The sequence below is a fragment of the Xenopus tropicalis genome, chromosome 6 (genome assembly GCF_000004195.4).
Source record: "Xenopus tropicalis strain Nigerian chromosome 6, UCB_Xtro_10.0, whole genome shotgun sequence".
Taxonomy (NCBI): domain Eukaryota; kingdom Metazoa; phylum Chordata; class Amphibia; order Anura; family Pipidae; genus Xenopus; species Xenopus tropicalis.
This window is the reverse complement of record NC_030682.2, coordinates 18511842-18656020: the sequence shown is the minus strand read 5'-3', so window position 1 is coordinate 18656020 and position 144179 is coordinate 18511842. Positions and strand designations below refer to the sequence as shown.

Genomic DNA, 144179 nt, shown 5'->3' with positions numbered 1-144179 from the left:
TATAAATGTCACAGTATAACCTGAGCTTAGGGGCCCACTCACTATATACTGTATATATACACTATAAATGTCACAGTATAACCTGAGCTTAGGTACCCACTCACTATATACTGTATATATACACTATAAATGTCACAGTATAACCTGAGCTTAGGTACCCACTCACTATATACTGTATATATAGAATATAAATGTCACAGTATACTGTATATATAGAATATAAATGTCACAGTATACTGTATATATAGAATATAAATGTCACAGTATACTGTATATATAGAATATAAATGTCACACTATACTGTATATATAGAATATAAATGTCACACTATACTGTATATACAATATAAGTCTGATTAGTAAATAATACAGCTTGTTAGTACACAGCAGCTCAGAAACTGGTACAATTAGCCACAGAATGTAATATTCAGCTCTGCAGCATCAGTTCTATGACAGGCTAGACTTGTTTTCTACTGGATGATTTGCAACAACCCCTAAAGCTTAGCTTCTCAACAGCTGCCCAGAGCACACTGAGCATGTGCAGTGCCCCTGACACACCTAGCAGAATCCTGTGTAGGCTGCTGCAGTAAGTTCAGTATGTAAAATATGGCATTTCTAGTCATATTTAATTTTAGGGTTTAGTTCTCCTTTTAGTTGTTGTTTTTGTGGTTTTTAGTGAGGACATATGTACATATCACACCAAGGTAGGACACCGTGTAAAAAAACCAGATGGACCCCAATGACCCAGACCTGTTGACCCCATGGTGGTCCCTCACTGTCTGATCTCTCTCCCATGATGCGCCGAGGATAAGTAAGATGGTATAGGGCTGTGGCAGGTGCCCCTTTGGGGGGTTTAGGGCCCCCGGGGGCCCTGCAGAGGCCAGTCCTACCCAGTATCACTGTACTATTTCATAAATAAATTAGTTCTGTAGTCCCCATTTCTCACATAAAAAGAATATTTGCTGCATTGCTGGTTTTAGGGCATTTACCCAGTGCCCCAGCCTCAGTAGAACTTGAATGTGCCTTTAGTAAAAGAAAGCATTACTGAATATTCACTGATTGCACCTATCTTTATGTCAGGCTGTCCAGCCTACTGCCGTGCAGCTCATACAGAACTACAATTAATCAGATGTCAGTGATTAGAGGAGCACAAAGAACTTCAAAGAATGTCTATTGACATTGCTATTAACATCCAACCAGAACTGCAACTTGGGAAATCACCCAGTCGCACTGCTAAAATGTGACCATTTGAGTGGCAGTAGATGAAACATTCCCTGGATAGGTCTTGATCAGGGTGACTTCACCCACCTGTCTGGCTGCTGTGAGTGTTTACCTTTGTGTAAGCTTTAAATGGTATCAGTACTGAGATTAACTGGCCCCTGCATTGCTCACCCCTCAGATTCAGACTGTAAACCCCTGCATTTTTTAAACCCTGTACTGTTCACATCTTTTTATCCCTGCATTGTAAGCCTCCCATTGTTCCCCTGTTCACACTTCAGACAGACTGTAGGAGCAGTGCCAGCATTGTGTCACTGTATATACTGCCAGTGTGTGCCATACTCTGCCTGCCCTATGCTGCCAGTGTGTGCCATACTCTGCCTGCCCTATGCTGCATTTGGAAAAAGTCATTATATGGTCCCTAAAGTGTATAATTATATGCTGGGGGTTGCTGAGTTATCCACAGGGGAGGAGGAGGAATATGGATTTAAGGGTGTGTCTTAATATGACATAATATAATTTTTTCACGAAGGGTGAAGGGTGATATCCCTACAGTGAGCACCAACCATTTGGGTTTTTACTGTGCCACCACCAATAATGTGGGTATGGTTTTAAAAGCTCTTGTAGTAACATGGGTGTGGTTTGAAGTGGGTGCGGTTTAAAAAGGAGTGGTCAAAACTGGCTTCCGTTATCGGCCCTTTGTCATGTAGGCCAGAAAAACTCCGTCCCTCGGTACCACAGAAGTTGGACAGCACAGTGTTAGAAGAAGACTTCCAAGGGAAGAAGTAAAGAATTGCCAAGAGAACGAGCCATAGACTTTGGACCTTGAAGTACTCTTGCCACCTGATTTAGGGAAGACAAAATCGTACCAGTGCCGTTTTTTGGGAGGGCTGTGATTGGCTATTTGGTAGCACCATATGGGCTGCTGGCCTGCAAGAGTCTCTGCTTGGGGTAAAATGATGTCTTTGTGCTACCAAAACTTGCCTCCAAGCCAGATATTCAAAACTGGGCACCTACTTTGAGGCCACTGGGGGCAACATCTAATGGGGTGGTGAGAAACATGGTGCTTATGAGCTGCTGGTTGGGGATCGCTGATGTAGAACATCCACCAATATTTCCCTTCTGCATTGTGCTCCATACAGAGGATGTAACACTACAGAGTATGTAAGTGAGTATGACATGGAAGGTTGTGACCAACCAGCCTGAGAATATGGGTGTGGGGAACAAAATAAAAGCTACAAGATGTATCTGACTATGTATAACTATTTTGTATCTGAGCAAAATAGTTATACATTCAGCTCTTAATATTTCCATTAGACATAGGCAAGGGGAAACAACATTGTCTAGAGAATAGACAAACGTTTATACAAATATCCCCTAGGGTACCAGCATCCAGAGGCTTCAGACTGATACAAAATCACATATACTGAGTGAGGCTGTGATTATCCTCCTATGGGGAGCCCAGGCAGGGGCATCAGTCCCTTGATGGACCATTTGTTTGAAGAGTTGAAGAGAACTAATGGGCTCTATCTCTGCTATAGGATGGGGAAGAAGCACAAACCGTAAAATATATAAAGTATTATTGATCTTAAGAAGGCAATATGTCTCCAACATAGCCATCATTTCCATATATATATAAAGGTGAATAATTACAGGGTAGGGAATATGACAAGCATTTACTTATTGATCCATAGCCTTGATTGCTACCGTTCAAGGAGCAGCTTCAAAGCAATAACAGAGCCATTATAATAGGTTTTTCATCTGTATAGCAAATCACTTTCACAAAGCTATACTCACTGCCTTTTCCTTTTGCATTATTAGCCCACCCATTGAACTATATGCTGCCAGTCTTTGGCCCTATGTGTTATTAGTTCTTTAGTAAACAAACGCACACTCTTTGGTGGAGCACTGAGGTGCGTCCTGTGCACCTTAAAGGGGAACCCCATCCAAACACAACTTGAGCTTTTTGAAAAGAAAATATAATTTTAAGCAACTTTGCAATATACCTGAACATTACAAAACATGCAGCCTTTTTATGATAGTTAATGTAATAATATGGTTTGGAACAGTTCCCTAATCCTGGCCCCCTGTTTTTCCTGCTGATCTGGGACCAAAGCCTCCTCAACAGCGAATAGAGCACTGTACTAAAGAAGGCCCTGTGCAAAAGAGCTTACATACTAAATACAAAGAGATGGGGAACAGACAGCTCCCACCCATATGAACAGTGCAGAGAGAGCACTTTCTGAGCAGGTACAATAAGATGCTACTGCAAAAGGAACAATATGGCAAGGCATTTCAGGTGTTTTGTTGCCCACAGAAAAATGCCCCTTTGTGTCATTGTCCTTAATTTGTCTCCCCAAATCAGAAACACTGCTGGCAGGTCTGAGTGTTATGCCTGATACCAAAATAAGCAATGCTCCAGATGCAGAACCTTTCATTCTATATAACTCACTTACTGTGAGTAAAAACATTCAGGCCTTAAGTGCCCCCTTGTGGTTGTATAGAGAGTTGCAGTCTGTTAAACCTAAATGTAAAACGGTGTCATTCCAAGTGGTTCCTGCCCCCCTTTCAATCCATCTTCCTCTCTGTATCCGCGGTTGTTTCCCTATGTCTCCTGCATGTCCCAACTCTGGCAGTTAAACGGTTGCTTCACCTTCAGTTTAAATTTTAGTATGTACAGAATGACTTATTCTTAGCAACGTTTCAATTGGTCTTAACTTTTTTACTTTGTTTGGTTTTTAAATGATTTGCCTTCTTTTTTCTGACCCTTTCCAGCTTTCAAATAGGGGTCACTGACCCTGGAAGCCAACTATTGCTCTCTGAGGCAGAAGTTTTATTGTTATTGTTTCTTTTTATTCCTTATATTTTTATTTAGGCCCTCTTCTATTCATAATTCTCTATCTTTCAAATCACTGCCTGCTTGCAAGGTTAAATTGAACCCTAGCAACCAGATAGCTGCTGAACAAAAAGCTAAATAACTCAAAAGCCGCAAATAATAAAAAATTAAGACCAATGGCAAATTGTCTCAGAATAGCATTATGTACATCTAAAGTTAATGTAATCCCAAACTATTAGTGGGGGGTGCTCGGCCCACATATCCCACCATTTATAAACACTGCAGAGCAAACACTGCAGTCACTCATGGTTGTTTTAATCCCACAATGCACTTGTAGTGATTTCTATAGGGATCACAGCCACTGCAAGCAGGTGTAAATAGCATCTAGGAAATACTATTTGCCTTCCATTGTTGCCTTTTTCTAGTTTTTAGATGAGGTTCCTTGACCCCTGGCAGCTAAAAAAAAAAACCTATTGCTCTACAATTTTATTGTTATTGTTACTTTCTATTACTATTTTATCTTTCAATTCAGGCCCTCTCCTATAAATATATCAGTCTCTTGTTCAAACTATTCACTGGTTGCTAAGGTGATTTGAACTGTAGCAACCAGAACACTGCCACAATGAAAGTGAAATCATTAAAAAAATAAACAAATAGAAAATAAAGACCAATTGCAAATGTTCTTTGAATCTACATCGTACTACAAGTTAACTATAAGGTGAATAGCCCCTTTAAATGAAGCTACTTCCTGATGGTCTCCTACAGTCTATTGGGTTATTTGATAGATATAAGGGGGGTCAATTACTTAATGTGCTGCACTGCGAAGTTGGCACAGGGGTGGAGGTAGCCCATGGGTGCCCACAGCAGCCTGCACCAATAGGCACAAATGTGCCAACTGCAGCACGGGAAGTAAATGAGCCCATATAAACTTTAAATTGTGGAGGGAGCAGCAATGTTGTTAAATACATTTGGCTTATAGGCCATTTAAAAAAAAAAAACCTATAGGGCTGATTCACTAAGGTGCGTTATTTATAGCATGCGCTAAAATTTTTATTTTTCATGTCTTAACGCACGATTCACTAAAAGCATACTTGCGGTAATTTACGCGCGATGCTGCTTGCGTTATTTTAGTCGCAAAGACTATTCGTGCCGTATTTGATGGAACGAGCGCTATTCAACACACCGCGTAAAAAAACGCACGCCATGTTACCATGTTACAAACTGGCGGCTGCATCACTCTGGGGCCAACACAGACTGAATAAATCCCACTGCAAAGTCCATATTGTGTTGCCAAAAGCTCACCAACCGCAATTTTCTTTAAGTACCGCCTGCCCCAAGTAGGGGTTAATTTTCGCACAGACTAATGCGATATTTAGCGCGTCTAAGTGTTTGTGAATCATGCGTTAGTATTATTTCTGCGCGCTAATTAACGCATGCGACTTAACACATGCGGTAATACTGTAGCGAATTGCACGTTAATTTTCGCGTCAATTTTAACGCAAAAAAGGGTGCGATAATAATTAACGCACTTTAGTGAATTAACCCTTATGTCTTTTATATGGGGGCAGTTACTAATGGCTAAGTGTTATATCTTTCATGAGTCGAGTTGTTTGCGCAAAAATATGTTTGTTTGTTTTTAATGAAAAAAAACGATTTTATTATGAGACAAAACTGACAAATTCAAAAGTAAAAATACCCCATATAAAAGCTGTCGAGGCCATGTAGAAATCAATGGCAGCTGTTTGTTTTTTTTAATTGGCTAATTTTATGCTTTGTGGTCTCAGAGGTTTTCAGGGTTTTTTGACGGTTTCATTTGTGCGTCAGAATAAGAAAAAATTGCTAAATGGGTCTCTATGAGTTGTGTTTACAATGTTTTGGAACTTCTGAAACATACAAATACCACTTGATTATTATAGTCTCCTGCAACAAAGATTTGCGCACTCACTTTACACTGGTTAGCTTTATTCCCACGGCCAGCCAGTCACTGTGATGTCACAATGAAAAGACTGATGACATCACAAGAGGCTTCCCCACTGTGAGCCGAGCAGTCAGTTAATCTCTGCGTGGCTTGAGAGAGCAACAACTTGTGGTTCTCTCAAACTCACCTATTTTTTTTAAAATTATTATTTATTTTTTAACATTTCAAATAAAATGAAGAAAACTCAAAATATCACTGAAAACATGAACGAAAAAGAGATGAAACAAAAGATCAGGGAAATGATTAGAAAGAAGAAATCAAAGGGTCTAAAATGTCTTCTTTATAAGGAAAAAAGACCAAATTCAAGTAAGTTACTAATACAAGATCCATTATATGGAAACCTGTTATCTAGAAAGCTCTTATGGGGAGGCCATCTCCCATAGACTCTATTTGTATCAAACTGTAATTGTGTTGGGTTGGAAACCCCCACAGACTGTTCTTCCACTTTGGCTGATTCTTCCCCTTCTTCTTCTTATTCTTAGCGCCCCCCATTTTCTAAAAAGTGGGCGGAGCTGTGAACAGCCAATCAGATTTTACCTATTGATTTGGCGGAAATTCAACCTGCTGCCAGTCTCACAGAATTAACACCGGGGGCCCCAAACTTTTTACACTTGGTCACTAGGGGACTGCAGTTTAAGTTTTTAAAAGTGGGCGGAGCCACCAGCAGCCAATCAAATTTCACCTTTTGATTTTTATTGGTTTGATGCCAGAGTTCCCAAACTTTGCATAGTCAGTCATTGGGTGACTACGCATTCAAGTTTTTTTTTGTTTTTTGTTTTTTTAAACTGCAAAGTGGGAGGAGCCAACAACAGCCAATCAAATTTTACCCATTGACTTTAATGGGGAAATTGAAACTGCTGCCAATCTTACAGCTTTGAGGCTACACTCCCCAAACTTGAATCACACAGTCATGGGCTCAGCCTGAATGAAAATATGATGATTGTTGGATGCCCAAAAGTGGGCGGAGCTGTGAACAGCCAATCAGATTTTACCTATTGATTTGGCGGAAATTCAACCTGCTGCCATTCTCACAGTAATAACGTCGGGGTCCCCAAACTTTTTACACTTGGTCACTAGGGGACTGCAGTTTAAGTTTTTAAAAGTGGGAGGAGCCACCAGCAGCCAATCAAATTTCACCTTTTGATTTTTATTGGTTTGATGCCAGAGTTCCCAAACTTTGCACAGTCAGTCATTGGGTGACTACGCATTCAAGTTTTTTTTAAAAACAGCAAAGTGGGAGGGGCCAACAACAGCCAATCAAATTTTACCCATTGACTTTTATGGGAAATTTGAAACTGCTGCCAATCTTACAGATTTGAGGCTACACTCCCCAAACTTGAATCACATAGTCATGGGGTCAGCCTGAATAAAAATATGATGATTGTTGGATGCCCAAAAGTGGGTGGAGCTGTGAACAGCCAATCAGATTTTACCTATTGATTTGGTGGAAATCCAACCTGCTGCCAGTCTCACAGTAATAACACCGGGGTTCCCAAAATTTGCAGAGTTAGGCACCAGATAAGAAAAAGTGGGCGGAGCCACCAACAGCCAATCAGAGTTTACCTATTGACTTTCAATGGGGAAATCCAACCTGCTGCCATTCTCACAGTATTAACACCAGGGTCCCCAAACTTTTCACAGTTGGTCACTAGGGGGCTGCAGTTTTACTTTTGAAAAGTGGGCGGAGCCACCAACAACCAGATTTCACCTTTTGATTTTTATTGGTTTGTTGCCAGGGTTCCCAAACTTTGCATAGTCAGTCACTGGGTGACTATGCATTTAAGGTTTTTTGTATTTTTTTAAGTGGGTGGAGCCACCAACAGCCAATCAGATTTTACCTATTGACTTTTAATGTGAAATTCAACCTGCTGCCATTCTCACAGTATTAACCCCAGGGTCCCCAAACTTTTTACAGTTGGTCACTAGGGGACTGCAGTTTTGGTTCTGAAAAAGTGGGCGGAGCCACCAACAGCCAATCAGATTTCACCTATTGAATTTTATTGGTTTGATGCCAGGGTTCCCAAACTTTGCACATTCAGTCACTGGGTGACTACGTACTCACAGTTAGGAAAAGTGGGCGGGGCCGCCAAAGACCAATCACATTTCTTTCATCGTTTTCAATGGGGAAATTTTAACTGTTGCCATTTTCACATGTTTAAAGTCAGGGTCCCCAAACTTTGTACAGTTTGTCACTGGGTGACTATGTTCCAAGTTTAGCAAAGTGGGCGGGGCCAACAACAGCCAATAAGATTTCACCTATAGACTTCATATGTTTAAATTTAAACTGCTGCCATTCTTTAAATATTAATACTAAGGTCCCCAAACTTTGCAGAGCTAGTCACCAGGTAACTGCGGTTCATAGTTGGGAGAAGTGGGTGGAGCCACCAGCAGCCAATCAGATTTTAACTATTGGTTTTAAATGGGGAAATTCAACCTGCTGCCATTCTCACAGTATTAACACCAGGGTCACTAGGGGACTGCATTTTAAGGTTTTAATAAGTGGGTGGGGCCACCAACAGCCAATCAGACTTCACCTATTGAATTTTTTTGGTTTAAATTTAAAATGCTGCCTTTCTAACATAACTATTTATGTCAGGGTTTCCAAACTTTGCACAGTCAGTCACTGGCTGACTACATATTCAGTGTTAGAACAAGTGGGTGGAGCCACCAACAGCCAATCCATTTCCACCCATTAAATTTCATTAGTTTATATTTAACTGATGCCATTATTTAAGTATTAATAATTCCAGAGTTGTTAAACTTTCCAGAGTTAGTCACTGGGTATTTGCTGTTCAAAGTTAGAAAAAAGTGGGTGGAGACACCAACAGCCAATCACATTTCACCTATTTACTTTCAATGGTGACAAGTAAAATGCTGTCAGTCTCACAATTTTTATGCCTAAATTCCCAAACTTTGCACAGTTAATCACTGGGGGACTGCAGTTCAAACATAGGAAAAGTGGGTTGCGCCACTAACAGCCAATCAGATTTCATCCATTGAATTTTATTGATTTAAATTTAAAATGCTGCCATTCTCACACTATTTATGCCAGGGTGCCCACTGTTTATCACTGGGTGACTTCCACTCAATGTTAGAAAAGGGGGGCGGGGTCACCAACCACCAATCACAATTCACCTATTGACTTTTATTGGTTTAAATTTGCCGTTCTGCCGTTGCCGTTCTGTAACTATTAATCCTAGGGTCCCCAAACTTTGCAGAGTTAGTCACTGGGTAACTGCAGTTCCAGGTTAGAAAAAGTGGGCGGAGCCACCAATCAGATGTCACGCGTTGACTTTTAGTGGGGAAATTTAAATTGCTGCCATTCAGACACTATTAAAACTTTGCACAGTGGTTTTACTATATAACTGTGGTCCAAGGTTAAAAAAAGTAGGCGGAGCCAACAACAGATTAGATTTCATTCAGTGACTTCACGTTTTTAAACCCAACATGAAGTTTGTTCTCAAACTTCCCTTTCTAGTTTTTAAAATGACTTCCTTTTCTCTGTAATAATAAAACAGTACCTGTACTTGATCCCAACTAAGATATAATTACCCCTTATTGGGGGCAGAACAGCCCTATTGGGTTTATTTCATGGTTAAATGATTCCCTTTTCTCTGTAATAATAAAACAGTACCTGTACTTGATCCCAACTAAGATATAATTACCCCTTATTGGGGGCAGAACAGTCCTATTGGGTTTATTTAATGGTTAAATGATTCCCTTTTCTCTGTAATAATAAAACAGTACCTGTACTTGATCCCAACTAAGATATAATTACCCCTTATTGGGGCAGAACAGCCCTATTGGGTTTATTTAATGGTTAAATGATTCCCTTTTCTCTGTAATAATAAAACAGTACCTTGTACTTGATCCCAACTAAGATATAATTACCCCTTATTGGGGGCAGAACAGCCCTATTGGGTTTATTTAATGGTTAAATGATTCCCTTTTCTCTGTAATAATAAAACAGTACCTGTACTTGATCCCAACTAAGATATTATTACCCCTTATTGGGGGCAGAACAGTCCTATTGGGTTTATTTCATGGTTAAATGATTCCCTTTTCTCTGTAATAATAAAACAGTACCTGTACTTGATCCCAACTAAGATATAATTACCCCTTATTGGGGCAGAACAGCCCTATTGGGTTTATTTCATGGTTAAATGATTCCCTTTTCTCTGTAATAATAAAACAGTACCTGTACTTGATCCCAACTAAGATATTATTACCCCTTATTGGGGGCAGAACAGCCCTATTGGGTTTATTTCATGGTTAAATGATTCCCTTTTCTCTGTAATAATAAAACAGTACCTGTACTTGATCCCAACTAAGATATAATTACCCCTTATTGGGGGCAGAACAGTCCTATTGGGTTTATTTAATGGTTAAATGATTCCCTTTTCTCTGTAATAATAAAACAGTACCTGTACTTGATCCCAACTAAGATATAATTACCCCTTATTGGGGGCAGAACAGCCCTATTGGGTTTATTTAATGGTTAAATGATTCCCTAATGAGTCCTAACATTTGGATTTTCGTGGTTTTATATATTTTTTTTAAAACCACAACTAAACTTATTTCCACAACTGTCAGTAATTAGTGATGGGCGGATCTGCTAAAAAATTTGAGAAATGCGGTTATCGTGAATTTTTGACGGTGAAATTTTGCAGCAGTTTCGCAAAAATATCTCCAATGGCAAAATTCAGAATTTTGCAGCGAATCCATGGCTGCTGAAAAATTCGCTCATCACTATCAGTTGTGAAAACTGCAACTTTTTCGGGGTGGTCGCACAGATACCTCCGTTTCAATCTCTGCACCTCTGTTAGGGTCTTGTTCACCTTAGCAACCAGGCAATAATTTGGATTAAATATTAACAATAACAATAAAATTGTAAGCTCACAGAGCAATAGTTTTGTTGGTTGCCGGGGTCAGCGACCCCCATTTGAAAGCTAGAAAACTGTAGAAGGGGAAGACAAATAATTCAGAATCTATATTAAAAAAAATGATGAAAACCAATGGCAAAGTTGCTAGCATTAAAGCATTCCATTACATATTAAAACTAACATAGAGTGATCCCCCCCTTCAAAAGTTGGTACATTCCTTTGACGCAGAAATTTCTGTTTCCTTTCAGCTATTACACGGATTCTCGTTAGGGCGCTGCCGAATTTCGTCTTGGACGTCTTCTTCAGCGAAGAGAATAAATACAGAATCCTCAAGATCTTATTTAGGACAATACTTGGCTTTCTCGTAGGCCTTCGTAAGTAACACACTTACCTTATTATTATTATTAGCAGGTATTTATGTTGATCCCACTACCCCCCAGTCTGAGTATAGAATACCCTCAGAGTGCTATTCTGAGGCAATTAGTGAAATAATAACCCCAGTAAGGAGAGTTACACTTTATACACACATAAGTGCCATAGTGTAGCTGGGATCCCTTCCGTTGCCGCTATGAATGTGCCATTCTGTTTGGTTTGAATGGATTCTGGGAAAGGGAGGACACACGCTAATTCTATTCTTGTCTGTCACACAGTGCTCCATTTTACATTGGTGCAGCCCTTCTACAATGAGCCGGGAAACAAAAATATGATTCGCTATGGAATTGCAGGTAAGTGTTTCTGAGTTTCTCTTTGTAGCTTCAAATTCTCTTTCTGTACTTAGTTGGACCTGTGATTGGTTCTGCCTTTATTTCTCCCCCTATTTCCTTCCTGCAATGGAACTGTCCCTATAAACCCTTGGCTTTTATATTATACTATTACAGGTATGGGATCCATTATCAGGAAACTCATTATTCAGAAAGCTCTGCATTGTGGGAAAGCCTGTCTCCCACAGACTTCATTTTAATCAAATAATTCAGATTTTTAAAAATGATTCCCTTTTCTCTGTAATAATAAAACAGTACCTGTACTTGATCCCAACTAAGATATAATTACCCCTTATTGGGGCAGAACAGCCCTATTGGGTTTATTTAATGGTTAAATGATTCCCTTTTCTCTGTAATAATAAAACAGTACCTGTACTTGATCCCAAATAAGATATAATTACCCCTTATTGGGGCAGAACAGTCCTATTGGGTTTATTTAATGGTTAAATGATTTCCTTTTCTCTGTAATAATAAAACAGTACCTGTACTTGATCCCAACTAAGATATAATTACCCCTTATTGGGGGCAGAACAGTCCTATTGGGTTTATTTAATGGTTAAATGATTCCCTTTTCTCTGTAATAATTAACAGTACCTGTACTTGATCCCAACTAAGATATAATTACCCCTTATTGGGGGCAGAACAGCCCTATTGGGTTTATTTAATGGTTAAATGATTCCCTTTTCTCTGTAATAATAAAACAGTACCTGTACTTGATCCCAACTAAGATATAATTACTCCTTATTGGGGGCAGAACAGCCCTATTGGGTTTATTTAATGGTTAAATGATTCCCTTTTCTCTGTAATAATAAAACAGTACCTGTACTTGATCCCAACTAAGATATAATTACCCCTTATTGGGGGCAGAACAGCCCTATTGGGTTTATTTAATGGTTAAATGATTCCCTTTTCTCTGTAATAATAAAACAGTACCTGTAATTGAAATTACAAAAAGACCCCTTATCTAAAAAACCTCCATTATCCAAACTTGTTTCGGGCCATTTCAATTGTGTGCAGTGAAAAATGTTTCTAATGGGAGAAATTTCATCAAACGCATTTGGATCAATGGGGAGGTTTTTCAGCGACACAATCCATGTAGAAATTCAAATAATGCCTTTGCCATTGATAATGCCATTTTTGTGTTTTGTGTTTGTTTAACAATTTATTTTTCTTTCCTAGTCATAATTTCCCTTGGCTGGGCAGTGTCGGCCTATTTCAGATGCATGACAATTCTCGTGTTCCCCAGCATTCTGGAAAAAAGGGCAAACATTTTTATCTGCATATTTGCCCTGAACTTACTTCTGAAAGGTAAGGGTTTATTTTGATGAGCTCCTCATGTTGCTAAGCATTGCTATGCCCATACTATCAGCCGCACTTAACAAATGTCTCTCTCCCTACTGTAGAGCCCTTCTTCAATATGTATGATAATATGTACGAAGTCCTGATCAGCATTGGATGCACAGCTGAGATGAAGATAAATCATACCAAGCTGATGCTCCAAGTCACCATCAATCCTCTGAGGAAGATCATCAAGGATTTGGTGGTAAGAAGCCCCCGGCGTAGCCAGCCACTCCCCTCTCTAAGGAATTCTCTTTATACATCCACAGTAGGGTTGCCACCTTGGCTAAACCCAAACAAAAGGGGTGGAGCTAATAACATTGGGGGAGGGGGTGGGGCAGTAACACTGGGGTAGGCATGATGAGGCCAGGGGTGGGCAGAATGTTGTCAGGCAGGGTTACACCGTCAGGTTGGGGTTATTGAGTCCCTTAGAAGCAATTGGCTGGGGGGCATTTGTTAACGTTGCCTTCTTTTCAGGTGAATGCGAAAGAGCTCAAGAACTACACACTCGGCATCTTGAACTCCTTCCAGGAAGTCAGGGCCGAAGTGGAAAGCACAGAAGGATATAATAAGGACAGAGAGCTCAAGCTGATCGAGCAGCAGAAGAAAGAGGGGCATCCCCTGAACACGCAGCAGAAGTTTACTCTGAAGAACATGCTGCGCTGTGAGGGTAAGCATTACGGCTTCTCTAGTCTCTTTTCTTATATGTTTGGTTAGGTGCCTACCCCTAGTTCCAGTCTTGACTGGGGGTCATTTGTGGAGAATGTATGAGCCCTGTAGGGTGCAAAAGTGCAGGGAGCAGGCGTTATTGACTTTCTTATGACCCCTCAGATGGGCCGCAATGAGGCCAGTGTGGATGAGATATGGGGGAAATTGTCCAATCTGGTAAATAAATCAATTCCTGCGTTTCTGTTCTAGAAAAAAAATGTTGCTTGTTTGTTTCTGGCAGGTATGATGGAGTCCGGCGTAAACAACTGCCGCAATTGGTTTAAGGGCAGGTATCTAAAATGCAAGGAGAAGATTGCTGTGCCGATCCTTTACAAAGTCATATGCCTGCCGCTGAACATGACTTTCCTATGCAACATCCAAAAGGGTACGTACCTAAGCGTGTCATAATGATAAGGGGGGAGCATTAAATATTGTAATTGATCCCAATATTAGCGATATTCCCCCACCATAGTGTTGTCCTTTCCTTCCCATTAGCCCCATCCAACAATATTCAGTAGTCACTGGTACCAATGATATTCAGTAGTGCCAATAATATTTAGTAGTTAGTGGTACCGATATTATTCAGTAGTCACTGGTACCGATAATATTCACTAGTCAGTAGTACCGATAATATTCACTAGTCACTGGTACCAATAATATTCAGTAGTGCCAATAATATTCACTAGTACCAATAATATTCACAAGTCACTGGTACCAATAATATTCACTAGCCAGTAGTACCAATAATATTCACTAGCCAGTAGTACCAATAATATTCACTAGCCAGTAGTACCAATAATATTCACTAGCCAGTAGTACCAATAATATTCACAAGTCACTGGTACCAATAATATTCACTAGCCAGTAGTACCGATAATATTCACAAGTCACTGGTACCATAGGAACTGTTAAAACCAACATATGAGGTTGATGAGTGATGAAGTGAATCAGCCCCAAAGGCTAACATCTCTCTCCTATCTGTCCCTTCTAGCTGTTCTGCCATTCTGTAAGAAGCACAGCCCAATGGATGAAGACTTTGGGCAGCTGTTTGATAATCTCAGCGCCTCTATAGACAACCTGACCTCCGACTTTGATGTCGACATTGATGTTGAAGTAAGTTTCACCCTTTTTTTTTTTTTTTTAAAATACCATAAACCCCCATCTGTTAATCTGTACCCTTCCATTCACAATACAAGCTATCAGATCTCCTTATATTCCCTGTTTTATTGTATTTGTGCAGAAGGCTGATGATTCCCGGTCGTTGAAGACTTCTTTTGCAACAGCAATTAAAGCAATAAAAAGCGGCCCGGAGAAGGTCAGGAGAATGGCTTCACTTGTGTCAGCTATATTCTGGATGAGCTTGGTGTCCGTGATGTTCATCTGTTTACTATCCACGTGAGTACCGGAACTTTCTTTTTATCATTCTGCCACAGCTATTTACCTAGGGATTCAATGCAGGGCCGCCATCAGAGGGGGTACAATTGTACTGGGCACCATGTAATCTTCTTCCATAAAGAAGCCCAGTTGCGATGCAAAAGTTGCACAAATTACAAGTTATAATGTAAATACTTTACGTAATTTCTGCAAAAACTGCCTAGAAAACAACGAAACTTGCCTAGAAACTTAAGTAACTTGCGTATCAAGCAAAAGACAATGCAATGAAACTTTGCAGGAACAAAACCCACTGACCCCCAATGAATTAAAAAACTTTAATTCCACTGCCCCCAATGTGCTGATGGACTTATTAGCACGTTAATTATTAATTTCAACTATTTTATATGAGCTTATTATGGAGTAATATCAGCTGTTTGTACTGGGTTCCATTAACTCAATTATATCAGCATTTTCTACATGAACTTTCCAGCAGGGGAATGACTGGTTATTGGGCCCCACAGCAACACCATTGGCCCCCTGATGGTTACACAATTTATATAACTTATGCAAAAACTTAGTTACCGTATATACTCGAGTATAAGCCGATCCGAATATAAGCCGAGGTACCTAATTTTACCTAAGAAAACGGGAAAAATGTATTGACTCGAGTATAAGCCTAGGGTGGGAAATGCACCCGCTACTGCTAAGTTTCAATAATCAAATTATTTAATAAAAGGACACTCACAAGTGCTTACATGACTACCATATTAATAAACACAAGGTATGGGCTGGAAAATGAGGCACATCCAACATAAGATAACCACATGCAAGGTTGTACAGGTTAATATCTCATTTAATTTTTGTAGTGTCTAGGTAATGATAGTCCTACACAGTTTTGCCCTGTTGGGATATGTTGCCATAACTGTATGTTATGCCATACCCTCTGGAGTAATAATGCTGCAGAATGCATATGCTACTGTAGCTGCAGATTGTTGCTCTGTTATGTGCACATATTGTTCTGATTCTCTGCGTCTGCAGCAAGTTGTTGTAGAGCTATAGCGTGCTACAGTTCACCTCAGAAGGTTAAAGTAGCAAGAGTACCTCTTACTTGCAGGGTTAACCTTAGTGTGTTCAGTCTACACACAAAACTGACTTGCACCAAACGGAATAAACTCACTAGGAAGGTATAAATCTGGAATAATCTGTCATCCTTATTTTTCTAATACATCTTTCTATACAGACTGCACTTTGACTTGCCTTCCCTGCCATTTTACTGCCTTGCTTGCTTCCCTGCCATTTCACTTCTACAGTTATTTGGCTCTCTGAGCTACAGGCCCAACATGCAATCAGATTGCAATGGCCCAGTATGCCCCTCCATTTGACAGTCTATTCACAGTTCTTGTACAGATCCTATTTTTTCACTGACAGTAAACAAGTCTGTCTTAAATAAGTGTCTCATAGGGGGTTCCTGCACATACATCGGCAAGCACGGGGGGTCGCGCGCTGAGAAAATAAGTCTGTCTTAGTGGGTACCTGCACATCCGTCGGCATGCACTAACAAACGTCACGTTGCTGCGCGGCTTCCCCCTTGCGGCACCCGAGCGCACAGTGGAAGTCACGCTAAGGGTTTACCTGCACATCTGTCGCCAAGAACGAATGGCTGGTCTAGCTGCGCGCCGAGCAGGAACGAAGGTTGGGCCCCGCCCCCTCCCTGTGCGCACACAGCGTGACTCTTTTTCTCGCTTGCCGACGGATGTGTAGCCAGGTACCCCCTAAGACAGACTTACCTAAGACTCATTTTCTCGGCACGCAGCGCGACCTTTGTTTAAACTTGCCGAGGGATGTGCAGGTAGGACAAGTAATCCAGCTTGCCTCGAGTATAAGCCGAGGATTCCTTTTTTAGCACATTTTGAGTGCTGGAAAACTCGGCTTATACTCGAGTATATACGGTAGTTTCAAAGAAACATACATAACTTACGTATAAACTGCACTGACCCCCAAATAAAATACCGACTTATTAGCACATTAATTATTTTACTCTTACTATGAACTACTACTGGGGCCCACAGCAACATCATTGGGCCCCTACGCGTATGCAATTTAAGTACAGTAACTTGTACAAAAACTTATGTTACCTTTAAAGAAACTTACGTACCTTACGTAGAAACGCCACTGACCCCCCCGAATTAAAATACTGACTTATTAGCACATTAATTACTTTTGCTACTGACTAATTATTGGGCCCCGCAGCAATATCATTGGGCCACTCAAATTATGCACGTTTATTTAACTTGTGCAAACATGTACGTAACTTCCATATCAAGCAATGACAGCGCAGAGCAGGGGCAGGTTGGTGGGAAGGGGTTAAACTTAGGGCAAACTACACTGACCCCCTATAAACTGAATGACTTATTAGCACATTAACCAATGAAACTCTATATATGAACTGATTATTACAGAGTAATATTGGCTGTTTATATTGCACACACAAGGAGCGTGGGTAAAATGTTGGCACTAAGCAGTTGTGTTCATGGGGGGGCCCATATAAATAACTTGTGTGGAGCCCCAAAGATTCTGATGGCGGCCCTGAGTTAAGGAAATATTAATGTATTGAGGACTAGAAAGCTATAAGTGGAACATCAGTTCAAATGAACTATTTTTCTCTATACAGAGCCTATGGATACGTATACCAGTACAACAAAAACATCCACCACGACAATAATTATATTACCACGTACTTCCGGCAAATTGATGCACGAAGGAGGAAGAGGGTGAGTGCACGGAAACCAATATTTTTTTTTTTTAAATAAACGTTCAAATGTTTTAAACCCCTTTTTCAGCCCCAAGAAACCCATTTCTCTCCTAATGTTCCCCCAAAGTACCCAGAGTTTGTGAATTGATCCGTATCTTTGTTTTTGTCATGCAGCGCCAGAGGCATCTGCTCCCACTGCGGAGAGGGGAGTACGTGAACTTTGTCTTCCCCTTTAAAATGAAACTGCAGGGAGAAGAAAGAGAAACAGCTGTGAGTGCTAGCTTCTTGTTAGAGCGTTCTTCCATTTTCCTGCTTTTCAACAAACCCAAATTCATCTTTTCCTCTTTCTGTTTACAGGCAAGGACGCTGTACACCTGCCTGCCATTCATTGCCATCTTTATTATTGTTTTTGGCCTTTCGCAAACACTTGGAAGAATATTGGCCATTATAAACAAGGCGGCGTATGTGACGTACACCTTTTCAAGTGAGTAAGCCTATGTTTTTCCTTTGTAAGAGAGTGCATATTTTCATTTCCACTGTTTGCTTTAGATTCTGATAATGTCCAGTTAAAGATTCACACAATAATGTTTTCTTTTTTCCACCGATGTAAATACCTTGCCACCGTTTTTTTTTTATAAAGCCCCCTTTTTTCTTGCCCTTTGTATCTAATTAGAGCCCCCTTTTTCTCTCTATAGGCCAGCACAAGATTGATTTTGTGATCGAAGGGACAGGATTCTTTCCTAAAGTCCTTCGCAACACAATAGGCAGGCTAAATTCAAGCTCGGTTTTGGAGCACAACGTTGACAATTCAAGTATGTATATAATTTTACTAGTCTCTTGCATTTTGGGCTGGTTTTATTGGTTGAGAATATAGTTGATAGGCTGGGTAACAGAACTGCAATAAGAATGTTTTATTATGTCATTACTTGCTCCAGCTTGTATTTATGGTTTAGTATCATTAGAAAGCTCCTGATTAGCCAGTTGTAATGCAATATTGTTTGTGAGATTAATGGCCACCGGTTATGTTACATTATTTATCATGGAGCAATGGCACGTGTATATCTTGGTAGAATAGGTCACTGTATGGAGCTTATAGTCGCCCAAACACACAGGGCCAAACTGCACTCCTGTGTCTTCAGATAAGAATCATCTGCTGAGCTCTCTATGAGGAGCCAATGGGAGGTGATTCGGGACCTTTTGGCCCTGTATGTTTGGGTAAAACACTCAAACATTCCCTGTGTGCATCAAGAATATGAAAACCTGTAGCTAGGAATGATTATTGTCTGCCCATATAACCATTATGCTTTTCTCTTTATCCCACAGTGTGTGTTCCAAAGCCGCATTTATTGACGGCAGCTCAGTACTGGGTGCTGGGCTTTAAAATTGCCTTAATCCTGCTGACACCAGTCCTGCAAGCGTACATGAATAGGCTTCCCAGGGCCATTGCCGCCTTCTTTTTTCCAAAGGTAAGACAAGTTCCTTATCTGCAGGGGACGATGATAGAGATCAGGGTCAGACTGGGCCAGCAGGGCACTGGGAAAAAACCCCAGTGGGCCCCTCTGACCCAGACCCCATCTCCATCATAAGACTGTTTTTACAAAGAAAGAATGTGCTCTACCAGCCACACAAGTTCCATTGGACCCATTCCTTGTGCCTTTGTTTCTTTCAGAGAGAGAAGGTGAGGGTCCTATACATGTACAACATGTACCTTAGAAAGAGAGCGGCCTACGCGAAGCTGAAGAGACGACAGGTCATGCTGAATGCAAAGCGCATGGAATTCATGGTAAGTTTTCACCTGTGGTTATGGAGCTGATGTGTGACCACAAGGGCAGTTGCCAGTAGCAACCAATCAGCAGTTAGTTTTCCACAGTCTATTAGAAAATGAAAGCAAAGGCTTGATTGGTTGCTAAGGTCAATGGCACCTGTGCAAGTTAGATTTAAAGTCATACATCAGCCCTTATACCAACGTATTAAACTGGGGATAATGGGGATACAGTCTCAATACCTGCTAATGGGGGTGGGAAAAGATGGTGACAAATATTTTTGTTTTCTTCTCAGATGTCGTCCTTTATTGGAATATTTTATCGGCATTGCAAATTTCTGAGACGGTTCTTGGTCCGGCGTTGCTTGGTCTGCAACTCCAGGGAGACCACAGACTCCTATGTGTGTCGGACGCCGGACTGCGATGCAGTGTATTGCCGCCAGTGCTGGAAGGACATGGACAGGTACTGTTTTGCTTGCATGCCTAAGGACGAATTTATATCGGACGCCAGCGAAAGTGACTATGAATTTAAGGAGTATTAAGGATGCCGCTACAAACCGCCAGGAGCCCGAGGATTAGAAGACAGCAGGGACAGAAGAACACACATCTGTATCCTGGAGGATACGCTTCAGATGTGTGCAACTTGGGCAGCCATCGGGGGGTGGGAATGAGGGGGTACAATGGGCCCAGCCTTTGCTATGGTCCTAAAAAAACTGTAAACAGCGGGCCCTAAAAGTCGAAGGGTCCCGTTGGAAGAAGTCGGTTCCCGATGGCAGCCCTGAAGACTCTAATGATATTCAAGATCAAGTCCACTTTAATATTGCGTGGTGAATGACCAGAGCCTTGAACACGTCTCTAAGCTTATGGATGAGCCTGTCAGGGTGCAAGCAAGCAGGTAGCACTAGGCCAGCAAGAAAGGGAAATCCTGTCTGAAAATAACTAGAAGAATAAGCAAGAGCCGGTTCTTATGAAAAGAACAGACGTATCTTCAGTGTAATTCTGTTATTCTTGTGGATGGGATCTGTTGAACTAACCCAGTATCCCATTCCGGATAATGGATTGCACACCTGTAATACTAATAAATATACAAATACCAATTAAAACGTTTCTAAGAATAGGCCATTCTGTAACATACTGTAAGGTAACCTGAAGGGGAAGCACCCAATGAAACACACAGCTACTTGTTGCAGCTACAAAATAGACAATGCTGATCATTTACTGATAACTGTCTCTATGTGTGGTTTAGCAGAGGCAATTCTCATTGTCTATTGCAGTGTATTTTCTGGTGTTTAGTAGCCACACAAAGTATCTGCTACAAATAGCATTGTGTTTCATAGCCCTAAGTATCTAGCTGCCATTTACATAGAAATAGAATAGAAAAAATACCAGTCTTTTTTTCCCTTAAATAATGCAGTTTTATATACAGACATTTCGTACAGATTCCAATGGAATGATATAAAAATAGTACTTAAAACTGTTATAAATTGTGTAATTCCTTTAAAAAAAATCAACATTACAAAAATAGGAAATAGATTAAGGGATTTTGTGGTTGATCGGTGACCGGCGTGTGTAACCCATACAGTCCCATAACATCAAGGCGCTGGGGGCAGAAAAATGAAGTACCCTATATACTGACAGCAATGTATCACATGACTGGGTTCTACCCCGCGCCTGCAGAACTCTCTGGGGCTCATTTATAAACACTGGGCAGTAACCCATAGCAACCAACCAGCTGCAGGACAAACAACGAAAGCAAACATTTGATTGGTTGCCACAGGTTACTGCCCAGGGCAAATTTGCTCAGACCCCACTTTAGGGAAAGTCTAAAGAGACCATAGATCTGATGGAAGCATATGCTATCAGTATATAGGAATTTAACCCAATACTCCCTGATACATAACACTATATAGAAGGATTTGATATTCAGCCAAAGCCTGACATATAGATTCTCTGGCCTAATTCAACTACTGACCCTATAATAAGGGGTTATTACCACTGGACCCCGTATACAGAAACTGAACACCCTGCAGCCCTTTGCAAGGGAATTATATACACCAGCCGGACCACTTCTGGGCAATTAGGGTGACATTGGGGTGATTGCTTATTTGCTGCCCTATATTAGTGGCAGGATTTTATGTACCTATAAGCTTGTTATGAACCAGAGGCGGCTCTGTCTGTGTGTCCCAATATCACATTGTTTTTATGTTATGTACAAGGACAGTCTGGTCAGCCCCTGGCAATGAGGCGGCACATACGCACACCCACAACTGTTCTACACTGACACAATAAACACAGGATATATTCCCTTACACACAATAGGTCTCCTTTTGAATGGTGGGCACAAACCACCATGTTTGAAGCCCAAAGACCTGCACTTTGAACATAGCACAGGCTGGGCTCAGCAGGACTGGATCCCTAAGGTTTGGGCTTGGGGCGCTATGTGGGCATCTCCTTATGAGCAAGTCGCAGGACCGCTATTAAGCGCAGGACTTGGTTGTGCCCTCAGGACTATAGTTTGGACCTTGCTCCAATGTACAATGTGCAAGCTGCTCAAATCCAATGGGAAAGACAATGAAAGTGGTCTATTGATGTGTCTTAAATGATGCCATTTTGTGCCCCATGGGGCTTCTCCACTTGCACCCATACAGGAGGCCTACTGTGTGTCTGGGCAACTAAGTTGAACCCTTCGTCTTGAACTGTGCTAATTACTAAGCCTGATGTTGGGAATCCTTTGCCCATCAAAATTTATCCAGACTGAGGCAAGTTTGCACCTGGGCAGTAACCAATAGCAACCAATCAGTGATTAGCTTTTTTTTCAGTGAGCTGTAGGTAGAACAATGAAAGCAACAATATAACTGGTTGCCATGGGTTACTGCACATGTGCAAATTTGCCTACTATTGATAAATGAGACCCAATAAATTGGCTACATAACAGATTTGGCCAATTAATGCCCCTTACGCAGGAGGAAGCACAAGCTGTTCAACAAGTGTCACAGTAAGGAGATGGCTTTAAATAAACCCTTAGCATCACCATGGGGTTTTTGGGCAATGATTTCCCTAAGGTCCCTAATTATAAACTGAAACACAAGTGCACGTGAGAAGGTCATGAATCTGCCCCACTGCTTAAATGTACCTATAAGATCAGAGTTCTGATTGGATAGAACCCCCCACCCCATTATAACAAGCTAACTGCCACATCAAAGCCTTCTATATTTGTTATACTCTATTTCTTCTAGTATCTTACCTATACTCTGTCACTGTCAGCTGCTTTGTACTAACATCGACCGGTATCCCCTACAGCTGCGGGGAGTTCATCAGCTCAGTGCTCCTGCCATTTAGTAAGTGCCAGTGCAACATAAGGAATCACCAAACATATATAAATATATATATATATATAACTATTTACAATACCCCAATCACATTGGTTGGAATCACACACAGAGAGAATTGCACAGGGAGTAATGATGCTTGGCTGAACATAACATTTTGCTATAAGATCTCCTGCAGAAGGAGCTGTAGCTTCTCCATCTCCCCTGTCTGGCACTTGGTCCATATCTTCTTAACATACTGGATATCCACTTTCCCAGAGGCCTTTGCCAATGCCAGTCCTGTTAGGCTACTGTTCTTCTCTGGCTCACCCAGGGTGGCCATACACAGTACTCTGGGGGAACAGAAAGGGGAGCAGTGGGTAAAGCACTCAGGGAGGCAGGAGGTGTCAGGCTTCCCGCATTTCAAAAATAAACCTTGATTGCTAACAAACATTATAACCTTAGTATTTGCTGAGATGTAAATCGCTGTTGGGATGGCATATGCGTCGCTTTGGTTTTCTGAAGCTGTCCGAAGTTTCCTTGAGTATACCATCCCACAGCCGAGTCAAGATTCATCATGGGCAACTAATCTCCCTGTGTGCCACTGCCCTTATGTGGTGAAAAGTCACATGATTTTAAGGATTCGGATTAGCCAGGACCATGGATTCGGCCAAATCTGAATCTTGCAGAGAAAGGCCCAATCTTGGTTGAATCCAGAAAGAATCCTGGATTCCTTAAAAAAAAAACCCTGCTTTAAACATTAAAAGGGAAGCCTTGCGCTGTACTTACTGATCGGACTGCACAGAATCTTTGGCTACAGGTTGCAAATCATTTTGCATCAGGTCCCAAATGTATATGCAGCAAGCAGCATCCAGAACGAAGAACACGGTAGGCCTCGTTAATGACCATTGTAGCGCAGTGACTGAATGTCCGCTGGTGCTGTCGCTCCATTGCATGATGGGAAACTCCGCGTGCAGGCTATGCAGCCTTATACACCCATCAGAACACCCTGCCTTCAGGAAACATAACAAAGGGGGAGTATTAGATAAAGGCGCTACATATGCAGCTGTTACAGATACAATTAGGAGCGGCCAGCAAGTATGGCCAGCCATCACACGTATTCTAAAGGAGGCCTTACATGGGTAGATTTCACCTGACAGTTTGAGTATTTTAGACCAATTGGGCAGCTTATCTGCCCGTGCATGGGCATCACCGATGGGCCTACCCGACTGATATCTGGCCTATAATTGGGAAGATCTTGATCGGGCAGGGTTTTTTCATCGGACTGGGGACTGCATCAGCTCATTTATGCAGTGCTCTAACTGCGCATATGCCCGCCATTTTAATTAGATCGTTTAACCCTAGGGCCAAACGACTGAACTAGCCCCATATTGCCCACCTTAGATGGGCATATCAGGAGAAGATCTGCAACCTCGCCAAACGAGGGGACCTCAATGTGTATGGCCAGCTTAACAAAGGAAAGCTGTTTTCCCCTAGAAAAGGATTTAATCCTGAGTGACAAAATGCCCTTTTCTTCTTCTTCTTCTTCTTTCCAATGGGGGACACAGGCACCTTGGGGACATCCAAAATCTGCCCTGGTAACCTACAACCACAACAGAGGGATTTGTTATTTAAGTGCCCTGCCTTCTGAACAGAGAAAGGTGAGGGTTTAACCCTATGGTGCCTGCTTCCCTTTAGGAAAAAGAGAGAAAAGTAGTTTTCAGAAGGTGACCCCCCCCCCCCCGAAGGGCAATGACACATGGGGGGCAATTGCTGCCTGCATTAAATAAGTCTTTAATGCCTTACAATTGGCCGCAATGCTAAGTTGTTATATTCCCACATATGCATGTTTATGCGATTGTGCCATCTCAATGGCTTACCCACAATACACTGGAGCCGATGGCAAGGCATTACAAGATCCAGTTTACTGTGGGTGGCAAAATACCATGTGTCACTGGCTTAATGGTCATTATTACTGAGTGCTTGTGTCCCATACACAGCAGCTATATTACAGTAATACTGGCTCAATATAAGGGATGCAATGAACCCATCAGTTTTGGATTCGGCTGAATGCCTTGCTGAATCACAAACCTCAAATTAATATTCAAATTTCAGAAAAATGTGGAAATCCCTTTCAACAAAAAATTGTCACATTCAGTTTTTCAGAGTCACATGATTTCCATTATTTGGATTCATTCTGGAAAAAGTGGATAGATAGATAGATAGATAGATAGATAGACAGATAAGTGATACAAGATAGATAGATATAGAGAAGTGATAGATAAATAGATAAGTGATATATGATAGATAGGTGATAGAGGAGTGATAGATAGATAGATAGATAGGTGATAGCTAGATAGATAGAGAAGTGATAGATAATAGATAGGTAGATAGATAAGTGATAGATAGATAGAGTTACCAGAAATGCAGGCACACTGAAAGGTGAGAAGTCAATGGCGGTTATTTTAGACGGCCTCAGCTTGCCGTGCCGAGGCTTATACTGCTTTGGCGGTTCTGCTAACCCATATCTCGTGCCCCGTGCTACAATGCCCTAGTGGGGGAAAAAAAGCATCATTGTCAATCTAACAATAAATGTTATCTTTATGGTAAAAATATTCTACTGAAACAGCAGCTTTCAAGCATTAGCATTAATGATAAAGACAAGTGTCATGGAAGACTATATACTGAATATATCCTGAATTCAGTTTAATGATACATTGAGAGCAGAGCTGTCCTGCATAGATATCAGTCTCATTGCATGTAATTATGAACAACTGGGGTACGGTTGCACTTGTTTATAAAGACTGTATCTAGTGATACAAGAAATAAGGCCTATGTATAAACAGAAATAGCCCGGGATGCGCACAATAAATATAATATATAAGAAAATGGCAGCTCCCATCAATTATACTGAGAATATATGTCCTGTGTGCAAAATTTCTATACAAGTTTTTCCTTCTCATATCCATATAAGGGAAAATAAGATGATGATATTTAAACACACTACGTATCATGGGATATATTTTGTTTTAAGAAACTATATGGTGCATGTACTAAAGATACAAATAGTGGCACCTATGTGCCTCCCCCTGCTTGCCCATCTTCAATCTAAAAGTTGCAATCTCTGTGCTTTGAATAGGACTTTTAGTATGTCCTATTATTGGCAACTTTTTGATTGGTCTTAATTTTTTCTTACAGTTCCTGAATTATTTACCTTTTCCTTCTGCATCCTATAAGGGTCACTGACCCCAGCAGCCAAAAACTAATGCTCCAGGAGGTTATTGTTATTCTTACTTATCTTTCTATTCAGTCCCCCTACTATTTATATTCCAGACGCTTATTCAAACCACTGCCTGGTTGCTACAGTAAACTGGACCCTAGCAACCAGATAGCTGCTGAAATTTCAAACCGAAGAGCTGCTGAACAATAAGCTTAATAATTTTAAAACAATGACAGATTTCGGCCTTTTACTTTGCACACCGCATAGTGCGTGACAAATGGCCCCATATATATATATATATATATATATATTTATATATATATATATATATATATGTGTGTGTATGTGTGTAAAGGCTAATAATGAGCATTATTACTTACAATATCTGTTCCAGTAAAAAAATGATTGGAGTCCTGAGGTAGAAACTTAATATTAAGGGTCTCCGGCACTCCCAGGGATAAGACATCTTTGGAAAAAAAACTAAAAAATAAACAAAGGTTATATGCATACCCAAAGTGCACCCCCACCCCCCCAATATGTGTATATATATTATGTTTGCCACTTTTTTAAAACTATTTTAGGGCAGGGGGTGTGGCATTAATGCTATGGCTGGGGAGAGGCCGGATTATGTAGCAACTGGGTCTGGGGGTAGATTGGGGGCTTAACTGGGCGGGCCAGGGGTTCTAAAGGGGTTTTTTAATTTGTAAGTTTACTTTCCTTCATTCTGTTCTAAAACAGTCTCTGCCTATGGCTACTAAGGTCACAATTATGGAAAAGTCACTAAAGGAGATTGTGGTCTCTACAGCACCCCCCCCCCCCAGCTTCCCTTCACATAACACTAAGTAGGAATAAACACTTTCCTGACAGCTGGCAAATCAACGCTCACTTACTTGCTACCGAGACGTATGGAGGCGCTGTGAGACAATTTTATTTTCCCTCCGGGGATTAAACCTGGTGAATAAAAAGTAGTGTTTAAATCTGTTCATATTACATACAGTAAGGGGCGAATTTATGCCAAAAACATAATCACAACTAAACACAATCACAAATCTTTCCATGGTTGTGATTAATTACAACACTGTCTTATATAGGAAAGTTGTTTAGAAAGACTTATTTGTTATTAATTATTTTATTTTAAAAAACTGTTTTTGGGTGGAGTTCCACTTTAAGTTAACCTTCTTAATTAACTTTATCATGATGCAGATAGAGGGTGCGATTGGTTTTCATGGTTTATTTATTTTTCGGTTATTTCGTTTTTTATTCAGCAGCTATTTCGTTTCTACGGTCCAAATTACTCTAGAAACCAGGTATCGCTTTGAATGAGAGACTGGAATGTGTAGGGGAGGACTTGAATAGAAATATGAGTAATAAAAAGCAGCAAAAGCAATAAAATTGTAGCCTTACAGAGCAATAGTTTTTTTTTTTTTTTGAAGTTGGGGCCAGTGGCCCCCATTAAGGCAGAAGGCAAATAATTAAAAAACTATGAAAAAAAATAAAATAAAGGCCAATGGAAAATAGAATTAAATTCTAATTTCTTAAATCAAACATTCTATAACATACTAAAAGTAAGTTAAAGGCAAATCACCCCTTTAACTAGTACTACTGACGCGCATTGTGAATTATGAGCTCTGTTAAAGTTGAAGGTTCTGCTGTTTACACGGAATGTACTTACCTAAATCATTCTGGGAGCCTGCCCAATCCACTTTCCTAAGCTCCACCACCACCTGCAATGATAGGAGATAGGAGTATGGCAGCTAAAATGAGAACTAGTTACATAGAACGACTTGTGCTAAAAGGAAACAAACATTATCCCATACCGTTAATTTATGCATTCTATAAAACCAATGTATCATGATATCCTTGCTTAGGGTTCTAGCTGATCAGATAATGTTCCTAGGAAACAGAGTGATACTCACCCACAGAATAAGGTGCGCGCTCTCATCCAGGGAGGCTATCTGGAAGGAAAACCCGGAGACTTCTGCGGAATGAGACAGAAGACCATATAAGGCATTTGTACAATTAAATCACAGGCATTATTAATAATAATAATAATTAAAGCTACATAAAGCCTGAGCCATAAACCAGTCAGGCACACAATAGCAAACCTAAGGCTACATTTCAGCAGTGATTTATTAGCCACAGAAAGGCATCATATATGTCGCAATTAGGTTAAAACACATGACCAATATAAAGGCGAAGACACATGGGGCAATTAGTTGCTGCAACCAATCTGTGCTGCAAACAACGTGCGATTTGTTGCAATGACTTGTGTATTAATCTATGGCTGTCATATTGGTGTGATTAGTCACTATGACCAAGTTTTTAAAGATTACACAGAGTTGGGATGGGGAACTGATGGAAGAAGGGGGGAGCAACCTGAGTAGCCTCGCGGGCGTGCCCTGAAGGATTTTTCTGAGAGCAGGAAGTCTGACACTGAAGAACACATGTACAAAGAAATAAATCCTGTGTTTCTTTTGATAGAGGACTTAAGTGTTTATGGCAGGGGGCTCAAACTCAATTTACTTGGGGGCCGCAGGAGGCAAAGTCAGGATGAGGCTGGGCCGCATAAGGGATTTCACAAAAAATTGGCTTTCAAGGGATAATGCAAGGCACGGCGGGTGGGAGCTGCTGATTGCGGAAATGACGTTATGCCATCATAACAGTTATTATGGGAAGACGTTCTGTGTGCACAATTAGCTCCTTAGCAGCTAATTGTGCACACAGAACGTCTTCCCATAAAAACTGTTATGATGGCATAACGTCATTTCCACAATCAGCAGCTCCCACCCGCCGTGCCTTGCATTATCCCTTGAATCGCAATAAAAATCGTGATCCATTCATTGCTTTTGAGAAGGCGTTGGTGCGGGCCACAAAATACTGTACCGAGGGCCGCAAAGGGCCCGCGGGCCGTGAGATTGAGACCCCTGGTTTATGGTTATATTTACATAGACACTTCTGATAAAGCTTACTTTCCTTCTCCTTTAAACACTAATTAAAAAACATTGATATTTGTCTTGTATTTTCCTGGATAGTTTGAGAGGGTCCAGTGATGGACGTTACTGAATTACAATGGGGCCCGCACAGGGAGGGCTTCCTGACTTTTTAGAAAGTATAAAATCTGACTCGCTGTGTCCCTCAGTGGCTCCAGCAATGCAACTGAAACAAAAGCAATAATCATCTCAGACACAGATATAATATGTGACTTACTGTACCTTCCTGAGAAGACAGCAGTGACATCCCATGATCCTTAGCTGCTGCACTGGATAGAGGTTCGATCGCCCTTACTGAGCACGTGTGGGTTTGCTGATCAAAAACACCATCTGCAATTCAACATGTGCATCTATATATTATTAGGGCCAATTCACAGAGAGAAAACTAAAATAACAGCACCAGTAGAACACTCCTATATGAGGGGCCTTTAGTGGGAAGAGACAGTGAAACTGTCCTCTACCTTAAAAAAAACAGTGAAAGAGTGACCCATGTTTAGAAAGCAGAGCACAAAGAGGAGCAAAGCCCTGAAATTTCACAGCCCCACTCCATGCTTTCAATAGCGGAGGGTTTATCACAAGAATGTGGAGTTTAAAGGGGAGCAATCACCCCCAGTCCACCAGCCTGCACTGTAGTAATGCATGGGTTTATGAAATGAGGGGATAAAGCTGGGTTGAGCAGTGAATAATGGTAGTTTTGTTGCAGACCGCAGGCCCCCCCAAACAAAAAAAATCTTTGGAGATACCCGGCACACACAGCAGCCCCTCCCTGGCCCTCTCTTCACCCGCCTGACTGATTGAGCCCCCTACTCCCTGCCTGATTGCGCCAGGGTAAGTAAAAAAGCAGCTGGGGTAGGGCTGGAAAGATTTAACAGCAGCTGTATGGGGCACATCACATTGCTGCCATTGCAGTCTCAGGATATGTGAATTGTGAGTGTAGAACAGTGATTTTGTTACATTGAGGGGACATTGTCCCCTTTAGGCTTCAGAGTAAGTTGGTACCAACCAGTGGAAAAGGTGGCAGCTCTAAATGTCCAGCTTGTATCTGCAATCTTCATGGTATGATGCAGGGCGGGGTCTTCCCGCAGATCCCACACTGCCACCGTCCCATCTATGGTTCCGGCAAACACCAGGGCTGCTCTGCCAGGGCTAAAACAGCAGCACTTTACCTGCAGGGTTACACACAACAGCATTTTACACAGTACCTGAAAATTAATATTTGCAAATGGGCAGTTAATAATAGAGAAGATATTCTCCAGCTAAAAGTGATTCGTACCTCTGCATCACAGACAAGGACTTTCTGAGGGGTAGAGGGTTCCCATACGTTCCACACGCAGATAATGTAGCTGTTGTCCAGATGAACAATTCCGGGGTCCTTGCATAATCCATGTACTGTAAGCAGCATATGCCTTTGGGTTGGGGAGAAGTGTAAATGGTACACTGGCCGGGCTACAAGCAAAATGATTATGTGTGTTAGTTATGAAAAAAAGCTTCAAGTAGCAATATAGATCAATTTAAGTCCAGTAAGTAACCCTTGTTTTTAGAAATTTGCTTCCTTTTAGAAATCCTAAATAAATATATCTTCCAGCAAGAAAAGGAAGTTATTTTGCCTTACTTGCGCTCCCAGTACTGGGAAGAATAAGATAATAATGAACCACTGGCACCTCCTCTCAGCTGCATGTAACGCATAATATGCAAGTTAATAACCTTTGCCTTACTGCTTCTAGTTGATAACCTTCTACCACACACATATATTGCTTTTTTTAAAATATATATAAGCGGTCAGCTGATCAATTAAAGAACCAAGGATAATGACGCCCTGAAGGAGGATTAGTCACTAGTGAGCAATTGACTAGAGATAACCCAGAAACCCCAACTTCTCACTTTGCTATTTACAACTGTAGCCCAGTTTGTAACAAATAAGCCAGATAGAACACTGACAGCCCTGACACTGACAGCCCTGACACTGACAGCCCACACCCAAAAAGCTGGTTACAAAGTCATACAGTAACCTGATTTCTAAGACACCCTCACCCTTTTCTCATTCTTTGCCTGGCAGAGAGATATATCCGAACTCAGAGGAATGGGAAAAATGTACCTCATCATTAATGTGGTCCTCGCTTCGACTTTTCCTATCCCCTTCATTGCACTGTGATCATTTTGCCCTAGGGCCAAACTATCGCATTAGCACAATATTGCCCGTGGGGGACAGAGTTTGCTTGTTTGGCGACCTTGCCAAATGAGCAAATCTTGCCATGTATTCGCCACCTTTACTCCGCTGCACCTCAGCCTCATAAAAGTCTGCCATAATAGATGGCCTGGCGCCTACATTACCTTGAAGCCAGTGCAGCTTGAATTCTTGCAATGCTGGCTGCAGTAGTATTTACACACACATATATATATATGCTATTACCAGCATTATTATGGCTAAGGCTGCACTATGTGTTGTCAACGGGGAAGGAGCTGAGAGGAACAAGGAGCTCACTAGCAAAAGACAAAGTATAAATGTTACCTTGGAGAAATGGGAGGCTGGTGTTCAACTGGAAGCAGCCATTGCTGATGGACATGCAGGGCTCTTTGGATTGGACATTCCAGTCAGACTGTTTCTCGGCTCGATCCTCTTCAAGCAGAACCGCAATAACCTTAGCAGCAAATGAAAGAATGGGTTTCAGATGTTGCATTATGTCACTAATGGCTAGATAGATAGATGATAGATAGATAGATAGATAGATAGATAGATAGATAGATACAGTAGATAGATAGATAGATAGATAGATATAGACTCACTCAATCACTTATACACAGGGTATATTTTCTTTAAACTGGGTTACCTGGCAGGCAGACTGGAGAAAGTTTGTTAATCTTTGGGAGTCAATCTTTGTTACTGTCATCATTTTCTGTGATGCATCATTTTTCTGCCCTGGGTAACCGGAAGTAGACAACATAAGAGTAAATTGAGTAAAGTGGCTGGTCACCATGAGATTTAATTAGGATGATGCAGACAATATTACTCTAAGACAATTGCAGTTGGTCTCTTGCATAGAATTTCAACTGTAATCTGGTTGCTAGGGTCCCCCATACCCTTACAACCACACTTTGTTTTGAATAACAGACTGTAGGATGAATTGGATATGGCCTGAATAAACAGAACATGATGGTAGCAATACAAATCTTACAAATGCTGATTGTTTTAGCTTTACATTAGCAGTTATAATCTGTGTAACAGTAATCACCTCCGGAGGCGACAGCGCCCTCTCCTGGATGCTGTGTCCACTTTTCCTCGAAGTCTATATCTTCTGTTTGTACATCCCGATCAACATTATCTTCATTGCACTGCACATAGGCCTAAGATTAAGACAGAAATGGAGCAGCAGTGAGGCCAAGTAGAAGACATGGAATTTATTCAGAAATCTTTGAATTCTTAACATGTTTGTGTAACTGTTCCTGGTCATAAGATTAATTTTCTAACTTGCCCTCCCCACTCTCCCCCTCCAGTGTAGCCATGCACAGTACGATCTGCTCATTTGGTGAGGTCGTTAAATGAGCAGATCTTTTCCCAATCTTCTCCCGATATGCCCACCCAAGGTAACTAATTCAACTGTTTGGTTCCATAGCCAAAAGATGGCCAAGGACTGCATTCCCCGATCCGATGGAAAAACCAAACATGCCCAATTGAGATCTGGCCAATTTTAGGGCAGATATTGATCGGACAGGCCTGTTGAGGGTGCCTATACACAGGCAGATAAAGTGCCGAATCAGTCTGAAGGATCCAAATTGTCAGCTGAAATCAGACCGTGTATGGCCACCTTTACATTACAATATGGAAGAAGGCTTTTTGTGCAAGAACTTACAATCCAAATAGAAAGAGTAATGAGATATAAGATAGAAATTGACTGGTGTGGTTGTAGAGATAATGTCTGGACACTGGCAGTTAGTGTCAAGTTGCAACCAGCAACTTTGTGTGTGGGACAATAGCTAAAGACTAAAGCTGGCCATACACGCACCGATAGGTTTCGTACGATATTCGGTGCGTGTATGGCATGTCGGTGAGTCGACCGATATCGCAGGAAGCTGCTGATATCGGACGACTCGCCGATCGGCCAGGTTAGAAAAGTTTGATCGGGTGCCATAGAAGGCACCTGACCAAAATCTGCCGTCAGGGCTGAATCGGCAGAAGGAGTTAGAAATCCTATTGTTTCTACCTCCTTATCTGCTGTTTCAGCCCTGACTGTGTGTGGCAGATCTGACGATGTTTCATGCAACCGATGGTCGCACGAAACATCGTTAGATCGCCACGTGTATGGCCAGCTTTAGGAAATGTGGTCAAGATATTTAGGGTTTTATGCAGGAGAGGAGAGAATGAAAGGTTACGGGCGGGGGGGCGGGGCATGGTAAATAACAATATGGGAAGATTTTTAGGCAAGGGGCATCACTTGAGCAGGAGGAGAGCTGTATGAGACTGGCTTTCACAAATATTAGGTGTACTAAGTGCTAATGTTATTGTCTTGTATTGGAAATGTTCCTACTCTTTGGCCCACTTGGATATTCTCCAGTGGTCTGGTACGCCAATCCCACAGTGAAGCTATGAATATAGGAGAAGCCATGTAAATACAGTCTGTTTCAGGAAGGCTTTAGTTAACTCATTTTCTAGAAAAACACCAATAAAAGACCACTAGGTGGCAGGCTGAGAATGCAATTCTTTCTGTGTATAGCAGTTTTCATGGATAAGTACAAAACTAAATATGCAGGAAAGTAATGTTCTGGGCACACAATATATCATTGCCTGTATAAGAGCTATTTAAGGAAAAGCTAAAATGCAAGCCCTACTTGTAACTATAGTATATTTCCTATTAAAAGCAATGAAAACCAATACAGGTATAAGATCTATTATTTGGAATGCTTGGGACCTAGGGATTCCCGGATAAAGGATCTTACAGTAATTAGGATCTACATACAATTACTTGCTAACAATATCAATATGGATCCATGCAGTTTTGATACCATCAAGTACAAGCTACTGTTTTATAAAAACAGAGAAAAAGGAAATCATTTAAAAAGGATTATTTGCTTAAAATGAATTCTATGGGAGGTGGCCTTCCTGTAATTGGGAGCTTTCTGGATAATGGGTTTCCAGATTAGGGATCCCATACCTGTAGAGGAATAAAAGTATATTGTTTTTTTTGTACTCTGCAAACAATTTAATTCACTCCCTACCTGTTTAGTGTTTGTTCTTCCGAAGTTTCGAATGTACATTTCATATTCTTTTACAGGGTGAAGGTCCAACAAGGACAGTGTAGTCGAAAAGTCCAAGTCGACCAGTCGAAGGATTTCTGTGCTGCGTTTTCTACAGAGTAAAGAACAAAGATGTTTTTTCTTTAAGGAGACTCAGCAAAAGCTAACATGTATGGGTGCAAAGAGTCATATAGGGTTATGGAATAAGTGGGGTATATTTATCATGCTGTGTAAAAAGCGGAGTAAAACATCACCGGTGATGTTGCTCATAGCAGCCAATCAGATGCTTTGCTTTAGTTTTCTAACTGTCAAAATCTAATTACTGATTGGTTGCCCTGGGCAACATCACCAGTAATGCTTCACTCCACTTTTTACACAGCATGATAAATATACCCCTTGTTTGCCCATGAGCAAGCAATCAGCAGATAGCATTTACTGGTCACCTGTTAAAAAGCCAACATCTTATTGGTTGCTATAGGTTACTGCTTCTGGGCAAACGTAGCGCCTTTTATTACATATGGGGGTGCATACACAAGAGCCTCATGCAAGGTGTAAATTACAAAGAGAGCCCTTATCTGGAAAACCCCAGGTCCCAAGCATTCTGGATAACAGATCCCATACCTATAGTAATTACATCTCTCATGGGGATATCTATCTATCTATCACAGGTGTGACGGAGGTTTACAATGAATAACTATGCTGATCTCAGTTCTCCCCGATTTCTCTCCCCCCCCACACGGATTGCACCCTCTCTATAATTTCATAACATTGCAAACAACTTGAGCGGCCAGTGGTGCTGCCAGGAACCCAGGTACTTCCCAGGTAGGCTGATAAGGACAAATGGCCTCTACAAGTGCACTTGAGAGCAGCACACTAATAGGGCTAAACTCTCAGTGACCCACTCCATAAGTTTAACAAGAACTGGCTTGGAAACACAGGGGGGCTTCTTTTCCAAAGAACTCTCACTATTTGCCTTTGATTTACCACTCAGAGAAGGGAAGGAAACAAAGAACAGAGATAATGTTCCTACGTTAGAGCACTTTATCAGATGAATGTTGGAGGAGTTCCCAAACTTCCAATTAAAATGTACTTAAAGCAATTTATGGGCATGGCCAGATGCATTCACGGATTGCAACAGAAAGGTCTGTCTGTACTGGAGCTCACGTGAGCAAAGCAATGTGTGCAAATGTATAGACTGAGCCGGATCCCATAGAATTACAATATTCCTTGCTTTAAATGCATGACTGTTGTTAGGAAGAAATTCTGGGGGTGATACTGCAATCAGTTCTGGGCCACAATGGCTGAATTAAAATGCTCATATGCATAGAGAACACAGGTGTGGATCAGGGTTATTTGCCATGTTTCCTATCAATGTCAACAGGTATCAGCCCTCGGTGACCCTCAGAGTTTAGCTTTTTGCTACTCATATCTGAATGGCTGCTTCGCCTCAAGGCACACCTTACTGGTACATGGCTGTGTGTGCCAGATGCTTCCATTAAGCCTGTATCTTAAATAATCTCAACTGGTTCCAGTAGTAGTTATTGCATTATATACATAGTAAGTTAGGTAGAAAAAAGACACATGTCCATCAAGTTCAACCTTTTATGCCTATATATAACCTGCCTAACTGCTAGTTAGTTCAAAGGGAAAAACCCCATCTGAAGCCTCTCTAATTTGCCTCAGAGGGGAAAAAAATCCTTCCTGACTCCAAGATGGCAATGGGACCAATCCCTGGATAAACTTGTACTAAGAGCTATCTCCCATAACCCTGTAGTATGATGTAGAGCAGGGGTGGGCAAACTATGGCCACACCCGGCCTTTTCAATCCGGCCCGCCGACTCCGGCCCTCTTAAAAGAATTTCGGGCCCCGATTGGTTGCACAACCATAGAAAAAGATGCAGCGGGGAGCTGGGGTCAGAAGCAGCCAGAGGATTCATGGAGCCGCAGGTTGGGGAGATGGAGGAGGGGGGAGTTGAGAGGCCCCGTGATTTCTGATGGCAGGCCTGGTTGCTAGGTTTCAAATTACCTTAGCAACCAGAAAGTGGTTTGAATGAGAGACTGGTATATGAATAGGAGAGAACCTGAATTGAAAAATTAGCTGTGAAAAATAGCAAAGTATAAAAGAGTTTTGTATCATCTGCAAACATTGATACATTACTTATACTAGACAATTAGTTAAAGAACTTAAAAAGGTGCAATAAGTGACTGCTGGTAATGCTTATTTAGAATAAAACATACAGCAGAGGTTTCATTTTTTTCTTTCAGATACACACAGGGAAAATGAGAACTGAAAAAATGGTACTCGTTTTATTCACTTTGCATAACACAAACGTTTTATATAAAGGAGGCCACATTAGTGCCACCTAGAACAATATATTTATTGTGCAGAAAGCAATGCCATACCTGAGGAAAGAGCCCTAGAAGCTTTCTCTGTATGCCTAAGAGAGCAGCTGCCATTTTAAATAGCTTCCTGTTAGCAGTGTAGTGTTATAACTACTCAGATAACACATTCCTAAGGGAAGGGGGAGAGAGTTCTTAGCATTCTTGTGGGGGGGGGGGGCAGGATAGGGAAGAGAGGAGAGAACTGTGAAGACTCTGGCCACTGGAATTAAGAATTTTTCTGAGAGAGAAAGTCAGACACCCAAACAACATGTTTACAAAAAAGGAGACAAGGAATCCTGTGTTTCTTTAAACAGAGGACTCTGTTGTATTTACATAGACCTTTATGATAAAGCTTACTTGGTTTTTATCTTTCCTTTTACTTTAAATGACTTTGATGTGGGGCCCGCTATATCCTAGTTACACCACTGGAGAGTGAAATAGAATCTGCCCTTTTAGCAGTGGGAGAGACTCATTTTCCATTCACAAACAATTGTTGCTTTGTGCCACATCTACAGGATAAATATCAAGTAAATCACAGCTACAATAGTTTTATGTTAAAAGCAATATGTACCTACTTTTGTTTTGAAGCAATCTGACAATTTACTTGTCGCTGTTTAGCGGACACGAAATCTATGAACACTCCACGGTGTGGTTCTCTAACAGGAGCAGCCCCTGGCTCTACAAATACAGGAAAAGCAAATTATTGTAAAGGCTTCAATTAGCAAACAAAACTGAAATATAACATACATTAACATAAATTAAATACAAATGTTTATTGTTGTTAAAGCTATTTGTTAATGTAATTGTGATTGAAAGCAGTACCTTATGCCTCCTGAAACAACAGATCAAAGGCTTGAAACAATGGAGCAAAGGCCAGCTAATTAACAGACTTGTTGCAGAAACTGGAGTTTCGACTAGAGGAGAGCTGGCTTCTGCTGCATTGTTTCCAGAGTCAGACCCAGCAGTGCAGAAAGTGCCTTCCTATTTCCTGTAGTGCAATTAATGGACAAGGAAATGTAAGACTACCTGGGAGTGCAATTTTTTAGGCACATCATTTTGTTTTAGATTTCTGAAATGCACATGTGGTATGAACTTGAGCAAGGGATACCTGGGAGTGTGGGGGAAGATAGTGGCTTCTTTTGGAGGTAAATGCACCTGGCCGGTGTGCTTTTTAAATAAGAAGAGCGTTGGCCCAGGGTAGGCATTTTAGCATGTGCCAAAGATTTTCTGCTTCCCTGTCCTTTACATGCTGGTAGGCAGAAATCTTTTATCACTGTACATTGTATAAGCTGTGCTAGACTGGTCAAAGCCAACTACTAATTGGATATGGGTTACAGTTAGCAACCGTGTTAATAAATGGACTCTGGAATCTCTTTCGCAAGTGACCTGGGCCTCTAATGATGAGGCAGAAGCTAACAACAACAGGTTCAGGCACAGTTTCATCACACTGGGCTGGCAGAACACACCCTGTTTGGACTTCTCATCACCATCTTTCCTCTTAGGAGCAGGAGGAAATGAAGCAATCTTCTCATTCTCCAAAATCATAGCCCTCTGGATGGCTTCAATTTCAGGATTCCTCTCTGGCTCCTCCATCTCTTCAGTCTCATTTTCACTATCATTTTCAAAATCATCATCATAATCCTGTTACAGAAAATGAAAGGCACAGAACTAAAAAGGGGAGCTTTTACTCAGTTTTAGAAACCTCTTTTAGCATTATTTTAGGGAAAGTTTTTTAGTTATTCAAGATGTATTTTTTATCATTAGCAAAGCTTGTAAAAATCTATAAGAGCAGGATTGCCTGCTGGTAGATTTTGTGTTTTCCTACTGGATATTATTTTCTGCAGTTTTGTTATATATTCTAACTTATAAGTTTGACAGCCATCTAAAGGCTTAATAATCATCCCTCTTAGTATGTGACAATGTAATACAGATCTAGGGCCCAGGGGGTCCTGATCAAAACTTTAAGAAAAATTAGGTGTCTAACAAAATCAAACTGGAAATGACATTATTGGCCCATTTATTTTCCCCTCTGAAAATTACCTCAAAATCCTCTTCGTAATTTGTGGAATCTTCATTTGCCTGATCAGTACTGAATGCTTGGTCAGCAGAGCCTTCATTTTCACTCTCCTGTAGCAATAAAATGATAACGTTAGCGGAGGAGATTAAGGCATTCAAATTTAAAAACAGAATTCAAGTAAATGGAATAATTAAATGCATGGCACACAAATGGCCAAATGACCGTATATGATGTGCTGCCATATTGCTGGTGCTTGCCATGCATTCCCCATAGTGCTCAAACAATCTGAGGTTGATGAGGAATGCCTCTGCACAGCCACCATTCCTATAAGTATTGAAAATATGCAGTGAAAAATGTTCTATACACACACAATAAACAATGCATATTTTCTGTCTATTCTATACCCTATGTCTAAAATTTACCTTATTATTATATTCCATTATTAAAGAGCTGAACAGTGTGTAGGAGTCTGTCTCACCCAGGATTCTATTTGCTACAATTACTCTGTACAAGGCCCTATTTATTGTGATTAGATCTTCTCACATCTCTTTATTACTTCTGAATACATAAAACCAACTCCTCATCCTACACTCTCTGCCCCCCTGTAAGAAGTCCCGCCACTACAAGTGCAGTAGAGGTTACATATAAACATTACATTGTAATAAAAAAAAAATATTTTTCCCCATTTTTTTTTTTTTTAAATCTTCTTTTCCACTAATACTTTTTTTAAAATCTTCCTGAGCTTAAACACCATTTCCTATCTAAATATACTTTATGTTTTGAGTGTGAGTGTCCACTGATTTCTGTCAGGCACGACAATAATCTTGCCCTTCAGAAGAGTGAAAACGCATCTCTGTTTCATCGGGCTGCAGCCATCAGGGTGGTACAGGTATCGGGGTCGGATAGCACGAAAATTGCATAACTTTAACCGTCGTAAAAACTTTCGAAGTTTGCAAAGAATCTTTGGTGACTCACATAGAAACTTACATGACTAAAAAAAAAGCAATGATAGGGGCAGGCAGGGTGTAGGGTTTACTCTTATGGCAAACTCCACTGGTCCACAAAAAACTGACTTATTAGCTCATTAATTAATTAAACTATGTTCATGAACTATTTATAATTATCAATTGTTTATACTGGGATCTATTTACTGAATTATGTGAGTACCACCTACAACAGTGATCCCCAACCAGTGGCTCAGAGGCAACATGTTGCTCCCAGTGGCCTCAAAGCTGGTGCTTATTTTTTGTTGCTCCCCAACTGTTTTTACATTTGAGAGTGGCTCATGGGTAAAAAAGTTTGGGGACCCCTGATCTACAAGGAATTTTATTTATATAGTCGGGAAGAATGATTACTAATGATAATATACAGAATCAAAAAGAGGGATTATTTGAAAGCATATGCTATCACTATCAGTATGAAGACAGGGATTATTTTGTGTATTTTTAATCCCTTGCAGCAAGAATAGAGTGCCAAACTGCTTCTAAGGTATGCTCCCAAGAGGCTGTTATCAATTTTATAAATACCTAAAGGGCTAATGTCAGCTGAAAAAAAAATATTACATTCCTGACAATAAAAAGAGATAACGTTTCACCCACCAAAATTTTTTCTGTTTATAAAATGTATTGCATTCTTCTAACCAGAATTTTTTTTTACAATGTTATTCAGGAGCTGAAAGCTCCTGAATAACAAACCCAGTCAAACCCATGGGCAAATTTGTTATACTGAAATTTTCCTATCCCTCCACTTCAGATGTTGCTTTACTATTAAAATCTATGGGTACCTTGCACAACACGAAAAAAATGTTCTCAGGGACTTTTTCTATTGCAGCTCTTAATGACTTATATGTGAATATGCGCAGACAGAATGTTCTGCACAAACAAATAGCTATGCCTCCATACTTTGTATTCCAGAACGTGAAAACAAATAAAAACTATCATACAAATCATGGATTTGTGCACACACAGAAGAATCCTTTTTTTGGGGTACATTTAAATAATATGTTAATGCTAACCCATTCATTCCCAATAAAACTTTCTTTTATATACTGAAAGCACCACCCAGTTAACTGAACAGAGTAATAATTAATGACAAATGTTGTTGCACTTACCTCTGGGTGTCCCTGCCTGTTTTTAATTTCTCTGTGCTTTCTTTCCCTTTCATCCATTATTTTTTCTTTTGGCAATGGTGGCTTTTTGGTCTCAGAGGATTGCTTCTCACTTCTCCTTTGATGCCTCTCTTCCCTGGGAGACCTTTCCCAATGTTTCTGTTCAGTCCAATCTACATTCTCTGCTGGTATTTCCCCATGTTTCCCTTCTCTTCTTCTTCTCTCCCCATCAACACTTGCATCTTCCAAATATTTTTCCCTATGTTTCCTCTCCCTCCTTCTTTCCCAATCTACATCTTCTGAAGATAACTCCTTAGTTTTCCTTTCACTTTTTCTTCTCTCTTCATCTACATTTTCTGATGACCTTTCCTTATGCTTTTGTTCACTCCTCTCTCGACCTTCATCTTCTGTAGACCTTTCCCTGTGTTTACGTTCGCTCCTCCTTCTCTCCCGGTCTGCATCTTCCTTTGATCTTTCCCTATGTTTCCTTTCACTCCTTCTTCTCTCCCGATCAACATCTTCTGAAGACACTTCCTTATGTTTCCTTTCACTTTTTCTTCTCTCTACATCAACATCTTCAGATGACCTTTCCTTATGTTTTTGTTCACTCCTCCTTCTCTCTCGGTCTGCATCTTCTGTAGCTCTTTCCCCATGCTTACGTTCACTCCTTCTTCTCTCCCGATCTAAGTCTTCTGTATCTAATTCTTTTCTGTGTTTTCTGTGTCTCTGCTCTCTGTCCTCATCATATCCCCTCTTTAAATAGAATCAATAGGCAATACATGAATTAGTAAGTAATCAAGATAGCATTCACTCATTTAAAGTTTTTGTTTAAAGAATACACACCCTGTTTAAAGGACATGTGAAGTCTATTTCACAGGTGCCAAAATGTTATGTACCCCCCAGTGAAATATATCACTAAGTATTTTCCCCTAAAAACTGTCCAAGCACTGCACCGCCATTTTAATTACCTTTCCTACCAGTTTCCAGGCATCCCCTGAGTGAATACCTGTTCATGCATGTGCAGTGGAGTATACTCGTCAGACTTACTCTAATGCACATGTGCAGAATGCCAAGTAATAAGAAAGCAATGTAAGGAAATCAATTTCACTTGTGGGGTTTCTTACATTTTGGCACCCCCCAGATAAATAGACTGTATGTGTCCTTTAAGACTGAAGTTCTTTTTTTTTTTTAACACTGTAAATTATAAAATATGGGTGTGCACAGAACATTTCTCCTTTGCATATATGAAATTATAGATATATAAGGGACCTACCATATTTCTTATGCTGGCAAAAGCTTGGTCAAGTAAGAAAAAAAGAACAATGAACAACACAATCTAATTCTGTTTTACTCATTATACAAAGAATGAGCATTGTATATGCATAAGAGAGATGTCCTGTGCAAGCAAAAAAAAAAAATGTACAAATTGTTTTTTGGGTAGAAAACACTAAACTTTGGTCTTCTGGCCAAAATCTGCACGTTACTAATGTCAGACAGAATTTGTTCAAGTAAATAACAGGCAGCTCTGCAAAAAATTCTAACAGAGGATACATACTGTGTGCTATAGGCCTAAAGGTGTATGATAAAGGGGGGGTACCTGTGATATTTACTGGGATTTAAGCAGGTCCGATCATCCTGTGGTGTTTGGATTGCTAGCTTGCAGGTGTCTAGGTTGTCTGATTGCCCCACATAGGGGTATACCGTGCCAACAATATTAGCCATTAGCTATTAACACTTCTTTTATTCAGCAAAAAGCAAAACAAATTGCTAAGCTACTTTATACTCTCTACCTTATGCAGTAACATTGTGGATGCAAATAGTTCTTACCTCACTCCTTTTCTCTTCTTTTTCTCTCCTTTCCCGGTGTCTCTTTTCTTTATCATAGTCCTCTTGCTTGTGCTTGTCTAACAAACAAACAAATATATCATTGCTCCAAATGTGGGGGTTATCTATATTTAGCTTATGTTAAGGGCTCTGGCACACGGGGAGATTAGTCGCCTGCGACAAATCTCCCTGTTCGCGGGCGACTAATCTCCCCAAAATGCCATCCCACTGGCGAAAATGTAAATTCGCCGATGGGATGGCATACGCGGCGGCGCGATTTCAGTGACATCGGGGAAGTTGCCTTGAGAGGAAACTTCCACGGTTTCACTGAAATCGCACCGCCGCGTCTGCCATCCCACCATTGTGTTTTGTATTCAATCTATGCACCCATTTTTAATTATTTTTTTTTCAATTACATTTATTCATCCACACCCTGCATCAAGCATTCATTTATAGTGAAGTTCCCATTCAACAACCGTTATAACATTTTTTCTGGCTGCAGCCTTCTTTCCCTCCCCCATCCCTATGTCTCCTTTATTCGATTCTGCCCATGAATGTGGCCTTCTTTCTATCCATTATTTTCTAAAGCTTTTCATTATAATGGATCCATCAATACAAAGTATTCCTTCCATCTATAATCCTTTATAGCTGCTGAATACCAATCCATGTCTTACCTGAACCGCCTCTCACATCCCTTCTTTTCTGCAGAGATTTGTCCCTTTCCAACTGAGCGGATACATAATCTTTAGAGACACCATATGATTTTCTCATCTCTTCAGCACTGTGCTTTCTCTCCCCGGATTTGTACTTTTCCCTTTTATGGTCTCTGTCATAGTCTCTCCCTTTGTCTTTTTCTCCGTGATCGTTTTGAAGGATGTCCATGTCTTTATCCCTATACCTTTCACTTTCTCTAGTTCCACGGTGTTCTTGTTCCTCCTTCTTTTCCCTGTCATTGTACTTTTGCTTGGATTGCACATTTTCTTCTCGGTCCTCATTTCTATGATGTCGTCTTTCCTTCTGCCTCCTATCATCCGGCTGGGATGCCTAAACAATGACCCAAAGTAAAATGTCACTTTACAGGTTGTTCCAGTGTCAATGGGTATTTTTTAGATCCTTATGCTTTATAGAACTTACATTACTTATAATGTTCTCTGCCTATAGTAAGTGTGACTATTAGTAGAAACTGATTTATTACTTACCTCAGTGAAGGAATTCTTCAAAAATATATTAATTACAACTCCAAGGCCCTTAATGGGTCCAAATATCTAGTCAGCTATACAAATAAAACAAATGCTGAAACTACGAAAATTTAACTTCCAATCTGAGAAAAATAATACATTTTAAAGCACTGTCAACAAAAAACTGGTAGTCCAGGGTTTTACATGACATAAGGGTTTGGATTCAGTCAAAATCCAATCTTGCAAAAAGTGATGGGATTTGGGAGAATTCATGATTCAGTGCATCCCATGAAGGAATAAATATCCTTCTTGTTCTTGGTATATTTTCCCTTTAAAGATCTATTTAATGAAAATAAAATCTCAGTTTAGCATCTAAGTACATTCATTTTATGCATTTATGTCCACATATGAGTCCTTACCTGGGCCTACATCAGTTGGTCCACCTATTCGGCCTGTTAAGTTCTAAGGGGTGCATTTCCTGGCCCCACACATTCTACCTACCGATACCCCTGTTCCCCACCATGTGGGATTATATATTAAAGTGCAGTATAACATTTCTATGGTCTATTGGGACCTGCTGGCCGTTTTCTCGCAAACCTTTTACTTACAGGCCTGAAATCACATTACCTTTAGGTGTCTCTTCAGCTCTTCAGATTTCCATGTATCTTCTTTGTTTTTACTCTACAGGAAAACAAGAAAATTATGATGAATTGCAAATTGACTGAGAATACATACATCCTGCTAATGTTCATTTTAACATGGCCTCCTCTGGGGAATAAAGCCTACACACAAGTGCTGTGTATTAAACAGCCCCTTATAAAAGTTACTAAAGCAGATGCATGTTAATATGAGCATTCACACAATTATACAAGCCTGCAATTGTCCTTTAATGTGAGTCTGAGGAAGTGAGTCAAAAAGGGACAATTTTAGTAGCTCTTTTTCCACATTCTGTATTTGCCTAGCTATTCTGCTACAACCCAGATAGCCAGGGAGGCTGCTTTTGTAAGCATACACATTTATAAGCAACTCCAGTGGTGTTAGACTGCTATTGCAAGAAGCCAGTCTGTGGGGAATGCTACATAAGAGCAAATATCCAGACAATACGTCATGTCATCATATTTTTTAATAGTAAATTAAAACATGTAAGACATGAAAGATATACAAGCATATGATCAAGCATTTGATCCTCTCTAGCACTAGGTGACAGTGTTAGGAGCCCATATGAAAAGCTTATCTACTCCTACTTGACAAGAATGGGCTTGAAAAGGCTGTACATCTTTTAAACACAACTTGCAAATGGCTGCACTGGTCAATCATATTCATATCATATTAAAGGGACACTGATATGTTTCTATGAAAATCCATAGCCAATATTACTAAACAGCTGCAGTATAAAAATCTAGCTAGCGGAAAGCCCCCCAGAGGCACCCTGCGCTAAGTGGTACTTACCCAAGCGATACTCCAACACAGCAAAAACATCCTGTGCAGTTAAGTCCATCACGCTGGGATGGGGGAACTGCGCACTCCTTCCATAGGCTGGAGTACTGTTTCCATTTGTAATTAGCCTATGGAAGGACTGCGCTGCCCCAACCCAGCGTGATACAGGGAAAAAGCACAGCTCTTTTTGCTCTCAGTTCCCTTTGAGACAAGCAGGTACCACTGGGTTAGGAAGTAGCTGTGAGGGACTTTTACTTAAAAAGCTTTTCATGCTGCAACTGCTTAGTAATACTGACATGTTCCTATGATTTTCACAAGAATGTGTCAGTATTCCTTTGGAGGTGAAGGGAAGTTGCAATCACTGGGAGGTGCTAAATGTTAGGCACCACCTAGTAATTATAGTCACTTATCTGATACCCCATGCCGGTGCTCCTGGTAGCAGGAAACTGCACCAACCTGGGATATTTCTGCAGAAGCATCAGGGTGCAATCTTCTTCTGATTCTTCCTTCTTTGGAAAAAGTAGGTCCCTCCCTGGTGTTTGCACAGAAGTCTACTAACAGGAGTACTGGCCTATAAAGGAGCGCTGCTGCAGTGAGGCGAGCTGAGAATTCCCCTCAGGTGGCAGTGCCCCTAAAGTTGCCAGAGGCGGGACAATTACTTTACCAGTCTTAGGGCACTGATTGGCTGCACAGTGGACTCCCGTTCTGTAGACCGCAAGATTCCTTGCAAACCTCTCCAAAGGCTAACCAAGCACAGATCCAAATAATATGGAGCAGAAATGCATCAGAATTTTCCTATGGCATTAGCGAAGTCATATAAAACCTTTTCCTGCATAAAACCTGTACAAAGCTGCTAGCCTCAAGGCATTATTAGCGATATTCATAGCCCTTAGACCTGAGTTGTAAGTGCGTTACTGCACTTAAAGCAGATGGGTATGGGACATTGGGATGTCACCTAAATAACTAACTGAGAGGGTTAAAGACTTGACAGACACCCAGATTTTTTTTTTTTTAAGACTTCCTCCGGATTCACTAGGAGCAGGGTCGGACTGGGGGGTGCAGGTGCCCCTGACGGCCACGTCCCCCACCCACCCCCCTGCCGGCCACGTCCCCCACCCACCCACCCCCCTGCCGGCCACGTCCCCCACCCCCCGCAAGGTCCACCACCCGACGTCCTCCCCTGAGCGTGCATAAGTTTAACACGTCAGGGGAGTAATGGTCGGGCAGGGGGAGCACTGGCAAAGGTCCGGTCTGGACTACTGGGGCCCACTGGGATTTTTCCTGGTGTCCCGGCAGCCCAGTCCAACCCTGACTTGAAGTAGAAAGACAAACCTTACAACGGTAGTTCTCCATTTAAATATTTTTTCAGTTTAAATTGTTTTTAAATTCTACACCAGAAATGCCTTTATTTAACTTATTTCTGATTTTATTATTTTTTTCTTATTTAAAGGGGTTGTTTGCCTTCAAATTGACGTTTAGTATGTTGTGTTTAGTATGTTTGAAGCGATTTGCAATTAGTCTTCATTTTTTAATTATTTGTGGTTTTTGAATCATTTAACTTTTTATTTAGCAGCTCTCCAGTTTGGAATTTTAGCGGTTATATGGTTGCTAGGGCTCATACTGCCCTAGCAACCAGTCAGTGGTTTCAATAAGAAAGTGGAATATGAATAGGAGTGGGACTGAATAGAAAGATAAGTAATAAAAAGTAACAATAACAGTGAAATTGTAACCCCTAAGCAAAAGTTTTTTTGGCTGCTGGGGTCAGTGACCATCTGAAAGCCGTAAGGAGTCAGAGGAGGAAGTGAAATTATTATTACGATAACAAATTAAAAATAAAGACCAACTGAAAAGTTGCTAAGAACTGGCCATTCTATACTATACTGAAAGTCAACTTAAAGGTGAACCATCCCTTTAAGTTTACAGATCCCTAGTAGCAGTTTAGTAAATCAAGTTACTGACACTCTAAACTCTGTTACTATTTGCTAAATAAGTTGAAACATTTGTCACTAGAATCAAAGGAGTCCCAGTTCCCAGTAGAGCTCAGGAAGCATGACTGGTAGGGGCTGCTGCCAAGGTGTGAATTGTATCAACTATGGGTTCAAATTCAATGGACTGTTTAGAGAGTCAGTGACAGTCTGAACCCGAGATGGGGGGGTCTCAGGAAGCATGACTGGTAGGGGCTGCTGCCACTGTGTGAATTATATCAACTATGGGTTCAAATTCAATGAACTGTTTAGAGAGTCAGTGACAGCCTAAACCCCTGCTGGAGGGGTCTCAGTAAGCATGCTCGGTAGGGGCAACTTATTAGCTGCTTTCAATGAAAGGTTTGGAGAGTTAGTGACAACCTAGACCTGAGCTGGGGGGGGGGGGGGGGGGGGGGGTGTGCTAGGTAGGGGCAGCTGCCAGGCTGTAAATGTATCAACTTCACTTTCAAATTCAATGAACTGTTCAGAAAGTCAGTGCCAGTCTAAACCCAAGCTGAGACCCTTTTCTTTATCATAAGGGCCGGATGCATAGTAGATATGCCACTGCCTGGACCCGTTCGGGCTCTGGCACACGGGGAGATTAGTCGCCCGCGACAAAGCTCCCTGTCCGCAGGCGACTAATCTCCCCGAGTTGCCATCACCTACCATCCCACCGGCGAAAATGTAAGTCGCCGGTGGGATGGCACATGCGGCGGCGGCGCGATTTTGCGCAAATCACGGAAGTTGCCTCACGAGGCTTAGTGGGGCCCCACATCAAAATCATTTAAGGGCCAGCCAATACTTCTAGAATTTTTATGAAACTGCCTATAGTCCCCCAGGAGTTGCAGGGTCCACCTCCTCTGTTTTGTCACGGCTACTAAACGCCAGAAAATCCCCTGCCATAGACAATACTGAGAATTGCCTCTCCTAAAACACATGTAGAGACAATTATCAGTAAATGATCAGCACCGTCTGTTTTAGTAGCCATGACAAGTAGCTGCTACTAGTAGCTCCGTGTGTCTTCACCCTTAGTGGAATCATGGGTCAGACCATTATCTTTTGGAAATATGAAATGCAAAACACTTTAAACTGTCCCTCCTCTGGCCTGAATGGTAGTTGCCCAGACCCTGCAGAGCCCTTTATGGGTCAGGTGATTACTTCTCAGCAATAAGATAAAGCCCCACAAATTCCAATAATCACATGGGGCATAAACCCAAGCAATCTCTAACCATCCCCTCCCCTTACTGTACTGCAATTCTATCAGCACAAGCCACAGCCCTGAGCATGTCCCATCTATCAGGGTAGCTTTTAGCCCCTTGAGAGATTCTGGGAATTGTAGTTCAGCAGACTCATTATAACAGGCATTACCCTATCGTGCTGCGTGGCCGAGGACATCCTTAGGTTGCCAGTGCATTAGCGCAGGTCGCTCCGCTCCCGCAGTTGGTGCTTTGGCTTCTAAGTGTTCCCGTTCCCGTTACTAGGCGACGCTGCCAGGGCTAGGCCACCGCCATGACACCGCTAAGGCGCCACTGCACATGCGCACAAATCGCATCACGCAGCCTAGCAACCAGGGGGAAGGGGCGGGCACTTCTCTGCCGGCAACTAAATAGAGGAGGGAGGAGCTACAGGGGCTGGAGTTGCTGAGATAAATAGGAAGTTTTGGATGTTTGCTAATAGGGTCTACATGGGCGTTCACTCATTTCATGCCGGGAATTATAGCACAATAAATAGGGTCTATGTGTTTAGATTTTAATCTTTAGTTGATTGAAAAGCGCAAGTTGTTGTTGTGAACGCTGTGGTGGGTTTCTGGGAGTTGTAGTTTATAAACACATGGCCCGATTTCTCTCTGGGCAAAACTGGAATGGATGGTGGTGTTTGTCTCTTTTAGACGTCATTTGCCCCTCAGAGCTGATAATCCAATCACATTGGGGGGATTCACTTGTGCAGATTGGTCACACAGGGCAATAAGCTGACAATATATAGCAGTAGTGTTGGATTGTATCTGTCTATTGGCGGCTAAACTCATTAATGGCCCACAATAAACAGGCCATAATGTCCCATTATAGTTCCCTCAGTGTGGCAAGTAGGTAACAATTGCTGGTGCTTGCAGCCATGTTGGGGCACAAGCTTGCCCATATGGAGAGCGAGGGACTTACAGCCAAGGCATGCCTGAGTGGGATCATGGGTACCCATCTGCAGTCTTGCTATGGCGGGCCCCCCTCCCTACTGTAAATCAAACACATGCTGCTACTTTGATTATGATTTTTCTAGAACCTTTGCCTGGAATTCTTTGCTCCCTTATGACCCTTGGTCTGCCCTCTGGTACCCCTTGGTCTGCCTACTTTTTTCCACTCATCTGTTTTCCCAAGTGGAGTTGGTTACACTATTTACTAATCCACGAACGTCTGAAAAGCGCCCAAATGCGTTTTCTTTCGTAATGATCAGTATTTTGCGATTTTTTTTCTTAAATTGTTGCAACTTTTTCGTAGCTGTCGCGCTGAGTTTGAAAGTTTCGGATTCATTCAAGCTTCAGTATCGTGACTTGCCTTGGGCCGGGTTGGAGCTGCAGAGTGCCATTGAGCCCTATGGGAGACTTTCCTTGGGCCGGGTTGGAGCTGCAGAGTGCCATTGAGCCCTATGGGAGACTTTCCTTGGGCCGGGTTGGAGCTGCAGAGTGCCATTGAGCCCTATGGGAGACTTTCCTTGGGCCGGGTTGGAGCTGCAGAGTGCCATTGAGCCCTATGGGAGACTTGCCTTGGGCCGGGTTGGAGCTGCAGAGTGCCATTGGGCCCTATGGGAGACTTTCCTTGGGCCGGGTTGGAGCTGCAGAGTGCCATTGAGCCCTATGGGAGGCTTTCCTTGGGCCGGGTTGGAGCTGCAGAGTGCCATTGAGCCCTATGGGAGGCTTTCCTTGGGCCGGGTTGGAGCTGCAGAGTGCCATTGAGCCCTATGGGAGACTTTCCTTGGGCCGGGTTGGAGCTGCAGAGTGCCATTGAGCCCTATGGGAGACTTTCCTTGGGCCGGGTTGGAGCTGCAGAGTGCCATTGAGCCCTATGGGAGACTTTCCTTGGGCCGGGTTGGGGCTGCAGAGTGCCATTGAGCCCTATGGGAGACTTTCCTTGGGCCAGGTTGGAGCTGCAGAGTGCCATTGAGCCCTATGGGAGGCTTTCCTTGGGCCAGGTTGGAGCTGCAGAGTGCCATTGAGCCCTATGGGAGGCTTTCCTTGGGCCAGGTTGGAGCTGCAGAGTGCCATTGAGCCCTATGGGAGGCTTTCCTTGGGCCGGGTTGGAGCTGCAGAGTGCCATTGAGCCCTATGGGAGACTTTCCTTGGGCCGGGTTGGAGCTGCAGAGTGCCATTGAGCCCTATGGGAGACTTTCCTTGGGCCAGGTTGGAGCTGCAGAGTGCCATTGAGCCCTATGGGAGGCTTTCCTTGGGCCGGGTTGGAGCTGCAGAGTGCCATTGAGCCCTATGGGAGACTTTCCTTGGGCCAGGTTGGAGCTGCAGAGTGCCATTGAGTCCTATGGGAGGCTTCCAAAATCATGTCTGAAAGGTTTGCCCGCCATTTACGAGTGCTCAATACGAAAAAGTCACGACAATATACGAGTTAATCGTAACCGCTACGAAAAAGTTGCGACAATTTGCGCAAGTCGTAACGGCTACGAAAAAGTTGCGACAATTTACGAAAAAGTTGTAACAGCGGCGAAAAAATCGCAAAAAATACGAAAAAGTCGCAAAATGTTCGTTTCCAATCCGAATTTTTACCATTCGGATTCGTGGAATAGTAAATGTGCCCCTATAAGTCAGCGGCCCTTAAAGGGCACTAGTGAACACCTGTACCTGTTGGCCCTCCAGCCTCACCAAAGAGGTCAGACTGGCGGCTCTGGATCGGATAGAATAATTACACAGATGAGCTAAGTGTTCTGTAAACCAGTCGGATAGAATAATTACACAGATGAGCTAAGTGTTCTGTAAACCAGTCTATTTTTTGTTCTGATCGGGTCAGCTGTTTATATTGTGTTGTGAGCTAAAACTGCTGACAAACCAGATATGTCTTTTGTGGAATGAGACGGACATGTATTTCTATGATTCGTTATTAAAAAGTTCACAGCAGTTCAAGACTGTTCCTGTTTTTCTAGGCGAGTGTTAGTAAGCATTTTCAGCACGTGCCCTTATAGTAACAGTCTTGTGTTGTACAAATGACTGCATATTTGCCAACACCAGGCTTCAAGGGCTTTATCAGGCTGCAATTTCAAGAAGTAGTTTGCTTTTAAATTTTAGTATTATGGCAGTGATGTTTTGAGACAAACCATTTTATTTGTTTTTCAATTATTTTTAAATAACCTGCTTTAAAATAATCAGCATCTCTCCAGTTTTGAATTTTAGCATCTATTTTTTGCTAGTGTCCAATTTACCCTACGCCACTTACTGTTCACTTTCTAATGATCCTTGGGTCCATCAGCTGTTGTCAGCAGGTGGCCAGCCTGCATTTCTTAGTGGGTGCCACTATGTTTACTTGGCTACCATTGAGACTGGAGGTAAGGAGGTTTCACAATCAATATCAGAAGGGCTTAAGCTGGCCATACACGCACCAGTGATATTGCATAAAAACCTTGTTTCATACAATATTTGGTGCGTGTATGGGGGCTCGATGAGAAGGCTGCGGATATCGGTCATCTTGTTGATAGGCCAGGTTAAAAGGTTTTGATCGGGCACCATTGAAGGTGCCTGAGCAAAGTCTACGTTCGGGGCTGAATCGACAGAAGGAGGTAGAATTCCTTTTGTTTCTATCTCCATATCTGACAATTCAGCCCTGAACGACCAATGGTCGCTCAAAGATCAAAAATTGCTGCGTGTATGTATCTTGTGATCTATTGTAATTTGGAGTCTGTAGGAATATATCCCCCTATAAGGTTAATATTGCATGGCCACTTGCTAAAGTTTCAAAATAAATGAACCTAGTAGGCTTATTTTTCAACCTCTGTTACAGTCAAAGCCTGTCTCAGACTCACTTGTATATATTATACAGAAATACTGTGACAACAAACAAGGGCTGGATAGTTGTACAATGCAGCTCTGTGGCCTGTCAGGGCTGTACTCAGAAGCTGTGGGTGGGGGACACGTTTGCTGAGTCTGAACTGACATGAACATTTTGTAAAAAGAAATAAAAATCAGGTCAGTCTCCCTTCTGAGACCCTTACAGTATATATATATATATATATATATATATATATAGTGAGCCGCACACACCAGGACTTTGCAAAAAAATTTTAAGTTTATTTAAGAAAAGAAATCCAATGTTTCGAGCACTGACTGTGCTCTTCCTCAGGGAAAAAAACCAAAATATATATATATATATATTGTTTTAGTTGTCATTACGTGTCATAGGGCAATATAAATAGCTGACCTCTGCATCACAATTCAAGGGTAGAACTGCAGTGGGAAAAAAAGGAAATGCTTTACAGAAAAGCACCATAAACACCTGTATAGAAAATACAATTTCATATAAACCGCACCAAAGACCCATTATAAAATGTGTTTGGGTTCTTTCTAGTTCTGCGCCCCATAACCCATGTTCTGTTATCTTGTAATGATGAGCTCTGATAAGGTCCTGAGTGGCGGCCAGCAAGTTGGGTTATTTAATTCTGATTTTATGGCTTGTGCTATTAAAACACGAGTTTATTTATGTGAGTGTGTCCCTTTTTCTTTCACTCAGCAAACCTTTCTTGTAACTGTTTGTTGACAATGTAATAAAGTGGCCGTCCATTACTTATTTAGATGCAAATAGCATTGGTTGTGTTTAGTGACCAGATTTACCCAGCACAAACATAACAGAAACATTCACATAATAAAATAACTATAATAGGTTTCACATTCACATTTTGCAGTTTAAAGGTATAACCTATAAAAGAGCTGAATGTGTATTTATTTCTCACTCCCTTCAGCAATGCCTGTGACATTATTACTGGGGCATGAAAGCCAGACAGTGAGTGTAGTCTATCAACCTGGGGCAAAGCCTGGAGGTGTGGCCATTATTACCACTCTCCTTACCAAGAATAAGTGCCAATGTTTTTTTCATATGTACAAAAAGATATATGGACATAGAAATGCCCCTGCAATAAACACTGTTCTGTATGTGAATGCATGGTGGCCCTTTAAAGGAATACTGCCATGGGAAAATGTTTTTTTTCAAAAACAGCTTCTGCAGAATCCTGCATTGAAATTTGTTTTGTCAAAAATACAGATTTTTAAATTTAATTTTAAAATTTCACATGGGGCTAGCCATATTCTTCATTTCCCAGGGTGCCACAGTCATGTGACCTTTGCTCTGAAAAACTTCAGTCACACTTTACTGCTGCGCTGCAAGTTGAAGTGATATCCCCCCTCCCAGCAGCAGATCAGCAGAACAATGGGAAGGGAGCAAGATAGCAGCTCCCAGTAGGTATCAGAATAGCACTCAATAGTAAGGAATCCAAGTCCGGCTTGGGACTCCTCCAGTTACATGGGAGTAGGAGAAACAATAGGTTAGCTGAAAGCAGTTCTAATGTGTAGCGCTGGCTCCTTCTGAAAGTTCAGACTCAGGCACAAAGCACTACACTGGCTGTCTACACATCAATATTACAACTAAAAAAGAATACATTTGTTGATTCAAGAATCACATTTTAAATGGTAGAGTGAATGATTTGCTATGTAAACAGTGTAATTTAGAAATAAAAAGTATACCATAAAAATCATGACAGTATCCCTTTAAATTGAACACAACCGATCAATATAATAATTTTAGTATCGACATTCTTGGCAGATGAGAAAGTATGAAGGAGTTATGTAAGTTGGCATTTGTTGTGTTACTGTGTGTGTCGAGCCTCTGAAAAGCTTATTCTTCAAGATCTATAAATGAGGGAACATTATGCTAACAAGCTCCATTCCTTTGAGGAGAGGTAAAGGGGAAGCAAACACTACACTGGGCTAATAACATTTTCTGTAAAAGTGTGTTCAATATGTACATCCTGCCATTTAGCTGATTATATTATTGACAGATAATATTAGAGTCAGGGTACACATATATAAGGCAGTGTACACCTAAATGTAGCATTCTTTCAGGAAGAAATAAAAACAAAGTTATAATATGTATCATTATAGTTATATCCCTGCATATGAATTAATTGAAATTACAGTATAGCAAACTTTTCTTTTCTAAAAAGAACATATACTGTATACCCCCTTTTTAACATGAGCTAAATGGATAGAGCTTGTGCTGAACATATTTTTTGCCTATTGTTTTAAAAAAAAATATCTATTTCTTCTATTATTTAGCCCTTCAGTTTTAATGGCTGCCCCCATGGCTATGCAGCAACTTTGTTTTTATAAACTGCAGTATTGTTTCTGAAGCAACCACACAGCTTTTACTGTTTCTTACAAAATGCTCTATAACATATGAAGAAGTTCTCTTGCAAAGGGAAATCTGAGGACAGCTTGTAAGTTATCATCTAAATGTATATGTTCAGTGAAGTAGGGTGCATTTACATCCATTAAGTAGCCATTATGTGCAACCTTAAAACTAGTATAGACTGGGAAAGTGGCAACTAAAGGTGGCCATACACGTAGCAATTCTGATGGTCACACGAAAGATCGTTCCCACCCTCCTGTGACATTCAGGGCTTAATCGTAAGATATGGAGGTAGAAACGGTAGAAATTCTACTTTCACCTGGCGATTCAGCCCTGAATGTAGATTTTGCTCAGGTGCCTTCAATGGCACTCGATCAAAATCTTTTAACATGGCCGATTGACGAGTCGACCGATATCCGCAGCCTTCTGCGATATCGGTCACTTCTTTAAACAGCCATACATGCACCGAATTACGTAACGAAACGAGGTTTCATAAGATAATATCGGTGCGTGTATGGCCGGTTTAAGGTGGAAACGCTAATGAACTGGCTGCAGCCTGAAGGCTGGATAGGGTAAGGTTTAGGCAGAATACAAAGAGAGGGCTAATACTGGAACTGGAAAGTATGTGTGGCTGTATGATGCTTTTCTGTACCCAGTGTGCACAAATACTTAGAATTCCAGTGGAGATTCCTCACCAAGATGGTCAGAATACAATTCATTTTACATGTACCCACTAAATACAAGGATATAGTCTTGGCTGGTAAAACTCAGCCCTGTTGCAAACTGCATGCAGTCCTACCTCTCCCACTTATCGGCAGATTTATAGTTGTAGTATTTGATATTTCTGGTGTGATATTATACTGTGTGAGAAAACAGGATTGGAAGAAAATATAGATCTATCTAGAGCTGGCAACCTTGGGGTATTTACTTGTCATTCTGGCCTCATTTACTATTTGCAGGCATGGTGCTGGATACAAAAACATGCATGCTTACATGCAACATGCTACACCATACAGAAAGGTTTGTTCTTACTATTGCATCAGTATTTATGTTATGTCTGATACTTGTAACTTGGACACTGCCCAGCCCCATATGGTGCCAGGGAAATCTGTAATTTAGCCAGGCGTAAAGTCTAGATCCTTGTGTTCTAAATCCATATGGGCTTTTTTGTTACACTTTTCAAATGGACGTTATGTAAGTGGCCACCCAAGCCTCCCCAGGTGATACACATACAGTAATGGTGCAAAACATCCGCTTAGCTGCCCAGCAGGTGCTCTACCATTAGCTATGCCTCCCTCATTGCCTTCACATTAATTGCTGAGCCCCAAAGCTTACCAATTACCTCTCCAAGCAAGCATTATTAGATGCTACAGCTGTACATAGTGGGTGGGTGAAATGTGGATAATGGGTAATAATAACAATGCTATCCACATCTATTTAGCCACCTGGTCAGGGAGGAGGGGGGAACTATTTTTCCTCTCTATAACCCTTCCTGTTTTTAGTAACATTAGCAACAAATCTTATTGGTGGAGTGGGCAAAATACAAACCAAGTTGGAAAACTGGAAAACTTTCTTTTTAAAGTGCCAGTTTGTTGTTTTAAGACCAGTTGCTTGGGCCAGTGTGCTTAGCAACCAGGTGTCAGTTCAAATTCTGTTTTATAGCCATATTGCACAAAATGAACGTAAAAGGAGAATACCAAAGACGCCACCTATAATTGTCATTATGGTTCTGGTACTGATAATAATTATATGGTATCTCCACCGATAAAGCAAGTGCTTTTGCTATTATTAAGCACAAATTAATATATCGGCAATGTTACAGAAGGGAACGTAACACAGAAAGCAAAATGTTATTAATTGCTGTTTTAGCCCAGACAGTAGCACAGATAATCCCTGTTTGTTAAGTTGCTTGTTTAAATAAAGTTGGGCAGGGAAATCACGGCTTCGTGCACGGAAAAGTGGGAGGGAAGAGGCGGGGCAGTGGGAGGGCAGTGATAGATGATGGGCGTGGTTTATCGTATTTTCAGGCGTTAAGGTGTCAGACGCGTCGTGAGTGGGGCAGGGCCTATGCTGTGTGTCGGAGAGTCGGGGCGTGGCTTATAGGTTTTCAGGCGTGACAAGGTGTCAGAAGCAGAGAGGCTGTAGTGTGCGAGTAGGGGGAGTGGCGCTGGGCGGGGCCTCTGGTGTGGGTGTTGGAGTGGCTGGACCCACCTTAGTGGCTGCGGTTGCATTGGGCTGTGCCTGGCAGTGCCACACAGCGGCGGGGCGATCAGAAGGGAAAGGCGCTGGGTGAGAGCGGAGTTCCCATGCTGGAGTCGGGCTGAGGCAGGAAGAGGGGGGCACATCTCTCTGTGGCAAATTATTTACCCCGTACACCCGCCGCCTCTCCCCCTCTACACCCGGAATGGCTACCGAGAGCAGCGCACAGAAGGGGCCTCCGCCTTCCCCAGCGGAGAATGGGCAGCCCGGGGGCCCTCCTGCAGCCGCCGTGCCAGCTGAGGAGCAGGGAATGATCAGTGTGGATATCGCCGGGCTTTTCTATCAGTTCTCCAAGACTTTCGTTCTCATCTTCCCCGTGTACGTGCTGGGCTACTTCGGCTTGAGCTTCAGCTGGCTACTGATCGCCCTGGTGCTGCTGGTCTGGTGGCGGAAGAATAAAGGGAATAAGAACTCCCGGCTGTACCGGGCACTCGCCTTCCTGGAGAGTGAGGAGAAGTCTGTCAAGCACCACATCGCCTCTATCGACCTACCTGCCTGGGTAAGTACTCATATGGGCTGTGGGGCACCCTAAGTACCGACCTGCCTGGGTAAGTACTCATATGGGCTGTGGGGCACCCTAAGTACCGACCTGCCTGGGTGAGTAGTACTCATATGGGCTGTGGGGCACCCTAAGTACTGACCTGCCTGGGTGAGTAGTACTCATATGGGCTGTGGGGCACCCTAAGTACCGACCTGCCTGCCTGGGTGAGTAGTACTCATATGGGCTGTGGGGCACCCTAAGTACCGACCTGCCTGGGTGAGTAGTACTCATATGGGCTGTGGGGCACCCTAAGTACCGACCTGCCTGGGTGAGTAGTACTCATATGGGCTGTGGGGCACCCTAAGTACCGACCTGCCTGGGTGAGTAGTACTCATATGGGCTGTGGGGCACCCTAAGTACCGACCTGCCTGGGTGAGTAGTACTCATATGGGCTGTGGGGCACCCTAAGTACTGACCTGCCTGGGTGAGTAGTACTCATATGGGCTGTGGGGCACCCTAAGTACCGACCTGCCTGGGTGAGTAGTACTCATATGGGCTGTGGGGCACCCTAAGTACCGACCTGCCTGGGTGAGTAGTACTCATATGGGCTGTGGGGCACCCTAAGTACCGACCTGCCTGGGTGAGTAGTACTCATATGGGCTGTGGGGCACCCTAAGTACTGATCTGCCTGCCTGGGTGAGTAGTACTCATATGGGCTGTGGGGCACCCTAAGTACCGACCTGCCTGGGTGAGTAGTACTCATATGGGCTGTGGGGCACCCTAAGTACCGACCTGCCTGCCTGGGTGAGTAGTACTCATATGGGCTGTGGGGCACCCTAAGTACTGATCTGCCTGCCTGGGTGAGTAGTACTCATATGGGCTGTGGGGCACCCTAAGTACCGACCTGCCTGCCTGGGTGAGTAGTACTCATATGGGCTGTGGGGCACCCTAAGTACCGACTTGCCTGGGTGAGTATTACTCATATGGGCTGTGGGGCACCCTAAGTACCGACCTGCCTGGGTGAGTAGTACTCATATGGGCTGTGGGGCACCCTAAGTACCGACCTGCCTGGGTGAGTAGTACTCATATGGGCTGTGGGGCACCCTAAGTACTGACCTGCCTGGGTGAGTAGTACTCATATGGGCTGTGGGGCACCCTAAGTACCGACCTGCCTGGGTGAGTAGTACTCATATGGGCTGTGGGGCACCCTAAGTACCGACCTGCCTGCCTGGGTGAGTAGTACTCATATGGGCTGTGGGGCACCCTAAGTACTGATCTGCCTGCCTGGGTGAGTAGTACTCATATGGGCTGTGGGGCACCCTAAGTACTGATCTGCCTGCCTGGGTGAGTAGTACTCATATGGGCTGTGGGGCACCCTAAGTACCGACCTGCCTGCCTGGGTGAGTAGTACTCATATGGGCTGTGGGGCACCCTAAGTACCGACCGACCTGCCTGGGTGAGTAGTACTCATATGGGCTGTGGGGCACCCTAAGTACTGACCTGCCTGGGTGAGTAGTACTCATATGGGCTGTGGGGCACCCTAAGTACCGACCTGCCTGGGTGAGTAGTACTCATATGGGCTGTGGGGCACCCTAAGTACCGACCTGCCTGCCTGGGTGAGTAGTACTCATATGGGCTGTGGGGCACCCTAAGTACTGATCTGCCTGCCTGGGTGAGTAGTACTCATATGGGCTGTGGGGCACCCTAAGTACCGACCTGCCTGCCTGGGTGAGTAGTACTCATATGGGCTGTGGGCACCCTAAGTACCGACCTGCCTGGGTGAGTAGTACTCATATGGGCTGTGGGGCACCCTAAGTACCGACCTGCCTGCCTGGGTGAGTAGTACTCATATGGGCTGTGGGGCACCCTAAGTACTGATCTGCCTGCCTGGGTGAGTAGTACTCATATGGGCTGTGGGGCACCCTAAGTACCGACCTGCCTGCCTGGGTGAGTAGTACTCATATGGGCTGTGGGGCACCCTAAGTACCGACCTGCCTGCCTGGGTGAGTAGTACTCATATGGGCTGTGGGGCACCCTAAGTACCGACCTGCCTGGGTGAGTATTACTCATATGGGCTGTGGGGCACCCTAAGTACCGACCTGCCTGGGTGAGTAGTACTCATATGGGCTGTGGGGCACCCTAAGTACTGACCTGCCTGGGTGAGTAGTACTCATATGGGCTGTGGGGCACCCTAAGTACCAACATTTTTGCCTGCGAGACTAAGCACCACTCTCATGGAGCTGTGGGCCACTCTAATACCAACTTGCCTGCCTGCATAAGTAGCACCCCACTCATAAGGCTGTCGGACACCCTGCCTGCCTGGGAGACCAGCACCCCCTCTCATGGAGCTGTGGGCCACCCTAAGTACAGACTTGCCTGCCTGTATAAGTTGCACCCCCCTCATACAGTACTGCAAGTTTCTGTAGCAGTGTCTGCCTGGGTAAGTGATACCCAATTCATAAGGCTGTGGGGAGTCGCTAAGTATTGTCTGTTCTGTCTGTGCTAGCCTGCTGGGCAAGTTGCACCCCATTCATGGGCCACTGGGGTTATCTCTCTTTACTGGACTGCCTGGGTTAGTAGTCAGGCACGCAATAGTGCTGTCTGTGTGAGCAACACCCCACCCATGGGACTGTATGTACAGACCTGCCTACATTGAAGATGAGTAGCACAACACTTATGGCTCTGTCTGTTTCAACCTGCCTGGGAGAATATCACTCACAACACTAGTAGTTGCCTGCAAGCTGGGCTAAGGAACACCCCATTCATTGGTCTGTCTAGACTGGCCAGCCTGGCTGAGTAGCACCCCATTGAGCTGGCTGCATTGGCCTGTCTTGGAGAGTAGCACCTCACTCATAGGACTGCCACTCTGCACAGCTGACAATTGAACTCCCTGTACCGGCCTGTCTGAGTTAGTAGGGCTGGAATTGGGACTAAACGACCTCTGAGGTTGCCTGAATAGCACCTTAACCCTGTGTCTTGCTAACTGGCTACCGTGCTGTCTCAGCTGTACTGTAAGTTAAAAAAGCATCTGAACATTAGTGTATGGTGAGACTTGTTGGCCAATAACTGCTTCTGAATTGCCTGGGTATGAATAAAGCTGCAATTAGGCTGCTTCTGGGCAGAATTCTTCATGCACCACTCCACTGCAGCTCTGGGTGCCACCCTAAATTGCCATTAGTTTAACCAGCTTGCTGCTGGGCTTCATTTACTTTTTAACCAAAGGTAGAAGACACACAAAGCTACTTAGCAGCAGCTACTTGTCACAGCTATTAGGGCTCTGGCACACGGGGGAGATTAGATGCCCGCGACAAAACTCCCTGTTCGCGGGCGACTAATTTCCCCGAGTTGCCTACCCCTGCCATCCCACCGGCGAACATGTAAGTCGCCGGCGGGATGGCAGACGCGGCGGAGCGATTTGCGCGAAATCGTGCCGCCGCGTCTGCCATCCCGCCGGCGACTTACATGTTCGCCGGTGGGATGGCAGGGGTAGGCAACTCGGGGAGATTAGTCGCCCGCGAACAGGGAGTTTTGTCGCGGGCGACTAATCTCCCCCGTGTGCCAGAGCCCTTAGACACCAGAAAATCCCCTGCCATAGACAATACTGAGAACTGCCTCTGCTAAAACACCTGTAGAGACAATTATCAGTAAATGATCAGCATTGTCTATTTTAGTAGCCGTGACAAGTTGCTGCTACTCGTAGCTCCGTGTGTCTTCACCCTACGACTGCTATTTTGCTTACTGAACTGCTGTTAAAGGCTTGACTGTGTGAGTGGCTCCCTAACTGGGCGACAGTGACCAGCTATAGCCACAGGTCTTGTTTTGTAGGTATGCCTGCCTCTGGCAACGTTTAGTGTTTGCTTGCTAGCCCTTTGACTCGTAGGGATTACCTGGCATTCCTGTGTGTTCTTCATCACTCCTTCCTTAGAACCTCACCAGTACAGACTGGGGAATAATCACTTTGGAGATCCATTATATCCATTACTGCTTTCCCTGCATTGTAATGACCTATAATCAGCGTGATCAGCCCGGGGAGTTAATAATTAGCCATATCTCCTTGCCTGATCAATACTTCAGTGCTGATGTTGCTTCTGTTGCAGTGCAGGGTTGCCTGTGTGTAATGGAATGAAGGTGTTCCATCAGAACCCCTCCTTGTAATTTGGTGTGCACAGAATTGGACGTGAATACTCTGAGCATTAGTCACGCACATCGAAGGCTCTTCCTCTGCGACCAAAGTTTTCTCTTTATCTATTTCATAATCATATGTATAATCTACTGATTTGCCCTTTATCCTTCATATGTGTGGAGAGCATGTATAGAGGCAAGTCAGATTATAAAATGTTGTGTCTATAAAGGGGATGCATAATGAAAGAAAATATCATTTCAACTAACATTCCAGGATACATTTAGTAAAGGATTTCAATGGGTTCAGTATGTCTGTGTTTGTATATAGTGTCTGCTCTGCTGGTTCTTACTCCTGAAACAATGTATCAGAAACCATCTGTTAAACAGACCTAGAGGAAGAGTAGCTTTTGGTACTGTGAGAACTAGAGGAGACGCAGGTAAACAAATACAGCTCTCTATTGCAGTCTGGGTTTTTAGGTCACTGAGACTGATAAGCAGATTAATGCTGGGGATTTGTTCAGTTCCTTTCCTATTAATCTGTGCCTGGTATCTAGGGTATTGGGGCCCTAGCAACTAGCTTATAGAACAAACATTAAACACTAGTTGCACATAGAACGATACTCTGTACATGCTGCACACTTTATTATCCATGTATTGTCGCTTTAAGACTGTACATGGCTGTCAGGGTGCCAGATGGGACAGCCCGCTTTACTGGGGAGTTGGAAGCTGTTGGTATCATGAGTCAGAGAGGCTATTGTGGGCCTGCTGTTTCCTTTATAGTAATGTTTCCATTCTACTTTGCTGTGCCCAGGGTGCTTCCAACCGTCCCTCAGATTTAGGGGGTGTGCCCGGTAGCAGAAGGGCAGATCATTGGAGTAGAAGCAAGGTGTTCCTGCTTGGCAGCTCTCCATATTGACTCGTGGTCAGGCTATTTTCTATAATTGAGCTGACACCTCCCTGATTGTACAGACTGTCCGTGCAACACAACATGGCACTGTACAGGGACTGGAAATAACAACGTGCCTACTGACTTTGTGTGGAGCAAGCGTTTATTCCAGTCGGGTTTTTATATAGCTTTTATATAGACCATCACATGGGCTCCCTGTTCTTTACCCTCTTATATCTGTGCTGATTGGTTCCGTACAGAGCAACTTAAACATGCGCATTAGTTCCATCCTCTACAATGCATAGGAGCTATATAATAATAACATAATTACGGTACATAGATGTCTGTGAGGCTGTATTGAGTGCTGTATTGGAGTCCATCTTTAAAAAAAGCCACGCGATTTGTCTTCCTTTTGCCCATTACTGCATCCTTGTATTTTGGTTCCATCTCTGTATTGTGCGGGTTCCCGCTACACATTCACCCCCCCCCCCCCCCCAAGTAAACATTCCATAGGTTGTTAGGTCAGTATTACTGTACATAATGTAACTGCCATCTCTCCTGTTAATCAATGACAGAACATGCATGGTGCGTCGGTAGGTGAGGGGCCTCAGCTGTTTGCCCAAACATTTAAAAGTGCCCATAGTGTGTATAGCCACTTGTACTGTATCTGTCTTTTCAGCTGCATACTGAAGAGTATCGGCTAGTGTATGGCCACCTTTGTTGTGGTCATTTTAGGGGCACCCTGTAGTTGCCTATCCTCCTGCATTGATGTAAAAAGACACAGTTTAGAGTTTAGATTGTGAGCTCTACTGGGGCAGGGATAGATGTATAATGTCTGCAGTGCTGCAGTGTATATTAATAATATTACAAACACTTTCATGCTTTTGGATAAATACTTCTGGCAGTGTCCTTTCACAACTCTGTGTATAATTAGTGGACATTATAATTATTATTGTTCTACAATAATCCCGCATACAGTAACGGTGGCTGCTTAGCATTATTCCTCCAAAAGCAGGAAAACCAGATTCCTTTCCTGTGTCAGGTCCTTGTCAGGTCACTTAACCCCCCTTTGCCCCAGGCACAGAGTTGATGATTGTGGAGTAGCTAAATTCAGCACAGTCCTAGTTATAATCCATAGGCTATATCTTACAGCCTAAGTTTGGAACTACTGTTTATAAAGTGTTGGATAATCAGGAAGCAACATTTTTTATTGTTATTTTTTTGGTCCTCCCTGCAAAAATGCTCCAGCGAGTATTTGCATTACACATAATGTTGCACTTTCCTCAAATAAGGTCAAATGAAGACCATAGATTTGACTTTCCAGCTGTGGGTCTGGTTAGTATAAGTGGAGTTCTGAGGGTAATGGCCCATGGGTTATTTTATCACCTGAGCAAAATTGCCTTTTGCATGGGTGAAAAAAACCCTTTGTCAGTCATTGTGATCACCTTGTCCAAGACACATGATTATGTAGAAATGCTTACTAACGCATTACTAACTGATACTAGAGATATTGACCACTACCTTAATAAATGCTAAATATTAATGAGGGTCCATTTGGACATCCGAGCTATTCACATGCATTATTAGGTGCGTATTACAGTTTCACTGCACTGCATAATTGCCTTTCTACTCCATATAAGCCTGCAATAAGCAATTCACTGCAGCCAAACTTATTGGGGGTCCAACATTTATTCAGCCCCTATTGGCTCATCAGAAGTGGGATTACAGTCACTCTACTGTACTAGTGTTTCAAGAGTATCTTCTACTTAAAAGAAGCATGCCTTATCCTGATTATGGCTTGGGCCCCTGGGGCTGAGCTTGGCTCTATGACAGTGTTTCTTGTTTCTCGCCATCCCATTTGATGTTGCTCCCAGTGGCCTCAAAGTAGGTGCCCATTTTTAAATCCCTGGCTTGGAGACAAGTTTTGGAAGCCCAGAGGCACAGTTTTACCCCAAGCAGAGCCTCCTGCAGGCCACATGGGGCTACCACAAAGCCAATCACAGCCCTTATTTGTCATCCCCAAAGAACTTTTCTCATGCTTGTGTGGCTCCCCAACACTTTTTACATCTGAACGTGGCTCACAAGTAAAAAAGGTTGGTGATCCCTGCTCTATGAGCATCATGAGTGTTTAGGATATGGGGGTTGTAGTTTATAACAAAGTCTAGCCAACGTCACTCTCACTGAAACTGTCCGGCTAGTAGCAGTGGCACAGCTGTCTGTAGTGTGAGTAGGATTAGGCTTGCATTTCATTGACACTGCTGGTTGTAGCATTCACACTATGCAGTGGCAGCAGATCTGTGAATGAAACATGCGTAGAAGGAAATACTACACCCAAACCCACCAGCCCTGCTATTCCAGCCTCCTCTTATTGAAATGAGTAGGACCACTGCCCACCCCCCCCCAGTTCTTATTTAATATGTGCATTTCTGTTCACTTACCTTTATACATGCCTCCTGGTTGTCCCTTAAACAGTGCAGCTGCAGTTAGGGGACCCAGTATGGGCAGGGTTTCCCCAAAAGTGTGTGGGATTCCAGTGGATTGGGGATTATCACTTGGAGAGGCTGGGGCAAATTGGGAGTAGATTGGAAAGTGTTGTTTAAGGTTGGCATACACGTTATAATTTCGATCTTTCCTGTGACCATCGTACGTACCCTCCACTAACATTCAGGGCAGAATCGTCAGATATGGAGGTAGAAACTCCATAGGATAGGAATTCTACTACTATCTGATGATTCAGCCATAAATGCATGCTTTTGCTTGGAAAATGTTTTGTCTTGCCGGACCGACGAGACGACCAGCTTTTGCGATATTGGTTGTCTCTTCGATCCCCCATGCACTCACCGAATATCGTACAAAACATTGATTCGTACGATAATATCAGTTCTTGTATGGCCAGCTTTATAGGGGCTGGGGCAGATTGGGAGTGGATTGGGGAGTGTCACTTGGAAAGGGGCTGGGGCAGATTGGGAATGAATTGGGGAGTGTCTCTTGGAAAGGTGCTGGGGCAGATTGGGAGTGAATTGGGGAGTATCTCTTGGAAAGGTGCTGGGGCAGATTGGGACGTAGTAAGACATTGCACTAAGATAACCGTGATTAAATGGCACGAGTGGCACTGCTCTCATCCTAGCAGCATCTGTAATAAATGAATTCACTTCGGTTTAACTGCCTCTCTGCACACAAAGGCCTAATCTCTGTGCAAATATTGTACTTACTGTGTACATTTAGGATTTGCTTAACACGAGGACCTTTCCACCCCCATTATGGTACAGAAAATCTAGTTTTCTTTCCCGCTTTCTATACCTGCTAATATTCTCCTTATAAGGGGAGAAAACATATATCCTACTTATTTATACTTACCTCTTCTGCGAAAGTATTGTTTGCATTTACAGTGGTGAGTACATACATATGACTGATGGATATGCACATATATGCCTAAAATATACAGTTTTGCTTATCAGTTTGAGTGGGCGCTGCCATACTGCGTTCATTGAATTTATTCCTGTAGATTTCAATCAAAAGTTCCTTCGAAATAAATCATCCTTATACCTATAAAATCCGCAAATATGGAATATCTTTATTATTACACTGTTTGTCAGTAAATTCCTGGTTTAGATGGATGTGCATTTTGTCTTTGTGGGCAATTTTATTTGCTAGGTGCTCAGCTTTCATTGCTGAGAGGGCTGTGTGTAGTTTTGGCAGCCTTCCTAGCCTCGCCTGCTGCCTGCATTCTACTAAATAAGTCTATACATTATTAATCATAATAGAAAGCTGATCTGCCCAAGGTTAGTTTTGGGCGTGCTCCGGCAAATGGGTGCGTGAAGCTCTGCAAGGGGGGAAAGTTTTGGGAGTAAAGGTGGCCATACACTCGCCAAGCGAGGGGATCTTCTCCCGATCAATATCTAGCTGATTTCAGCCCAGATATCAGTCGGGCAGGGCCATCGTTAGTGCCCTTACACGGGCCAATTAGCTGCTGAAACGGTCTAAGGGACCGATATCGGCAGCTAGAATCGTCCCGTGTATGGGGACCTTAAACTGGGAATTTGCCCTGGACTACATAGTTGGGCCAACAGAAAAGACCTTCCTCGCACACCCTTAATTCTCCAGAAAAAACAAGCGCCCGTTGCTCACTGCCAGAGGGATCGGCACCCTCCAAAAATGCAATAGTGTCCGTAATGCAATGGCACTCAGGGCTACAAACGGGATGAACCCTTAATTCAAATTTTTATTGGGGTATTGCACTACCGCAATAAAAATTTGAATTAAGGGTTCATCCCGTTTGTAGCCCTGAGTGCCATTGCATTACGGACACTACTACATAGTTGGGCCCCATGGAGCTCTGGGGTCCAGACAATTGGATGAGCCCAATTTGATCTGGTTGGCCAGATTGTGCAAAGACCTGCTTCCAAATGAGTAGATCTTTGTATCAATATCATCTGTCCAGGGGAAGATTGTGATAGTTCTGCACAACTGTTGCCAGTGTTTCCCTGAGGCTTGTCTTCTTGTCAATTGTAAATATCTATCTGTCTATAAGTTGTGATACACATACCTATAAAACCGTGTGCCGGCTCCATATTATTTTCCCGATAATTTTCGCACCATGGCAATCAGCCGACCATGGTTTTGGTCGGCTAATGAAAAAATCTGCACATCTACTGTGTATCATGTGATATCCTTGGGGGACCTACAATGGAAGTCACTTTCATACAATTGGTGTCTGCCAACTATTTCATGTTCAGAACATCCTCTGATTGGTTATTATCCTACAATTTCAATCTGAATGTTCGTTTTAGATTGTTCCATTTAAACGTACGTAAAATCTGAATGTGTATGGCCAGCTAAAAGCCCATGGCACAGAGGTGTTTTGTGCTCTGCAGTCTTTTCAGGGAATTCGTTGAAGAGAGTGCTCATCTTCACACTCATAAACTTGAGAAAAGGAAACATTCTGTCTATGGCACAACCAAAACCGTTAGATGGACACAGTGCCAGATGGTATAGAGTAGGCTCATTGTGGAAATAAGAAAGGGCTGATGATTGGAGCCCACCAGTGGTATTCTGACTGGCTAGTCCAGTCCTGGGCAGGTATCACTCTGGAAAGTGGAGTCATACACCCAGTGGCCCTTATTGATGCATGGGTGCTCCATAGTGGTGCATTTAGCTTTTAAAGAAATTGGGTGTAGTGTTGGCAAATGGAGTGATTTCAAGCATTTTGTAGTTCTATGGTTGGGGGCAAAAATGCCCCTTCCCCCCCCCATTCACTTTTAATGTCACTTGCCGGTTGATTGTTGTTCCAAACACTCTATAATGAGAATGTGCTATAGGCTATTGCTCTTTTTGACCCTGCCAGGAGGGCTTACCATCTGTGGTGAATGGTTGGGGGCAAAAATGCCCCTTCCCCCCCCCATTCACTTTTAATGTCACTTGCCGGTTGATTGTTGTTCCAAACACTCTATAATGAGAATGTGCTATAGGCTATTGCTCTTTTTGACCCTGCCAGGAGGGCTTACCTTTTGGGAAACATTTAATGGTCACATTTGACACACTGCTTGCAGTGTTATTGGCCAATGAAGATCACCATTCAGACCAAATCATTGTAGTCTGAGAGCTGTATTTGAGCAACAAAATATGTCTATCCCTGTTGGGTAGTGTGTATAGGAAGCTATTTTTATGGCTGGGGATATCTACTGGAGCATAATAGGTGTGGTACAGAGGGTTATTAATGGAGGCATTGGGTTCAACCACACACTGGAACCCTCAAGTCCTTCTGTGTATTATTTTCCGGTGCCGCTGCCTGCAGTTCTGATACAACTCCTTCTCATTGCAGTGGGTTAGGGGGTTAAGGAGTTGTGGCTTTTCTGATTATGAAGTGCATAAACATTTCCACTGCTGTGCATTACTGTAGGAATATTTTGTGATCAACAAACTTAGAGGAAGCTATTAAAGGGAAAGTTCATTTTTAATGCTTTTTATTTTATTAGCATTACTATTACCAAAAACACATACTGCAAGGCCTCCACTTTATCATCATTTTTATTTATTGCTTGTTTTTCTGTTCCGACCCTCTGCTCATCTTCTGTTCTGACTTCCTAACTGCTGCCCGGTGCCTTTAATGTTCTCATTGAAAAATGTATTACTATCACCTTGGTAGGGAGGGTACAGGAGCCGCACAAGGGACAACCATGAGCAGCTTCCTATACCACAAAGCAGGAAATAAAACACAATGAAAATGATCTTAATGAGCAATGGACATGAAAAAAAACGTGTACAGGTATGGGACCTGTTATCCAGAATGCTCAGAGCCTGAGGTTTTCTGGATAAGGAATCTTTCCATAATTTGGATCTCCATACCTTATACCTACTAAAAAATAATTTAAACATTAATTAAGCTCAGTGGGATTATTTTGTCACCTATAAGGATTAATTATATCTCAATTAGGATCAAGTACAGGTACTGTTTTATTATTACAGAGAAAAGGGAATCATTTAACCATTAAATAAACCCAATAGGACTGTTCTGCCCCCAATAAGGGGTAATTATATCTTAGTTGGGATCAAGTACAGGTACTGTTTTATTATTACAGAGAAAAGGGAATCATTTAACCATTAAATAAACCCAATAGGGCTGTTCTGTCCCCAATAAGGGGTAATTATATCTTAATTGGGATAAAGTACAGGTACTGTTTTTATTATTACAGAGAAAAGGGAATCATTTAACCATTAAATAAACCCAATAGGGCTGTTCTGCCCCCAATAAGGGGTAATTATATCTTAGTTGGGATCAAGTACAGGTACTGTTTTATTATTACAGAAAAAAGGGAATCATTTAACCATTAAATAAACCCAATAGGGCTGTTCTGCCCCCAATAAGGGGTAATTATATCTTAGTTGGGATCAAGTACAGGTACTGTTTTATTATTACAGAAAAAAGGGAATCATTTAACCATTAAATAAACCCAATAGGGCTGTTCTGCCCCCAATAAGGGGTAATTATATCTTAGTTGGGATCAAGTACAGGTGCTGTTTTATTATTACAGAGAAAAAGGAAACCATTTTTTAAAAATAGAATTATTTGCTAATAATGGTGTCTATGGGAGATATCCTTCTTGTAATTTGTAACTTTGCAGATAACAGGTTTACCAGATAACGGATCCCATATCTATACTAAATATGCATTTACCATATGTAGGATTGCCACCCTGCTGGTATTTTACTGGTGTAGCTGGTAAAACAGGGGTAAAGACTGGAGCAGGTATTAGAAATTGAGATTTCGATCAGCACTCCCAGGTACACCACTCAAGAATCATGGCTATGTTCCTTATACAGCCTGGCTTCCCTTGATCCTTCAGGTCGCAGCCATGATCACTGCTCATTAATTCTCTATAGGACACAAACACCAATCTGACTACCTAAAGTGCTCTGTTGGCAGTTGGCCCTTTCTTTTTGGCCTGCCCAAGCTCTACAGATTTGTGCAAAACTAAGTGCCATCCTTAGGGTATTGGCTCCTGGGTATATGGTGCATCTGCATGAATTACAGCTTCAGTGCTGCGCTGTCACTTTAAATTCTGGCCCATATGTACAATGAATATAGTAGTTGGATTGGGAGCATTGCTGAGTCTCCTTCGCCTTTTGCTTGGCTAGTTCTACTCAGTGGAGAGTCAGCGTATTTTGCACAGCCTTGCCATATCCAAAGGGTTAAAGGGGAGATGTATGTCTGGCCTGCTTGGCTATTTATAAAGAGGCTGCACGGTGACCTTTTGTCTACAATTACAGGATTCACCAGGGCCTGTGTGTTTAAAATGCAGCATATCCACTCATTTTGGATTGCAGCTGCAGCTTTATATGATCTGTATCTCTGGATACATGGTTTATATATATATATATATATCCTGCCTGTGCAGTGAATGTTTTAGGCACACTAGAATGTTTATACACATGGCACAGAAAGTGTTAAGGTGCCCATACACGCACATATATTATCATACAAAATGAGGTTTTGTACAATATTCGGTGCGTGTATGGGGGGGGTTGATGAGGCAAAAGCCTTGGATATCGATCGTCTCATTGATTGGCCAGGGTGGAAAATTTAGGGAAAATAGGGATAGAACTGTAAAGTTTGTACCTGCGTATCTGACCGTTCAGCTCTTAACATTAGTGGAGTAGATGAATGATCTTCCCTGCAACCAATGGTCGCAAGGTTGCAAATGAAGCTACTTAAAGAGATAGTATACACCTAAAACACACTGGCTTATTAAATATTTGTTTAAGTTACAGCCAATCTTGTTTTTAATTTTAAAAAATATTTTTTCCCATTTTTTGCCATTATAAAACACTAATCTAAAGGTTGGCCTATGGTAACTGAACTCGCCCCCTTTCTTTACAAACAGGGCAGTTTGATTCCTATCTACCTTATAAACAAACCTCTCCCTTATCTAAGCAGCAGCTGTCGATCAACTCATTATCAAGGGTATATCAGTGGACTGGTAAATAGTTTAATCAGCTCCTTTGAAGTTCTTTGGGACCAAAAGTGACAGGAAGTGGCTTCATATTCTTGTTTGGTGCTAGAAATAACAGAAACCCCCTAAATAAATTTATTAAGTAAAATAATAGGCAAATAATGTGTTTAGCACAAGCCCTATTCATTCAGCTGATGTTGAAAAGCGGCATATACTGTCCCTTTATTGGCTGAAGTGCTTGTGTGCCATAGTCCTTTTACTTTAAATCTACTTTACAAGAAAGCACAAAGCCAAAGTTCCTAACTGCAGGTTGAAATACAGGCAGATTGTATTCTAGTGGCATATTCCCTTCAATCATAGCAATTTGCGCTGGCGACACTAATATCTTTTTCCAGCCTGATCTAATGTTTATGGCGTGACCCCTCCGTTACCAGGGCTATGTGTATAAACGCCAGTTACGTCATATGCCATTAAATATAATGGAACTGTTCAGCGCTTTGTGGATAAATAAACATGCAGGGGGATAAAGGTTTTCATGTGTAGCAGCCGCCCCATTCATTGGCAGTGAAGGAATTGCCTGTCTGGCCACGGCGTGGATCACCTTAGAGACTGTAGCGCCGGCTCCTTGTGTTCAGGTTTCTTCTATTAAATGTGTGGGTGGGTGCCCTGCAGGGTGAAGAGGCAGCCTCAAACTAACCACCGAAGCTGCTCCTGCTTGTAAGGACATTATACACATTCAGCTGGGATTTAGAATCTATTCAGTGCATTGTAAAACACCCAGAGGAGCTCATTTGTCAACACTGGACTAATTTCCCATGGGTAGTAACCCATAGCAACCAGTCAGTGATTGGCATATTTCAGCCATCTCCAGGTAGAACAGTGAATGCAATGAATGCCATGGGTTAACAGAAGCCTGGGCTACTTTATGATAGCCCCTTAGTTATACATATATTGCTTCAGTGTGTGCCATTGTTCATTTGTTGAGTGGTACAATGTAGAGCTGGGCGGTATGACCAAAAATTTATATCACGGTATTTTTCAAATTTGACAGTATTTTTCTTTCCATGCATGATTAGGTGTTAACCCATTTTCCAAATAAATTAGAGAATAATTACTGCAGTATTGAAAGTATTGAGTCAGGCAAGCGAAGGATCGGCAACAGAAAGTCGTAAGGTAAATCAGGCAGGCTTAGTTTCCCAGGCAAGGCCGCAGACAACATAGCACAGGAGGAGGTGTTTGATAGCTTTAAATACCCCCCACGCATGCGCAGAACCAGCGCCGACAGCGCGTCGTGGACGTGCACGCTTTGACATGTATGTGCGCTTTGACGCATGCGCACCTGGACGCACGTGCGAAACGTCCCGCGGACAACGGGACGCACGCAAGGAGGTGCACGAGACCGGCCCACACGGGTGAGTACCCTGACATCCCGGTATTGCGGTATCTGAAAAATGAATATAGTTTAAAAAAAAAAAAAACACCGGTATTCGGTATTAAACGGTATATCTCCCAGCCCTAGTACAATGTAATTTCTGCACTTGCTGGTGATGGATCTAAAGGCGGACATTTACACAGAGGTTCTTGTCTGTATTTGACCTATTGGCCCAAGGGCTGGACAGATGGATACCATATAGGGGGGCTACTCAGGCCGACGGACTGAACGATTGCACCAGGAAGAAGTAAAAAAAAAGACAAAGGATCTATTGGTCATAATCAGTGGGCCACTATACATGTTCCGAATATCATATCAAGCTTTGTGTATGGCCAGCTTAAAGGGGTGCTATATACTGATTGTGCTTTGTAAGTTTGTATTGTAGTGCTTTACGGTTGTTGGTCAGATCTACAAAAAAGCTGATCTTGAGGCTAAAGATTGGATCACATGGAGCCGTGCCAGTCAGATTTCAGTTGGTAATTTTGGTGTTTAACAAGGTATGATCACTTAGAGGTGAACCACCCCTTTAACCAAACTAAGTTAACTGTTAGTATGTTACAGAACTGCCTATTCTAAGCAACATTTCAATTGGTCTATTTCTTATATTTTTTGGTCTATTTTTCTTCTAACTCTTTGCAGCTTTCAAATGGGGGTCACTGACCCCAGCAACCAAAAAAACTATTGCTCAGTGAGGCTACAGTTTTATTTTTATTGTTATTATATTATTTTTATAACTTGTTTTTCTATTCAGATCCTCTGCTATTTATTTACCATCCTCCCATTCAAACTGCTCCCTGGTCGATAAGGTAATTTGGGCCCTAGCAACCAAATAGCTGCTGAACAAAAAGTGAAATAAGCCAAGGCACTCTCTGCAAGGAGATTGTATGGTTTCCCTGTGCTTGTGTGGGTTTCCTCCCACACTCCAAAAACCAGTTTCATTGGCTCCTGATAAAATTGACCATATTGCATGCGAATATGATAGGGACCTTAGATGGCAAGCTCCCAGGGCCAGTGAGAAATGAAACATGTTGATGCTGTATAAAGAATCCTACTAATAGATTGTCATGTAGTGAGCAATGCTGCTTTAAGTAAAATGGCCACGTAGTGAGAACTTTTGGCAAGAAGAACAGTAGATTGTTAAACGTCTGTAGAATGATCCCATGTGAGAACGTTCTTCGGGAAGAATGCTGAGACTCCTCCAGCACTGACGGTTTAAGTATAGCGGGGATTTTATAAAGTCATTCCTCTGCACTGAGTCAGGCCTTCCGGACCCTCGCTGGAAACTCTGCTACGTGTACAGCAGAACCTCAGTGAGCAGCTCGTTCTTGGTGCTCTAGTGATGGACATTTGGCTTCCATCGATCAGTGCAAGTGCTGCTGACATAAAGGAATGCAAATGACAGCTGTCTGGGTCATCCTTAGAGGTGGTAGGGCTGGGGGCAAAATCAGCTGTGTGGGGTGGCATTATATGTAGAAAGCAGATCTTCTAAAACTACTACCCCAGATACCTTTTCTATTTTATTGTGATCATGGCATAGTTATCCTTTGTGTTTATGAAGAAGTGGTTCGAGTCGATTGTGTGAGCTGGACACAAAATTTGTGCACAATTACCTGGCATAACTGTAACACATCACTTCCAACCCTGCCTACTCTTGTAGGCATCAAGATGATTTTTCCCCCCCAGCCAGACAAATCCCCATGGCCAACACCTTTGGAAACTATTGTCTCTGCCTTGTAGCACTGATTTGTGCTGAAGCTGCCCAAACATGAACAGATATTGTTTTTATATATGAAGGCATGGATATGGGCTATTATGGGGATTGGGTGGGTCTCCAACAAAAGTTCTATAGTCATTAGAACAGTACAATGATAGTGGCAATGAATATATTTCTAATGGGCTCCCAACTAATACCTTGTAGTCTTATATGTAAATCGTATATATCATAGGGCCCACAAGAGAACCTGACTTTGAGGACCCACATTTAAAAAAGTTTGTAGACAGGTAAATGTCTCATATAGGCCTGTGTTGGATTAAAGAAAGGTCTGATGGGCAACGTCCATGCCTGGGCCCAGTAGAAGATCCTCTGGAACTCTGGCAGGCCAATGTAATCCTGCAGCCACTCCTCAGTAATATGATGATATCTAGGCAGGGATGGCCACCTTTCTGCTGATGGCATGCAGGGCTGAAACCAAAACCACTCAATGCCACCTCCCACAAACTTCTGAAATTTGGGAAGCACATAAATGGAAAGTAATGAATACAAGAAATCTTGGTTTCAACACGCTGCAGAAATGCACTTGCACTTCTGATGGGTCCAATATTAGTTGTAAATTACAAATACTGTAGTACAGTGCTGTCCAACTTCTGTTGTACCGAGGGCCGGAATTTTTCCGACCTACGTGGTGGAGGGCCGATAATGGAAGCCAGTTTTGACCACTCCCCTTTTTAAAACCGCACCCACTTGAAACCACACCCATGTTATCACATGACCATACCCATATTAATGGTTGTAGTACAGCAAAAACCTGCCACACTCTGCCTTCCCTACCATGCCTGTGTGTGTGCCATACTCTGCCTTCCCTACCCTGCCTTTGTGTGTGCCATACTCTGCCTTCCCTACCCTGCCTGTGTGCCATACTCTGCCTGCCCTACCCTGCCTTTGTGTGTGCCATACTCTGCCTTCCCTACCCTGCCTGTATGTGCCATACTCTGCCTGCCCTACCCTGCCTGCGTGCCATACTTTCACTGTGTGTGCCATTCTTGGCTGGTTTGTGCCATACTTGGCCTGTGTGTGCCATACTCTGCCTGCCCTACCCTGCCTGTGTGCCATATTCTGCCTTCCCTACCCTGCCTGCGTGTGCCATACATTCACTGTGTGTGCCATTCTTGGCTGGTTTGTGCCAAACTTGGCCTGTGTGTGCCATACTCTGCCTGCCCTACTCTGCCTGTGTGTGCCATACTCTGCCTTCCCTACCCTGCCTGTGTGTGCCATACTCTGCTTGCCCTATGCTGCCTGTGTGTATGGCACACACAGGCAGCCTACAGTGACACAATGCTGGCACTGCTCCTACAGTCTGCACAAAAACTATATATTAAAAAATGTTTTAATTGCAGTACCACCTCAGTATATGTTCTTTTTGTAGTGTGCAGGGTTTATTTGTGGGTTTCTACTGCTCCTGAGGTGTGAACAAGGGAACAATGGGGGTGATTACAGCCTGAGCCTGAGGTGTGAATACTGCAGGGGTTGAACAATGCAGGTATTAAAAGGTGTGAAAAACACAGGGCATTACATATTTAAACAATACAGCCTGATTACAGCCTGAATCTGAGGTGAGAACCATGCAGGGGGCCAGTTAATCACAGTACTGATACCATTTAAAGCTTACACAAGAGTAAGCCATCAAAGCAGCCAGACAGGTGGGGGGCCACACAGAGGGGGGTCGCGGGCCGCATGCGGCCCGCGGGCCGCCAGTTGGACAGCACTGCTGTAGTAGAATGCCATTCATACATTTTTGGAGCATTTCACTGGGGTGTGTGCCTATTGTTATTGCTTGTTCTTTGTAAATACCTTTTGCATTGGGTTGGGTGCACACTATAGCCTATCCAAGCAACAGGCTGTTTACAAGGCAAGACTAACTTGTTATCAGAACGTATAGAACATTCACAACACAAAGGTCACCAGAGCCGGAATGCAGTAGAAACAGCCAGACACAAAGTTCATCCATCCATACCCTGTTTTAATAAACAGGATATATTCCCCTTTAATGTTCATCTGTTAACCTGTGCATTTGGCTAGCCACCCAGGGCTGTATAAGCTGAGGAAAGCACTGTCGAGTCCAGGAACATGTCCGTTTCACCTTAAATGAACCAGACAGCATGGTGGCAACAATTTCCCTGCACTCTCAGCTCTGTCTGGGTTTTTAGTGGGGTGGAATTAAGGGAAAGCTTGCCTGGGCCCTGCACTGATGGAAACTAGGAGCGGGGAGAGTATTCCCCTTCATCATAGGGGCCCCTTAACCTTTAACTGCCCTGCTCTGCTGCAGTGCGGTGGGTCTATGTGCAGTATAGTTTGCATTACTCTTCCAGTCAATAAATATTGGCACTCAAAGTATTTTTTTTTTTTTTTTACTTTTTTCATGTCACCCCTTTTAAGGGTGAAGACACACAGAGCTGCTACTAGTAGCTCTGTGTGTCTTCACCCTAACTTCACTTCTGAACAGCAGTGACCTTAAAAGTAGAACGTTGCTACCTCTGCAGCCATTGCATCTAGGTTATGGGATAGTGCAGTCACGGTCACAGCTGCTGCGCATTGTTTCCCAAGACCTAGCTGTCAGTCAGTGCTCCCCTTCCCAGTGCTGCTTGGTGGAATGCTCCGTGAGTGCCAGTCTGTTTGGGATGGGCTGCTCCCTCTCTAAAACCATTTTCATATCCCAAGGAGTTCCTTTAAAGGTGAAGACACACAGAGCTACTAGTAGCAGCTACTTGTCACAGCTACAGAAATAGACAATGCTGGTAATTTACTGGTAATTGTCTCTATGTGTGTTTTAGCAGAAGCAATTCTCAGTATTGTCTATGGCAGGGGATTTTCTGGTGTTTAGTAGCCGTGGCAAGTAGCTGCTACTAGTAGCTCCGTGTTTCTTCACCCTTAGAAACAACATTAAGTTGCCCTGCAATTTGCCATTTAGTTTTCTCCTAGCCTTCTGGGGTTGCAGAAACTGTTGAGCAGCCACAGACTGACACCCTGCAATTATATACCTGTCTGTACACAACCTGAAGGTCCCCAGAGGGAGCGAGACTGGCACAATTGTATATAGTATCAAACACTGCCCACCACCCAACCCAAAGGTAAAAAGTAAGCACCCAACCCACCTGAGCTGCAGGTTTTGGGCCGGCCCATGCACCGCTGTAGTTCTCCAGTCTATGCAGTGAGACTTGCAGGTTTGTAGTACAGTGAGTGGGATGCACAGTTACCAAACAGACATTTGTTTTCAGTACTTTAGCAGCAGGAGACTGATCAAAGCTGATTGGCTGATGTGGACCGTGGCAGTCATGCAAATGTGTCCCTGTGTCTGGAAATCTTGAGTTACAAATGAAGCAGTGAAGATAACAACTTGGCCACAGTCCAGATCCCCAGGCTCTTTTATTGAACACACTCCGTCATGCATTCTTTATTTTAGTCTAAAGGCTGGCGCTCTGTTTTCATTTTGCGTGTTAGTTTGGCCTTTTAATGTATCTTTGTCTTAATCCAGACAGGTGCTGTGCCAAATCGTAACTAGAGAACCCACTAAGCAACAAAGGGATGGGAAATCACAATTCTAGGATCATGTTACCCTCTGGAAACAGGGTTGGACTGGGGGGGGGGCAGAACCCACCGGGGCTTCTGCCTCAGGGGCCCCTGCACCCCCCAATGGCCCCCAATGCCTTTACCTCCCCCTCCCCACAGAGGCCCCCAACACCCTCTGACCCCCTCCCCTGAGCGCTCCTAAAAGCATTCAGGGGATCGGATGTAGGCTGCTGGGGCCCACCGGGTTTTTTTCCGCTACCCCGGCAGCCCAGTCCAACACTGACTGGAACTGTTTTAGGGTAGGGGATTTACCATGGTCCCCATTACCAAAGGGCACTCTTGTGCGAGGGAACCTAATTTAAAATGACAAAGGATATATTACACAGTTTAGCGCTTATTAAATAGTTACCTTGTTAAGTCCATCAGGTTCAACCCTTCCAATCAAACCCCAAGGCACACACACAGACCCATACCCACCTATCTGTACTCTCAAATATTTCCCACCCTTTCCTTACCCTTGTTATCTGTTAGTACATGTGCAGAGCCAGGCAGCCGTGCTTAGATGCTTGTGCATGTGATAAATGGAGTATCTCCCTTCCAAATTAGGTGCCAACAATGCCAACCATCCCAGCCTGTGTTTTTCCTCGCAGAGAGTTCTCTGAAAGGGATCTTGTACTTGCGCCGTATGTTGGAGGACACGGGTATTTATGGCAGTCATACATCCTGTGCAGGGCAGCTGTTAGCATTTAAACAACTCTAATTGTTCACTTAGACCCCATGTCCTTGTTCCCGAGCCAGGAAATTTATAGATCAAAATATAGTTTGACAGTGTAATCCCCTTTTCTCTGTGACTCAAATGTATCTCTTTCTCATAGAATTTAAATACAGGTATGGGATCTGTTATCCAGAAACCCATTACACAGAAAGTTCCGAATTATGGAAGCTCATTTCCCATAGGCTCCATTAAAAGCAATTAATTATAATTTTTAAAAATGATTTATTTTTTCTCTATAATAAAAAAAAAATGACTGTTATTGGAGTACCATAATTACCTATAGGCAATTATGGTACTCCAATAAAACTAATTTTAATGAAGAATTCTGCCTGAAGATTTGCTCATTGAGTGCCTACTCTTCAAAAAAATGGTGAGATCCACTCCACTAGCTGAGGGCTCAGCTCTACCTTTGGCGTGAGTTGTTGGACATATCCTACAATTTTGCAGTAATAAAACAGAACCGTGAACTTGAGGGTAACTAAGCTCTAACGAATCCTTATTGGAGGCAAAACAGTCCTATTATGTTTAATTAATGTTTAAATGATTTTTAAGTAGACTGCAGGTATGTAGCTCTAAATTACAGAAAGATCCCTTATCCGGAAAATCCCAGGTCCCAAGCATTCTGAATAACCTTTACCATACCTCTATATAAAATATAGAAAAATACCAGACTGATCATTTTTCTGAATGACGTAAGAATTATAAAAAGGACCAGCAATACAGGAAAAGACAATTATAGGTACTGTATTGTACCAGTCCAGTTACCCATAGCAACCAGTTTAGCAGCAATGTTAGAAAATGAACCTCACCCACTATTCTTATAGGGATACTGTCATGAATTGTTATGGTATACTTTTAATTTCTATATAACACTGCTTATATAGCAAATAATTCACTCTGCCATTAATATTAATATAAAATAAAGTGTTATTCTTGAACCAACAAATGTATTTGTAGCTGTAATATAGGTGCGTAGGCGCCATCTCAGTGCATTGTGCCTGAGTCTGAGCTTTCAGCCAGCGCTACACATTAGAACTGCTTTCAGCTAACCTATTGTTTCTCCTACTCCCATGTAACTGGGGGAGTCCCAAGCCGGACTTGGATTTCTTACTATTGAGTGCTATTCTGATACCTACTGGGAGCTGCTATCTTGCTCCCTTCCCATTGTTCTACTGATCGGCTGCTGGGAGGGGGGGGATATCACACCAACTTGCAGTAAAGTGTGACTAAAGTTTATCAGAGCACAGGTCACATGGCTGTGGCACCCTGGGAAATGAAGAATATGGCTAGCCCCATGTGACATTTCAAAAGTAAATATAAAAAAAATCAGTTTGTGTTTTTGAAAAACATATTACAATGCAGCATTGTGCTGGAGAAACTCTATTAACTTGTGCATTTGAAAAAATATGTTTTCCCATGACGGTATTTCTTTAAATAAGCTGGGCCAGGGGTTTGCTGAGTGGCATGGAATACCTGGAGGGCAAGCAGCACACGTTGAATTGACCTGCAGGATGGGACTGGTCTGGCTAAGCCACCCCATCTCTCCTTGCCAGTCCTCCGCCAGGTCACCCATGCAAAACCGGTACCTTGGGTGGGTGTACCAGCTATGTGTTCAAGTTGCCCTAGTAATCCAGAATTCAAATAAAGTCATGTAAGAACTAGACAAATCAAGATGACTTTTTCTTTTTGGATTTTGCTCCCATTAACAAAATGGGTAGATTTGGGTTTAGATTCTGTTTGGTTTTGTTGGAGGATTTAGTATTCACGCATAGCTTAGAATTGTGGACTTAGAGCAACCTTACTGTTAGTTTACAATGTGTTTGTGGTTGGATCAAATATGTAGAGCAAGTTATAGGCTGTAGGATGGAAAGTACAGCTTTGTGGTTCCCTGTGGGGCTAAAGTGGAGGAGCAATGACTCTGTAAGGGTAACCTTCAATGCTGTTCCCTGGGCAGCTCCACCCTAGATCTCATCCATGCAGTTGTTCACTTCTTCTGACCTGTCTCCCCTCTCCCTTATGAACACAAATATCTCCGTGCCAGCTCTGGAATTCTCTACCGCATACAGTGTTCCACCTCTTTAAGTTCGCCTGTGCGCCAGAGAAAACGTTATGTAGACTTTCCTTTCACTAACCTCTGATTGTTGCTTATCTGGCCTTTACTGTGTTAGAATTACAGTACAGGTATGGGACCCCTTATCTGGACACCTATTATCCAGAAAGTTCGAATTATGGAAAGACCATCTCCCATAGACCCCCTTTTAATCAAATAATTCAAATTTTTTTAAAAAGATTTCCTTTTTCTTTGTAATAATAAAACCGTACCTTTACTTGATCCCAACTAAGATATAATTACCCCTTATTGGGGCAGAACAGCCCTATTGGGTTTATTTTATGGTTAAATGATTCCCTTTTCTCTGTAATAATAAAACAGTACCTGTACTTGATCCCAACTAAGATATAATTACCCCTTATTGGGGGCAGAACAGCCCTATTGGGTTTATTTAATGGTTAAATGATTCCCTTTTCTCTGTAATAATAAAACAGTACCTTGTACTAAGATCTAGTGGCCACCTTAAAAGGAACAGTAACACCAAAAATAAAAGTAATTAAAATATAATGTACTGTTGCCCTGCACTGATAAACATTGTGTTTGCTTCAGAAACCCTACTATAGATTACTGTATATACTCGAGTATAAGCCTAGTTTTTCAGCACCCAAAATGTGCTGAAAAAGTAACCCTTGGCTTATACTTGAGTCGGGTGCCATGGGTCCCTCCAGACTAGCACCCTCTGTCCTTTGTGTGCAAATTAGGCCACCTGCAACCAAACCCTCCCAGTGCCCTGCGCCCACTCCCAGTCACAATACTTACTTCCCCTTAAGTGTCCTCCGGGACCGGGTCTGCTGCCAGTTTGCCAATGTGCAATGAGCGTGGGGTAGTACTCATATTGTTTGACCCTCTTCTCCACTCACAGAGCTAGTTTACGGTTTTTCTTTTAAATAAATATTTAAACACCTATACCCCACTGATGCCTCAATTTATGTAATTTACTGGTTTTTATTTTGATTATTGAAACTTAGCAGTAGCGGCTGCATTTCCCACCCTAGACTTATACTTATACTGTTTTTCCAGTTTTCTAAGGTAAAATTAGGAACCTCGGCTTATATTCGGATCGGCTTATACTCGAGTATATACGGTATATGGATCTATAGTAGTCATGAATGGCTGCCCCCATGACTACACAGCAGTTTGTTTATATAAACTGTAAGGGCTCTGGCACACGGGGAGATGGCGACTAATCTCCCCGAGTTGCCATGACCCGCCATCCCACCGCCGAACATGTAAGTCGCCGGCGGGATGGCAGACACGGCGGCGCGATTTCGCACAAATCACCGAAAAAGACTCGCGAGTCTTTTTTGGCGATTTCGGGAAATCGCGCCGCCGCGTGTGCCATCCCGCCGGCGACTTACATGTTCGCCGGCGGGATGGCGGGTCATGGCAACTCGGGGAGATTAGTCGCCCGCGAACAGGGAGTTTTGTCGCAGGCGACTAATCTCCCTGTATGCTAGAGCCCTAAGAGTCTTTTTGAAGCAAAAGCACAACTTTTAGGGCTCTGGCACATGGGGAGATTAGTCGCCCGCAATAAATCTCCCTGTTCGCGGGCGACTAATCTCCCCAAAATGCCACCCCACCGGCGAAAATGTAAGTCGCCGGTGGAATGGCATACGCGGCGGCACAATTTGCGGAAATCGCGGAAGTTTCCTCTCAAGGCAACTTTGCTGATTTCCGCAAATCGCGCCGCCACGTATGCCATCCCACCGCCGATTTACATTTTCGCCGGCGGGATGTCATATTGGGGAGCTTAGTCGCCTGCAACAAAGGAGAATTGTCGTGGGTGCCTAATCTCCCCGTGTACCAGAGCTAATAGTATGGTTTCTAAAGCAAACACACCATATTTGCCAGGGCAACAGTACATTATATTTGAATGACTTTAAAACACTTTGTTCTTCTCTGTAGCTCAGTGCTAAACATATAATCGACCATGGCATATACAGTATTGTTGGCTTGCCAGGAAATGTCTGTTTATTTGCATTTGTCATATTCATTATTTGGTACAGACTGTTCTGTTAGATAATTATCATTGGGATGAGTGCAAATGATTGTTTCCTTTTATTTCAGAGAGCCTGAAATAAATGCCCAGAAACAATTGTTTCTTTTTCAGTTGATTATTATTAGCGTCCTTTCAGAACCAATATTTTTTGCTGCAAGATAGACCAATGCACACAGAGATGGATGAAAAGTTTCCAAAATCACCTTCATGTCACCTCCCATTACGTAGAACAGTGCTGGTACTGGTGCTCTTTAAAGGAATAGTAACATCCAAAAATGAAAGTACATAATAATTACTTTGTTATACTATTGCCCTGCACTAGTAAAAGTTGTGTGTTTGCAACTATAGAATATATAAACAGAGCTGCTCTGTAGCCATGGGGGCAGCCATTCAAACTGAAAAAAGGAGAAAAGGCATACATAGCAGAGAACAGGTAAGCTGCGTAGATTGTCATTGTATTAAAGGAACAGTAACACCAAAAAATGAAAGTGTATAAAAGTAACTAAAATATAATGTGCTGCTGCCCTGCACTGGTAAAAGTTGTGTGTTTATTTCAGAAAGTCTACTATAATTTATATAAATAAGCTGCTATGTAGCCATGGAGGCAGCCATTCAAAGGAGAAAAGGCACAGGCACATAGCAGATAACAGATAAAACACTATTATACTCTACAGAACTTATCTGTTATCTGCTATGTAACCTGTGCCTTTTCTCATTTTTTCCAGCTTGAATGGCTGCCCCCGGGGCTACAAAGCAGCTTATTATATAAATTATAGTAGTGTTACTGTAGCAAACACACCAGTTTTACCAGTGCAGGGCAACAGTGCATTATATTTTTATTACTTTAAAGCTCTTTCATTTTTTGGAGTTACTGTTCCTTTAAACAGAACTTATCTGTTATCTGCTGTGTAACCTGTGCCTTTTCTCTTTTTTCAGTTTGAATAACTGCCCCCATGGCTACACAGCAGCTTATGTATATAAACTACAGTAGTGTTACTAAAGCAAACACACAGCTCTCTTACCAGTGCAGGGCAACACTACATTATATTTGAATTACTTTAAAGAATTTTCATTTTTTGGTGTTACTGTTCCTTTAAGGAGACATATAGCTTAACTCAGTGTTTTTCAACCTTTTTTGGGCAAAGGCACACTTGTTTCATGAAAAAAATCATGAGGCACACCACCATTAGAAAATGTTAAAAAATTTAACTCTGTGCCTATATTGACTATATATAAAGTAATTCTCTTGAATAGGAATCAAATAAACACAAAGAAAGTATTTTCCGGGACATTTTCTCCACAAACCCACCCCCCCACTGATTTTTTTTTTTTTTTTATACACACAAAAATTTTATATTATATATATATATATATATATATATATATATATTATTATTAATTGCTTTCTTACATGTCAGGCTGCGGCATCCAGGGGTGTCCCGGGATTGTCCTCCGGTGGGGAGTAGGGCCTGTGCATGGGCCTGGCCCCTGGTGGATCTGGTCTGTCGGGGCAGGGCCTGGGCAGTTGCTCCCCCCGGTCGGGTTGTGCCAGGGCAGGATAGTGCTGCCTCTCCTCTCTGGTTGCTCCGCCCTCCTGGATCCGATGCCGGATGACGTCACAGGCAGTGACGATTTCCGGGCATCATGGAGCCAGGAAGTGGAAGGTGTCCCAGAGGGGACAGGGGGAGTCTTGTCTTCACCTATGGCACACCATGCAACAGTGGTTGAAAAACGCTGGCTTAACTGACCCCCCCAGTCTTGTAGGCAATAAATAATAATATATGACGCAGGTTTGACACTGGGCTAAAAATGAACATTATCTTTAAAAACAGCCCCTTTATTGGAGCTCCCTATAGATTTGCTATGGTCTCTGTCTGTGTTTTAAATGAAGGGTGGGCGTGTCCTAATGGTCCCTGCCAGAAGCACAGTAAGTAATAAATCGCAGCCCTGCATTCATTGAAGCAAAGACAGGCTTCAGTTCCCTATCAGGTCTGTCTAGCTGCTGATTGGTTCATATCCTACAATGCAGTGTACTGAGTGCCGCCGGCCCCCCTGCTTGAATAGGCGCAACCAAGTAGTGTCATGGCCAAGACTCACTACTTGTATATATATCTATGTAGTGCTACCTATTTATGCCGAGGAAGAAGAAGATCCCTGCCCCATAGAATGTACAGTTCCCCCGCCTAGAGGCTCCATAGGCAGCTCATACGGTGCGGACCAGTTAATAACCCCTTTTTATTTTGATGCTTTTTCCTGAAAGCCATACCTGAATCAATAAGTGCCTGATGTTCAGCCATATATTTAATTCCCAGAACAAAACAGGAATTTGAAGCTTGCCCATCAGTGTCTCTCGTTGTTGCTGCTAATGTATTATTCCAGATTGTATAGACTTAAATGGCACATACCGGAAATAACATTATTGTCACTGCTGGAGATATCTACTCTCTCCCTGCTAAATGATCTGTGGGACAAGCCTACAGCTTGTACATGAAACCCCTGTGCCAAACCCCACTACTGCCAATTAGTCTTCTAATTAATTTCACTTATTGGGAAACATGTATTTATGTTTCATAAATAGAGGCATTTTTGTGGGCTCGTGCTGGAAATCTTCTGAGCTCCCTTCCTCTGTTACTAATATATGTAGGCACAGCTACAGAGAATGTAGGCAAGTACATCTAGGGCCGCTGTTACTGATCCAACCCGCAAGTGCTGAAAGCCAATAGTACATCCTTGTCACACTATTAAAGGGAAACTAAAAAAAAAGATACTATTACCTGATTATATATAGTAATAAGTCTGTCGTACAGCTTCCATAAAACAGCAGCTCAGTACATCTAAAGTTACACCCCTAGTTTTCCCCTAGGAATTGCCATAACTGGTCATCCCACCCCAACCTAAGTTTGGTATAACTTGACTGGGAATTATAGTCTGTAGCAACAGTCTCTCTCTATATATTTTTTATTTTCTATAACAAAAAAGAGATCCATTTTGGCTTACTGTTATATTCTGCACTGTCAAACACGGATATGTCTGTCTGGGTTCTAGTAGTATAGGGGTGATCTGTAACCAGGGGTGAATTATTGTACACAGCGTGTATTCTACACAGGGCACATCCTGTCAGAACCTCAGCTGCCCTTTAATAACTGAAGAAAAGGTTGACATTGGCCTCGAGGCCTCTCCATATTGCAGTACTGTAAACAACCTAATACCTTGTTCTTGCTGGCTCCTGTATAAAGCATGCCTGCGGGCTTCCATATGAAATATGACAGGGAGTAGAAGAAAATGTCATGATTACATAAAAATAAACATCTCTGAACTGAAAAAGCAATTAATATTATTATTAAAACACTTTCCTTGTTAAAGGGGCCATTCCCATTGAAACTGACTTTTTTGCATAATGTAGACAATTTGCAGTTAGTCTTTGCAATTATTTGTGCATGTTTTTAAATATCTGTTTGTTTTTTAATTCAAGCTTCCTGGTTGCTAAGGACTTGCATACCCTAGCAACCAGAGAGTGGTTTGTATGAGGTACTGGGAGATAAGGACAGGCTCTGAATACATGTACAACTCCAGTCTCAATGTGAATTAGGCCGATATTACACAACTGACTGTGCCCATATGGCTAATTATTTGTTAAAGAGCATCTGTCACTTACAGGTTTGCTCAGCCCTGCCCCCACTAGGCCCCGCCCCTACAGGTGTTCCACAAGATGCACGTTCATTACAAAGGCAGCTGTTATGGGCTCAAATACTAGCCGGCAATACTATTGCAGAATAAAGGTACACTGGTACCGAGACTATTTTTAAAGAGAACTTTGCAACTTTGATTTTGCACATATTTATTGTTAAATATTATATTACGTATTTTATATGTTTATATATTTACTAATTTTTATAGTTACATATTTATAGATACAAATTATGTAACAATTGCTTAATGTTGTTGGAAAAATACTGGTGCAAGACTGTGAAAAAGAGACAAGATATTCAGCTTTTACATATTTTTGGACGCCCTCTGCTACAGGCCCCGTGGCTACAATACCCCCCTGATAGTGGCCCTGGAGATACCCTTCACTTTTGTTATTGCCCCATGCTTTTATGTGTAAGGAGAGGGATGCGGTCCTGTGCCCATAAGCAATGCTGGACCTAAATACAGCCCTTGGGGGTCAGTGTAAAGTTGGCCATACACGATAAGGTCTGCTCGTTTGGCGAGGTCACCAAGTGAGTGGATCTTCTTCCAATATCCCCACTTATGGGTGGGCGATATCGGGCTAATTCATTAGTTTGTCCCTGGGGCCAAACAATCGAATTAGAATGACTGGTATAGCCGTCCATCGGTTCGGGGACCACATCAACGAGACAATGCAGTCCCCGATCTGACTACATTTTTAAACCTACCCATTCGAGATGCCAGATGTTGGTTGGGCAGGCCCGTCGTTAGTGCCCATACATGGGCCGATAAGCTGCCGAATCAGTCTAAGGGACCGATATGGGCAGCTAGAATTGGCCCATGTATGGCCACCTTAAGCGGTTAGGCTTGGGCTGGAAGGCAGGTTTGGCAATATTTATATAGGGCTGGTATAGGAGACTGGCATAGAAAACACAGCCTGGGCTTTAACTTGTGCTAAATAAGCCACTGGTATCAAATTCAGCGCTCTCAGCAAATCAGGGGGTTCACTGGACAGATCCCCATAGCTCATCTGGCCACTAATATTGCCCACACAGCTACCCATATAGAGATGTTTACACTTTTTTTTACACAGCTCATTTTGCCTTACCCGCTTCTGTCCGTGTGTAACAAGGTGGTGATTATTTTCCTGTTTCCAAAAAACAAAACGGCTAAAAATATCTCTGGAAACGATAGGGAAAACCTAAACACAAACAAACTCTGCTCTGCTGCAGGCATTTGGCTTTTTCCAGAGGTTTAAAAAAAAAAAAAAAAAAAAGTAAATAAAATGTTCTTTTATTAGAATTCACCATAACGGAAAGTAATCTTTCTCTTCAGCACAACACAAGAACGAATGAGTTTGATTTGTCCAAATGGAAAAAAAAAATGATGGATTTATTTCATCCCTAACATTTGGCAGCTTTTATCATCCCTTATGTATTATTTATATATGTATATTATACAAAACCAGATGCACCCTGGGAGAGTATCTCTCATTTAAAGCTTATCTTTTATTAATCACAGTTAAAAGGAAAACAGGCCAACGTTTAGTCAACATCTAGGACCTTTCTCGAGACACCATTTTCCATTATAAACAAGAAATATATATACACTTAGGAAGAGTAACTCACCAATCAATGTGCTGTATCCACCCAGGTTGTGACAGCAGAAATCCCACCCATCAAGGGAAAAGGGAATCCTACATTGGGTTCCATATGCATATAAACTTCTTCCAGGAGGTTGCAAAATACATTATAGCAAACATCTATCCCTTATTACATATTTGCAATTAGGGATGCACTGAATCTACTATTTTTGGATTTGGCCAAACCCTAAATCCTTTGTGAAAGATTCGGCCAAATACCAAACCGATTCCGAATCATAAGCAAAGAGGCCGTATACACACACACACATATATAATTTCTTATATAAAGTGAATATATATAAGAAAATTATATATAGAATATATAAGTTTATATAAAATACACAATGGGCGATACATAAGGGCCACAGCTAAACTTGCTACTTGCTGGCAAAGCCACGTTTATCTAACACATGATGAGAGGCTTTGATTTTAGTTTGTCTATGTAGTTATAGAGCCCACCAATGGGATCTTTTCTCTGGGCCCACCAGTCAAAATGACCCCAGAGGCCAATGCAGACCCCAGCATTTTTATAGCCTTCAGCCTGCTTGTGACTTCCCTAGGCATCCGTAAGCTTGGCATTATAGGCCCAGGAAAGTGAGTCTTATCATTGGCCCACAATGTGGAAAATATTGGGCAGTACTGCTCTATGGATATATCGCTGTGTAGGGGGATAGGTAATGTGCATGCCTATGTATATCTATCCTTTCATTCGCACACTCTCACTATCTCCTGAGGTGCTGATGGATGTGCATTCTCCGAACACCCAGCGGCAGGGAGCTCTGATCTGTATCTGTCAAATGCTCTTCCCTCCTGATAACGCACAGAAATGCTAATATACAGAGAAGGCACGCTCAGGGATATGCTTGGATAAGGACATGGGGCTAGCCAAACTACACTCATTTGGTCAGTAGGCAATAGTAAAGGCACGCTCAGGGATATGCTTGGATAAGGACATGGGGCTAGCCAACTACACTCATTTGGTCAGTAGGCAACAGTGAAGGCACGCTCAGGGATGTGCTTGGATAAGGACATGGGGCTAGCCAACTACACCCATTTGGTCAGTAGGCAATAGGGAAGGCACGCTCAGGGATATGCTTGGATAAGGACATGGGACTAGCCAAACTACAATCATCTAGCCATTTGGTCAGTAGGCAATAGTAAAGGCACGATCAGTGATATGCTTGGATAAGGACATGGGGCTAGCCAAACTACACTCATCTGGCCATTTGGTCAGTAGGCAATAGTAAAGGCACGCTCAGGGATATGCTTGGATAAGGACATGGGGCTAGCCAACTACACTCATTTGGTCAGTAGGCAACAGTGAAGGCACGCTCAGGGATATGCTTGGATAAGGACATGGGGCTAGCCAACTACACTCATTTGGTCAGTAGGCAATAGGGAAGGCATGCTCAGGGATATGCTTGGATAAGGACATGGGACTAGCCAAACTACAATCATCTGGCCATTTGGTCAGTAGGCAATAGTAAAGGCACGCTCAGGGATATGCTTGGATAAGGACATGGGGGTAGCCAACTACACTCATTTGGTCAGTAGGCAATAGGGAAGGCACGCTCAGGGGATATGCTTGGATAAGGACATGGGACTAGCCAAACTACAATCATCTGGCCATTTGGTTAGTAGGCAATAGTGAAGGCACGCTCAGGGATATGCTTGGATAAGGACATGGGGGTAGCCAACTACACTCATTTGGTCAGTAGGCAATAGTAAAGGCACGCTCAGGGATATGCTTGGATAAGGACATGGGGGTAGCCAACTACACTCATTTGGTCAGTAGGCAATAGGGAAGGCACGCTCAGGGATATGCTTGGATAAGGACATGGGACTAGCCAAACTACAATCATCTGGCCATTTGGTTAGTAGGCAATAGTGAAGGCACGCTCAGTGATGTGCTTGGATAAGGACATGGGGCTAACCGAATTACACTCATTTGGTCAGTAGGCAATAGTGAATATTAAAAAGAAGAGGAAACACTATTTTATTGGCACACCTGTAGAAATTTTAAAACATAACCTTTAATTTTGACTAACATTAGAATCTATCTTAAAATTGGTAAAGCAAAAAAGGAAGGAAGAAAAACATAAAATATATAGTATTACACCCTAGACCTATCTATTATACTAGGCTTCAATGCCTGTTGAACTTTCGGCAACTATTTAGTTACTTTGTTAGTGTTGCTATTCAGTGTATCAATAGTAATTACAAGCAACTCATGTAGCGTTTATTAAAAGGTCTCTAGTTCTTTTCAGAGATCACAGTTCGTGACATGAGGAATATGTCTTTTCAGAAAAAACCACGATTTTTGGGTATGTTTTATTATTTTCCGATTAATGCTTTTCGTATGGACTACGATTCCATTTACCACTGTTAAGCATAGGTAAGTTTACACCCCATAAACCTCGGCAGTGTGCCCTGCCTTAGTCGTTATATATGGTTACTCCTGCGTGTCAGTGTGGTCTTATATGCTTTTTGAAAAAATTCTATAGTGGCAATTTCGGGTAGGTATTTAGCGCCACTTCTGTCCGTCCATAAGGCTCTTATTTTATCGCTTATAGAGTTGCCTACCAACGGATCTTAATTAAGTGCCTACCAACGGATCTTAATTAAGTGCAGCTCTCAAGCATTTGCGATCGGCTATGGGAACAAATCTCCCGTATTAGTTACTTATCCCAAACTTACGAGATCCACTGTGCCTACTACCAAGAAGCTTGTTACCTCGGCACAGAGAATCAATAGATCTAGGGTGTAAAACGCCGACGCGCGTTTCGCTACTGCTTTTTCAAGGCACCCATTTGGTCAGTAGGCAATAGTGAATATACAGAGAAGGCACGCTCAGGGATATGCTTGGATAAGGACATGGGGCTAGCCAAACTACACTCATTTGGTCAGTAGGCAATAGTAAAGGCACGCTCAGGGATATGCTTGGATAAGGACATGGGGCTAGCCAACTACACTCATTTGGTCAGTAGGCAACAGTGAAGGCACGCTCAGGGATGTGCTTGGATAAGGACATGGGGCTATCCAACTACACCCATTTGGTCAGTAGGCAATAGGGAAGGCACGCTCAGGGATATGCTTGGATAAGGACATGGGACTAGCCAAACTACAATCATCTAGCCATTTGGTCAGTAGGCAATAGTAAAGGCACGATCAGTGATATGCTTGGATAAGGACATGGGGCTAGCCAAACTACACTCATCTGGCCATTTGGTCAGTAGGCAATAGTAAAGGCACGCTCAGGGATATGCTTGGATAAGGACATGGGGCTAGCCAACTACACTCATTTGGTCAGTAGGCAACAGTGAAGGCACGCTCAGGGATATGCTTGGATAAGGACATGGGGCTAGCCAACTACACTCATTTGGTCAGTAGGCAATAGGGAAGGCATGCTCAGGGATATGCTTGGATAAGGACATGGGACTAGCCAAACTACAATCATCTGGCCATTTGGTCAGTAGGCAATAGTAAAGGCACGCTCAGGGATATGCTTGGATAAGGACATGGGGGTAGCCAACTACACTCATTTGGTCAGTAGGCAATAGGGAAGGCACGCTCAGGGATATGCTTGGATAAGGACATGGGACTAGCCAAACTACAATCATCTGGCCATTTGGTTAGTAGGCAATAGTGAAGGCACGCTCAGGGATATGCTTGGATAAGGACATGGGGGTAGCCAACTACACTCATTTGGTCAGTAGGCAATAGTAAAGGCACGCTCAGGGATATGCTTGGATAAGGACATGGGGGTAGCCAACTACACTCATTTGGTCAGTAGGCAATAGGGAAGGCACGCTCAGGGATATGCTTGGATAAGGACATGGGACTAGCCAAACTACAATCATCTGGCCATTTGGTTAGTAGGCAATAGTGAAGGCACGCTCAGTGATGTGCTTGGATAAGGACATGGGGCTAACCGAATTACACTCATTTGGTCAGTAGGCAATAGTGAATATTAAAAAGAAGAGGAAACACTATTTTATTGGCACACCTGTAGAAATTTTAAAACATAACCTTTAATTTTGACTAACATTAGAATCTATCTTAAAATTGGTAAAGCAAAAAAGGAAGGAAGAAAAACATAAAATATATAGTATTACACCCTAGACCTATCTATTATACTAGGCTTCAATGCCTGTTGAACTTTCGGCAACTATTTAGTTACTTTGTTAGTGTTGCTATTCAGTGTATCAATAGTAATTACAAGCAACTCATGTAGCGTTTATTAAAAGGTCTCTAGTTCTTTTCAGAGATCACAGTTCGTGACATGAGGAATATGTCTTTTCAGAAAAAACCACGATTTTTGGGTATGTTTTATTATTTTCCGATTAATGCTTTTCGTATGGACTACGATTCCATTTACCACTGTTAAGCATAGGTAAGTTTACACCCCATAAACCTCGGCAGTGTGCCCTGCCTTAGTCGTTATATATGGTTACTCCTGCGTGTCAGTGTGGTCTTATATGCTTTTTGAAAAAATTCTATAGTGGCAATTTCGGGTAGGTATTTAGCGCCACTTCTGTCCGTCCATAAGGCTCTTATTTTATCGCTTATAGAGTTGCCTACCAACGGATCTTAATTAAGTGCCTACCAACGGATCTTAATTAAGTGCAGCTCTCAAGCATTTGCGATCGGCTATGGGAACAAATCTCCCGTATTAGTTACTTATCCCAAACTTCTTAATGCGCGGGATCTTCCATCCACTTAATAAGTCGAGTATCACAATAATATTTGGCTAAATACTGTTAGAGTACATCTCCCACTGTCGTTATGGGACATTACCCCGCCAGGGAGAGTTTAACAAAAGCGTATAATACACGTATCGCTATGCTTTCATCCGCGATATTACCACAACATTGGGAGAAGAGGACTGCCTCATTAGTCAGCCCTAGCCGTCTTTGCTAACTATCCCGGCTTCCTGTGGAGATAATAGGACACCTGTGCCTACTACCTCAAACTCTTGGTGACAAGTTTACACAAATATAAGTTGTCAAATGCGGATATCGAGGAGCAGGGAAAAAGCCGGTGCCTACCACCTCTAAATTTTTACCTCAGCAACCGGCTTTCATAACCAACAATTGTTCGTTGCGATCGCCATTAAACACCATCATTAGATGTTACCAAAGACCAATATAGCCAATATTGCTATCACGACTTCGAATACAAAGGCAAACCTGTGCCTACTGCGGCTAACTCAGGTCTCAGCACCAGGTTACCCTAGATCACACATTAACCGATCACGATGGTCACCTCTATCCCCCAACCTCATTCGATTGATCCCCAATTATACGAAAGGCGGAAAGAAAGCAAGCCGGTGCCTACCACCTCAAAGTTTTGTTACCTCAGCAACCGGCTTTTATAGACCACGATTATTCATTGCGATCGCTCCTCAACACCATCATTAAGTGTTGGTATCGGTCGACATAGTCGGTATTATGCCAAAAGTTCAACGGGACCTGTGCCTACTACTTATAACTCTATACCTCGGCAACAGGTTACATTGGATCACACATTAACCGATCCCATTGGTCGCCTATACCGCCTACCCCCAATCTGCTAATCCCCAATTCAAAAGCTACCTCTCAACTTCAAATTAAATTATTAACGCTACGAGATCCACTGTGCCTACTACCAAGAAGCTTGTTACCTCGGCACAGAGAATCAATAGATCTAGGGTGTAAAACGCCGACGCGCGTTTCGCTACTGCTTTTTCAAGGCACCCATTTGGTCAGTAGGCAATAGTGAAGGCACGCTCATGGATATGCTTGGATAAGGACATGGGACTAGCCGAACTACACTCATCTGGCCATTTGGTCAGTAGGCATTAGTGCAACATTTTCTCTAGGTCTACTAACTTATAGCAACCACAAGCTTTCAAGCAGGATACCTGTAAATGCTGCTGGCCTTTCCTCCATTATTCATATCAACAACCCAATTATAAGATAGCACTCACTTAGGGGCTCTTTTATCTGCACAGGGGCCCTCTCTGCTCACACCCTATAATAATTTACTGTACATATTAATGTCAGGAGCTGGATCAGTTATGTAATGGTGTGTTACTTTATTTAGAAACAATGGTGGCCATGGGTTACATGTTTGGTTACATTATAAAAGCTATCTGCACTGCCCTGGGGGAGTTTGTGTGCACGTGCAGACAGCATTAGCCTCAGGGCTGCCATGTTTAGCAGTAAAGACAGAATGGGGACATGCATTTAGGTTATTGGGTTGGTGTTACCTTTATGCCAACATGGAGCAGCTAGTGATGGTTGTCATGGCTCACAGGGCACATACTGGCCTCCTTGCTGTAGCTCAGACACAACTAACCCCTAGTTTGGAGAGGCTACCGACAGAAGACTTTCCATTGAAGAACTTATAATTACATATATATGATTGGGGGAAACTAAGAATGAATCTTCATTATTCTTTGCCTTATGAGTATTCCTATACAATGGCCTTGGTCTCCCCTGGGCTTTAGTGCCGGCAGACTTATTAGGCAAGTGTTTGTGATGGGAGATCCGATTGAATGTGCTGTAGTGCAGTAATCAGATGACTCATAGAAAGGAAACCGACTGGCTCTGCAGGCCTTCTAGGGTGTGGTATTTGTTTTTCAGATTCTGATGCATGATCCGCACTAGTCTGTTAGCTCATATAGCTTCATATACAGATCAGCCGGATTGTTTGGCTTTATAAACAGAATTTCTATACTGAGATCTAAGCAGCGTATGTCCTGCTCTCACATACCCAGAGTAGTAAATAATCTGCATGTTCTGAAACATTGACATGAATGTAATAAAAGGAGCAAAGTTTGCCCCGGGTTAGTTACCTATAGCAACCAATCATCTGTTTGCTTTTAAAGTGGTGACCAGTATATGCTGGCTGCTGATAGGATGTTACAAGTTACTGGGTCTATAGCAAACTTTGCACCTTTTATTACATTATACTCATTGATATCTGCTGTTTATGTAATGTTATTATAGGCCTTCACTGAGAATGAAGTGGAATGTTCCCAGGAAGCCTATAACTGCAGTGCATAGTGAACCAACACAGGGAAAATTAATTACATCACTTAATTGTGATTACACAACTTAACAGCATATGATGTTAGAGTCAGTTAGTGGTATCGAAGGACTCCAGGGTGCTGGAGATGTGAAGCTAGTGGTGCCTCAGGGTGCTGGAGATGTGAAGCTAGTGGTGCCTCAGGGTGCTGGGGATGTGAAGCTAGTGGTGCCTCGGGGTGCTGGGGATGTGAAGCTAGTGGTGCCTCGGGGTGCTGGGGATGTGAAGCCTAGTGGTGCCTCAGGGTGCCGGGGATGTGAAGCTAGTGGTGCCTCGGGGTGCTGGGGATGTGAAGCTAGTGGTGCCTCAGGGTGCTGGGGATGTGAAGCTAGTGGTGCCTCGGGGTGCTGGGGATGTGAAGCTAGTGGTGCCTCAGGGTGCCGGGGATGTGAAGCTAGTGGTGCCTCGGGGTGCTGGGGATGTGAAGCTAGTGGTGCCTCGGGGTGCTGGGGATGTGAAGCTAGTGGTGCCTCAGGGTGCTGGGGATGTGAAGCTAGTGGTGCCTCGGGGTGCTGGGGATGTGAAGCTAGTGGTGCCTCAGGGTGCTGGGGATGTGAAGCTAGTGGTGCCTCGGGGTGCTGGGGATGTGAAGCTAGTGGTGCCTCAGGGTGCTGGGGATGAGAATCTAAAAGTTCAGGGTTGAAAATGGTGCTTCAGTATGCTGTAGATCAGGGATGGCCCCTTGGCCTTTTTAATCCGGCCCGCCGACGACGCCAAGTCTCATCACGCGAGACTTGGTGTCATTGGCGGGCCGGAATTAAAGAGACGAAGGGGGCGTAACGCTGGCCTGGCCCTGCCCGCCCTGGCCCGGTCCGGCCCTGGGGTAAGTAATGTGGCCCGTGAGCCAAAAAGTTTGCCCACCCCTGCTGTAGATAGTAATACTTAAGGGTGCTGGGGACTGGTAGCTAGTGACACATCAGGATACTGAAATGGGTAACTAACCTTAGAGTGCTGCATATTGGTAAGTAGTGGTAGGTTATACCAAAGATGAGTAGCTAACAGAGCCTTAGGTTGCTGTGGTTGGGTAACTAATGTATCTGTTTGGTGTGTCAGAGGGTTGGAGATGGATAGTTGGTGAGTGCTGGGAACTGGTAGCTAATGGATACCTCGGAGTGCTGGATATAGGTAATTAGTGGTACACTAGAGTGTTAGAGATGGGAAGCCTATCCCATGGTGCTTGGGATGGGTAGGTAATGTAACCTAGGTGCTTCCGTGTTTACATGACAAAAAGTCACGTGCTTTTTAGGATTCTGATGCGGTTTGGCCAAGAGCATGGATTCGGTGCGTCCCTAATATATATAGGTATATAATATAGAAAGGCAAGTAAGAGAATGCTTTGCATATGCAGAATAGGATGGAACACAAACAGTAAATTACGAAGGGTGGCTTTTTAGTAAGTGAGGGGTATGGGAGATAGCTCTTGGTACAATTTGATCCAGGTACTGGTCCGATTGCCATCTTGGAGTCAGGAAGGAATTTTTTCCCCTCTGAGGCAAATTAGAGGCTTCCTCGGGATCAGCTAGCAGTTAGGCAGGTTATATATAGGCATTAAGGGTGAACTTAATGGACATGTGTCATTTTTTCAGCCTAACTTACTATGTTACAATGTAACAGGGCTGTGGAACAATAAACTAATCCGAAGCATTCAGATATAGACTGTGTTTATAACAGTAAGATAAATGCCCTGATATTGTTATTAACATAGTCTATATGAGTTACATCATGAGTTTGTTAATAATTAACAGATTTATAACATCAGTGTGTTCATTGGCCACAGGGCATAGAGAACTCATTGCTAATAAAGGATAAAGGTTTCCCTTTGCTAGGCTCCGAATAACAGTAGGTTTGCACGGTACAACCTTTACAACCGTTATATAGCTTTGTTATATAGTGTGGCCCTCCTGTGTGAATGAACCCATTACCTTTTCCTTGTGGGTTTCATGGCTCTGTTCCCAAATGTGCAGAGCAAGCACATTTCAAGGCAGCCCATGATTTATATAGATTATCCTGGAAATAATCAATATACCTGCTGAGTCAGCCCACGTGTACCAATTCCCTGCTGCATGGCCTGAGCATGATAATGTTACCGGGGGAGTCGCTAGGGGGGTCGCTGACTCAGGCAGCGTTGGTCAGCAGAAATGAAGGCAGCCAGAGAGAAAACCATCAGTGCTCTTCGCAGCTACTCACACACACACACACATAGGATTTCCACAAGCTGTCAGATGCCCGATTTGCCACTCACCAATCCTTTCATCAAGTTCTGGGCTGGACTGATGAAAAGTCGCTTGTTATCTGTGAATTGCTAATGTAGATCTCACTCACACAGCTGCTCCTGCTCCCTCTGGGTACGTTGCCTCCCGTCTGGCCTTGGCCACATGGAAATGGGGGGTTGAGTCTTTCAGTTTTGTTTTCGACAAAATTGATCACATGGATTGGCTAGGGTCATAGTGACCACCATGTTTCTTTTTTGTATTGAACCCCATCAGGTCTCCCTATGGCCAGTGCTCTCCAGGCTTTTTTGGGTTGATACCTGATAGGCGAGGACTAGCCTATATTTGAATGACAACTAGGTTTTTGAAGCCTGTAGCAAGGCTTGGAGCTGTTGAAATCCGTCGGGTTGGTCCTGCAGTCACCCACGTACAATTTCTGCTCTCTGCAGAGAATATTTGTAATATCATTTATTAAACCAATGGGGCCGTGTCCTTTAGTTCTGCCCCTACAGAACAGGAGACATGACTTTATTACCCTGAGTAATAGGATGTCTTAAAATAACCCTGATAACTAAACGTATAGATGTCAGGAAGATAAGTGCCTCAAACCAACCTAGCCATCAATTCAGTGTGCTCAGTACACTCTAATTTTAGCACTGCTGCCTTGCAATGCTGGCTTTCTGGGTTTGATTCCAGTCGGGGCACATATGCATGCATGTGTAAATGTGTGTATATAATATACATATATATACATACGCAAGGACTTGTATGAAGCAAAAAAAATAAATAATGTTTAATTCAACATTTCAGCTTAGACTCGAGTCGTCTTCAGGCTTGAGTCTAAGCCGAAACTTTGAATTAAATACCATTTTTTTTATTTTTTTGCTTCATACAAGTCCTTGCATTTATATATATAACACCATGTATCAGGCCTGGATTTGAGGGCAGGCCAGAAAGGCCCAGTCCTAGGGCATCAAATAATGGGGAAGGCGGCATGCTGCCAACTGGGCACATCTCCACTGGGGACTAGGCGGGAGATTTTGGCAGCTGTTTGAATCCCCGGCCGCCTAGTTCCCAGTGGAAGTGACGGCAGGAGGGACCGGCAGGTGGGTGAGAGGGGCTGCGATCGGTGGGGGGGCCGCGAGCAACAAAAAGGCCTATGAGTTTAAATCTGGCCCTGTATTGAATACAATCTTCCCTAGACTCATTTTTAATCAAGTAAATTCTGGTGTTTTTAAAAAAAAAAAAAAAAAAAAAGATTTCCTTTTTCTCTGTAATAATTAAACAGTGCCTTGTACGTAATGCCGACTGAGATATAATTGGATTATTTAGAATCACTTCAATCCTTTTGGGTTTAATTAAAGCTGATATTATTTTTTAGTAGATTTAAGGTATGGAAATGCAAATTATGGAAAGATCCCTTATCTGGAAAACCCCAGGTCCCGAGCATTCTGGATAACTGGTTCCATAGGTATATTTATTAGCTGTTGGTTTTGTAGCCTTAGGTCCAGGCATGTAAATGAAATGAAGTAATTTCTGTCTGACTGAGCTGGGACTGGAAGCAGCTGCCAACCGATGACAACAGTGTAAAAATATTTTTCGAAGTATATTAGGCCAAAAAGGCCTCAATGAAAATTTCCAGATGAGTTTGTTAGCTACATATACCTATATATCCTTCACAAACATGCACACACAATTTTAGACAATTTGTTTCCCGGACATATTCATTCTCCCTCCATGGCAGCGGAACAAAAGTTGGCTCCATTCAAAGTGATTGAGAATTGCCGGGTCCTGTCAATTGACATGGCCTGTGTCACTCAAACATGCCCACACTTTCAATCATACGGCTGGCTTAGTAGCATCTGTGATTTGTTCCATAACTATAAAATATCACATGTATTTATTTATGCCTGCATTTCTCTGGTTATTTGGTGGCTGACGACTCTCTCTTCTCTCTTATGCAGGTACATTTCCCGGATATTGAGAGAGCAGAATGGCTCAACAAAGTAAGTCAGTTGACATTGATAACTGTTTCCTTACATTTTACCGCATTTAAGGAATAGCACTCCCATTCGTGACTTATCCATGTCATTGTATAGCATTTCATGTTTCACTCCCTCTTGAGATTAAGCGACTGCACATACTGTATTTCTACTGACCTATTTTCTATACTGCATTGCAGTATAGCTACAGTGTGTATGTATGTGTGTATATATATATATATATATATATATATCAGTAGAATGCATAATATGTCCTTTTCTTTTTATAGACTGTAAAGCACATGTGGCCTTACATCTGCCAGTTCATAGAGAAGTTGTTCCGAGAGACCATAGAGCCCGCTGTGCGGGGTGCAAATGCCCATCTGAGCACCTTCAATTTTACTAAGATTGACATGGGATCACAGGTATGTGTCTTGCACAGGCTGAACCATTCCACTCCCAGAGGGGGCTTCCTCTTCAGCTTTGTACCCCTCACACATGCTCACTTGGGCCAAGTTATTCAGTGCAGGTTGTATTCTATTGGGGAAAGTACCCCAAAGCTGCTGGTGGTTATTATCTAAAAATAAAATTTGACAGTACACTTTTTCAAGAGATATATTTTTTTTAATGTTTCCTATTGATGTTAATGGGAGATGTCTTATATGAATAAAAAACACCCAAAATGATATTGCTTGTATGTGAAAGCAATACAGGATATTGCTCCAGCAAAGCCAGTCTGTGTCTGGGATCTGATCCCAATCCAGTGGGTCACCATGACCTCATAGGGAGGGACATTCTTCACATATTGGCCATGAACCAAAAATGATGACTATCATTGTTTTAACCTGTAAGACATAGCAATTCATTTAAATCAAACAATGGTCTCCTGTTATGGGATGTTGGTTTAGAGTAGTATCTAAAATGATTTTTGCATAATATCATGTAGAAAAATTGTCAAGTTTGGGTTCTGCCCATCTGAACCACAAAGGATAATTCAGCAGATTAGTGGGCTAAATCTGTGGCTGAATATTGATTACTTTTCATTATTGTCTTTCTCCAGCCCCTGAGGGTCAATGGTGTCAAGGTTTACACTGAAAATGTGGACAAGAGACAGATTATTCTGGATCTCCAGATAAGGTAAATAAAACTTCATCCAAATCGCTAATATGATGTTACACCTTTCATATTTATATACAGAGCCACAGGGAATAAATAGTGGATTAGAAGCTGCTGCTCCATCAGTCCAATCCATTCTTTCTCCAGACCTCTTCCAGTCAGGAGCTAGCTATACTGGGAAGTACAGTGCACACCTGTTGGTGGTAGAGGAGCCCCCATAACATTTTGAACTCCACAAAGAAATCTCGCTGGTGGCCTGGGCTTGAATCATTTGTCAGTTTTAAATTCAAAATAATACCTATGTTTCCTTGGCACTGCTGGCTCTATGTGGCACCTTTCATAGGGGTTGTATAATGAATCTGCCCGTGATGTGGAATTAGAAGTCGGTCTCTATAGGATATTCTCCAAGGGGTGTATTTATTAATGGTGGAGACAAACATCACCAGGGATGTTGCCCATAGCAACCAATCAGATCTTTGCTTTTGTTTTCTAACTTGTAGGTGATTGTTCAAATCCAATTGCTCGGTTGCTATGGGCAACATCATCGGTAAAGTTTGTCTCCAACGTTAATAAATACACCACCCAAATGTATTGTTAATGGGGAAGAGTATATACTCATTGTTTGGTCCCTAGTGTTACAATCCCAGCCATACATGTTGACAGCCTTTGTGGCTTGTGGATTTAGACTTACCATACCAGGGATCCTGATATAAGGCAATTCACCCTGTGTCATACAGTGTAATGGTTTGCACATGCATTTACTGTGTTGTGTTCCATTCTGTAATACTAGAGCTTCATATTTCATATATTTCATTTAACAAATCGGTGTTCTTTTTACTATCTTGCTATCTCTGGGTAATAGCACACTGGACAATTTAAATTTTGACCCCCTCACTCCCAAATTCTCCCTCCTTTCCTCCAAGACAATACTGAGAAAACAAGAACCTTGGGACGCTTGCATGGGAACCTGGCAATGCTAACTGACTTTGTGTCTTGTGGGACAGCGGCCCTGATCCTGAGTCTATATGTATTTGGCAAAAAATAATGGATTTGGTGCAACCCTAGTGTTTATTCCTCTGGTAGCTTGTGTACAAATGTTTCAAACCTTGCCAACTACCTTCCAGTGAAGTCTGCCTGACCCCGTATGTGCAGGTGGAACTCTACTGTAAACTTAAGGTGGCCATAAACGGGACGATTTCAGCTGCCAATATTGGTCCTTTAGACCAATTCAGTAGCTTATCTGCCCGTGTTTTGGCCAACGACAGGCCTCCCCGACAGACATCTGGCATGAAATTGGGCAGATATCGATTGGCCAGGTTTGATTTTTCCATCGGATCAGGGACTGCACTGGCTCGTTGGTGAGGTCCTTGAACCAATGGTGTCTCTGCCCGCGGTTTTAATAAGATTGTTTGGCCCTAGGGCCACATTTACATTAAAGGGTTGTCAGGCAGTTCCCACTGTAGACAATGGAAGGGAGCTGGCGCATTACTCAGTGCTTCTTTGCCGAATGGTATAGGCCAGCAGAGGAAATGCCTGGTGTGTTAAAGCCCTAAACTTATTAAGTTGTTCTGTTCTAACGAAATTCCTTTTTCATCCTTTTCAGTTTTGTCGGAGAAACTGAGATCGATTTAGAAGTGAAGAGATACTTCTGCAGAGCTGGCGTGAAAAGCATCCAGGTAGGTTACCTTGTCAGCCTGCAGTTAGTTCAAACAACAGCAAAGCCTAAAGCTGATCTACATGCAACAAAGGAAAATTAAACTCAAATGAATTCATGTCAACTTACTCAGGGTGCTTTTCTGAGCAATTCTGCAACTCAACGCATTTGACTCTGATGAGAGTAGCAGCCCTAGGGTTAACTAGCTAGACAGGGTCACCAACTCTCTGACCTTTACAGAATGTTTGATATTAGCAGCTTTAGACTGCGAATACCAGCTAACTGCTCAAAGGACCGCTCTAAATACGTTTACATCCATTCATTTTTTTTTTTTTTTTTTTTTTTAAAACCCCTGGAACCACATTCTTCACTTCACATGAAAATGCAGGGGATGATGGTGTGTGTATATTTTTTAGGCACAAAGGGTCGATTAGAGATTGAGGCAGAACAGATAACATTCTGTTTCTCTTTATGACTTAAAGTTAAGACACACTGAGCTACTAGTAGCAGCTACTTGTCACAGCTACTAAACACCAGAAAATCCCCTGCCATAGACAATACTGAGAATTGCCTCTGCTAAAACACCCATAGAGACAGTTATCAGTAAATTATCAGCATTGTCTATTTTAGTAGCCACGACAAGTAGCTGCTACTAGTAGCTCCATGTGTCTTCACCCTAAGAAATGATTCTAAAGGGCTAAAAATTATCATCTGACTGTCATTGGTTCACTTATGTGTTGGCTTCACTCATGTGTGATGGGTTAGAGGACATTCTACCACCTTACTGAGGATGTGCCCATGGTATCAAATCATTGCAGAAATAGTAGCTCAAAGAAGAGAACTTCTGTTCAGTGGAACACATGAGTCAAATTAAACTGTTTCAGTTCTAGGATAGGCCCCTTAGAACCCTTCTGCTTCTCCATTATTATGATCGTATAATGAACTAACAGCTCCTTTGTCTCTTCCAAGCTTCATGGCACAATGCGGGTTGTACTGGAGCCTTTGATTGGAGATGTACCAATAGTTGGAGCCCTGTCTATATTTTTCCTCAGGAAACCGGTGAGTTCAAAGAATGTCTTTTTTGGGCATCTTCTTCTGCCACCAAATCCTTTGCCTTTGGCTTTTTCATTTGCTTCTGTCAACATACAGCGTATAGGTTCCCCATACTAACCTACTTTTACCTTGCACTGCCCATAGTGGTACCGAGTACAATTACCTGGATGTTTTAAGCTTTTGTGCAGTGGTTAAAATGAAGAATGAATAGATAAGTCACTTGTGACACTCAATCAGTTTATACATTCCCAAGTGACCGTAGGATCACATGAGGCAGATCATATGGCCATGAGTTGGGCACACGTGGCAGGAAGTTATGACTCCTGATTTATATCTTCAGTTCTTAGCCTGTTATACTGTGACTGTTTTAGTATCAGAACAGTCCAGAAGGGCACTTTGGGGGGTATGTGAGTGGTAAAGATATAATTTTAGGAGGTTATTAAACGGGATTCTGGAAGAAGTGGTTGAACAGGGTTCATTTATGGTAATGTAAACAAATAGGGGTAGTGCAGGCAGGGTCGACGGGTAGATTTAGAATGTTAGTAGGCAATTCCTTTGGAATAAATAAAATAGTAGGTAATATGTGAAGGGAGAGAAGACTGAGGGAGGCATAGGGGCACGTGATGGTGGCAAAGCCATCTTAACTGGTTAGTGATTTAGGTAAATTATTATAAATGCTAATCCATGTAATGTATATGTGTTTCTTATGTTTCCTATTTGTGGGTTTTTAAGTTCCTAGCCCTCAAGGTTACAGATTTCATGGAATTCCATGTGGTGACACTAATGTGAGCTGACAGGCCAGAGCAGCTGCACACACACTCCATAACAATGTACAGCAGCTGCATGGCACACACACGCTTCACTTTCCTAGTGCAACACTATATAGATTGTAAGCTCTACGGGGCAGGGACCTCCTTCCTCTTGTGTCCTCGACTCTTAACTTATTGCTGCTGTATTTATCTGTATTTATTATTATACTTTGTATTTATCTATTATCTTATTAACACCCTGTTTGTATTAATGTATTCTACTGTACAGCGCTGCGTACATAAGTAGCGCTTTATAAATAAAGATATACATACATACAACACAATCAGTCTGGGAATAGGGCAGTGTATATGTGCAGTTACTCCCAGTTCGTTATCTATGATTACAGTGCAGCATGGTCTTAGGAACACAATATTATGTATGTGCAACCTGAAAAGTATTCCAGAGTGCAACAAATTAACTCTTCTCTGTCTGAAACAAGCTCCCCGTTGTTCTCCCCCTTATTCCTTTCCAGCTCTCTGCTTATTGCTAATGGCACATAGGGTGGCTATCTGCCATGCAAAAGCGCCCAACATCACCTCCTGTTCAGTTAAATGCGGCACCTGTGCTAACTCTCTAGTATGTGTTTTCAGGCTGAAAAGTGCCTATTCAGTGATGGGAGGTGGCAGGGGCAGCTTTTGACACTTCTGTGCACAGACTCTATATGTGCTGTAAGAATTCAGTGTAGCAGCCCATTGCAGCCTGCAGTATTCCACTATTAGAAATGTGCTAAAATACAAGAAAATCCTGTTGTTGGACCACTAGATTTTTGGCCAATTTGTCATAACTGGTTTTAGGGTTGGGCCTACACCTTTTGACCCTAGTATAAATGGGGGGCCTTGGGGCTTGTAGGGTATGTTTACCTTTTATATTAACTTTTAGGGGCAGATTTATCTAGAGCTTAAAGTCAACCCAAAATATATTTTTTATCTAATAAAAGAAAATATAATTCTAAGCAACTCTGCAATATACATTCATTACAAATTTGCAATGGTTTTTGACTTATTTGTATACATAACTGCTATTAGAAGCAGTGTTTGTCTGTCCTTTTCCATTCCCTGCCCCCGGTGGCTCTGGGAGTTAAAACAATGCAACACAAGGCAGCAGCCTGACAGACCTGACTCGCTGGAGGAGACTGACCTTTGCAACATTGTTTAAAAAGTAACAATCAGGAGTTCAGCAAATGCTGCTTTTAATAGCGATTATATTTACACATAACTTTTAAAGCACTAAATAAATCCACATTGGAAAGTTGCTTGGAATTATCTTTTCTTTTATTAGGCAAAACATTATGTTTGGGGTTGACATGTCCTTTAATACATAAAAACTCATCCACGTTCTTTTCATTTCTATGGGATTTTTAGAAGCAAATCAATCACCATTTTATAAATATGCTTCTAAATATCCCATAGGAATGAATAGAACGTGGGTGAGTTTTTATGTATTAAGCTCTAAACTCACATTTTGATGAATCTGCCCCTTAGTGTAATGTTGGGAGTGAGATTCTGCAACTTGCAATTGATTTTCATTTTAATTATCTGTGTTTTTTTTAATTATTTAGCTTTTTGTCCAGCAGCTCTCCAGTTCTGAATTTTAGCAGCTATCTGGTTGCTAGGGCCCAGGTTACCCTAGCAGCCAGGCAGTGGTGTGAATGAGATGCTGCAATTAAAATAGGAGAGGGCCTGAATAGAAAGATAAGGAATAAAAAGTAACAATTACTCACAGAGCAATAGATTTTGGCTGATGGGACCAGTGACCCCCCCCCCGTTTGAAAGGCAAATAATTTGAAAACAATGAGAGATTAAAAAAAATAAAGACCAATTGAAAAGTTGCTTAGAATTGGCCATTGTATAACATACTAAAATTGAACCACCGCTTTAAAACAAAGGGAGTATAAATTGTAACGCAGGAGGCCCATAGCTGTAATTGTATGTCCCTCCCTATTGCTAGGGGTCCCCTCTCTTCTCTTGGACTTGCCTACCCCATATGCCTTGTGGAATGAGCTGTAACCTCACTCTGAACTCCTCACTGTGCAATAAAAGACATAACAAAAATGCCCCCCCCTCCCCTTGAGATCCGTATATCTGCAGCCTTTGACTCACTAAAGTGGATTTGGATGAAAATCAAGGTTTCAGGGGCAGAAACACAGAGAAGAGGGGGGTGGAATAAGAATATTTATCTGTGCCGGATCCCATTGGCAGCCACTTTGCTTGCTTTCCCTGGGAGTGTTTGTAGGAATTGTGAGTCCATATAAGGCCAGGGGGACATATTAATTAATCATATCAATTCTTATCAAACCCACAGTGACAGAATCCTGTGCCCACGCTGCCGGGTTCTACTGTATCTGACACTCTCTGTTTAGCTCTTTCCCCCCTGTCCTGTGTTTGCATGGAGATTTAACATTACAAACACTCTCTCACTCTCTCTCTCTCGCTCTTCCTCTCTCTCTCTCTCTCTCTTTCTCTTTCACTCTCTCTCTCTTTCTCTTCCACTCTCTCTCTTCCACTCCTGTCTGATTAAAGGGCAACTAAAGCCTAAGATCAGCATTATTTATTTAAGGGGTGGTTCACCTTTAAGTTAACTTTTAGTATGTTATACAATGGCCAATGGTAAGCAACGTTTCAATTGGTCTTCATTACTAATTTTTTATAGTTTTTAAATGATTTTCCTTCTTCCAAGCTTTCAAATAGGGGTCACTGACCCCGGCAGCTATAAAACTATTGCTACTTTGTTACTTGGTATAACTTATTTTTCTATTCTGGCCCTCTCCTATTTATAAACCAGTTGGTTACCAAGGTAAGTTGGACCCTAGCAACCAGATAGCACTGCAGTGGTCTAAATGCCTCGTATGCCATACACCTTATCATCTCCCACTGAGTCCAAGCTGCAGGGCATGGTGCAGGCAGGCTTCCTTTCCCTTTAAATGGCAGTTTCTGGCTGGGTCACTGTAGCTGGGATAGTGAGTGCAGTCCCTTGTGATGCCTCTATCGCTGGTAACCGCAGATGTTTCCTCCGACACCCAGCGTGCTGGCACCCATTAGAGGGGCGTGCCTTCACATGAGCACAAACCTGACTGGGAACCAGTTCTCTGGCTCACTGTATGTGCGAGCACGGCTGTAAATGTAGGTGCCATGTTTCCGTCTGTGGTTTGCTGGCGTGGCTCTAAATACAGAAAGAATACGGCCAGAAAGCCCCTCTAGCACAGACCCACATTTATCTGCCTTCCCATTTCTCAAACAAAGCCATAGCTACAGCCCAGGGTGGAAGCATATTTATGGCCAGAAATATTAATTTCAGAACTGAATGTTAAAGTGCCAGGTGCGTCACATGACTCCTGTGGCTAATGAGGTGCAGGGAAGGTTCTTACCTTGCGTCATGGCAGCTGCGGCCCTGGGGGTGAGGATTATGTCAGTGAGCCCATGTGCTCCTCACCCCCAACTGGATTTATAAACCTGCCTGATCAATGTCTGGCCCATTTTTGGCAACATTTTGGATGGGTCGGCCCATCGTAACATAGTAACATAGTAAGTTGGGTTGAAAAAAGACATACGTCCATCACGTTCAACCATAATGCCTATATCTAACCTGCCTAACTACTAGTAGCGACTAATCACTGTAGGGCTGCCCTGTGTATGGGCACTTTTACTTTCCCCATTGCATTTCCTCTGCAACCAGGCACGGATAGGTCCCCTGTAAGTGAGGTTTAACCCCATAACTGCCAAAGGATCTATGGAGCTTATTGTCAAGTCAAGCCCTGTAGCATTCACTTTCTGGGTTCCTTGTTAATCTGTGTGCCATGTAGGGGATGCCGTGGCCCTGCTTTTATGAATTATTCCCTAAATTACAGAGTATGGTGGATCATCTCATCAGAACAGGCAGAAGATATGGCCTCTATATCATTCTCTATCATTCATTCATCATGGGTTAGAGGGGAACTCCATCTAAATGTTGTGTTGTGTAATGGAACTGAAATTCTGAGCTTTCTAATATACATTGCAAAGCTTTCTAAGTTATATGTCAGTGTAGCTGCAGTACAGGTATGGGATCCAGAAACCCGTTATCCAGAAAGTTCCGAATTACGGAAAGGCCATCTCAAATAGACCCAAAAGCCATCTCTCCTCAAGCCAGGACTTGGTTCCCACGATACCTTGCATGCTCTTCCACTGGCTTGTTAATTAGCTGCCTTCTGCTACACTAAATCAAGCGTCGGAACCAGCAGTGGAGATTATAAAACCAGCAAGGCAAATGCTGCTTTCAATAGAAATTACATTTATAAATAATTTCAAAACCACTGACAATTAGTAATGAATGGTCTAAATGTTGCTTAGAATCACTTTGTCTTTTATTATGTAAAATGACTTTCCCTTAAGTTCCCCTTTAAAAAAAAAAAAAAAAAAAAATTAGAAAGCATAGTGTGGTCAGCGTTTCCCTTTAAGCAAGAGTGTAATGTGTGACTCACAGCAGCCCCAAACGGATACAGATAAAGTTGTTGCCAACGGAATTCATATCTAAACAAACTCAAAGTCCACAGCAGTTAATGTGTGTGTATACATGGGCACGTAGGGGCATACACGGGCACGTAGGGGCATACACGGGCACGTAGGGGCATACACGGGCACGTAGGGGCATACACGGGCACGTAGGGGCATACACGGGCACGTAGGGGCATACACGGGCACGTAGGAGCATACACGGGCACGTAGGAGCATACACGGGCACGTAGGGGCATACACGGGCACGTAGGAGCATACACGGGCACGCAGGTGTATAAATGGGCTCGCAGGTGCATATGCAGTCATATAGGCACCAGGCTCTATACAGCGCAGGGCACTAAGGAACAGCTTATGGCTGGGCGTATTCTGTGTGCCAGTGCCAATGCTAACTAAAGGCCCAGCTTACATATTCAGGAACACAGAGAAGCAGTTGCTATGTAACTACTCCTTCCAGCTATGGCTGAACTACACCTTTGACTGTCCGATGGGGGTCCGAGAGTTGCAGTTTATCAAGAGCACAAGAGTAGCAGGGCATCCCTGCATTTGAGCAGCTTGTGTTTGGCAATTATATTTGGTTTTTATGCAACCAAAACTTGCCTCCAAGCCAGAAATTCAAAAATAAGCACCTACTTTGAGGCCGCTGGGAGCAACATCCAAGGGGTTCACTGGTGTACCCCCTGCACTCACATCTCATTTGTGGGGTACAAGAAAATTATAATGGATTCAGCATATTCAGAGATCACATGATGGATCTGAGCACAGTGATATGGTGGGTAGCATTGCTGCCTAGCAGTGCCAGGGTCCTAGGTCTGATTCCAGCCTGGGTACTACGCCATGTCTGTGTGGGGCTCCTCTGGGTTCTCTTGTTTCCTCCAACACTACAAAAACCTACAGGCAGGTCAATTGGCTTCTTTTAAAGTTCATTCTTGTGTGTTTGTTAGTGGTAGGGACTGTAGATTGTAAGCTCCACTGGGGCAGTTCTGTAGAATATTATACTGCAATGTAAATAAAGGATAGCAGTAATAAGTAATAGTAGGAACAGTAGCCAAGGCTGAGAAAACACTCAAGTGCTCATCTATTTTGTATGCTTTATTCCAGCTCCTAGAGATTAACTGGACTGGACTCACCAACATGCTGGACATGCCGGGACTTAAGTAAGCAGACAACTTATTATAGTTACTCCTTCGTCACATTCATTCTGTAATGTCACCCATGGAGACGTCATTGAGTAGCAAGAGCCTGCTCTATTTTCAGTCAGTGTGGGAGACATGCTGGGGTTGGGGGTAGGATGGCAGGTTAGGCCCACAGGGTCTTTTTTTTTTTGTGTGTTTTTTTGTGTTTTTTTGTGTTTTTGTTTGTGATTAGTTGCATGCAGCCTGGGTTGTAAGTGACCCACAAGGCTCACCAATATGTACTGACCCATTGAGAGTATTTGGTTGTACTTGGGTGCATTTGGGATAGCAGCAAACACGTGGCTAAGTTCAGAGATAGAAAACGGGAGGGTGTAAGTAATGCCAGTCTGGCCTGTGGCCCTCCAGCTGTTGCTCAACTACAACTTCTCAAACATTATACCCAAAATGCTATAGTGGAACCATTCTTTATTATATAGTACAAACTCGGGCCTAGGGACAGCTGCGCAGGAAGGCTGGTGCTTTAAATCATTGGCTCACAAACATGAGTCCTCCAACAGGGGTTGCACTACAACCTTCTGGACTGAGAGATTCAATCTCTTATATACATAACCAGGGTCAGTTAATGTGTTGAGCAGTGGTCAGTGCTTACGGATGCAGCCATTAACTGGGAATGTAATATTTTATGAATATGTTTATAACACTGGGTTGGTAGTCACACCTCTATTTGCTTTATAAATACATCCCAAAAAAACTCAGAAACCATAATTTACAGTATTTTTTTTTTTTTATCAAAGAGGCCTGCTGCCATCTAGTGGCATATTTTTATATTATTTTTTATAATGTATATTATATTTTATAATATTTAATATTTGTAAAATCTAAACTTCTAAAGCAGAGCTGTACAAATGGCGGCCTGCAGCTCCGCTCTGTGTGGCCCCCCACCTGTCTGGCTGCTTTGATGGCTTACCTTTGTGTAAGCTTTAAATGGTATCGGTATTGAGATTAACTGGCCCCCTGCATGGTTCACACCTCAGATTCAGGCTGTAAACCCCTGCATTGTTTAAACCCTGTACTGTTTCAACCTTTTAATCCCTGCATTGTTCTCACCTCAGGCTCAGACTGTAAACCCGTAGGAGCAGTGCCAGCATTGTGTCACTGTATGTACTGTCTGCCCTATGCTGCCTGTGTGTATGGCACACACAGGTAGCATAGGGCAGGCAGGGTATGTCACATACACGCAGCATAGGGCAGGCAGAGTATGGCGCACACAGACAGGTAGGGCAGGCAGAGTATGGCACACACAGGCAGAACTCTGCCTGCCCTATGCTGCTTCTGTGTGCCATACTCTACCTGCGTTATGCTGCCTGTATTTGCCATACTCTGCCTGCCTTTTGCTGCCTGTATTTACCATACTCTGCCTGCCCTATGCTGCTTGTGGGAGGTTAACCTGGCAGGGGTTTGTTCTGAGAGTTTGTTAGCATTTGGAAATAGTCGTTATATGGTCCCTAAGGTGTGTATTTATGTGCTGGGGGTTGCTCAGTTATCCACAGGGGAGGAGGAGCAATATGGATTTAAGGGTGTGTCTTAATATGACATAATATAATTATTTCACATATGAATGAAGGGTGATATCCCTGCAGTGATCACCAACCATTTCCTGTGCTACCACCATTAATGTGGGCATGGTCTTAAAAGCTCTTGTGATAATATAGGTGTGGTTTGAATTGGGTACGGTTTAAAAAGGGGAGTGGTGAAAACTGGCTTCCGTTATCGGCCCTCCGTCATGTAGGCCAGAAAAATTCCGGCCCTTGGTACCACAGAAGTTGGACAGCGCTGATCCAAAGGATTATAGGTTACATCATGTTTTTGTCCTTTTACAGCGGCCTGTCGGACACAATTATACTGGATATCATATCAAACTACCTGGTCCTTCCAAATCGTATCACGGTTCCTCTAGTCAGCGATGTGCAGATTGCACAATTACGTTTCCCAATACCAAAGGTAAGACTGGATCATTGCATTGGAATGGATAGAAATGGCCTCTGGGTATTTGGGCACAGAAACCTACATTTTTTCTGTAAGGACAAATGTTAAGGTTCTCATATGTTCTTGCAGAAACAATTTCCCAGCTACGGCACAGGGGTAATCACTGTGGCCAGGGGGTTCGCCTGTGAAGTAATGGGCCAACAGCTGTTCTGATAAAGATGGACCTGTTTGCTTTCAGGGTGTGCTGCGGATACATTTCTTAGAAGCTCAAGATTTGATGTGGAAAGATACCTACATGAAAGGGCTGGTCAAAGGCAAGTCTGATCCATACGGTGTTGTCCGACTTGGCAACCAGGTTTTCCAGAGCAAAGTCATCAAAGAGAACCTCAACCCTAAATGGAACGAAGTGTATGAGGTAAGTGGCAGTTCAGGGTTTCTTCAAACCGTGGTTCTGCATGCCTTCCCCAGCCTTTATCATGACCCTGCAGTTGGACCTGCCCTTTCTCAGGCTCATCTGTCATGCAGTTTGGCCTCCACATTTTCTCTCTTCTCTGTGTTATTGTAAGGAGCCATAACAGCTGTACCATGTATGGAATTAGCCCTCACATTAGCCAAGTGTTGGCCCTATGGTCCAAGCCAAGGCCTTTAGGTTAGACATGATTAATCAATGTGTTCTTTTACTTGTAGGCATTGGTGCACGAGCATCCAGGGCAGGAACTGGAGATTGAACTCTTTGATGAGGACACAGACAAAGATGACTTTTTGGGCAGGTAATGTCATAGTAGTGCTCTATATACTCACTTTATATACACGTATAGGACCTGTTATCCAGAATGCTCGGGACCAAGGGTATTCCGGATAAGGGGTCTTTCCGTAATTTGGATCTCCATACCTTAAGTCTACTAAGAAATCAATAAAACGTTAATTAAACCCAATATGATTATTTTGCATTCATTAAATAAACCCAATAGGGCTGTTCTGCCCCCAATAAGGGGTAATTACAGTGGTGTGAAAAACTATTTGCCCCCTTCCTGATTTCTTATTCTTTTGCATGTTTGTCACACTTAAATGTTTCTGCTCATCAAAAATCGTTAACTATTTGTCATGATAACATAATTGAACACAAAATGCAGTTTTTAAATGAAGGTTTACGTTATTAAGGGAGAAAAAAACTCCAAATCTACATGGCCCTGTGTGAAAAAGTGATTGCCCCCCTTGTTAAAAAATAACTTAACTGTGGTTTATCACACCTGAGTTCAATTTCTGTAGTCACCCCCAGGCCTGATTACTGCCACACCTGTTTCAATCAAGAAATCACTTAAATAGGAGCTACCTGACACAGAGAAGTAGACCAAAAGCACCTCAAAAGCTAGACATCATGCCAAGATCCAAAGAAATTGAGGAACAAATGAGAACAAAAGTAATTGAGATCTATCAGTCTGGTAAAGGTTATAAAGCCATTTCTAAAGCTTTGGGACTCCAGCGAACCACAGTGAGAGCCATTATCCACAAATGGCAAAAACATGGAACAGTGGTGAACCTTCCCAGGAGTGGCCGGCCGACCAAAATTACCCCAAGAGCGCAGAGACAACTCGTCCGAGAGGCCACAAAAGACCCCAGGACAACATCTAAAGAACTGCAGGCCTCACTTGCCTCAATTAAGGTCAGTGTTCACGACTCCACCATAAGAAAGAGACTGGGCAAAAACGGCCTGCATGGCAGATTTCCAAGGCGCAAACCACTTTTAAGCAAAAAGAACATTAAGGCTCGTCTCAATTTTGCTAAAAAAATCTCAATGATTGCCAAGACTTTTGAGAAAATACCTTGTGGACCGACGAGACAAAAGTTGAACTTTTTGGAAGGTGCGTGTCCCGTTACATCTGGCGTAAAAGTAACACAGCATTTCAGAAAATCATACCAACAGTAAAATATGGTGGTGGTAGTGTGATGGTCTGGGGTTGTTTTGCTGCTTCAGGACCTGGAAGGCTTGCTGTGATAGGTGGAACCATGAATTCTACTGTCTACCAAAAAATCCTGAAGGAGAATGTCCGGCCATCTGTTCGTCAACTCAAGCTGAAGCGATCTTGGGTGCTGCAGCAGGACAATGACCCAAAACACACCAGCAAATCCACCTCTGAATGGCTGAAGAAAAACAAAATGAAGACTTTGGAGTGGCCTAGTCAAAGTCCTGACCTGAATCCTATTGAGATGTTGTGGCATGACCTTAAAAAGGCGGTTCATGCTAGAAAACCCTCAAATAAAGCTGAATTACAACAATTCTGCAAAGATGAGTGGGCCAAAATTCCTCCAGAGCGCTGTAAAAGACTCGTTGCAAAACGAGTTATCGCAAACGCTTGATTGCAGTTATTGCTGCTGAGGGTGGCCCAACCAGTTATTAGGTTCAGGGGCAATTACTTTTTCACACAGGGCCATGTAGGTTTTGATTTTTTTTCTCCCTAAATAATAAAAACCCTCATTTAAAAACTGCATTTTGTGTTTACTTGTGTTATCTTTGACTAATAGTTAAATGTGTTTGATGATCAGAAAGATTTTGTGTGACAAACATGCAAAAGAATAAGAAATCAGGAAGGGGGCAAATAGTTTTTCACGCCACTGTATATTTTAGTTGGGATCAAGTACAGGTACTGTTTTATTATTACAGAGAAAAGGGAATCATTTAACCATTAAATAAACCCAATAGGGCTGTTCTGCCCCCAATAAGGGGTAATTATATCTTAGTTGGGATCAAGTACAGGTACTGTTTTATTATTACAGAGAAAAGGGAATCATTTAACCATTAAATAAACCCAATAGGGCTGTTCTGCCCCCAATAAGGGGTAATTATATCTTAGTTGGGATCAAGTACAGGTACTGTTTTATTATTACAGAGAAAAAGGAAATCAGTTTTAAAAATCTGAATCATTTTATTAAAATGGGTGACATGCTTTTCGTAATTCGGAGCATTCTGGATATTGGGTTTCCGGATAAGGGATCCCATACTTGTATAAGGGACTGTGAGGTGCACACTATTAAAAAAAACATTTATACCTGAGTGCCAGAGCGAAACTCTGTTTAGCAATAAATTATATCATAATTTTTACTGGCCGCAGTCAGACTGAAGTCAGTGGGAAACCAGCAGGATTATCTGTACCAGTCATGTCTTTTTCCTGCCTGCCCGCCCAGTGCCCAAACCACCCTGGTTAGAGCCCCACAGTAACTCCCATTGTAACCTTAAAGGGGGTTGTTAACCTTTGTTAACTTTTATGATGTAGAGAGAGCTATTCTTAGACATTTTGCAGTTTTTTTTATTATTGTTGGCTTTTTAATTTTTTAACTTTTTTTCCACAACTCCAGTATGGAATTTCAGCAGTTTTCTGGCTGCTAGGGTGCAATTTACCTTAGTAACCAGGGAGTGGTTTGAGAGAGAAATAGTATTTAACTGCTAGGGTCAGTGACCCCTATTTGAAAGCTGGAGAGAGGGGCAGAAGAAGAAGGCAAATAATTCAAAAACTATAAAAGATAAAAAATGAACACCTATTGAAAAGTTGCTTAGAATTGGCCATTCTTTAACATAGTACAAGTTAAATTAAATTAAAGGTGATCCACCCCTTTAATATCCACTCTTTCTTCAAATTAGCATTACACTTTGCCTTTAATTCCTGTATCAACAAAAGGAGAGCTGTTAATTCCCCCAAGAAAACCCCTCCATATAAGGAATGAGAGCAGCCGCAGAGGCAATAAATTGGTATTAGAAGCTCATGATTAATCTACATCAGTGATCCAATACAGCAGGAATGTAATCGGGAACCACTCATTGTACAAATACAAATGATACAAGAACTTGTGTGAAATGATGTTGCCATGTGTCTTTTGGGATTATTGTTCTGAACCTGGCTGTGTATCTAGAATGCTAAAATCCCTGCCATAAAGCAAGACAGGACTGCTGGATTTTCTTTTTGCTATTAAATATGTTTTGGGGGAAAAGTAACACTTATATACAATATTCTGTATACTCCGTAATCAAAATGTCACTTATAGAAGATAGTTTTCCTTTGCTTATTACTAAGAATAGCTGGAAACTTGACACATAATAAAGCACCGGTGCATTCCCTCTAGCAAAGAGACCCATAAGCCTGTTTGTGCCAGGGGAAAGCCTGCATTACTAATGAACAAATGTGCTGCTTTCTTTCAGCCTCTTGATTGATCTAGTGGAAGTAGAAAAGGAGAGAGTGGTGGATGAGGTACGTATGATTTCCAAAATTTCCAACTGCTACTATAGGCACCATCTCTCCCTACTATACCTGCTATCCCACAGCCCCAGTCCCTTCCCAGAGGCTATTATCCCCCCACTGCTACTATAGGCACCATCTCTCCCTACTATACCTGCTATCCCACAGCCCCATTCCCTTCCCAGAGGCTATTATCCCCCCACTGCTACTATAGGCACCATCTCTCCCTACTATACCTGCTATCCCACAGCCCCATTCCCTTCCCAGAGGCTATTATCCCCCCACTGCTACTATAGGCACCATCTCTCCCTACTATACCTGCTATCCCACAGCCACAGTCCCTTCCCAGAGGCTATTATCCCCCCACTGCTACTATAGGCACCATCTCTCCCTACTATACCTGCTATCCCACAGCCCCAGTCCCTTCCCAGAGGCTATTATCCCACTGCTACTATAGGCACCATCTCTCCCTACTATACCTGCTATCCCACAGCCCCAGTCCCTTCGCAGAGGCTATTATCCCCCCACTGCTACTATAGGCACCATCTCTCCCTACTATACCTGCTATCCCACAGCCCCATTCCCTTCCCAGAGGCTTTTATCCCCCCACTGCTACTATAGGCACCATCTCTCCCTACTATACCTGCTATCCCACCGCCCCAGTCCCTTCCCAGAGGCTATTATCCCCCCACTGCTACTATAGACATCATCTCTCCCTACCATACCTGCTATCCCACAGCCCCAGTCCCTTCCCAGAGGCTATTATCCCCCCACTGCTACTATAGGCACCATCTCTCCCTGCTATCCCACAGCCCCAGTCCCTTCCCAGAAGCTATTATCCCCCCACTGCTACTATAGGCACCACCTCTCCCTACTATACCTGCTATCCCACAGCCCCAATCCCTTCCCAGAGGCTATTATCCCACTGCTACTATAGGCACCATCTCTCCCTACTATACCTGCTATCCCAGAGCCCCAGTCCCTTCCCAGGGGCTATTATCCCCCCACTGCTACTATAGGCACCATCTCTCCCTACTATACCTGCTATCCCACAGCCCCAGTCCCTTCCCAGAGGCTATTATCCCCCCACTGCTACTATAGGCACCATCTCTCCCTACTATACCTGCTATCCCACAGCCACAGTCCCTTCCCAGAGGCTAGTATCCCCCCACTGCTACTATAGGCACCATCTCTCCCTACTATACCTGCTATCCCACAGCCACAGTCCCTTCCCAGAGGCTATTATCCCCCCACTGCTACTATAGGCACCATCTCCCCCTACTATACCTGCTATCCCAGAGCCCCAGTCCCTTCCCAGAGGCTATTATCCCACTGCTACTATAGGCACCATCTCTCCCTACTATACCTGCTATCCCACAGCCACAGTCCCTTCCCAGAGGCTAGTATCCCCCCACTGCTACTATAGGCACCATCTCTCCCTACTATACCTGCTATCCCACAGCCACAGTCCCTTCTCAGAGGCTAGTATCCCCCCACTGCTACTATAGGCACCATCTCTCCCTACTATACCTGCTATCCCACAGCCACAGTCCCTTCCCAGAGGCTATTATCCCCCCACTGCTACTATAGGCACCATCTCTCCCTACTATACCTGCTATCCCACAGCCACAGTCCCTTCTCAGAGGCTAGTATCCCCCCACTGCTACTATAGGCACCATCTCTCCCTACTATACCTGCTATCCCACAGCCCCAGTCCCTTCCCAGAGGCTATTATCCCACTGCTACTATAGGCACCATCTCTCCCTACTATACCTGCTATCCCACAGCCCCAGTCCTTTCCCAGAGGCTATTATCCCCCCACTGCTACTATAGGCACCATCTCTCCCTACTATACCTGCTTGCATACTGATACCGCTTAACAACTCCCAGTAGCTACAGGTTCTGGGTCAGTCACCCTTGTTTGGACCCCATAAATACAGATCTGCACTGAGTCATCAGTTTATGGAAATGATATTGTTTATCCCAAGTAATACACAGATCCTCTTCCAATTGTGTTTCAGTTAGGGAAAGCCATTATTCCTAACTCCATAAAAGGCAATGAGATATTATCCTTGGTTTAGTCACCATCAGTGTTTAATAAAAGAATGTCCTTTGTTTCCATAAACAAAACCTGCCCAGCTAAGTTCCACATCGTAACTGTCTTGTCTATAAATAATCCTCAGATCTTTTGGAGATTCTAAGTGGCCACACACAGCCAGATCCTGCCATTTCTCTCCCGTTTGGGCACAAGATGCAGAGAAGGGAGGAATAGTAAAAGAACAAGGGAAAAAGAGAGGGACAGGAGAGTGGAGAGCCAGTACCAGGGCCACCATCAGTCATGGACTTCCAACATCAGTCATGGACTTAGTGACACAGGGGGCCCCAATAGATGTAAAAGTGTTACTTGTGGACTACAAAGAAGAGACAGGGCTTGTGAAAAGTGGTCAGGGTTTGGCTGGATCAATGGTGGGCATGACTAGGGTGAATCAGGGGCATGTTTTTTTCATTGGATCCCCATTCTTTGTTGGCAGGGCCCTCAGATGACCCGTACATTAATAAGTGGGCCCTCCTAACTTAGTAGTGAGGCAGATGTCCGCCCTGCCCATGACTAATTTCAGCCTGTATTCTAATGTTCAGTATTCTGGCTTGAACCAGTAGTTGATTGCCTATGAACAGGAATTTGTGTCTTTATCAGCATTCTGCTTTCTAATTGGTCAATTTAAATGTCTTCTAGTGGTTCACTCTAGATGAAGCCACAAGTGGAAAGCTTCATTTGAAACTGGAATGGCTTACACCAAAATCCACTACAGAGAACCTTGACCAGGTGAGTCTATTAAGATGCCCCCCCCCCCCCCCATGGTGTAGATTAGTTCATCTCATGTTGCCCATTAATATAAGGGTGGTTATGCTGCTAATGAGACAAAAGAAACACTAACTAGTGGTTCCTACATGGTGCCACCATCTTTAGTCTTCTTTGTTTTTTAGTGATGAACATAAGACCCATAATAGGGAATATTCTGGTTGCAGACATCTGACTGTGCCACTTTGCTTGGTTTAGGTGCTGAAGAGCATCAAAGCCGACAAGGACCAGGCTAATGATGGCCTCTCGGCTGCCCTGCTCATCCTCTACTTGGATTCCGCCAGGAGTTTGCCTGTAAGTGAAATAGCCGCTTTGTGTTCCATAAACTCCGGTGTATAAATCAACATCCCTTTCTTAATTCCTGTTGTGATTGCCCTTCCTACTTCCCATTGGGAAAACCACCAAGAAGAATCTGATCTTTCTCATCCATGGTGATTTCATTTGGTAATGTGCCGCTGTCAGTTTGTATGGGTACTGGTAGGTCAATACCAAGAACAGTGTAACAGAGTGTCACTTAATTGTATAGCTGGTTTGGCAGCATGGTAGTATACACTGAGCACACACTATTTCTTACCTCTCTGCCTGTTCATTTTTATTAATGTTTAACTGGCTTTGTAGACCCTTACAAACCCCCTGCACAATGGGCCTCTTCTAGGTAACTTGGCTAATTATGGAGTGTGAAACAATGCTCCATTACAGCTTTATAATAAATAGCTTAGAAAAATTTCAAATTAGGAATAGGCAGAAGGTATTTTAAGCCATTCAAAATATTTTGCCCTTTTAAAGGAACAGTTCAGTGTAAAAATGAAACTGGGTAAAATGGACAGACTGGGCAAAATAAAAAATATTTGTAATATAGTTAGTTAGGCAAAAAAGTAATCTATAATGGCTGGAGTGGGCAGATGTCTAACCTCTTAGTATATCAATGACTTTGGGGGGGGGGGGGGGGGGGGCACATGGGGACATAACTGTTCAGTTAGTTTGTGAGCACCCAGGTCACGTTCAAAAGTAAACTAACTGAACAGTTATGTCCAATATGCACCCCCCTCAAGTCACTGATTGGCTACTGACTGCTAACAGCTTAGAGAGCTGTAAAGAAGGAAGCAGAGTTCAGGCTATTATGTTAGACATCTGCCCACTCCAGCTTGGGGGGGCTCGTGCCTTTCCCTTTTTCAGCTTTATCACAATCTGCCATTTTCCTAGGCTGAGAGATAAGAAATAGCTGTGACACTGGGGCAGAATCCTGCATGGCAGCGAGATGGACTACACAACGCCTGGCATGGGCATTTAGCTAGTGTCACTTGCCACAGTCTGGATCATAGGCTTCTACAGCGCACACTGCCACCTTATCCAATAAACAACCTTTTTACTCCACGTGTAGATCAGTTTAGCCTGTGTCTCTGCTTTATTTGTGGTACCTCTGTCTCATCAGAATCCATTCCCTGTGTCACTGTAACCATCTCCCACAATGCAATGTTACATGTGGCTGAGCTACCAACGCCATTCACTCCGTCATTCTCTTTATTTCTGGGTCTGGCTGGGCCTCTTTGCTCCTTGCCGCTTTCTGATTTCACCTCCGTCCCCCTAAGAGTATCTACGAGGGGAACCTGGGTTGTGGCTTCTTAAAAGAGAGGAGAGCTTCTGGACTGATCTTTTGTGAGAATACCTCCTCGCTGTATAGATCATTATTTGTGAGTTTCGCCCGATGGCTGGGTGCTGCAATAAACATGCATGCGTGTGCTGCCAGTGCATGTTTTTCAGCATGACAATCGCACCGTCTACTTGCCTTCAAATAATGATTCCCCTTAGTGGGTCTATTGGAACGCAGCCTCCATATAATGAACTGGACTGAGCTGCTGTGCCAGTGCCATTACTGTGCCAGGCATGGGCATCCAAAGACACAGGGCTTATTAGTTCCTAGAAACTGTGGGAAATAATAGGTAGCAGAATAAAAAGTTTCTTTGTGCTTTTTGGTACTGTAAGTGGGACATATCTTCCGACACAGCCTAGTGTAAAAATCCTCCTCTGAGCACTTTTGCAATTTCCAGTCATTGTTTTCTTGATATGACCAAACATATACCCCTGTTCATTCTGGGTATGGGCTGGGTATAACGGCAAAAACTCAAGTTTCTGATGCAGGAAGTGTCTTCTAATGCTTCTCTGCTCACTTCTATTGCTCAGTGTGATTAGGCCTGAGCAGAGAAGCATTAGGAGGCTTTTCCTGCATTAGTAATGTAAGCTTTAAGATTTCTACCTGGCCTGTGCCTGGACAGAACAGCAGGGGGCACTTGTGTTACACATGGCATGGAAAAGAAAGTTATAAAATAATTTAAATTGCTCAGAAGAGCATTTTACATTAAAAGGGTTGTTCACCTTCACAGTATTTTTAATTTAAAGCATGTTGCAGAGAGAGCTATTCTGAAACAATTTGCAGTAAGTCTCGATTTTTATTATTTGCAGGTTTTTGAATTATTTAGCTTTTAATTCAACAACTCTTCTAGTTGAAATTTCTGCAGCTTTTCTGGTTGCTACGGTCCAAATTACTCTAGCAACCAGGCAGTGGTTTGAATGAGAAACTGGAACAGGACTAGGAATGGGTGTGAATAGAAACATAAGTAATAAAAATTAACAATGAAATTGTAGCCTCACAGCAATAATTTTTGGCTGCCGGGGTTAGTGACTGCCTTTTCAAAGCTGGAAAGAGTCAGAAAAGGAAAGCAAACAATTCAAAAACAATAAAAAATGAAGAGCAATTTTATATCAGGCAAACCACCCCTTTAAGTCCCCTCTGTCCCCAATGTCCCTTTAGCTATGCTTATTACCAGGCATGTGATACAATGTGAGCCATGTTTTTGCCCCCAGTGCACCTTGCCACTCCTGCCCAACACTGGCACAAGTCTTAAATGCAGTGCAAAAAGCTGCAACCATCCTTGTATGCAGTGCCGACAGCACCTTTGGGCACCCTATACAAGAGGGTCTCCATTTCACTGAATGACAGACAAGTAGCTCTGGGACCCTGTACCTAGGACTCCCTATTGCTGCAAATGCTAATTGCGTTGTCTGTATAGTTCTAATTTGGCCTTTATAAACAGTTTCTGTAACACAGCAGTTACCCAGGACCTGGGGCACAGCCAGGTAAACTGGGCAATAAATGGACCCTCTACAAAGTTGTAAAAGTGGAATCTTAGGTGAGCGTTCCTCCTATAGGATCATTAGCAGAACGCCGGTTCATATTATTATTATAGTCATTGCTGTTATTATTATAACAATGGAAATGTAAGATAATGGGGATGTGCAGTAGTTTGATGACCCCGGATGAATGGCAAACTGGGCAATTCTTTCCAGGACTGATCCATCTGCGCCATGCAGTGCTTAAAAAATAAAAAAAGGTACATGTTGGCTTTAAATGCCATTTTGTTAGATCAGTAATGCCATAAGACTGCCCAGGATGATAAGGGAGGCCTCTGTGGGCACAGCTCCTACCCCACTGTGGGTAAATGCATTAGAGGCAAAGTATTTTCTTATAGTGAACAACAATTACCCATGGAGCACTGTTTATTAATGTATCTTTGGCTACAACAGCACAATAGTAATATTATATATAGTTATATAACAAGCAAACTGCCAGCCCAGTACATTGCCACCCCCCTCAGAGGGCCATTGTGTAATGATCTCTGTACCTTCTGCTATTCCTTTAAATTTCTATTGGCATGGGAAGGGCTCACATGTTGTGTCTCGTCCAGTCCTCCTCTTTTTGTTTGCCGTGATGTCTCTCATTTCATTTGCCATTGTGTCCTTTTGTCCGTGGTTAACCTGCCCGGTTGTCCTCCAAGCATGGTTTATTAACCCTGTGTGTGTTCATTTTCTCCATTGTAAGAATAATCCATTAGAAATTAACCACGACGGCATGAAGAAGGCTGCTGTTGAAAAAGCTAAAAAGGTAAAAGAAGATTTAAAAATGTGAATGCACAGTACGAGCCCGTTAAAACGGCTGTCAAGTCACCATGATTTTTAATGTTTGTATTGGGCCAAACAGCAAGCAATTGGAGACTTGTGATTTTTGTGGCCTTATAGATTAGAGACAAGGCAGTGGGTTTTCCCAGGCAAAGCTATGCCCTAAATGGCACACATAGAGAATCGGATTGTCTTCAAAGTGGCCCTAGAGTTCTATAAAATCATTTTGGGAGGAATATCCCACCATACCATGGGAAATTCTACTTGTTTGGGAGGGCTGTCAAATGAGCAAATCCAAAGTGATGGGCCATATTGGCCTGACCAACTGATTACCCCACTAGGCCAGAGAATAGCTTCCATACACACCTACTGCTAGAGGGACAAATGGTCTAGTGTGGTCTCAGCTTATAGAGTCACTTTGGCAGGATTTTCCTCCCCTTATCATCGAGGCATCCACAATAAGCCATGCAGTGAGTATAGCCCAGAATTTATTATAACAAAATAAGTTATTATTATTTATTTAATAAAGTTATTATTCTCTATTTTAGGAAGAAATAACTCATAGGGGGCCCATTGACTGGGTTCTGCCAGGCGTGCCATGTACCTTACTAAGATCAGTTGATAAATGACTGGATACAATTATAGCCTAAAGAGCTATTTGTATGTGAAGAAAGAGAGACAGAGGGTAGTTCCTTTAACTTAGGTTATGTCAACATCAGAACCACCCCACCAGAATCCTTTCTCTTACACCTTTTATGTACTTGTATTATCCTTTACAGCAATGTATGAGGTTTGTGCCAGTTTGCTTAAAGCCTCATACATTTACAGTTTTGCTTATGTTTTCATTTTTTATTTTCCCCTTTTTGCATAAGTGGCCCTTTATTTTCTTTTTCATCTGCTTTGGTTTCATGGATGTGGGACTAAATGCTGGTGGCTCACTCCTGGGGATATAACTTGGCAGCCAGTCATGTCCCTTAGTACCTAATCTGTGTTATATGTTTATAATGTCTGTTGGAACAATCTGACATACTCTGTGCCTATAAACTTGGACGTCATTGGATGCAGCCCAGATAGATGTATGTGCAGAGAATCCATGTTCTTACCTCTCCGTTCCAATACAGGCTGGAAAGAAAATTGGCAGCAGCCCTAATCCCTATGTGCTGTTCTCTGTGGGTCACACAGTGCAGGAAAGCAAGGTAAGACTGCTGTAACTGCCCCCCCGGATCAAATGTATATAAGCTTTTTAACTACAGTGTCCATTGTTAAGGGTAGGTTCAGGGGGCAGATAATTATCAGTGGCTCAAGATGGAGGCCTCTATGCTGAATACAATTATTATTTATGACTTATTCTGCCTACTTACCATGTTATTGCTTGGAATTATTTCTAAAGCTAACAATAGGGAGCAGCAAGAATTCAAAGTACTACGCTCATGTCAGCATAAAGATAGGACTCTCTTCTAGTTTTTATAATATATAAATCCCAGGCATATTCTGTAGAACAGTAAAATACTGTAACATTTGCCTAACTTGTGAGGGAGTTCTTTCTGAGCAATAGCAATGAATATACAATCACTTTGTTGAATGGAATGAAATGCATACGAGTTATAAACACAAATATACACCAACCCTAGGCCCTATATAGAGAGAGAGAAATTTGTATGAAAATTAACTTTTTTTTAACCTTACATTAGACCAGGGGCAGAAATGATGCAATGTGCACTGACGTCTCTGTGCTTTACAGGTTAAGTACAAGACAGCGGAACCAGTGTGGGAACAGACGTTCACGTTTTTCGTCCACAACCCTAAAAGACAGGACCTTGAAGTGGAGGTATTCCTGCTCCATTTGCTGGTTTGATTGGCACAATCTTGGTACTGATTTAATGCTGAACAGTATTGCTAGGATTCTCCATTTCCCCTCCCTAGCTAGATCCTTCGTACACCCTGTGACTTGGGTGTTCTGGGTGCTACATAAATTTAAATGTGATTATCTGGAGCAGACAGAGGATGCATAGGGGATGAATACATAGGGGCACATCTCCTTCCAGCCTCACCCTGTGCTACCATTATTGCATTGTGCAAGCTTTGGATACTAGATGAATCAGACTGCTAGCTACATTTAGCAGTTGGAGTCTTGGGAACCATACATGAATGTTCTTCAACATGGACAAAAGTCAAAGTCATGTAGATATGGTAATCTTTATGTTAGAGGCATTCTGTGACGCTTGTCAGCAAATGGGTACTCACCTCCAGTCACAGTTTGGGACCTTCTGATGAAGATGGATCAGAGCATTGACTGAGTACATTGAGGAATTTTACAGTAAAGACACACAGAGCTACTAGTAGCAGCTACTTGTCACAGCTACTACAATAGACAATGCGCATAATTTACTGATAATTGACTCTACATGTGTTTTTTAGCAGAGGCAATTCACAGTATTGTCTGACAGGGTATTTTCTTGCATTTAGTAGCTGCTAGTAAGTAGCTACATGTGTCTTCACCCTTAAGGGTCTACCAGTCTAAATTTGGTTAGCAAATAACCAATTTGGCACACCCCAGGACTTTTTCATGCTGGTGTTTAGGGTATTCCCAAAGCAGATTAGCCTTGGTACAAAGGAAAATGGGGTGAAGGCCTGTAAGAGTTAAGTTTCAGGGTGAATCTTGAAGGTTAATTAAGGATTAGCAGTGAAAAGTGGCATCTGATAATCCCTTATCTGTTAGTCCCATCCTTGAGCCATGAGTTGAAATGACTGTGAGCACTGTGGCCTGTAATATTATTGTATATAACCTGTATGTAATAAGTAAAGTTCAGTGGTTCATCTGACACATGATATCACTAAGCTTTAAGTATAACTGATGACATCATTAAGCAACATTTATAAAGACATATTTTATGGCATATTCAGGCCATTTGTGTATTTTATTCCTATTGTCTGCTGTTGAATATAAGAACACTCACAACTCTTGTTTCTCTCTCTTATCTATGCAGGTTAAGGATGAGAACCATCAAAGTTCTATGGGCAATCTAAAAATCCCACTGAGCCAGATTCTTGCTAGCGAAGACCTCACTCTGAACCAAAGGTTCCACCTTAATAACTCCGGGCCCAACAGTAGTCTTAAAATGAAGATTGCACTAAGGGTATCTGTGTTTCTTATTCTGTCCTGTAGACCAAATATAAATGAATGTGCCCGGGATTAGTTGGTGTGTTTCCTCTGGGGTCTGATGGTGTTAGTAGCATTGTGGTCAGTTATCCTGAAGGAACCAGGTGTTTTCTGAATTAGCCTAGTGCTTGCCTGTCTATAATATATACTGTTTAGCTGGCCACATATGCTCCTTTGGTGATCTTTCCCCAATATCTCCACATTGGGCTGAAGGCCAAATGATCAAATCTGTTGGGGAGAAGGACCAAGTTGTCAGCATTTATCAGCCCTAATATAGCCACCTTTTCTTCCAAAAATGTTTTTCTTTAGAAACTGACCAGTGTGTAATTTCCTTTAGATCCTCCCTGTAGAGAAGCCTGTACGTTCTCCTGATGAGCAGCACACATCCCAAGTGAAGAGGCCTTCCATATTCAAAGGAAAGCAGCCACCAACACCTCAAATGCCCTCCCCTTCGCCAGCAGTCGCTCACAAACCCCCTCCGACACCCAAATTAGATACAAATAAGAAACTTGAAAATGGAAATAAAGGCAGCACCCCCAGTGCCAGCCCCAAAAGGCCAACAGAACTACACAAAAGCTCTTCAAGCCTCTCTGGTTCCAGTTTTACCCACTCCCCCTCCCACCCATCTGCTAAAGAGCCCACCCCTAGCATCGCTTCGGACATATCATTGCCAGTCGCTACCCAGGAACTCCGGGAAAGACTGCGGCAACTTCAGAAGTAAGAATATTTGATTGGCTCCTGATAAAATTGTCCATCGTGTGTATGTGAATGTGATAGGGACATTAAATTGTAAGTTTCCCCGGTTTTCTGGATAAGGGATCTTTCAGTAACAGTAATTTGGATCTCTATATGTGCTCAAAAATCATTTAAACATTCATTTAAAGGAACAGTAACACTAAAAAATGAAAGAGCTTTAAAGTAATAAAAATATAATGCACTGTTGCCCTGCACTGGTAAAACTGGTGTGTTTGCTACAGTAACACTACTATAATTTATATAATAAGCTGCTGTGTAGCCCCGGGGGCAGCCATTCAAGCTGGAAAAAAGGAGAAAAGGCACAGGTTACATAGCAGATAACAGATAAGTTCTGTAGAATACAATAGTGTTTTATCTGTTATCTGCTATGTGCCTGTGCCTTTTCTCCTTTGAATGGCTGCCCCCATGGCTACATAGCAGCTTATTTATATAAATTATAGTAGTCTTTCTGAAGTAAACACACAACTTTTACCAGTGCAGGGCAGCAGCACATTATATTTTAGTTACTTTTATACACTTTCATTTTTTGGTGTTACTGTTCCTTTAACCCAGTAGGATTATTTTGCCTTCAATAAGATATACAGTAATTAAGCCTTATTGAAAGTAAACCAATGCTATTGAGTTTATTTAATACTTAAAGGAAAACTATACCCCCAAACAATATTGGTCTCTATAAAAATATATTGTATAAACAAGCTCATATGTAAAACCCTGCTTCATGTAATTAAACAATTTTTATAAAAAATATACTTTTTTAGTATGTGCTATTGAGTAATGCTAAATAGAAAACTGCCATTCTAAGAAATAAGGGCCGCCCCCTGGGATCATAGGATTCACAGTGCACACAAACAAGCCAAGGCACACATACATGCTAGGCCCCATCAGCCAATGAATGGGCAGAGTTCTGCCTTTTACTCCCACACTGCTTCCTGTTACAGTCAGAGCTGCATTATTTCCTGTCAGCTGATCTCTGAGGGAGCATACAGCCCATCACTAAATGGCGGCTCAAGGGAAAAGATATAAGATCAGTATATTTACTGATATATATATTCCAGTTTGGCAAGATTCTTTAATAGGTCACTTAACATAGTTTATATTATCTGATGGTTAAGTATTCATTCTGGGGGTATAGTTTTCCTTTAAATGATTTTGTAGCAAATAAGGCATGGTGATCCAAATTATAGAAAGACCCCTTATTTGGAAAACCCCAAGTCCCAAGCATTCTGGATTACAGTTCCCATACCTGTAATACATAGTAAGTGGAGCAACTAACAGTGATTCCTCAGGCAAAAAATCCATAGCAAAAACACCCTTAGTTGTCTATGTTTGTGACTGGAATGTACATTATGAATTGTGGCACGAGTGCTGTGATTATGTTACCACAACAGACATTCAGTGTATCCACCAATAATCTGTTTCTCTTTCTTGCAGTGGAACAACGCTGGGTCAGTCACCCCTAGGACAAATCCAGTTAACAATCCGCCATAGTTCTCAAAGAAATAAACTGATTGTTGTAGTACATTCCTGTAGGTAAGTAAGAGAAGAGAGTCTTGGCCCAAACTTGGGTTTGTAGCAAAATGTTCTTTCTTTTTTTTTGCAGCTTTTCTCTGAAGTAGAATGTAGTTAGGCTGAGAGATAACAACTTGTGTAACAGTTTCAACCAGCGTCAGACTGGGCCTCCCTGTGCCCAGTAGTCAATGTATCAAATGGCTGTGGTGTGACATGGTTTATTGGTGAAAATAAGAGATTTGATTGGAATTCTGCAGTGGGGCCCACTGAGAGTTTTCCGGGTATCCTGGCAGGACAGTCTGACCCTGTAAGAAACAGAACACTTGGAAAGGCAAGTTTGTCAGCTCTCTTTCAAGAATAAGTAAACCTTCTTTTTTTTTTTTAAATCTCCAGAATTACTCTGCACAGCCTCCAGAATAACATACCTTACTCCCTGCATCTATCATCGATTTCTTTTGTTTCTCTTTTACAAGCAACTGAACTACAGCTCTTTTACTGACTTCCTTTTCTAGAATAAAGCTCCACCCCTTTTTGCTTACTGAGTCCTCCTTCTCTCTCTGACTATGATGACCTCAAAGAGGTGCCTATTGGATATGCCTGATTGATTTTAATTGGAGCAGGGGCAGTGTGCATTCCCACTAGGCACCTCTTTGAGGTCCTCATAGTCAGAAAAAGAAGGTGGGCTCAGCAAAAGGGGGTGGAGCTTCACACTAGACAAGGAAGTCAGTAAAAGAGCTGTACTTGAAACTAAATAAATCTGCACGCAGGGAGAAAGCTATTTTATTCTGGGGGCTGTACGGAGTAATTTTAGGGGATTTCAAAATAAAAGGCTTACTTATCCTTTAAGTCAGAACCAGGGTGAAACATATGTATTAGCCATTACTACAGCATATATCATTTGCTCTTTTAATGGCCAGCTTTAGCCCTATAGGGTGAAGACACACAGAGCTACTAGTAGCAGCTACTTGTCACGGCTACTAAAATAGACAATGCTGATCATTTACTGATAACTGTCTATGTTATGTGTGTTTTAGCAGAGCCAATTCTCAGTATTTTCTATGGCCGGGGATTTTCTGGAGTTTAGTAGCCATGAAAAAGTAGCTGCTACTAGTAGCTCAGTGTGTCTTCACTCCTATTAGTAGTTCCCAAACTGTGGGGCTAGGAGCAGTGGCAAGGGGACCTAAAAGCCCAGTGTTAGGGTGAGACTGGGGGTGATTATGTATTGGAACTGATTGCTACATTGATATTTCCCTATATCTGTACTCCTGTAATGAGCAAAAGAGCCCCTGACCTGAGATTCATGTTCCAATGGGGGAGCTCTGGCCACAGTTTGGACTTTCAAGTGGGGCTTAAACGGAAAGAGCTTGCCAAGCACTGCTTTAGATAATGATACGTAGCGTAACATCCAGTGACTGGCTAACTAACGCGCATAGATACTGCAAAACTACAAAAAATATTTTCCAAAAATGTCAAATCTACAGAACACAACTTTATAGTTAATTATGCGGTTGTTAGGGATTATAGTGACGCTGCATGCATAATAACCGTTTTTTTGCATTAAAGTGCATTTTATGTTATTCTTCATGTACTTATGTTAAATCTTCCAAATCTATCCGGAAGCTAAATTACGCATGCTGTTTCTCTCTAAAGAGAAGCCGTTTTTGCTCATTCAGAGCATGTTCTGGGCCTCCCGCCTTGAAAGTGCTTTGTAATTAACAAATGGAAAATGTAACGTGGCCCGATCCCTCCGGCTGCGCAATTACATTATGCCATTTTCCCAATCCTTTCACCGCGCACTCTTACAAGCGCAAGGCTTGTACTTTCATACCGAGGGCAGCGTATGTCTATAGATTTGCCCACACTTTGTATTTTTATTTCACTTGGCAGAAACCTGATAGCTTTTTCAGAGGAGGGCTCGGATCCCTACGTCCGAATGTATTTATTGCCAGACAAGAGGAGATCGGGAAGAAGAAAAACCCACGTATATAAGAAAACATTGAATCCAGTTTATGATCAAACGTATGTCCAATTCGTTTTTTTTAATGGTTTCTCTACTAGTCTGGGGACAAGTTTTCTGGTTATATTCAATGGAAAATGAAATGTGGATTTTACGTGGCTGCCATTTCATTATACCTCTTGCTGACGGTATAGAACCTACAGTGCTGCCAGGGAAAGATTTAAAGGAATAATAAGAAATGGTTATGTTTCATTCAGTTCCTTAAGCCATTGGCTCCTAAACTGTAAGGCTGGCCCCCTAATGTGGTTCAGAGCAGTGACTGGGGGGACCAGCTTGAAGACCAGTAAGGGTTAGAATTAAAGAGAGAGTTTACTTGTTCTTATACATACATACTCCTGAAAGCACTGTCTTTAGGGTAAGCACTTATTTGCTGTTTTCCTTATTCTTGGAACTATGGCTCGATTCCCCATGCTTTTCAATGTTTCCATATATCTATAACCTTGTTATGAGCTCAGGCCCCTGGCCAAACATTAAATTGCAAAGGGGAACAAAAAGTCCAAATACTACTTCCTTAGGCTAATGACACAAAGGACAGTTTGATCATTGAGGTCTTCCTAGGACCAGTCAAAATGCCCTTATGTGCAAGGTTATGTCAGGCAGACATTGCCTGGTAACTACCCAGAGTCTTACTTTTCTTTTCTATTGTATCCCTTTTTCTGTCTCTTTCACTAAATTGGAATATGAAATGCATTCTGCTTGTGAGTGTTATAACGTAATTGAAACCGCTGCTCACATAACAAATCTCTTACTTTTAGGTTCGAATTCAGCGTTTCGCTGCCAGAGCTGCAGAGAAGAACACTAGACATTGCCGTGAAAAACAGCGGGGGATTCCTGTCCAGGGATAAAGGGCTTCTAGGAAAGGTGGGTTACTCAGCAGCATCATAGAAACAGCCACAGGCACTGCCATAAGGGTGAAGACACACAGCTGCTAGTAGCAGCTACAGTGGCTTGCAAAAGTATTTGGCCCCACTTTGCAGTTATTTATTTGTAAAAAATGTTTGGAATCATGTATGATTTTCGTTCCACTTCTCACGTGTACACCACTTGGTATTGGTCTTTCACGTGGAATTCCAATAAAATTGATTCATGTTTGTGGCTGTAATGTGACAAAATGTGGAAAGGTTCAAGGGGGCCGAATACTTTTGCAAGCCACTGTACTTGTCATGGCTACTAAAATAGACAAAACTGATCATTTACTGATAATTGTCTCTACGTGTGTTTTAGCAGAGGCAATTCTCAGTATTGTTTATGGCAGGGGAGTTTCTGGAGTTTAGTAGCCATGAAAAAGTAGCTGCTACTAGTAGCTCAGTGTGTCTTCACCCTAACTATAAAAGGAAACAGAACCTGCAGTCATGGGCTTTAGAGCTGTACCTGCATCTCCTGCTATTGTAGATTCCCCTAAGTATTCCCTTTTGCTTTGTGCTTTGCATCTGCAGGTGGAAATCTCCTCTTTCTCCATTTTCAGTGTAATACATGCAACATACAGTGCTAAATATGAATGTACAGTGGCAACATCCAGGCTAAATATACTGATATGTTTGTTGTTTTGCAGTTGTTGCTGGAGCTCAACGCAGAAGACGCTGTCAAAGGATGGACACTGTGGTAAGCATTAGTGGGCCAATTGTATCTCATATAGCATGTTGTAGGGCCAGATTCAGTAAAAAATTATGATGTCATATAGTAATGACTATGGGGCCTCTGAGCAGTCTGGGGGCCGAAAAAATCTTTTAGAGGGCCACATTTGACCCATGGGCCTTCACTTGGACAACCCTGGTCTAGAGGGTCTAGAGAAGGGTGCTTGTGATTGATTATCAGCATAAAGGCATACAGACCCTGCTATAAATCCCTTGCTTTCTGGGTATGAACCGTATGAACAGTTGCACCTTGGCCCCTGAGGGGCCCACCAGGCCATACTAATTATTCATAATGCTCTCTTTGTTGCACATGTGATTCTCCTCTTCCTCTGACAGCCTTGGGCCTCACCTAGGACTTTCTCTGGCGGCCTTTTTTTCCCAATGAAATTCTCCCTCACATTACATGGCAGCTCAAAAAACAGCTGCATTCTACATCAGAATTGTATAATCAGCCCCAAAGCATCATCTTCCATGACAGAAAAAACATATTATTTGAGCTTAGCTTCTGTACTGCAGCCAGAGCTCACTGAGCATGTGCAGGGCCCCTGACTCTCAAAAGATAGCCTAACAAGATCTAAGATAGGGATCTCCCAAGGACAATTTTGTAGCCCTGGATCATTACTGTTACTGGGCTGCTGAACCTCTGGGCTGGTATAGTAAGTTCTGTATATACAACATTTTTAGCCATATTCATTTTAAGGCTCTAGTTCCCCTGCATTTTGTAAAAGCCTATCTTGTACCAGACTTCGGGAGTAGAGTCCTTGTTAAGATGGCTTACAATTAAAGTGCATGCCTTGCTCCTCTTTGGGCAGTAGCGGTTTCACTAATAGCCACGCTGTGTTCTCCTCCTCTAGGTACGATTTAACAGAAGATGGGACCAGACCTGCTGTTTCCAGTTAGGCCCCCTGTCTCCTCCTCACCTAATATCAGTCTCTGTACATGCAGAATGCAACGGGCTCACAGAATGTGTCAATGTTATTTTTATAGATCCATGTATTTCAGTGCTTCATGCCACATCTGTTCATTTGTTTTATGTGTACGTACGTTGTTTTAAACATTTTTACATTATTTGCAGACCTTGGCAAGTCCCGTCATTTAGTTGAATGAGCGGCGTGGCCGTACCAGGTGTTTAATAATGTGCAATAGGATGTTCTCAATTCATTACCCTATTGGGAAGCCGACGGTTGCTTTTATACGATGGGAAATCCATTTTTAGTTGGTTTCGTTGCCGAGTTGTATAGCATTACTGTGCACTCTGTAAATATGTACTATTCTCTTTTTGTAATTCTTCTTTTGTTGCCTCCATAGTGATTGGCATTTTAATTGTCGCTGTATTAAGTCGTACATGTCCCAGTGAAGCAGGTCCTCCGGAACGCTATTGGCTCAGGGGAGGGAAAGTCCTTTCAGGAGACAAGGATGGGGAAAAATTACATTTTGTAAGGGTGTCTGAGATCCACAACAGCTTGCTATCAGAACCTACAACATTATATATACATATATATACTGTTCAGTGTAGCTTAGATCTCTATGTAATGTCAGTGTAACTGATAGCAGCTCTGCTTCCACCTTTGCCCGAAGCAAGGCAGCTTTACACGGCGGGTCCCTAGTGAACCAGAGTGCAATGCTATTCAGATATTTTGCTTTATTTTTGTTAATGGAGGGTGGAGCTATAATGCAATACATTGCATGGAGCTGGTGTACAGTCAGAAAGGTACACAATCTCTATGCAGCCAGAGGGGACAACTGAAGTTGACCTTTAAGTAATGTATGGAATACTGTTAATGTGAAATTTCCATTCTGATTTTTTTCTCATTTTCTGTTAGTATTAGCCATCATTTTCTACATCCCCCTTTATAAACATGCAACACACATTATATATGGATCAACCTGGTACTTTTCCACCCCAGCTCCAGGGCTGATTATTGAGTTCCCATCGATATATTTGCCCAGTGTTAAAGCATATCAGCCCCCCCGATCATAAAGGAATGCTCCTTGGTCTCTAATGAGATATTACATAGAGCCTTAAAACACTATTTTTATACACTGTATATGTTAGAGCCCAGAAACATGAAGAAGGGGGTGCTGAGATGGGGGGTAGGAATGCTGGTCTGCCTGACTGTGTGGCCTTTTAAAATAAAGAGGTATGGACTGGTCCGGCCTCTGCTAGCATTGCAGGGTTACTTCTGCTGTTAGTCAGGGGCTGCCATAAGCAGAGAGCTGATTATGGGGCCTAAAAAGACCATCTGCAATTGTGTGTAAGTGTAGGACTCACTGGTTATTCTCCTGCACTCGTAAAACTCAGCAGTGCTGACTGCATAAGTCTCCATTGCGCTCTACCAAGGTTTCCGACACCCTTTACTAAAAGGTTCAGGGCCTCTCTGTGGCTTCCTGCAGGGCTCTGCTTGTAGGCAATGATGGCAGAAGGTAGTAGGGACAGTACCCAGAATGCTTTGCTCGCAGTGGGGTTTGCCCACATAGGCACCAGTGCAGAGCTGCCAGTTTCTCAGACTTTATGCCAAGGCAGCTTTCTAGTTTGTTCTGAAGGTTATAATGTTGGGGCAGGAGATGTAAGTGATATTTATAATTATGGAACTTTTTAAGAAGCTTTTTATATAGTGAAGTAGCCCTTGGGTTTGCCTCCTGTAATGAATTTTCGAGTATATAAGTGATGAGGTCTATGGTATTTTGATGGCATCTTTTACTGAAAAAGTCCCAGGGGACTAGACTGTATTACAAATGGTTATTTGCTGGTTATTATTGGGCATTAGATGGGTAGAAGCCATGCTTAGAAATAAGAAATGATTATGTGCTGTGCTCCAGACATTGCTTAATGTTACAGTTCTTATCATCAAATAGAGTTAAAGGCCCATACGCAATATACAGCCCATCAAATGGCTTCAAGCCTACCCAAAGCTTCATAGACTTATGTCATTATTTCCCAAGAGCTTCTTGATGACTTCTCTGACCAGAACATCTGAAATGATATTCCATTATCAGCAATAGATGAGAGAGAATACTGAACATCACTTTGGGAAGGCTCATTTTTAGGGCTCTGGTACACGGGGAGATTAGTCGCCTGCAGCAAAACTCCCTGTTCGCGGGCGACTAATCTCCCCGTGTGCCAGAGCCCTTAAACAAAGGCAAATTTGCATCTGGGCAGTTACCCATAGCAATCAATCAGTGGTTAGATTTTTTTTTAGCCAACTGCAGGAAGAACAATGGAATCAAACATCTGTTTGGTTGCTATGGATTACAGCCCTGGTGCAAATTTGCCCAGTAATTATAAATGTCTTAGTAATCTGGAGACCAGCAGCCCCCTGGAAGCATACTGTCTGAATGAGCTGAAGGCTAGGAGTCCCCCTGGGAACGTACTGTCCGAATGAGCTGAAGGCTAGGAGTCCCCCTGGGAACGTACTGTCCGAATGAGCTGAAGGCTAGGAGTCCCCCTGGGAACGTACTGTCCGAATGAGCTGAAGGCTAGGAGTCCCCCTGGGAACGTACTGTCCGAATGAGCTGAAGGCTAGGAGTCCCCCTGGGAACGTACTGTCCGAATGAGCTGAAGGCTAGGAGTCCCCCTGGGAACGTACTGTCCGAATGAGCTGAAGGCTAGGAGTCTCCCTGGGAACGTACTGTCCGAATGAGCTGAAGGCTAGGAGTCCCCCTGGGAACGTACTGTCCGAATGAGCTGAAGGCTAGGAGTCCCCCTGGGAACGTACTGTCCGAATGAGCTGAAGGCTAGGAGTCCCCCTGGGAACGTACTGTCCGAATGAGCTGAAGGCTAGGAGTCCCCCTGGGAACGTACTGTCCGAATGAGCTGAAGGCTAGGAGTCCCCCTGGGAACATACTGTCCGAATGAGCTGAAGGCTAGGAGTCCCCCTGGGAACGTACTGTCCTATACTAGTAGCCTAATCGGGAGCATACTGTATACAGTCCTGCATCATACTGTTCCAAAAAACTGAAGATTAGTAGCCACAAAGGAGAATATTTTAAGGGGGAGGTGAACGAATAGGCCCAAGATTTTGCTTCATAGCAACAAATCAGTAATCCGTCATGAAATGCTTTTATTGCCCCATCCACCAATAGCTCAGAATGCAACAGTACTGCCCAAGTATGTGACCCAATAGATGAAGGGTAATACTGTCCGGGTTACAACTCAGAATGTATATATATATAATGCAGTTAGACTTATTTTATATATCATGCTGCGCTTCTCTGAAACAGTATCGTTTTTTTTAATCCAGTTGCTTTTATAGTCTATATTTTCTACTCAGATAACGGAGGGCCGCCAATAAGCCATGAAGTCGCAGTTGTACATAGTAGGAGTTTAGTCAAATAATATTTGTACAGGAAAAGGAAAAACCTATCGATTTTCTTGGAAGTGAATCTGGCAGGGGACACATACCCATATGGCTATATACAATAGGGTGCCCTGTGGCCTGTAGAACACTATTTTAAAGGGGTAGTTCACCTTTAAATTAACTTTTTGTATGATGTAGAAACTGGTTTTCAAAGACCATGTGCAATAAGTTTGCATTTTTTATTTGTTGTGCTGTTTATTCAGCTCTTCGGTTTGGAATTTCAGCAGCTATCTGGTTGCTAATGTCTTGTTTACCTTAGCAACTAAGCAAAGGTTTAAATAAGTGACTGGAATATGAATAGGAGAGGAACTGAAAGATAAGTTATAAAAAGTATCAATAATAATAAAATTGTAAGATCACAGAGCAATAGATTTTGACTGCACTAGGGGGTCAGTGACCTCTATTTTAAAGATGGGAAGATGTAGAAGTGGAAGGCAAATAATCAAAAAACTACAAAAAATAAATAATGAAGACCAATTGCAATTCGCTAGGAAAAGAACATTCTATAACATAACTAAAAGTTAACATAAAGGTGAAACACCCCCATAATTCTGCGTATATCCACAAGCAGGATCGTATGAATGTGCGTAACATATCCTCCTGGGACTCAAATAGGGTTTTAGCTTTTTTGTTTTTCTTTTTAAATAAGTATTTGCTAGCATCAGATATGCTTAGCCTTTATTGTGCCTGATAGGGCCAAAACCGACTCTGCTTGGCCAGAACAATCTTTTACATGATATATATATATTTATATTGTGCCTTAAATAAACATGTTTAAATGTATCTTTATTATGAAAGAACAGTTTACTGTATCACAGCAGCGGTTCTATTTTGTGTTGCTGAAACATATGGAGTAAAGTGCTGGGTTTCCAGCCGCAGAGCTAAACAGGGAGCCGACGGGAAATCCAGATATGAATCACTGTACGACTTGGATTTGGATTAAAGATTTGCAATAAGAACAGGTCTCAAGGTGTATTTTGTTTCCCCAGTATTGCTCTATAGCAGGGGTCCCCAAACTTCTAACCCAAGGGGCCGGATCAAGGGCCTCTCAGACTATTGGGGGGCCGACCGCCATCACCAGTGACCCCCCCCACGCCGCCGCCGGGGGGTGCTGGTGAATTAGCTCACATACTCTTTTATATCCCGCCCGCCGCTGCCGCTATCAAACCAGACTGTTCACAACTCCTCCTCCCCCCCCCCCGGGGTGTCCTACCTGTACCAGTTCCCCCGGTCCGTCCTTCATCTCAGCTCCCCTGTGCCGCTCCCTGCTGAGTCTTCTCTCTCCACTGCCAGGTGGGGGCCGGGTAAATTGCACTGGGGGCCGGATCTGGCCCGTGAGACGTAGTTTGGGGGACCGCTGCTCTATAGGGTTGTGTGCAAAAGAATGTATTCTTATATAGCAGGACCCCTTGTCTGTATGTATAGGGGGTGCTGTGGCTGCCAGATCTGAAGGGGTTAAGGGCAGTTGCAAGTTTTATGGCAGTGGCATATAGGGAGGGACCCATTATTTTGCTGCCCTTGGGGTTCCCAGTTTAAAGGAGGATGGATAAATGGGAAAAACCCTAATTTTGTAGGCAGTTATGAATAATATATGGTGCTGGTTTCACTTTGGGCTAAACGTTAATCCTCTCTGTAAAATGGCCCCTTTATTGGAGCTCCCTATAGATCCTCTCAGTTCTCTGTCGTGTTTGAAATGAGGGATGGGTGTGTTCTAACGGTCCCTGCCAGAAGCACAGTAGGAGGGGAGAGCCAATCACAGCCCTGCAGTTGCACAAGCAAAGGCATGCTTAAGTTCCCTATCAGGTCAGCCTAGCTGCTGATTGGTTCCTATCCTACAGTGACTGTACTGAGAGCCGCCGGCCCCCCTGCACATCCAGAAAACTCAGCCAGCAGGAAGTGGAACAGATGGGCGGGACTAGTGGGGTTTTGGGGGAATTTCTTAATAAATCAGTCCGAAACACAACTTTTTTTTAAGCACAATCCTTCTATACTTAGAGGAGTACAATTCACTGGTACATTAATAATTTTTATAGGATATGTCTCCTTAAATGGGCAGGTAGCACTGGGAATTGCCTCTTCTTAATGGTAGTCACTGGGAGCCTGCCAGTACACTGGCTGGTCAGGCAGATTATAGCCCAAAATACAGAGCTTTGCAGACTTAGCTCAAGTTTTAATTGAAGTGGAAGCTCCCCTTACTGTTAGGGAATATAAACCCTCAAAACAAATGTAAAATTGTGCAGAACACTCTCCCAAGCGATTTACTTATTAAATTTTTTTCTAGTTTTCAAGATATGAGTCGTTTTTACATAATACAATTAATTTGAAACAACAACGCCCCCTGCTGTTCATGTTGGTTGACTGGCTACAGCTGGAAATAAAAACATTTGCGAGAAAAGGAAAGACTTGTGCTGTGGCCCTGCTTAGAACTGACCGATGAAACACTAGGTGACTCTTCTCTGCTCACAAACTTCATTTTCTGAGCAAAACAACACGAGACGTTCCTTTACATTTCCTTCAGCGTTTAGCACGTGTGATAAACCTACTGTAAGCAACTTGCCAACTGGTTGACATTATTTATTTAGCATGATTAGCATTTATATTATGGCTATTTCCAGCCAGCAGCTGAACATTTATGGCCCCTGCAACTGCAGGGTCTGCTTGCTCTGTAGTTACGCCACTGATTTGTATGCGCGAGTCTGGCGGAAATGTGAGATATCCTCTTAGTTTTAAAAGTTTTGATAGTTGTATATAAATATGCCTGTGATTCATACGATGGCCTCTAGATGGCAGTCGCACCCTCTGAATATTGCAATACTTTACACACCACTGTACAGTGCAAATGCAAATGAAGATGTATAGGGCCTGTGCCATATTACATTAACTCTAGTGCAGTAATAACAATTCTAAATACATCCTAAGAATCATCATTTGTATCTGCTGTCATGGGTTCTCTGTGTAACCATAGGCTGCCCTGTGGCATATTATATGTCTGAGTGGCATCTTGTCACACACCCGATCAGTCTGGCTTCTATTTACAGTGCAGAACATATGCAAGGCCAAAACAATATATATTATAGTATTTAACTATTCAAGATGGGCCCATACAAAGCACCGCACATCACACCAAGTGACCCGGACTGGTGCTTAAGATAGATTACATTATTCCAGACTAGCCCATTAGACTGGCCAGTAAGCCATACCCATATGTTTCAGTGGCCAACTGCATTTGCTGTTAAAGGAGAAGGAAAGGCTAATAAAGAGTTAATCTCAAGCTGCAGGCATACCTTCAGTTGTCTCAATAGTGCCCTTAAGTCTCCCCATATTTCACCTGTTCAGATGATCAGAAGCCAAACAGGAAGAAAAAATGCTGAGCTGTGTAAAGAAAGTTCCCATAATGCCTCATTCCTGCACCTTCATGGGTCCCGATGACCCAGGTCGGCTCATGCACGGATTGCCATATTGGCCCCCAGTTGCAGGGCCCTTGAGTTTACAGGGGAGGTCCTTGAAGTCCCTGGTGTTCTTTAGCCTGGTACTATCTGCCTGTTGTGTTTCTATGTATCAGTTCAACTGTGCCTGGTCCACATAACCCTAATAATGAGCACAGGTGCAATGAGCTAGGCAGGGTCCCCCACCTGAGCGTGCATAAGTTTATTGCGCCAGGGGAGAAACGGTTGGCTGGGGGAGCGCTGGCACGGGTTGGGTTGGGTCTGGGCTGCCGGGGCCCACCGGGATTTTTCCCAGTGTCCCGGTGGCCCAGTCCAACCCTGGAGCTAGGTGCAAAAATGCATTTGCATTCAATCTACCTGGGGTACTGCGGCATCCACATTGGTAAATCCCACACAAGCCTTTTCCTGCTAGCACATGTAGCTGTCTATTTCAGTATGGCTCTGTGATGGTGGAGGCAAAACACGCAGAGGGAGCCATGATAGAAACACTGTTTATGTTTCTTATGTCCATGTTGCACTTGAATTTGCACCATGTAACATATTTAAGTAAAAAAGTAGTTAAGTGGCGTTTAGGCCCAGTATAGAGAACCAATACAGGCACCTTTGTGAAATGTGTGCCAAACAGCATTTTGTTTTGTGTGTTCCAAAATGAGCCCTAGAATATTAAACCATTAAACAATTGCTCTAATACACCCTAGTGAAGTGGCAAATTAACCCCGCTAGTGGCAGCGAGCCCTATTTATATCCATTTCTAGAGCACAGAGATGCAATCCGCTATTCTGCCTGCTTGGGAGCTTCTCTCTGTGTCCCTTGGCTCCCTGTCACTGCCTTTCTTCTACAGCTCCATTCCATGCCAATTATTTCCGCTCCATCTGTGCTGTCATCTGTACTTGTCAGAGGGGGAGAAAAACTTCTATAAAATATTAACTCCATGCTTTTCTAACTTGGCTTTTCTATTTCGAGACTCGCAGAAAATATTCCTGCCGAATGGACAATGAGTCTGGTCTGTCTGGTCTAATCACATCCACACGGAGGCCAAACTTGTCTGCACTCTCTTTCCTTTCACATGGAAGGCCTTGCATGTTCCCATTAGTAGGACACACATATTAGTGCAAGAAAATGGAGATAAATACGCAAAGTAATTGTTACTCTGTGTGTGTCACAGCTCCAGGTAATTGATAAATGAAGATTTCCCTTCAGAACTAATTATGCAGTGTATTCTAACACATAATGCTTCTCTACTAAGTTAAAGAAGCCAAAAGTAGCACTCCGGGCCTGGAACGTAACAATGTGTGTCGGAATTCTCACACAAGCTGAGTTCTAATGCATCAGGCTGTTATCACATCTGAATTCTAGTTGGCATATGCACCTCCATCTGTACAATGAAAAATCAAATACAATTTGGGTTCCAGTTCATAAACCTATTTATTCCCCCCCCTTCCCCTTAGTGCCTTCATATTTGGGAAGGCCCAGGTTTCGGGCAAAAGATATACACTTCCCTAATTACATAAAAATTATGAAATGAAAAATGGATTATGAATTGTGCCCATATGCACTAGATCAAACTTTCAGTGCGAATTAGGGTTGCCATGTTTTTTGTAATTAAATACCGGTCTTCAGGTGGGGGAATAGGAGGTGATGTTACAAGGGGGTGGGGAGTGGGCAGGGGAAATGGGATGGGGCAGGGTGGTCCTTAGGGGGAATCCAGCAGTGGAGAGGGCCAGGGAAATTAGGGATTTATGTAATTTGTAATTCTGGCTATGGCCCTAGCTGTTGATTCACTGGCTGGCCAATTACTAGGGTGGCAACCCTAGTGTGGATAGATGCACAGATCCTGGTTTCAGTGGGACAGTCCCGATATTTATGGCACTGCCCGCTGTCCCAGATTCACTGTTAGATGTCCCACTTCTTAGCCTGCCCCCTTAACTCTTGAATCTCCCCTGCTACCTCATGCTCACAGGTTTACCTTGATGTTTAATTGTCCTGGGAGGAGCATTTGTGACAGGCAAGGGTCAACTATCGGCATTGGTGGCATCCCTCTCCCTGCTCCTGCTCACCGGGTCAGGGGCTGAAGGTGCACCCTGTCTTTTATCAGGCAGAAGAGGCTGCTGTCTTTATTTGTGTGCTGGCCAGTTTCACCTTTCCACCCCTAACATATATCTCTCACTCCTGGGAATCTCTGGCAGAGCACAGCATGCATAATAGAAAACAGAGGTATCGCTGATCCGTTTCTAGGGACCCATAGGGTTAAGCTCCCTATGACTTTATCCCCTACCTCTTCACATCTCTACTGTTATTGGGCAGAAGCCCTTGTACTTCAGTTACAGTGTAAAGCTATCCCTTATAGGTTTAGCCTGGCTGTACACACCCCCTGCAGACTGATAAAGTGTCTGGCAGGAGGGTGTAACTTCCTCTTTGGCTGCTGGTCTGCTACCTGAAGCACCACTCCATTGAGCCTGGGTGCTGACACAGGCCCCAGTAGCCATATTCATCCAAATTAAAGTCGGGGACAGGGCCCCGTGAACGAGGTAAAGCAAGAACAGGTTAATTTATATTATAGAACTCTCTAGGAGAGTTACACAGTCAGGATTTATATAGAAAGAGCAGCTCATTTGCTCCATCCAGGAGGAGAGTAAAGGAGTAGTCTCCTAACAGGCTTACTTGCCTTAGATTAGGGACACAGAAGTGCTAGGGACATAGGCCAGCAATTAACCCTGCCCTTACCTCTACCAAGAGAAGGGATTAACCGGTGACCTGCCTCCTATCCACTCTTTGGCTGTCGTATCCTACCCATACCTCTTTATGAGAAGGGATAAATGGAAGGCACCATACTTCATCTGCTTACTTGTTACCTGTCACCTGTTACCTCATCTGAGTGGGTATTGATATCCCGGCATTTACAACCTTGTCTTGGACAAATAAACCGTTCCTTTGTTTGCAAGAGCTCCTGGCGTCCATTATCTATTCTTAAATCTGCATTTACATCTAATACACTACACAGTGGCAGTGGGAGGTATAGTGCAACAACATCCTCCATTAGTTTTCTCCCACTTAGCGGAGGCCCATCCTGATGTATGAGAGTCGCATGTAACCAATGCTCTACTCCTAGCCTGGTTTTGGTCCAATCCAGCCCAAAATAGTGTTACACGTTCATAAAATATAGCAGACATTTAAAAGGGGCCCTTATAAATTTGGGAATCTTAGGCTGGCCTTGTTAATATGGCTAGAAATTCTAGTGGTACATTAATATTGTTTTGCTTTCAACTGGATAAGAATGGAAGGAAAAACATAGTTTTATGTACCACTGGAATTGGCCCTATTTATAACTTTGGAAAATGCACAGAACTTTTGGCATGTCTGAAGTTGGTTGGTAATTTTACTGGCATCATACCTCCCAACTGTCCCTCTTTATGCGGGACAGTCCCGATTTTGCCACCCTGTCCCGCTGTCCCGGATAGCCGCGGATCTGTCCAGCTTTTAAAGGTCTCCGCTCCCGTGACGTCACACGCACGTCTCCCCTTAGCGCCGCAGCTTCTGCGCTACTCACTTCAGTTTTAACATAAAGCCATTCCCAGTGCAGAAGCTGCGGCGCTAACAAGAGACGTGCGTGTGACGTCACGAGGATGAGAAGAAGAGCCCTGGGGGGAGGAAGCTGGTGGTGGTAGGAACAGGGGGACGCTGGGGAGGACACTGGAGGAAGGTAAGGGGCAGCTGGAGGATGTTGGGGGAGCTGAAGGTTGTTGGGGAGGATGTTGGGGGAGCTGAAGGATGTTGGGGAGGATGTTGGGGGAGCTGAAGGATGTTGGGGAGGATTTTGGGGGGAGCTGAAGGATGTTGGGGAGGACGCTGGGATGAGCTGAAGAATGATGGGGTGGATGTTGGGGGGAGCTGAAGGATGTTGGGTAGGATGCTGGGAGGAACTGAAGGAAGGTAAGGGGCAGCTGAAGGGTGTTGGGAAGGACGCTTGGGGGAGCTGGAGGATGTTGGGTGGATGCTGGGGGAGCTGAAGGATGTTGGGGAGGACGCTGGGAGGAGCTGGAGGAAGGTAAGAGGCAGCTGAAGGATGTTGGGGAGGACGCTGGGAGGAGCTGGAGGAAGGTAAGAGGCAGCTGAAGGATGTTGGGGAGGACGCTGGGGGGAGCTGGAGGATGTTGGGTGGATGCTGCAGTGGGGAGCAGCCCATAGTTGGGGGACACTGGGGGAGGACCAGCAATGTTTTAGGGGGTCCCTGCTCTAGCGCCAATGCAAAACATAACACCTGGCTACCAATGTCTGTCATGAGTCTGTCATTAACTACAGGTGCCACAGTGCATAATGAAATCCTTAGGGCCACAATATGTCATAAAATGATTGGGCAAACAAATAGCAGTGGCACTCAAGAGCTTCAAACGGGACTAGCCCTTAACATTATTTATTGCGGAAAAAACATGCAACGTTTCGAGGCAGAACTGCCCCTTTGTCAAGCTTGACAAAGGGGCAGTTCTGCCTCGAAACGTTGCATGTTTTTCCGCAATAAATAATGTTAAGGGCTAGTCCCGTTTGAAGCTCTTGAGTGCCACTGCTATTTGTTTGCCTGGAATCTGTGGAGGGGGTGCCGATCCCCCTAGGCATTGTGCACCGAGCGGTAATTACCTTGGAGAGCTAAGGGTGTGCGGGTTAAGGTTGAATTTGGACACATAAAATGATTGGGGCCACCGTGTCTGTCTTCTGGTGCACTTTGTGTATGTTATGCTTTTCAGGTGTGGCCTGTTTGAGGGGGGCGTGGCCATAAAGTGGGCGTGGCCTAAACCCCATTTTTGTCCCTCCTTCTGCTTTTCAAATGTTGGGAGGTATGTGGCATGTCTGGGGTTAATATGCCCTTTATCAATTTAATCTAGTCATACTAGTTTATAAAACTATATAGTGCCTTTTAGGGGGCCAGGCAGCATGATGATGTCTTCAAGGGTCAGGTAATAACAGCAGATGCAGAGACTGGGCAAATCAATGGTCCCA

General features: G+C 42.8%; 4 protein-coding genes across 6 annotated transcripts; 3 read left to right on the top strand and 1 right to left on the bottom strand.

The window, feature by feature from the left end:
- The first annotated feature begins 6234 nt into the window (after positions 1-6234).
- LOC101734054 (E3 ubiquitin-protein ligase DCST1) lies at positions 6235-15401 on the top strand. Its single transcript, XM_031903985.1, has 9 exons — positions 6235-6337; positions 11163-11288; positions 11565-11639; positions 12855-12983; positions 13079-13218; positions 13491-13683; positions 13963-14106; positions 14713-14834; positions 14962-15401. Exons 1-9 carry the CDS (start codon positions 6235-6237, stop codon positions 15118-15120), a joined length of 1191 nt encoding a protein of 396 aa, XP_031759845.1. The 3' UTR covers positions 15121-15401.
- Positions 15402-16936: 1535 nt separating this feature from the next.
- Positions 16937-20317, top strand: LOC116411539 (E3 ubiquitin-protein ligase DCST1-like). The gene is made up of 8 exons (XM_031903984.1): positions 16937-16944; positions 17767-17866; positions 18022-18117; positions 18205-18331; positions 18543-18659; positions 19171-19313; positions 19517-19630; positions 19906-20317. The coding sequence occupies exons 1-8, from the start codon at positions 16937-16939 to the stop codon at positions 20149-20151; spliced, it is 951 nt and encodes a 316-aa protein (XP_031759844.1). The 3' UTR covers positions 20152-20317.
- Positions 20318-21000: 683 nt separating this feature from the next.
- wdr60 (WD repeat domain 60) lies at positions 21001-48849 on the bottom strand. Its single transcript, XM_002935178.5, has 22 exons — positions 48634-48849; positions 44492-44545; positions 43361-43730; positions 42690-42766; positions 40866-41615; positions 38779-38865; positions 38205-38379; positions 37314-37416; positions 34339-34468; positions 32358-32469; positions 31956-32044; positions 31637-31766; positions 30401-30573; positions 30131-30293; positions 29350-29457; positions 28054-28115; positions 27810-27861; positions 27028-27088; positions 26518-26617; positions 25337-25468; positions 23707-23930; positions 21001-23270 (listed from the first exon to the last, which is right to left on the bottom strand). The coding sequence occupies exons 1-22, from the start codon at positions 48658-48660 to the stop codon at positions 23099-23101; spliced, it is 3351 nt and encodes a 1116-aa protein (XP_002935224.3). The 5' UTR covers positions 48661-48849; the 3' UTR covers positions 21001-23098.
- A 7844-nt stretch (positions 48850-56693) lies between these two features.
- Positions 56694-136700, top strand: esyt2 (extended synaptotagmin-like protein 2). 3 transcript variants are annotated; one of them, XM_031904054.1, is made up of 23 exons: positions 56694-57408; positions 99005-99046; positions 99313-99447; positions 100083-100159; positions 101742-101814; positions 102762-102851; positions 109244-109299; positions 111159-111279; positions 111503-111679; positions 111952-112034; positions 115457-115505; positions 118228-118317; positions 118552-118647; positions 122231-122293; positions 123429-123503; positions 124049-124135; positions 125295-125444; positions 125805-126184; positions 127655-127753; positions 129620-129751; positions 130505-130610; positions 131302-131351; positions 132238-136700. In XM_031904054.1, the coding sequence occupies exons 1-23, from the start codon at positions 57055-57057 to the stop codon at positions 132281-132283; spliced, it is 2631 nt and encodes an 876-aa protein (XP_031759914.1). In that variant the 5' UTR covers positions 56694-57054; the 3' UTR covers positions 132284-136700. The 3 variants fall into 3 exon arrangements, with proteins under 3 accessions (XP_031759914.1, XP_031759913.1, XP_031759915.1); XM_031904053.1 differs by lacking the exon at positions 122231-122293 and adding an exon at positions 119943-120044; XM_031904055.1 differs by lacking the exon at positions 122231-122293.
- The last annotated feature ends 7479 nt before the right edge of the window (positions 136701-144179 follow it).

Bases quoted from the DNA above. Each gene is read 5' to 3' on its own strand.
- LOC101734054 (XM_031903985.1), top strand. From the start codon at position 6,235: ATGAACGAAAAAGAGATGAAACAAAAGATCAGGGAAATGATTAGAAAG. The intron at 12,984-13,078 runs GTAAGGGTTTAT...TCCCTACTGTAG, and splicing joins CCTGAACTTACTTCTGAAAG to AGCCCTTCTTCAATATGTAT. The intron at 13,684-13,962 runs GTAAGCATTACG...TGTTTCTGGCAG, and splicing joins GAACATGCTGCGCTGTGAGG to GTATGATGGAGTCCGGCGTA.
- LOC116411539 (XM_031903984.1), top strand. The intron at 17,867-18,021 runs GTGAGTGCACGG...TTTGTCATGCAG, and splicing joins ATGCACGAAGGAGGAAGAGG to CGCCAGAGGCATCTGCTCCC. The intron at 18,118-18,204 runs GTGAGTGCTAGC...TTCTGTTTACAG, and splicing joins GAGAAGAAAGAGAAACAGCT to GCAAGGACGCTGTACACCTG.
- wdr60 (XM_002935178.5), bottom strand. From the start codon at position 48,660: ATGTCCTCGGCCACGCAGCACGATAGG. The intron at 41,616-42,689 runs GTAAGAACTATT...TTCTATTTAAAG, and splicing joins AAGAAGAGAAAAGGAGTGAG to AGGGGATATGATGAGGACAG. The intron at 27,089-27,809 runs GTAAGTACATTC...TTTATTCACCAG, and splicing joins AGGCTCCCAGAATGATTTAG to GTTTAATCCCCGGAGGGAAA.
- esyt2 (XM_031904053.1), top strand. From the start codon at position 57,055: ATGGCTACCGAGAGCAGCGCACAGAAGGGGCCTCCGCCTTCCCCAGCG. The intron at 118,648-119,942 runs GTAAGTGAAATA...CGTCCCCCTAAG, and splicing joins ATTCCGCCAGGAGTTTGCCT to AGTATCTACGAGGGGAACCT. The intron at 126,185-127,654 runs GTAAGAATATTT...TCTTTCTTGCAG, and splicing joins AGACTGCGGCAACTTCAGAA to TGGAACAACGCTGGGTCAGT.